The following is a 144,179-nucleotide window of genomic DNA, read 5'->3' as shown; positions in this document are numbered from 1 at the left end:
CAAATATATGAAACTCTGATTTTAAGAAATACTTAAAATTTTAGTGATATTTCACCTTAAACACAAAACATACAAAGCTACTAGATCACTCGGAGGTAAAATGTAATTTTTTTTCCCACAGCCAAAGGAACTATTGGATGCATGATGATGAACATGTATTTTTATTCAATCTACAACAGTTAAAAATTGGGACAAAATAAATAAAATGAATAAAGTCCTTTAAAAGAGAATGAAAGCATGCTTTTAAATTCCCCAAGTTCAGATTTGATGTGCATTAACTGGGGCTGTTTTGCGTAGAATGATGCCTTCCTTTGTTTATTTGCTGCCTTGCTCAGGGCAGATTATTGATTTTATTACCAGAAGATATACAAGTGAAAGAGTTTGTGCAAGAGGTTCAAGATCAGACAGCCCAGAGTCCTGCATCCACATTTTATCATGAACCAGCTCCGACTCTGCCTGGGAGAATCAAGACCGAAAGGGATGGGAGCATGCACAAAATGAGTTCTTCTTATTTTGACAAGAACTGGAACTCCTTCATTGATTCCATTTGGGACCCCGCAGCTTCTGAAATGACTCTAAATTGCCCTTTAGCCTCGAAACCAGACACTCATAGCCAATTGGCACCAAAACAAAAGGGCACCAGCTGTCAAGGGTAATCATCTTGTGTATTTCCCAGTGGCCACCTGGAGAGATGCTCAGGGTTGTCTGGTTTTAGATGAGTTTCAGATGCCATGCATATCAGTGCATTTATAAAAGTGCATCACACATTCAAGTGAGTTTTTTAAGTGTTTTTGGTATGTGTGACTGCTTTTCATATGAAATCAAACTGTGGAAATATCCTGATGCTGTGGGGTCAAAGGCAACTCCAAAAAGCAAATTCACCCTTAAGGTTTTCAAACTATTGCACACTGTCAGAGTAAATCTGAAATTGTTAGTGTGTGTGGTCATGGGTGGATAATTGGCTGAATGTATTCCAACATATTGCTGCCACAATCAGTCCCTTTACCAAAGTTAGAGATGTCATTTGCAATACAAATGTAACGTGCACGCAGCAAAAAGAAGAAAAGAAAGAAGGGAAGGAAAGGAGGGAAGGGAAGGAGGGAAGGAAGGAAGGAGGAAAGGAAGGAAGGAAGGAAGGATTGTATTATACCACCGGATGTCTCAAAGCAATCAAGTACTTTTGGAGTGTAGTCACTGTTGTAATATAGGACACGCGGCAGCCAATTTGCGCTCAGCAAGCTCCCACAAACGACAATGTGATAATGACCAGATAATCTGTTTTTGTTATGTTGGTTGAGGGATACATATTGGCCGGGACACTGGGGATAACTATAACCTGCTATGGGGGTAGTGCAACATGTTTTGTCCCACTTTCCCTCTGCATCTCATTGAAGATGTAGAGCACAGAAGATGGCCATTCCGCCCATCATGTCAGTACTAGCTGTTTGTCAAAGCAGACCGAAGCTAATCCCACTGCCATGCTCCCTCCCCATAGCCCTGTATCTTCCTCTGCTTCAAATCATTATCTCCCTAAATCCTGCCCTGTGAAAAGACATTCTACATTACATAAGCTCGCTGCAAAGATGTGAAGGAATTTGTAAGATTTTCATTAGTTTTAACCAGTGGCAAAGCAAACGTCAGAACTCAAGTCATAACCTCAGCTCTGTTCGGACTCCCTGACCACCTTTAAACTTGGGAAAAGATGCCAACGATATTGCAGAACTGTTTCATCAAACAACACCTGAAACAGCCACTAAACTGAACTGAGCCATTGAGAAATCCAAATCTCTAAGTTGGAGTTCTGAATTAGAATCTGATGATCAGGAATGGAGTTTAAGGTCTTTTTGAAGCTTAAAGTCCCAAATTCTTCCTTGACCGCGCTGCTTGTCCGTGGAACTTTTGAATTTTCTGAAAACTTCAGCAGGAATCCTGCTCAGCTGATTCAATATTTTAAGCTAGGCTGTTCTATCATTATTATGCACCAATTCTATTTCTCCATTATTAAGATACAAAATAATGTGATAGTACAAATAACGGCTAGGAATGTGCGGGCAGCAGCGAAGCGAAGATGTTTGCTCCTGGGCCCAAGGTACACGCCACACAAGGATCTCGCAATCCCTGTGTCAAGAACTTTGTGTTTTCCGATCTTCAATTCAATTCAATGGAACTTAATGGGGATCCCCTTGTGCGAGCTGCTGTGACGTCAACAGCCTGTCTAAGCAGCCATTCAAAAAGCAGAATTCTCACAGATAGCGAACAAGGAAGTGAACAAGCTCTTAAAATTCTAAGGGGGTGAAATTGGGGAGCGCCTCATTTGGGGAGCTAACTTTTAAAAGTTTGAAAAATTAGCGCCAGGCATTTGCGCTCCAAGAAGGTAGTGGAGAGCTAAATCAGACGCTCCACTTGCTTCCTGGAGTGCAATTGGCAACAGGAGAGGCGTTGAGTGGAGCAGCACTGCCGCGTTGAAAGGCTCTTTCCCTCCCTTAAAGGGAAGGGCCATCGCTGCAGGCTCGGCAAAGGAAAAAAAACGTACCTTCTCTACGGCAGCAGCCGCGATCACCCCGCCCCACCCCCCCCCACCCCCCCCCGCCCCCGATCAGCCCCGCCGCCCTGCAGCTCTCTGTGTTTTGTCTCGGTGATGCTGCAGGGGGCAGAATGCAATTTCAGATGCGGGGCGATGCACATGGTCATGAAGTCAAGATCTCTGGGCGAAGGAGATCGGGGCGCAAACCTGTGCCGCTGCCACAAAAGTCCCGCCGAATTTAGCGGGAATCGTTGATCTTGCAGTGCCATTTGTGCCCAGTGAACGCACCCCAGAGGCGCTAACGGGAGGCGCAAAGGAGCCCAATTTTTCCCCTCCTTTTAAAATATTTAGATCAAACAAAAGAAAAGATTGGGCCTCTCATAAGGGGAAACGGCAAACCTGAAATAAAGATGGACAAGCTTTAAAAAAAATGTCAATTTGAAAAGCTTCTTAATAAAATGGACAAATTTCACACTTCACAATATTTAAATTAGTTTTTCAGGCCCTGAACATTTGTTTAGTATTAATAACACTGTTAAAACCCCAGTTACACCTAATCCCTTTGGGTCTAACTTTTAATGGAATACTTAACAGCGTACTTACTGCGGAAGAGCCGAAGTTTTCATCAGTTTCAAAGATTTGGATCTTTACACAGATTGCCGGCTCTGTTGCGGGGGAATGGGGGGCGAGCAGAGTGCCGCCAGTATCGGAGCAGTCAATGACTAACCGCAACTTCGGGAATCCGCATCCACCTGCGCATGCACCAAATCCCGAAGTTGCGGTCAATTTCAAAGGCGGAATGACGACAAACGCTGCCAGTTCACTGTCATCCCCACCGCAAATTCCGAGCCCTTGTATACATGTACAAATCAATAGAATGGAATATATTTTAAATGTGCAAGTAAAATTTATGTTTACTTTTCTGATTGCAAAGAATTGACATTTGGATGCTGTGTTGCAGAATGGCAGGACTATTTATAAGAGTGCAATTTACAACTTCCAAATAGTGAAATAAATGTATTCTGAGTCAATACTCGGCTTAATAGTGTAGCCAGGAGCAGAAATGCTAACTTTCGAACATATTTTACAACAGCTTACATTAAAGCTTATTAAATATTAAAAACTGAAAAGAAGCACAGGGCAGAGGAAACTACATTTGCAAACAAAATAAGGCGTTAGTCCTTCATAATGCATAAATGGTATATTAAACAATTACACAGTCAACAAGTCCAGATTTCCTCCCATATTTACATGTCAGTCCCCGACAAAATTCAGTTCTCACAGAGTAGAAGGAAACCAATGCTACACAGCGAGAGAATCCCTCAGAGATGGCTGAGTTGATAAGTGACCTGCCCACTGAGGAACTGAACCAGACACAGCAGGAAACTCCCAGAGTCAAACCTCAATCTTAAGTTGGCTGATTCCAGCTCGGGCAGCCGTACGTATCCTGCAATCGATGTCGACACTCCTGGGCTAGAGATGGAGGGATAAAAGTACGAAGTCAGCCAGGGTCACAACCTTCAGCAGTTTGTCAGGGCGGTTGGAGGGGAAATTTAACTCAGCAGAGGGAAGGGCGCACAAAATGGGCGGGAACCAATCGGAAGCCTCGTGCACCTCTCTCGGTTTGCCTTTCCATTGCCTTCAGCAGCTCACGGAGTGATCAACGGCTTTTCAAAAAAATTAAACACAATTTCTTACAGTGGCCCTGGAGGCGAACCAGAGTCAGATGAGAAAATCTCAAGATAGCTTTACCAAATAAAAATACACTGCACATACCATTTCTGCCTTAATACTTATTCTGCATAGGCCTATTGTGGCTGTCAGCTGATTCTGCTTGCTATGTGTTCGCTCTTTTGACCAAATTGATTGCAACAGAATCTTCTATTTAATAGGAACATAGGAAGAGGGTAGACCATTCAACCCCTTCAAGCCTGTTCTTCCATTCAATTAGATCATAGTTGATCTGTATCTTAACTCCATCTACCCACCTTGGTATATATATACATACACGTATACATATTATACACACACATATATATATATATATATATATATATACAAAACAGATATATATATATACATATATACGCATACATATACATATATATATATACTTACCAAGGCTTCTTCGGCAGCACCTCCCAAACCCACGACCTCCACCACCTAGAAGGACAGGGGCAGCAGGTGCATGGGAGCACCATCACCTGCAAGTTCCCTTCCAAGTCACACACCATCCTGACTTGGAAATGTATCGCCGTTCCTTCATTGTCGCTGGGTCAAAATCCTGGAACTCCCTCCCTAACAGCACTGTGGGAGTATCTTCACCACACGGACTGCAGCAGTTCAAGAAGACGGCTCACCACCATCTTCTCGAGGGCAATTAGGGATGGGCAATAAATGCCAGCCTCGCCAGCAGCGCCCACATTCCATGAACAAATATATTATATATATATATAATTATATACACACATATATACATAAAAACTGTATAAACAAATCTATATATATATATATATATATTTATATATATGGGGCACACTGGTGGAAGATATAAACTGCAGTAATTAAAACCTGAACAGTAAAGCTCACTAATGTAAATATTTTTCTTTTTTAAAAAAAGCTTGCTACATTAGAGAGAATAAAAACTGGAAGAGTTCCAGTTGTGATTGTAATTGTATGCAGAGTAAATGAAGCATACAGCTTTTACCAATAACCAGTCAAAGCCTACAGATAACCAATACACTTGGTGAGATCAGCACCCAATCAGATGGAAAAATCGCTTCAGAATAACAACCAAGTCAGCTGAAAACATATGGAGGCACAGTTGGTGTTAGAAACATAGAAAATAGGTGCAGGAGCTGGCCATTCAGCCCTTTGAGCCTGCACCGCCATTCAATATGATCATGGCTGATCATGCAACTTCAGTACCCCACTCCTGCCTTCTCTCTATACCCACTGATCCCTTTAGCTGTAAGGGTCACATCTAACTCCCTCTTGAATATACCAACGAACTGGACTCAACAACTTTCTGTAATAGAGAATTCCACAGGTTCACCACTCTCTGGGTGAAAAAGTTTCTCCTTATCTCGGTCCTATATGGCTTAGACTGTGACCCCTGGTTCTGGACTTCCCCAACATCGGGAACATTCTTCCTGCATCTAACCTGTCCAGTCCCGTCATAATTTTATACATTTCTATGAGATCCCCTCTCATTCTTCTAAATTCCAGTGAGTATAAGCCTAGCCGATTCAGTCTTTCTTCATATGTTAGTCCTGCCATCACGGGAATTAGTCTGGTGAACCTTCGCTGCACTCCCTGAATAGCAAGCACAGCCTTCCTCAGATTAGGAGACACAACTGCACACAATATTCAAGGTGTGGAATACCATGGCCCTGTATAACTGCAGTAAGACCTCCCTGCTCCTGCCTATACTCAAATCCTCTCGCTATGAAGGCTAGCATGCCATTTGCTTTCTTTACTGCCTGTTGTACCTGCATGCCTACCTTCAGTGACTGATGAACCATGACACCCAGGTCTCGTTGCACCTCACCTTTTACTAATCTGTCACCTTTCAGATAATAATCTGCCTTCCTGTTTTTGCCACCAAAGTAGATAACCTCACACTTATCCACATTATATTGCATCTGCCATACATTTGCCCATTCACCTAACCTGTTCAAGTCACCCTGCAGCCTCTTGGCATCATCCTTACAGCTCCCACTGTCACCCAGCTTAGTGTTATCTGCAAACTTGGAGATATTATATTCAATTCCTTCGTCCAAATCATTAATGTATATTGTAAATAGCTGGGGTCCCAGCACTGAACCTTGCAGCACCCCACTAGTCACTGCCTGCCATTCTGAAAAGGATGTTTATTCCCACTCTTTGCTTCCTGTCTGCCAACCAATTCTCTATCCACTTCAATACATTACCCCCAATACCATGTGCCTTAATTTAGCACACTAATCTCTTGTGTGGGACCTTGTCAAAAGCCTTTTGAAAATCCAAATACACCACATCCACATCCACTCTACTAGTTACATCCTCAAAAAACTCAACAAGATTTGTCAAGCAAATTGATAAATCTTTGATAAATCCATGCTGACTTGGACCGATCCTGTCACTGCTTTCCAAATCGCTGCTATTACATCTTTAATAATTGATTCCAGCATTTTCCCCACCACCGATGTTAGGCTAACCGGTCAATAATTCCCTGTTTTCTCCCTCCCTCCTTTTAAAAAAGTGGGGTTACATTAGCAACCCTCCAATCCATAGGTACTGATCCAGAGTCCATGGAATTTTGGAAAAAGATCACCAATGCATCTATTATTTCTAGGGCCACTTCCTCAAGTACTCTGGGATGCAGACTATCAGGCCCTGGGGATTTATTGGCCTTCAGTCCCATCAGTTTCCCTAACACCATTTCCTGGCTAATAAGGATTTCCCTCAGTTCCTCCTTCTCACTAGACCCTCGGTCCCCTAGTATTTTCGGGAGGTTATTTGTGTCTTTCTTATTGAAGACAGAACCAAAGTGTTTGTTCAATTGGTCTGCCATTTCTTTGTTCCCCATTATGAATTCACCTGATTCTGACTGCAAGGGACCTATATTTGTCTTCATTAATCTTTTTCTCTTCACATATCTATAGAAGCTTTTGCAGTCAGTTTTTATGTTCCCTGCAGGCTTACTCTCATACTCTAATTTCCCCCTCCTAATTAAACCCTTAGTCCTCCTCTGCTGAATTCTAAAGTTCGCCCAGTCCTCAGGTTTGCTGCTTTTTCTGGCCAATTTATATGCCTCTTCCTTGGATTCAACACCATCCCTAATTTCCCTTGTTAGCCACGGTTAAGCCACCTTTCCTGTTTTATTTTTACGCCAGACAGGGATGTACAATAGTTGTAATTCATCCATGTGATCTTTAAATGTCTGCCATTGCTTATCCACCGTCAACCGTTTATGTATCATTCGCCAGTCTATCCGAGCCAAATTATGCCTCATACCATCAAAGTTTCCTTTCTTTAAATTCAGGACCCTAGTCTCTGAATTAACTGTGTCGCTGTCTATCTTAATGAAGAATTCTACCATATTATGGTCACTCTTCCCCAAGGGGCCACGCATGACCAGATTGCTAATTAATCCTCTCTCGTTACACAAGACCCAGTCTAGAATGACCTGCTCCCTAGTTGGTTCCTTGACATATTGGTCTAGAAAACCATCCCTTATACACTCCAGGAAATCCTCCTCCACAGTATTGCTACCAGTTTGGTTAGCCCAATCAATATGTAGGTTAAAGTCACTCATGATAACTGCTGTACCCTTATTGCACGCATCCCTAATTTCCTGTTTGATGCCATTCCCAACCTCCCTACTACTGTTTGGTGGTCTGTACACAACTCCCACTAACATTTTCTACCCTTTGGTGTTTCGCAGTTCTACCCATATAGATTCCACATCATCCAAGCTAATGTCCTTCCTTACTATTGCGTTAACCTCCTCATTAACCAGTAATGCTACCCCACCTCCTTTTCCTTCCTGTCTATCCTTCCTGAATATTGAATACCCCTGGATGTTGAGTTCCCAGCCTTGGTTACCCTGGAGCCATGTCTCTGTAATCCCAATTACATCATACCCATTTAACTCATCCACCTTATTACGAATGCTCCTCGCATTGAGACTCAGAGCCTTCAGGCTTGTTTTTTTAACGCTCTTTGTCCTTTTAGAATTATGTTGTAATGTGGCCCTTTTTGATTTTTGCCTTTGATTTCTCTTCCCTCTACTCTGGCATTTCTCCTTCCTACCTTTTGCTTCTGTTCCCTTTTTACTTCCCTCTGCCTCCCTGCATAGGTTCCCATCCCCCTGCCATATTAGTTTAAACCCTCCCCAACAGCACTAGCAAACACTCCACCTAGGACATCGGTTCTGGTCCTGCCCAGGTGCACACTGTCCAGTTTGTACTGGTCCCACCTTCCCCAGATCTGGTTCCAATGCCCCAGGAATTTGAATCCCTCCTCCTTGCACCATTCCTCAAACCACGTATTCATCTGAACTATCCTGCGATTCCTACTCTGACTAGCACATGGCACTGGTAGCAATCCTGAGATTATTTCCTTTGAGGTCCTACTTTTTAATTTAACTCCTAGCTCCCTAAATTCAGCTTGTAGTACCTCATCCCGTTTTTTTACCTATATCATTGGTACGTATATGCACCATGACAGCTGGCTGTTCCCCCTCCAGAATGCATTGCAGCCACTCCGAGACATCCTTGACCCTTGCACCAGGGAGGCAACATACTATCCTGGAGTCTCATTTGCGGCCACAGAATCACCTATCTATTCCCTTTACAATAGAATCCCCTATCACTATAGCTTTCCCACTCTTTTTCTTGCCCTCCTCTGCAGCAGAGCCACGCATGGTGCCATGAACGTGGCTGCTGCTGCCTTCCCTTGATGAGTCATTCCCCCCAACAGTACCCAAAACGTTGTATCTGTTTTGGAGGGAGATGACCGCAGGGGACCCCTGCACTACCTTCCTTCCACTGCTCTGCCTGATGGTCACCCATTCCCTATCTGCCTGAGTAACCTTTACCTGCGGTGTAACCATGCTATTCACGACATCCTCAGCATTGCAGATGCTCCAGACTGAGTCCATGCGCAGCTCCAGTGCTGCAATGCGGTCTGTCAAGAGCTGTAGCTGGACACACTTCCTGCACATATAGTAGTCAGGGACACTGGTAGCGTCCCTGACTTCTCACATAGCACAGGAGGATCATGACACGGCTCTGGGCTCTCCTGCCATGATTTAACCTTAGATTAACTTAATTTGGCAACAATGCCAAAGGTTTCCTACTGAGAAGAAAAAAGAAAAATATCAAATACTCACCAATCCACCAGCCAATCACTTATCCGCTTGGCTGTGACGTCACACTTCGACTTCTTTCTACTTCTTTGTTTACCTTCTGCCCCTGCCCCTGCACCAGCTAGCTCCTCGAACTCCCGCTGCCTGCTCCCGTGGCCGCTCCCCAACAGTCGCACCCTTTTATGGGCCGCTCCTCAGACTCCCGCTGGCCGCTCCTGTGGCCGCTCCCCAATGGTCGTGCCCTTTTATGGGCCGCTCCTCAAACTCCCGCTGGCTGCTCTAGAGCAATTGGCCCGAAATCAGCCAGCGCAAAAGCTCGAGGAATTTCAAGCGCAAGTTACATGCAGCGCAAAGCGAGTTTCCGGGATCTTTTGCGCTGGTTTTAAAAGCATCGTGCTGGAAACCGGCCCCGCCCACAAAACTGGCCACGCCCCCCAGATCAAGTTTCTGCGAATTGCATCGTTTGCAGGTCTTCGAGGAGCTTTTTTTTGGCGCAAGGCCACTAGTGGGCACCTTTTAAAGCTTTTAAGTATCAAAAAATAATTAATTTACCAATAAACTAACTGCTATACACCAATGAAACTAATAATTGATTCGGTATAGTTTTTTTTCTGTCTTTTTTAGTTATTTAAAAAATCGGATTACACGCAGTTGTTGGACACTCTTATTAAAAATGCTATTTTTTGTAATAAACCCATTTTAAGCTGTATAATTAAACTGCACCATGTTACCACTCTTAAATATAGCAAGGAATATTTTTTAAATCCAAGAAAAAAAGCAATTCCGTTCGAAAACACCGCCCGATTGCACTGGTCCATGGAAGATTTTATATTCAGCAATGTGCAAATGAATTTGAGCAGAAACTTAAGCCAAAAATTCAATTGGGAAAACTAGCACCATGTTGACTGCAATTTGCGCCCAGATTGTCGATTGTGTCCACAGCAGAAACTCTCCCCCTTGAAATAAATAGCTTTTAAAAAAAAATCTCAAACATGCAACATAATGTAGAGATTCCAAAATTAAAAATTTAAGTTGAACACCAAAATCTGTGTTCTCATCGGAAGTTTATTCACAGGATGCATTTAATCCCTTGTAAACAGAGTGCTTCTTAAACTAATCCTTCAGACTCTTACATTCTATATCACTGTGACAAATCTGAGGGTAAATAGCAGTCCTGGCCCCCATTTATTTATACTAAGATGACCTATGTTGCACATTCGTCTGGTAATCTATTGTACAAATATTGTTTCCCCTGTGCTATTATATTATTAATGCAGGCGGTATCTCTTTGGTGGAAGGATTTGCCAACAAATAAAATTCATCTAAACTGGAATTATCCTTGTGAGCATTTAGGATTTATCAGGACTGGGATTTTTAAGTTGCCATTCTAACAAATAACGGATACCTGAGGCTAAATGTATTTAAGAAATTGCTGCTAACAGCTTGCTGTTGAAGTGGGATAACTTACATTGGTAAATTCTCAGCTCTTTCCCAACACAATGAATAATGTATATTGGCAATGGCACTCCAGTATTTTACTGGCAGCTCCGATATTTTCATATCCTCCTGCACTTGGGAGAAAGGTTGCATTTCTATAATAATCAACAGATTTCTGATTGCAATATATATAGTCCATGAATGCATAATTTTCCACGTTGCAAACATAAAAGCAAAATACTGTAGCCGCTGGAAGTCTGATGGGAAATCAGACAATGCTAGAAACACACAGCAGGGTCAGGCAGCATCTGTGGGGAGTGACGAAATGTCATTGTCCTGAAACACGAACTCTGTCCCTCTCTCCGCTGATGCCGCTTGACCTGCTGAGTGTTTCTAGTTTTGTCGGTTTTTAATTTCATGAATCCACACCCTTTGCAGTAGTTCAGACAGTCATTTCCTCACAAAGACAGAACCAATGAGTTACCAACTTCTTGTTATGGTTGCAATAAAGGTTCAAACTGAGTTATGTTAACCAAGCAAGGTATAACCTTGGCTCTGCTTTATTTAGGCCCAAAGTGCCTGACTCTCAAAATGGCTGGCCTTTTATACCTGAGCAGCACCATGTGCGTGCTGCTCAGTGGCCTCCAACAAGACGCCACCTGGTGGCTACAAACAGAATGTACATACATGACACTTCTCGGTGTCTTAACGCAGTTGGGAAGTGCGAAAACTGCATCACCCCACGCTGCTCACCATCCCAGGCAGAGAGCGAAGGTGGTCTTCCCCAATCCTTTCATCAATATTTCTTTGAAACTAGGCAGATGGGAATGCACAAAGCAGCTTGGGAATGGCTGTTCATTTTGGTTTGCTCTCCTTCTTTGTTGGGAACAATTTGGTCTCCCCTCAGTGGCACAGTTATCATCAGAATTGCAAGGGTGATGGTGAGGACAGAGTCACAGATGTGAGAACACATCACACGAGTCCACCACACGACCTGAGTTTTCACAGATTTCTATCATCAAGAAGTAGTGTTGAGTATTTGGACAGCAGATCCCGCTTCAGGTCAATATTTTTGAAGTGCGAACACGAAGATTAGTGGGAAAGCGGGTTGTGTAGAGGACACTGAGAGACTGCAAAGAGATTTAGATAGGTTAAGTGAATGGGCTAAGGTTTGGCAGATGGAATACAATGTCGGAAAGTGTGAGGTCATCCACCTTGGAAAAAAAAACAGTAAAGGGAATATTATTTGAATGGGGAGAAATTACAACATGTTGCGGTGCAGAGGGACCTGGGGGTCCTTGTGCATGAATCACAAAAGGTTAGTTTGCAGGTGCAGCAGGTAATCAGGAAGGCGAATGGAATGTTGGCCTTCATTGCGAGAGGGATGGAATGCAAAAGCAGGGAGGTCCTGCTGCAACTGTACAGGGTATTGGTGAGGCCGCACCTGGAGTACTGCGTGCAGTTTTGGTCACACTAGCTCTGGAGGGGGTATAGAGACGATTCACTAGGCTTATTCCGGGGATGAGAGGGTTACCTTATGATGATAGATTGAGTAGACTGGGTCTTTACTCGTTGAAGTTCAGAAGGATGAGGAGTGATCTTATAGAAGCATTTAAAATAATGAAAGGGATAGACAAGATAGAGGCAGAGAGGTTGTTTCCACTGGTCGGGGAGGCTAGAACTAGGGGGCACAGTCTCAAAAAACGGGGGAGCCAATTTAAAACCGAGTTGAGAAGGAATTTCTTCTCCCAGAGGGTTGTGAATCTGTGACATTCTCTGCCCAGGGAAGCAGTTGAGGCTAGCTCATTGAATGTATTCAAATCACAGATAGATAGATTTTTAACCAATAAGGGAATTAAGGGTTACGGGGAGCGGGCGGGTAAGTGGAGCTGAGTCCACGGCCAGATCAGCCATGATCTTGTTGAATGGCGGAGCAGGCTCGAGGGGCTAGATTGTCTACTCCTGTTCCTAATTCTTATGTTCTTATGTATCCTAACTATCATTTTGATCATCCCTCTGCTGCTAGCTTCTCATTTGGCATCTGCCACGTGATGGCAGCAACAAGGAATATTTAAGATATTTAGGGCTGGATTTTTGGCTTTGATGTTTTTGGGACAATAATGGCAGCGGGACAGGGAAGTTAGCGCCTGGGAATAGTTCATGCCGCTGTCGGTAATATTTGGGCAGCTGGGCCCTGCGACAGGGGGCACAGCGCTAAGGAAGGCGTTGTCCATCTCTCTTGGCACTGGGATGGGAAACTCCCGAGCTAAAGAGTCGGGCCAGGAGCGCTGTGAGAGATGCCTGGCGGGAGATTGGGGGGAGGAAACTAAAAAATAATACCATAAAAACATTCCCGACGCCACCACAACACAAATCGCAAAAAAAAATTAAAAGAAAAAACAATCACACTTACCTGAGGAGTCCATTGCTCACCTCTTCGCTGACGGGATCGTTGGACTACCTGATTTCCCAGGCGGTCACTGCGGGACGCGCTTTGCAGCGTACGGGTCGGGCAAGAAGCAAAACTTACGCCGGTGTCGCAACCAGGGACAGCTCTTCCGGGCGGTGCTGCTCAGCTCCAGCTCGAAACCGGACCCGAGGATCGCAGCAGGGCGCTGGTAGCTGATCGCCCTGCCACAACACCTCACCCCCGCCATTGCCGCTGCTCCAGGATGACAAACAGAGCGGACAAGACACAAAAATCCAGCTCTTAATCTTATACCTCTGGCCCATCGTTCTTGACCCCTCATCTACTCCAAACAGTCTGCTTTTATCTACCCTGTCCCGTCCTTTCATAATTTTAAACACTCATTTCACCTCATAATCTGCATTGTTTTAACAAAAAAACCAAAACATTTTTGTTTGTCTTTGTATTCCTCATACCTCCTACAGATTCTGCATTGTCCCCGCTCTAAAGCTTCAATATCCTTCTGCGTACATTACTCTGACTGAGATCTTGTATAGACTCGTCATTACTTCTTGACTTTTATATGCCTCGGGACAAAACCTAGAATTTTATTTGCTTTTTTTTACAGCCTTTAATGTTTTGTGAACCTAAACCCCAAGTCCCTCTCTTCTTGCACAGCACCAAATCTACTTCCATTCAGAGTATCATTACTGCTGTTGTTTTTTTTACCAAAATGCCTCAACTCACACTTTCTGACATTTAAATCCATCGGTCACTTGTTAGCCCATTCTGCCACTCAATATCTCCTTGCAGTTTCCTTTGGACTTCAAAATGATTGACTGCACCTCCGATTTTGAAATCATCTGTAATTTTCAGCACCATTCACTCTCGGGTGTCCTAGTGCAAGAAACACAGAAGACTGGATTTTGGGCTTTTTGGATTTCGGGCCGTTAGTCGCGGCGGGGCGTTAAAGTTAGCGCCTCAAAAATGGTTTGCGCCTCCGACTGCACGGTTCGGTGAAAATATAAGTTGGAGGAGGGTTGGCATTAAGTCAGGCGTTACACAACGGATTTTGTGCGCCTGAGCCAAAACTTAGGCGGTAAAGAAGTTTCAATGTTGTTTAGAGCCCTGCAACATAATGTATATTGTATGGTTTTATTTTCATGGGGGTGTTTTTGTGACTTTGTTGCAGTAAAATTTATGACTCATCATTTGCCATTGGTGTCTTGTGCATCATTCCAATATTCGCCTTTATGGAGCGCATAACGTTTCCAGTATTAGCTCCATCCCTCAGTTTCCTCCATTTAGGAGCCGGTCCATTACGAGCTGGCGACGGGTGACTCTTGGTCCGGCAGCATCTCCACGCTGCCTCCCCCGTGGATGAGATGGCTATCTAATGGAGTCCTCTTCGTCGTCCTCCTCCTCCTGAGGTGGGCATGCAATCCCCACTGGCAATGCCTGGCCCCTCATGATGGCCAAGTTGTGCAACATGCAGTACACCACAATGAATTTGGAAACCAGTTGAGGGGAGTATTGAAGGCTGCCTCCAGAGCGGTGCAGGCATGGGTCTGCCTGAAGGAGATGGCATATCTCTGTCAGCACTTCCTTTCGGAAACACAGCCTTCTCACACACTGCTCCTCAGACATCTGGAGGCCTGAGCATTGGTGCCTGTAAACCCATGAGGGGTAAGCCTTCCTCGCCTGATGTCTTCAGCCTCTCATCATCCGTGGGCCGACATGACCAAGAGTCCTTCCTCTAGCTTGACACCGCCTGGCAATAGGATGGAGCACGATACACTGGCAAACGAGTAATGCCCCCATTAAATTCTCTCACTGAAGTTGCAAGGGCACTGTAATGGCAGATAAAAGTGAAGTTTGCACATTGGAGCTTCACACAGCATTATGTGCGCGACCGTTGTAGTCAATATGACCTGCAATGTAGGATCCTCATCCCTCCATTTAAAAATGCTGCCAATACCGCCTGCAGCACCCTGGGACGGCCTGGGTTTTTCAGGGGCGGGCGTTAAATGAGGCGTTAAGGCCGAATGTTCCATCCAGGGCACTAGCAAAGTATTGCATGATGATTAACGTAATTATCACGCTAAAAATGGAGGGTGGGGTGGTAAGTTTTTGCGCCGAATAGCCGAATCTTCTGCCCAGACAGTAAATCCTAGACACCCGGCATAACGCCAAAAACAGCATTTAGCGCCGGGGTGCTAACCAAGGCGCAAATGAACCGAAAATCCAGCCCAGAGAGTTAGCATGCAGATACAGCATGCAATGAAGAAGACAAATGGCATGTTAGCCTTTATTGCTAGAAGTTTGGAGCACAAGAGTAAGGCAGTCTTGCTGCATTTGTAGACAGCTTCTTACTGTACGGTTACAGATTAATGCTTCCATTCTACATGGTGTGACAAAAGATCACTGAAGTCTGTCAAAATCCAATGAGACTGAATTTACTGCCAGTTAAAGTGTGCCAGTTTAATCCTGAAGGTGCCGGCCCATGCTGAAACATGCCAACCGCCCAGTGCCTCGTCCAAGTGGAGCATTCTTGATGAGTAAGCCCTGACAGTGAGGATCAGCGGACTATTTGAAAGCAGAAATTTATATACCGCCTTTCACAACCACCAGACATCTCAAAGCACTTTACAGCCAATGAAGTACTTTTGGAGCGTAGTCATTGTTGTAATGTGGGAAGCATGGCAGCCAATTTGCGTATAGCAAGCCCCCACAAAACAGCAATGTGAAAATGACCAGATAATCTGTTTTTTTGTTATGTTGATTGAAGGATAAATATTGGTCAGGACACCGGGGATAACTCCCCTGCTCTTCTTCAAAATAATGCCACGGGATCTTTTATATCCACCTGAGAGAGCAGATATCGGTTTAACATCTCATCCAAAAGACGGCACCTCCGACAGTGCAGCACCCCCTCACTACTGCACTGGAATGTTAGCCTGGATTTATATGCTCCAGTCCGTGGAGTGGGACCTGAACTCACAACCTTCTGACTCAGAGGCAAGTGTGCTACCCACTGAGCCAGCACAACTGAGCTACTCTTCGCTGAAGTCTATACGTGGAGCTTTTCAACTCACTGTCACTGGGAAGCAAAAAGGGCCGGAAAGCCCTGGCTGCTTTTTATAAGAATTAGGAACAGGAGTAGGCCATCTAGCCCCTCGAGCCTGCTCCGCCATTCAACAAGATCATGGCTGATCTGGCCGTGGACTCAGCTCCACTTACCCGCCCGCTCCCCGTAACCCTTAATTCCCTTATTGGTTAAAAATCTATCTATCTGTGATTTGAATACATTCAATGAGCCAGCCTCAACTGCTTCCTTGGGCAGAGAATTCCACAGATTCACAACCCTCTGGGAGAAGAAATTCCTTCTCAACTCGGTTTTAAATTGGCTCCCCCATATTTTGAGGCTGTGCCCCCTAGTTCTAGTCTCCCCGACCAGTGGAAACAACCTCTCTGCCTCTGTCTTGTCTATCCCTTTCATTATTTTAAATGTTTCTATAAGATCACTCCTCGTCCTTCTGAACTCCAACAAGTAAAGACCAGTCTGCTCAATCCGGAGATAAGGTAACCCCTCATCTTCAGAATCAGCCTAGTGAATCGTCTCTTACCCCCTCCAAAGCTAGTATATCCTTCCTTAAGTAAGGTGACCAAAACTGCATGCAGTACTCCAGGTGCGGCCTCACCAATACCCTAAACAGTTGCAGAAGGACCTCCCTGCTTTTGTACTCCATCCCTCTTGCAATGAAGGCCAACATTCCATTCGCCTTCTTAATTACCTGCTGCACCTGTAAACTAACTTTTTGGGATTCATGCACAAGGACCCCCAGGTCCCTCTGCACCACAGAATGTTGTAATTTCTCCCCATTCAAATAAAATTCCCTTTTACTGTTTTTTTCCCCAAGGTGGATGACCTCACACTTTCTGACATTGTATTCCATCTGCCAAACCTTAGCCCATTTGCTTAACCTATCTAAATCGCTCTCCAGCCTCTCTGTGTCCTCTACACAACCCGCTTTCCCACTAATCTTTGTGTCATCTGCAAATTTTGTTACACTACACTCTGTCCCCTCTTCCAGGTCATCTATGTATATTGTAAACAGTTGTGGTCCCAGCACCGATCCCTGTGGCACACCACGAACCACCGATTTCCAACCCAAAAAGGACCCATTCACCCTGACTCTCTGCTTTCTGTTAGCCAGCCAATTCTCTGTACATGCTAATACATTTCCACTGACTCCGCGTACTTTTATCTTCTGCAGTAACCTTTTGTATGGCACCTTATCGAATGCCTTTTGAAAATCTAAATACACCACATCCATCGGTACACCTCTATCCACCATGCTCGTTATATCCTCAAAGAATTCCAGTAAATTAGTTGCACATGATTTCCCCTTCATGAATCCATGTTGCGCCTGCTTGATTGCACTATTCCTATCTAGATGTCTCGCTATTTCTTCCTTAATGATAGTTTCAAGCATTTTCCCCACTACAGATGTTAAACTAACCGGCCTATAGGTACCTGCCTTTTGTCTCCCCGCTTATTTAAACACAGGCATTACATTAGCTGCTTTCCAATCCGCTGGTACCTCCCCAGAGTCCAGAGAATTTTGGTAGATTATAACGAATGCATCTGCTATAACTTCCGCCATCTCTTTTAATACCCTGGAATGCATTTCATCAGGACCAGGGGATTTGTCTACCTTGAGTCCCATTAGCCTGTCCAGCACTACCCCGCTAGTGATAGTGATTGTCTCAACATCCTCCCTTCCCACATTCCTGTGACCAGCAATTTCTGGCATGGTTTCTGTGTCTTCCACTGTGAAGACCGAAGCAAAATAATTGTTTAAGGTCTCAGCCATTTCCACATTTCCCATTATTAAATCCCCCTTCTCATCTTCTAAGGGACCAACATTTACTTTAGTCACTCTTTTCCGTTTTATATAGCTGTAAAAGCTTTTACTATCCATTTTTATGTTTTGCGCAAGTTTACCTTTGTAATCTATCTTTCCTTTCTTTATTGCTTTCTTAGTCATTCTTTGCTGTCGTTTAAAATTTTCCCAATCTTCTATTTTTCCACTCACCTTGGCCACCTTATACGCATTGGTTTTTAATTTGATACTCTCCTTTATTTCCTTGGTTATCCACGGCTGGTTATCCCTTCTCTTACCGCCCTTCTTTTTCACTGGAATATATTTTTGTTGAACAATATGAAAGAGCTCCTTAAAAGTCCTCCACTGTTCCTCAATTGTGCCACCATTTAGTCTGTGTTCCCAGTCTACTTTAGCCAACTCTACCCTCATCCCACTGTAGTCCCCTTTGTTTAAGCATACTATACTCGTTTGAGACACTACTTCCTCACCCTCAATCTGTATTACAAATTCAACCATACTGTGATCACTCATTCCGAGAGGATCTTTTACTAGGAGATCGTTTATTATTCCTGTCTCATTACACAGGACCAGATCTAAGATAGCTTGCTCCCTTGTAGGTTCTGTAACATACTGTTCTAAGAAACAATCCCATATGCATTCTATGAATTCCTCCTCCAGGCTACCCCGTGCGATTTGATTTGAACAATCGATATGTAGGTTAAAATCCCCCATGATTACTGCTGTTCCTTTTTCACATGCCTCCATTATTCCCTTGATTATTGCCCGCCCCACCGTGAAGTTATTATTTGGGAGCCTATAAACTACGCCCACCAGTAACTTTTTCCCCTTACTATCTCTAATCTCCACCCACAATGATTCAACATTTTGTTCATTAGAGCCAATGTCATCTCTCACAACTGCCCTGATATCATCCTTTATTAACAGAGCTAACCCACCTCCTTTCCCTTCTTGTCTATCTTTACGAATTGTCAGATACCCCTGTATGTTTAATTCCCAGTCTTGGCCACCCTGCAACCACGTTTCTGTAATGGCCACCAAATCATACCCATTTGTAATGATTTGTGCCATCAACTCATTTACTTTATTTCGAATGCTGCATGCGTTTAGGTAGAGTGCTTTAATACTAGTTTTTAAACCATGACTTTTAGTTTTGATCCCTCCTGCAGCCCCTTTACATTCAGTGGCCCTTTTTGTTTTTTGCCTTGGGTTTCTCTGCCCTCCACTTTTACTCATCTCCTTTCTGTCTTTTGCTTTTGTCTCCATTTTGTTTCCCTCTGTCTCCCTGCATTGGTTCCCATCCCCCTGCCATATTAGTTTAACTCCTCCCCAACAGCACTAGCAAACACTCCCCCGAGGACATTGGTTCCGGTCCTGCCTAGGTGCAGACCGTCCGGTTTGTACTGGTCCCACCTCCCCCAGAACCGGTTCCAATGCCCCAGGAATTTGAATCCCTCCCTGCTGCACCACTGCTCAAGCCACGTATTCATCTGAGCTATCCTGCAATTCCTACTCTGACTAGCACGTGAGTTTCAATTAACTCAGTACAAGACCAGGAGCAAGACCTTCTGGTCTGCATGGCTTAGTGCTACAATAGGTGGTGCCTTTATGCATTCAGCTACAGACCCATTTTCAAAAAGGTATTCCTGAAAAAAAAATTGCATTGCTTGAAAAAGTCAATAGTGATGTAAATAGCCCCCGAGATTGCATTAACAAATATGCTGACAGTGTTGGAGACGAGCTGTATATATAAAAGTGTAAGCAGAATGCATTTCACAGGATGATGATCATCCCACAGCTGAATGATGTCTATTAGAAAACAGTTTTATGACATTGATAGTCATTTTTCATTAACTTTTGCAGTATTATATCCCAAGTTACTCAACTATACTGCTCTTCATCACTTATACACTGATAGACTGCTGGCTCCTCCAAGAAGCCTAGTTTGCACTTTTTGGTTTCCTTCCTGCTGGAACATCTTTCCTCCTGATTTTCACAGCAGTGTGCCCTCAGCAGCTTTGAAATGAAGGATTTAAATCAGTAACAAGTATTTGCAAATGCTTTATAAATGGTGTTCATGATTTCCTTTTGCCTTCTGAATTTCATCAATGTGTCTCTCATCGCTTGAAATACCAGTAATCACATCCTGTTTGTATCCGAGCTCATTATCCACTGAAAAGCTGCACTTTCACAAATCTTACTCCAAGCCGACACAGATTTTTCAACTAGGGGCCATTTTGTTCAAACCCAAATGTGTACTTGTGCCAAAGAAAAGGTTAATCTTTGTTTTGGCACAGAAGGATTACTGAAGCGTTACAAGAGAGAGTAAATCTGGCACCGTCTAAATGGCATCGTCCTGGGTAAAAACAGAACATGCATGTCTTCAGATTGTTAACTGATCTTTGCTGTACACTCACTCTGCCAGTTGACTGTGGCACAAACTATTGAGCTGCTGTACAGTGAATAAAATTTCACCTCCATGTGCAGTGCTGCGCTGAGCACTGAGGGAACAAAAGGAGAGTGAAAAGTTCTGATTAACTCTTCGCTCATCAAGAGTTACAGAATCTCTGTGACTAGCCTCTGCTGCTCCCCCAATCTGCCTCCCTGTTTTCTACTCTCCTTTCCTCTTCTAAGGCACTGAATTTTGTAAGGGGACAACAGCTCTCCGGTGCCTTGCCAAAGTGCCGTGCCTACCCCTTCCCGTTTTTTCCCTATCATTTCTCTTTCCTTCCCCTTGCCTAGATATAACTCCATGTGCAGCAGGTGCCTTTTGCCCACTTGGTTCATCATCTTCATTATCATAGGCAGTCCCTCGAAATCAAGGAAGACTTGCTTCCACTCTAAAAGTGAGTTCTCAGGTGACTGAACAGTCCAATACGGGAATTACAGTCTCTGTCACAGGTGGGACAGACAGTGGTTGAAGGAAAGAGGGGGTGGGGAATCTGGTTTGCCGCACACTCCTTCCGCTGCCTGCGCTTGTTTTCTGCATGCTCTCGCCGATGAGACTCGAGGTGCTCAGCGCCCTCCCGGATGCTCTTCCTCCACTTAGGGCGGTCTTTGGCCAGGCACTCCCAGGTGTCGTTGGGGATGTTGCACTTTATCAAGGAGGCTTTGAGGGTCTCCTTAAAACATTTCCTCTGCCCACCTGGGGCTCACTTGCCATGTAGGAATTCCGAGTAGAGCGCTTGCATTGGGAGTCTTGTGTCGGGCATGCGAACAATGTGACCCGCCCAATGGAGCTGGTTGAGTGTGGTCAGTGCTTCGATGCTGGGGATGTTCAAACTGGGTTCAAACATGATGATGGCTATTCTTAATGGGTGAGTCTGCACTGTGAGTTTTGGTGGGCTATTCAACTGCAGAAGGCACTGTGTCTGAGTCCATACCAATTCTCACACAATGCCAGCCTAGTGCACCATGATGAAGTGTGTTGCAGAGGTGCATGAAGGTGAAGGATGCTAGCTTGGTCTCCGATTGTGCCTCACTTAAATAATATGTATAAAACAGGATTAGCAAAATGGTGCACCAGTAAGGCACTTGTCCATCCTTTTGGCCAACTGCAATGTTTCAGATCGTGTTTAGTAGGGGTGGGTGGCTGAATATAAAAATTTAAATGTTACAATACAAAATGGCTCTGTTGGTAGTATTTTTATCTCCTCAGGCAGAAGTGTGTTGGTTCTGTAAATGAGTTTGACTTCACGTCTTCCTGGTCAGGTAGATGCAAACGATGCCATGGCACTCGATCTTGACTTGGGCAGACATTACTGTTCCTCCATTGTCCCCGAGGCAATGTCCTAGAATTTCTTGCCTAACACTATTTTGGGAGCACCATCAACATAAAAACTGAAGCAATTCAAGGAAAAGACCCACCACCACCAGCTCAAGGCAACTGGGGATGGGCCATAACTGCAGCCTTGCCGGCATTGTCCATACCTGGAGAACAAATAAGAGAGCAGGGATTTCTCCCAATATCTTGACCAACTGTTTACTGTTTGTGGAACCGTACTGTGTGCAAATTAATTGCTGCCATTGTTTAAATATATTTGTATTTCATCAATTTCAATACCTTTACATATTTTGGCATATTTTGTATTTAAATAAGGAACTAGCTTTGTGGTTATTTTCTCTCTACGGCAATAATATTCTTCCAAAATGTAACAGTACACGTCCTACAACACATGAGAACACCTGTATTGCAAGCACTGCAGTGAAATATGGTCTGGTTTTTCAGGAGAGATATAATTGTGCTTTCAATCCCAATGACCTAAATAAGCAAAAAGTTTTCAGTATTAAGCATTATCCCCTTTCACTTATTTGATTGGTTGGCTGCGCTGCTGCTGACATCATTGCACCAGGGTTAATAGCATGAAGAAGTGCTTGACAATGGGGGTAATCATTGGTGCTAACTTAATGCTCTTCACAGCTGGTCCTTTCAGACTTCCAACAACAACAGACTGAAGTGACAGGGCTGTTCCTTCGCCACACTGCACTGTAGAAAATGAAAAATTGAAACGGTGGCTTTATTTTGCTGATGGTGCAGAAATAATACTGCAGTCCTCAAAAGGAGGATTGGCATTTTATTTAGACTTGATTGCACTTCTAGTTGAAACAAAGTGATGCGTATGTGAGGCAGTGCAATAATAGCCGAATCATGATCTGTGAGAATGGCATGAGACAGCCTCACGATATCTCATGTTATGGCTCCTTTGATGGACGTAAAAAAACTATTTGGATGAGTCCATACCAGTAATGGTGAACCTTACGGAGCTTTAAAAAGTAGATTTATCAGGAGGCTGCCTGTGAACCGCAGTCTCTTCTTTCAGCTGAGATGTTGAAACAAGGCCATGCCCGCCTGTTCAGCCGGAAGTAAAATATCCCACAGCACTGGTTAAAAAAAAATTCTCCCAGTGTCCTGGACAACATTCATCCATCAACTAATACCGCCAGCAGAGACTGTTTGGTCGTTTGTCTCAATTGCTGTTTGTGAGATCTTGCTGTGTAACACAACAGCAGCGACTATACTTCAAAATCATTTCACCAGCCACGAAGAGCTTTACAACATCCCGATGTTGTGAAAGGTGGTAGAAAAAGTTAATTCCTTCTTTCTTTCTTTGCCCATTCCAATGTCACTAATGTTTCCATTCCACAAAGCCTTGTGAAACAGAAAATGTATGCTCAGATAGCAAAATTAATCAACCAACAATCTTTGGGTAAATATGTTGTGTTGCAGCAACTGCTGTTGAATACTATGGGCTCAATTATTGTTATGTCTATAATGTATTTATGAATGACTCCACGAGGCAATGTGTTGTACTCAAGCTGTAGTGACCTTGGTCCTTTATTCCAAACTCCAGAGTGCTGTACAAGCATGGTGTGCAGCCTTTTATACAGGGCCCTGCCACCAGGGCAGGGAACCCCTGATCTCCACCAGTTGCACCCTCTAGTGGTGCCAACATGTATGTCCACAGTGTAAACATTATTGATAGGACATCAGGTAAACCAGTCTCCATCTTATGCAATCGCACAGTGACTACACATAGAGTACATCCATAGTCTGCATATACAACAATTATGACTCTTGTTCTTCCAGTTTAATTTTCCTTCCATTTTAATTTGGAGTATGTATCTCCCACTAGGCATTAGAACTACCTATATGTGCTATAGATTTAGGCTCACTGATCTGCACTACAGAGTTGGTTCATTACATTGTTCAACATCCAAGTTTACACAGAATTCCAACTGAACAAAATATTCAAATATTTTCTGTGAACAACTTAACACAATAATTCTGCAGGTTGAAAGGACCGAGACTCCAGGATGGTATGTTGCCTCCCTGGTATAAGGGTCAAGGATGTCTCGGAGCGGGTGCAGGACATTCTGAAAAGGGAGGGTGAACAGCCAGTTGTCGTGGTGCACATTGGTACCAGCGATATAGGTAAAAAAAAGGGATGAGGTCCTACGAGACGAATTTAAGGATCTAGGAGCGAAATTAAAACATAGGACCTCAAAAGTAGTAATCTCGGGATTGCTACCAGTGCCACGAGCTAGTCAGAGTAGGAATCGCAGGATAGCTCAGATGAATACGTGGCTTGAGCAGTGGTGCAGCAGGGAGGGATTCAAATTCCTGGGGCATTGGAACCGGTTCTGGGGGAGGTGGGACCAGTACAAACCGGACGGTCTGCACCTGGGCAGGACCGGAACCAATGTCCTAGGGGGAGTGTTTGCTAGTGCTGTTGGTGGGGAGTTAAACTAATATGGCAGTGCGATGGGAACCAATGCAGGGAGACAGAGGGAAACAAAATGGAGACAAAAGCAAAAGACAGAAAGGAGATGAGTAAAAGTGGAGGGCAGAGAAACCCAAGGCAAAAAACAAAAAGGGCCACTGTACAGTAAAATTCTAAAGGGTCAAAGTGTAATAAAAAGGCAAGCATGAAAGCTCGGTGCCTCAATGCAAGGAGTATTCGGAACCCAGGAGAGGGCTCTGAGCTAGTTAGAGTGGGTGAGAGCTCAGATGAACAGGACCCCAAGAAAGAATGCAAAAGGCAGGAGGCAACAGAGCAGAGTAGCACTGGGGTAAGTGTAAACCACAAGGTGATAGGAAGGGACAATATGTATGAATATAAAGGGGCTGCAGGAGGGGTCAAAATGAAAAATCATGGTTTAAAAACTATTTTTCAAACACTCTACCAAAATGCACACAGCATTCGAAATAAAGTAAATGAGTTGATGGCACAAATCATTACAAAAGGGTATGATTTGGTGGCCATTACAGAAATGTGGTTGCAGGGGGACCAAGACTGGGAATTAAACATACAGGGGTATCTGACAATTCGGAAAGATAGACAAGAAGGGAAAGGAGGTGGGGTAGCTCTGTTAATAAAGGATGATATCAGGGCAGTTGTGAGAGACAATATTGGCTCTAATGAACAAAACGTTGAATCATTGTGGGTGGAGATTAGAGATAGTAAGGGGAAAAAGTTACTGGTGGGTGTTAGTTTATAGGCTCCCAAATAATAACTTCACGGTGGGGCGGACAATAATCAAGGGAATAATGGAGGCATGTGAAAAAGGAACAGCAGTAATCATGGGAGATTTTAACCTACATATCGATTGGTCAAATCAAATCGCACGGGGTAGCCTGGAGGAGGAATTCATAGAATGCATACGGGATTGTTTCTTAGAACAGTATGTTACAGAACCTACAAGGGAGCAAGCTATCTTAGATCTGGTCCTGTGTAATGAGACAGGAATAATAAATGATCTCCGAGTAAAAGATCCTCTCGGAATGAGTGATCACAGTATGGTTGAATTTGTAATACAGATTGAGGGTGAGGAAGTAGTGTCTCAAACGAACGTACTATGCTTAAACAAAGGGGACTACAGTGGGATGAGGGCAGAGTTGGCTAAAGTAGACTGGAAACATAGACTAAATGATGGCACAATTGAGGAACAGTGGAGGACTTTTAAGGAGCTCTTTCATGGTGCTCAACAAAAATATATTCCAGTGAAAAAGAAGGGCGGTAAGAGAAGGGATAACCAAGGAAATAAGGGAGAGCATCAAATTAAAAACCAATGCATATAAGGTGGCCAAGATTAGTGGGAAACTAGAAGATTGGGAAAACTTTAAACAACAGCAAAGAATGACTAAGAAAGCAATAAAGAAATGAAAGATAGATTACGAAGATAAACTTGCGCAAAACATAAAAACAGATAGTAAAAGCTTGTACCGATATATAAAACGGAAAAGAGTGACTAAAGTAAATTTTGGTCCCTTAGAAGATGAGAAGGTGCATTTAATAATGGGAAATGTTGAAATGGCTGAGACCTTAAACAATTATTTTGCTTCGGTCTTCACAGTGGAAGACACAAAAACCATGCCAAAAATTGCTGGTCACGGGAATGTGGGAAGGGAGGACCTTGAGATAATCACTATCACTAGGGGGGTAGTGCTGGACAGGCTAATGAGACTCAAGGTAGACAAGTCCCCTGGTCCTGATGAAATGCATCCCAGGGTATTAAAAGAGATGGTGGAAGTTATAGCAGATGCATTCGTTATAATCTACCAAAATTCTCTGGACTCTGGGGAGGTACCAGCGGATTGGAAAGCAGCTAATGTAACGTCTCTGTTTAAAAAAGGGGCAGAAAAAAGGCAGGTAACTATAGGCCAGTTAGTTTAACATCTGTAGTGGGGAAAATGCTTGAAGTTATCATTAAGGAAGAAATAGCGGGACATCTAGATAGGAATAGTGCAATCAAGCAGATGTAACATGGATTCATGAAGGGGAAATCATGTTTAACTAATTTACTGGAATTCTTTGAGGATATAACGAGCATGGTGGATAGGGGTGTACCGATGGATGTGGTGTATTTAGATTTCCTAAAGGCACTCGATAAGGTGCCACACAAAAGGTTACTGCAGAAGATAAAGGTATGCGGAGTCAGAGGAAATGTATTAGCATGGATAGAGAATTGGCTGGCTAACAGAAAGCAGAGAGTCAGGATAAATGGGTCCTTTTCGGGTTGGAAATCGGTGGTTAGTGGTGTGCCACAGGGATCGGTGCTGGGACCACAGCTGTTCACAATATACATAGATGACCTGGAAGAGGGGACAGAGTGTAGTGTAACAAAATTTGCAGATGACACAAAGATTAGTGGGAAAGCGGGTTGTGTAGAGGACACAGAGAGGCTGCAAAGAGATTTAGATAGGTTAAGCGAATGGGCTAAGGTTTGGCAGATAGAATACAATGTCGGAAAATATGAGGTCATCCACCTTGGAAAAAAAAACAGTAAAAGGGAATATTATTTGAATGGGGAGAAATTACAACATGCTGCGGTGCAGAGGGACCTGGGGGTCCTTGTGCATGAATCCCAAAAGGTTAATTTGCAGGTACAGCAGGTAATCAGGAAGGCGAATGGAATGTTGGCCTTCATTGCAAGAGGGACGGAGTACCAAAGCAGAGAGGTCCTGCTGCAACTGTATAAGGTATTGGTGAAGCCGCACCTGGAGTACTGCGTGCAGTTTTGGTCACCTTACTTAAGGAAGTATATACTAGCTTTGGAGGGGTTACAGAGACGATTCACTTGGCTGATTCCGGGGATGAGAGGGTTACCTTAGGATGATAGATTGAGTAGATTGGGTCTTTACTTGTTGGAGTTCAGAAGGATGAGGGGTGATCTTATAGAAACATTTAAAATAATGAAAGGGATAGACAAGATAGAGGCAGAGAGGTTGTTTCCACTGGTCGGGGAGACTAGAACTAGGGGGCACAGCCTCAAAATACGGGGGAGCCAATTTAAAGCCGAGTTGAGAAGGATTTTTTTCTCCCAGAGGGTTGTGAATCTGTGGAATTCTCTGCCCAAGGAAGCAGTTGAGGCTAGCTCATTGAATGTATTCAAATTACAGATAGATAGATTTTTAACCAATAAGGGATTTAAGGGTTATGAGGAGCGGGCGGGTAAGTGGAGCTGAGTCCATGGCCAGATCAGCCATGATCTTGTTGAATGGCGGAGCAGGCTCGAGGAGCGAGATGGCCTACTCCTGTTCCTAATTCTTATGTTCTTATGTTCTTATGTTCTTTCGTAAAGCAAATCAAATGTCAATATCTAAGTTGCATATCCAGGCCAAAGCTTCCGGTGTAACAGCATGGATATCTTGTAGGCTGCCTGTGAATTCCCTCTGAGGGCAGTGCTCGATGATGTGCTCCAGGGTCTGATTAGGAGCTCCACAGTTGTATGATGTGGATGCTTTAATCTTCCATCGATGGAGAAGGTGGCAGCATCGACCATGACCGGTTCTGAGGCGGTCGATGGTTGTCCACTGTTTGCGAGGAAGGTTTGATCAGAACTGAATGCAGCATAGACATGTACAGACCCATAATGTTTCCTATTTTAAAGGATGTTTTGAATTAACTCAAAATTGGAGCATTTTTAGCTGAATTACTAATGGATTTTTCATGGTACTATTCATGATATGTCAGATGATACAGTTTTAGAACAAATGGAGCCTTTTGCAACGTAACACTGTGCATTATTCTGTTGCTAAGGTGAAGATGTGTTTAATATGGCATGCCCCCTTTAAGGCTACAAAGTCTCGATTGTAAGCATCTTCTGATTAATTAATTAATTCATTTTTGTGCAGAAGTTTTCAGATTGCCAGATGTTTGGAAATTTCCACTCCAAAATCAATCTGTAAATTACCCCTTTTAATTGCCTGAAGCATAAAATGAATTTCTTTTGACATTTGAAGTGTAGCCAACGCTCTCAATGGAGACAGATAGACAATTCAAAACTTTCACGTGTTACTGCAGTTAGTTCCAAATGTTGTGGCTGTCTTAACGGTTAACAGTACTTTTTAGAGGGAAGATATTGGCGGGAGTGAATTGTTGGTGAGGAGTAGTAAGAAATGTTGTCTTACATGGAAGGTTAAAGGAACAGTGGCTATTGAGAGACTATGGAATTGTTCAAAAGAGGCGAGGTTTAAAAAGGAAGAACACAAAAAGATACGAAAAAAGATAGTTCCAGTTGAAAAGTTAACATGGCTGCGATGAATTCTTTGGCCTGGCAATTAACAGGGATGGGTTACATAGACAGGGCGGGGCGGGGGGGCAGAATTGCATGCTGTGGGGTTTAAACTCCACACTTATACTTGACACGTTCCCCGCACAAACATCACCCTGATTAACAGGCTTGGCTTCCAGTCAGGCAACGATGATATTATGTCTGCAATGCACTTATGAATGACTCCACGAGACAATGTGTTGTACTCAAACTGTAGTGACCTTGGTCCTTTATTCGTAACTCCAGAGTGAGGAACAAGCATGGTGGGCAGCCTTTTATACTGGGCCCTGCACACCTCTGCAGGTGACCCTCAGGTCTCCCACCGCAGTGCCCTCTGCTGCAGGGGCAGGAAACCTCAGGTCTCCACAAGTTGCACCCTCTAGTGGTGCCAGCATCGTATATACATCAGGTAACAAGTCTCCACCTTATGCAACTATACAGTGACTACACAGAGAGTATATCTATAGTCTGCATATATAACAGATGACTCTGGAGCCGGCTGCAGGACCAAGTATGGATCAACGACCCGGAGCGGGGAGTCTGATCCTGGAGTGGTACCGATCCCCCACCCCAGGTTTCTTTGTATGGGGGGCTGCGGGAGAAGTCTGATGGAGGCGCAGTCTGATGGAGGCGGGAGCTTGGTGGGTCAGGGGGAAAGCACTCCTGCTCCTCCTGGCCCACAAACAATGCTTTTCCCCAAAACTCTCCTCGCCTCCCTCCAGCTGCCGGGTTTCCAGAGGCCACTATTAAATCTGCAATCAGAAGCAGCCAGCAGCATGAAAAACCCTGGGTTTGCTGCCTGCCCCTTGTCCCGCCTCCATTAAACCCGGAAACGGATAGGTTGGAGACAGGTTGGGACCACTTATCAGATTTTTTAAACTTCTAACATGTGACCTGACCCCAACCCAACCGGTTTTGGGGATTAAAATTCACCCCTTTCTGTCTGTAATTTCTGTGATTTTGTGATTCTCTTTGTAGTTATCTAAAATTCACAGAGTAAATAACTAATAAATAGCTCTAAATAGCTCATAAAATGACCCATCCTGCAAGTTCAAAGTTTTAACCTCTTTGATGAATTGTTTCTACCAATGAAGACCAATGCCGCGAAATTCCCTGCCCTCCCGTCGATCGTTAACACCGTATTTCTGCAAATAATGGCGGCCGCCTTGCTTCCGTATGCTTATGGCGCCGGACACGGTGGCTGCCATTTTGGAGAGGTCAAAAGCGCTGATGCTGCCAGCACTTGTCTCTCAAATGTAAATGTACAGATCGTGACATCATCTCTGTCAGGTCACAGCTCTTTACACACACCATATTGCGGTGTCTGAAAATGCTTTACAAAAAACGTTTTTAAAATCCTAACCGTTATCACCACCCCTCACCTGGTGCCGAATACAACCACCGCTCAATGCAGTCCCTGCAGCTGGCAACCAAAGGTTTTTAGCCCATAAAAGCTCATCCCTTAAGAACCCGAGCCTGTCCATCTAACTTTAATTTGAACTATAAAATCAGCAGGGATGGAGACTATTTGCTCAATTGTGCCATATTATGGTGCTCACCTTTCAACTGGAGCTATCCGAATCCCAGTTCCTTTACCCACATGATTTTGTACTCATTCCTTGTCAAATACTCATCCAATGTCCTTCTGGGTAATGTTACAGTGCCTACCTCAATAGCCACTTGTGGTAAATCACCCTATGTTGCAACAACCCTGTGTGAAAACATTTCTAACTTCGTCTTTTTTTTATTCATTCATGGGATGTGGGCGTCGCTGGCAAAGCCAGCATTTATTGCCCATCCCTAATTGCTCTTGAGAAGATGGTGGTGAGCCGCCTTCTGGAACCGCTGCAGTCCGTGTGGTGAAGGTGCTCCCACAGTGCTGTTAGAGAGGGAGTTCCAGGATTTTGACCTAGCGACGATGAAGGAATGGCGATATATTTCCAAGTCAGGATGGTGTGTAACTTGTAGGGGGAAGGTGCTGTGTCTCAAGTAAAGCAAGGTGACTGAGTACTGTAGACTTGAGTAAGTGTAACCTTAGTCTCTTTATTCTGACTCCAGAGTGCCAGCACAGCATGGGAGGCCTGCTTATATGCAGTGCTCCCAAGGGATGCTGGGATCCCTTGGGACTCCAACAGATGCGCCCTCTGGTGGCGGTAGAATGCTGGTTACAAGGTTTTGCATACATAACAGAAGGATCTGAAGGTGGGCAGTTTGTGGGGGCGGGTGGGGGGGTTTAAGGGGGAAGCACTCCTGCTATTTCTGGCCCACAAGGATTGCTCCCCGAGGCTGTTCTCGCCACGTTGCAGCGGTCAGATCTCGGCCTGGGAAACCCGGCCAGCCACAGTAACATCTGCACAGCAGGTTAAATCCGAGGCTTCCGGCCTACTGAACACATTTAACATGTCAACCGCCTCCTGGGAGTTGCTTGGCTGCCCGCTGCTTGCCCACTCCAGGCGGGTTGGAGCCGGCTTCCCGACACGTCCTGCTTTTACCAGGCATAACGGCTTGGTGGATATTCGCTGGGCAGTAGTTGGGAAAATAGCCTGCGCCAGCGAAAGTGAGTTTACAGCGGATGCGGACGATCTGTCAAGGAGAAACTTAACAGTTCGCACGTTCCAGGTTTTTGCGCAAGCGGAAAACAGGAACTGGCGGGGCCACTCACAGCGCTTGCAACGCCGTTTGCTGCGCATATGCCGTCATCGGCCCCGTAAATTCAGGACTATTATTCACCACTTACACACACATTCTGGTTCCTTACAGAGGAGCTTGTTTTCTCTATGACAAGAAGCCTGGATGTTCAGTTATTCCTTGCTTGTCAACTATATTTCAAGCCAAAGCTTGAAGGAATTAATTAACTTCAAAAAGCTGGTCACAATATCTGCCATTCTCATCCAGTCTGCATCCATCATTCAGCACTACTGAGGGGAAGCTAACAGGCTTCTGCCCCTGCTTTTGGGATTCACAGGTTCTGTTATTGCAGGCTGTACAATTTTAGGATTAATATAAACAATTGGTTCATTGAAGGTATTTAGCAATTCAGGGTTACAAACTGTTATGTCTCAAATAAAGCAATGTGACTGAGTACTGTAGACTTGAGTAAGTGTGACCTTAGTCTCTTTATTCTGACTCCAGAGTGCTGGCACAGCATGGGAGGCCTGCTTATATACAGTGCTCCCAAGGGATGCTGGGATCCCTTGGGACTCCAACAGATGCGCCCTCTGGTGGTGGTAGAATGCTGGTTACAATGTGTTGCATACATAACACAAACAAAGGCCCAGAAATTCGATAATGCCCGGAAACAGGTGACGACACCGCAGAATTGCCAACTCTCACGATTCCATCGTGAGGCACGTGATTTCGGAGGGAATCATAGAATCATAGAAATTTACAGCAGGGAAGGAGGCCTTTTCGGCCCAACGTGTCAGCGCCGGCCATCAAAGAGCTATCCAGCCTCATCCCATTTTCCAGCTCTTGGTCCGTAGCCCTGTAGCTTACGGCACTGCAAGTGCACATCCAAGTACTTTTTAAATGTGATGAGGGGTTCTACCACTCTTTCAGGCAGTGAGTTCCAGGCCCCCACTACTCTCTGGATAAAGAAATTTCCTCTCAAATTCCCTCAAATGAAGTAAAGCTTCGCCACGTTCTCACGATGGAACGCCTAAATCTCTGGATTAAAAAAAAATGTGATTTGTGCATATGCGAAAAACATGCTAGTTGCACATGCACAAAAAATATATATAGCAGTTTCAGAGGGCTTTCCATACCTGACAGTGGACCGAGCAAACCACCTCCTCCAGGGCCACGCTCAGCTCCCTGCCCTCTGACCCCGGCTGATGACAGCGTCACAGTACCTGTTGCGTTGATTGGCCTCATGGCCTCGGACCCCTTCCGCCTCCTTCTTGCAAGTGCCAAGAGGTCTCACGATATCTTGTGCCTTCTGCAGGGTTGTCATGCAATGGAGCAGCAGCGCAAAGTGGCTGGAGCATGAGGTGGGGGAGCGGAGAAGCTGAGCACAGTCCAACAGAGGATTCCAACTCCTGCTCACCGTCAAGTGGCTCCTTTCAGCTCATGTGCGTGAGGGCGAGCATCAAGTGAGAGCGCAGCTTCCACAGTCGGACAGCCCGTACTCTTTGCCTCGCGCACGAATGGGTACTTGAGCAGGGTACGAGGAAACGGTCAACTTTTGGGGAATTGCTCCCCAGAAAGAGTTTGCACCATCCGGAGAGAAGGGAGGCGGGACGGTGGGGAGGGAATTTCTAAAGGTGATTAGAATAAGACTAATCACAGATTTTCGGAGGAGGTTTGAATAGTATGAGGGCTTATAGAACCATAGAACAGTATAGCACAGAAGGAGGCCTTACCTGAGTTAAAGTAATAAAAAGCCGGAGAGTGCATGAACCTTCAGACTGCTGTGTTTGAATAACTGTGTAGGCACGGTAAGGGTGTAAATAACCATAGGAACCCGGGGGCTTTACAGGTTCGCTTTGATCGCATGTTGGGTGGGCACTTGAGGTTCGAAAAGCAGCTGATTAAAGAAGTGGTTTTCTGTGAGTAGCGAAACCCCCTGCAAACACTGGAACACTCCTGGGGAGCCGCTGCAAGTTTTAACACTGTCCGAGACCCCCAGCACGTTTTCATGCTGTTCATGGATACCTTGTTCCAATTTCGATGAATGTTAGCCAGACAAAATGTGCTGTGGATAAACAGAGAAAGACTTACATTTATATAGCACCTTTCATGACCACCGAACATCTCAAAGCGCTTTACAGTAGTCTAGTACAGTACAGTAGTGCAGTTGTAATGTAGGAAACGCGGCAGCCAATTTGCACACAGCATGCTACCACAAGCAGCAATGTGATAATGACCAGATAATCTGTTTTTGTTATGTTGATTGAGGGATAAATATTGGCCAGGGCACCGGGGATAACTCCGCTGCTCTTCTTCGAAATAGTGCCGTGGGATCTTTTATGTGCACCTGAGAGGGCAGACGAAGCCTCGATTTAAAGTCTCATCCAAAAGATGGCACCTCCAACAGTGCGGCGCTCTCTCAGCACTGCACTGGAGTGTCAGCCTAGATTTATGTGCTCAAGTACCTGGAGTGGGACTGGAACCAACATCCTTCTGACTCAGAGGCGAGGGTGCTGCCCAGAGCCACAGCTGACACATAAGAAAGAATCTATATTTATATGGCCAAAGTGCTTCACGGCCACTGAACAAACTAAATTACTTTTGAAGTACAATCACTACTCTTATGCGGGTAAGTGTGGCAGCCAACTTGCGCACAAATAGTTGTGACATAAATACCAAGTGTTTGGCTGAGAGATGACCAGGACACCAGGAGAATTCAGCTATGCTAAGAATGGTGCTATGGAATCTTTTATTTCCACCTGAAATCAGTTGGACATCTCCTCCTCCCAGCGCTGCACTGAAGTGTAAGCCCAGAGTAGGTGTCAGCCGTGGCTCAGTGGGCAGCACCCTTGTCTATGAGTCAGAAGGTTGTGGGTTCAAGTCCCACTCCAAGGGGCCTGGCAGAGGGGCCAACAAGCAGCGGGCATAAGTCTAAAGTAATTGGGGGGAGGGTTTGAGGAGATTTGAGAGGAAATGTCTTTACCCAGAGGATGGTGTGGGTCTGGAACTCACTGCCTGAAAAGGCGATAGAGGCAGAAACCCTCACCCTCACCACATTTAAAAAATACTTGGATGTGCACTTAAAGTGCCGTGACCTATAGGGCTATGTACCAAGAGCTGGAAAGTGGGATTAGGCTGGATAGCTCTTGGTCGGCCGGCACGGACACGATGGGCCGAAATGGCCTCCTTTCATGCTGTCAATTTCTATGATTCTATTCCACAGACTTGGGCACATCTTCTGGGCTGTTGCTCCCAGCGCAGTACTGAGGGAGTGCTGCACTGTCGAAGGTGTCATCTTTAGATATGCGGATAGGGTGGGAGGTGGCTCGTGTGGACCATAAACACCGGCATGGACCTGTTGGGCCAAATAGCCTGTTTCAGTGCTATACATTCCATGTAACTCCATCGTGAAATTTATTTTATGGCCAGCGTGGAGTCTATCTTTTTTTGGAACCAAGTCAAGTAAAGAAGCTTTAAATTAATCCGGTTTATGGAGAGTACAGTGTTATGGAGAGACTGACATGTCTTGACCCCAGTAGCACGAAGTGCTGAGTCTTGCGAGCCCAGGATATGGCTACTATAATGTGCTGTCATGTACTCGATAAATTGGAGGTTTTCTCGTCCAGATTAAAGAGGAATCTAGTAAAGGGCTTTCAAAACATTGAACAGTTTGAGAGGGTAAATAAAAGAAAGACTTGGATTTATATAGCGTCTTTCACGACCACCAGACATCTCAAAGCGCTTTACAGCGAATGAAGTACTTTTGGAGTGTAGTCACTGTTGTAATGTGGGAAAGATTAGTGAAAGTCAGTGCTTAGTGAAAAATAATCACAGATTGATTGGTGAATTGGTAACAATTATAATTGCAGTAGCCACACGGGAACACCACCACCTCCACGAGCAATAGGGATGGGCAATAAATGCTGGCCTAGCCAGCGATGCCCACTGCCCAGAACAAATAAAAAGCCGACCGCCCCCCCATCCCTCCAATGCAAGGCCACGAAGCTGTGTTCTGCACAAAGACCTGCAGAAGCGAGGCAATTAACAGAGCACCAAAAGTATCAAGAGCAAAGAAAAAGTCACCAAAGGAAAGGAAATAAAAATAAGGAGAGAAAAGCCGAAGGTAGAATTTAGTGGGGTTCGTTTTAGGAATTCAGCGAAGACCTGCTCTTGACGGGGGACAGTTTCTTCTTGAAATGATTCATTGAGCTGTAGTGTTGTGTGGAGGTCTAACTGGCTGAGTCACAGAAGGTAAATTCTGGTAAGTCCCTGATCTCAGCAATGTGCAAACCAAAGTGTTTCCCCAAAAGGATGAAAACAAAATAGAGATGAACGGTCATCGGGTGGACATTCTACCAACCAATTACAGAGTGGCAGGGCCAGACATCTGGGACAAGATAATCTGCCCTCAGATAGCAGGTGACCTCTTTGAAGAAAGTCACTAGAAACAGGATGTTATTTCAACAGCGCTTAACTGTTCACAGTACAGTCTACCACCTGTCTGGAAGCACACAGACAGTTTGTTCAAGCGAGTAAGTGGGAATTTCGGGATTAATAATAAACAATGAAGCCTGGGAATTGGATTGTGCCTGAATTTAAAAGAAAAAAAGAAAGACATTGCATTTCTATAGCACCTTTCAGGACCTCAGGACGTCCCAAAGTACTCTACAGTCAATGAAGTACTTTGCGTGTAGTCACTGTTGTAATGTAGGAAAGGCAGCAGCCAGTTGCGCACAGCAAGCTCCCACAATCAGCAATATGGTAATGACAAGATAATCTGTTTTTGTTATGTTGATTGAGGGACACCAGGAATAACTCACCTGCTCTTCTTTGAAGTAGTGCCATGGGATCTTTTATGTCCACTGGAGAGAGCGAATGGGGCCTTGGTTTAATATCTCATCCGAAAGATGGCACCTCCGACAGTGCAGCACTCCCTCAGTACTGCACTGGAAATGTCAGCCTAGAGTTTGATGCTCAAGTCCCTGGAGTGGGACGAACCCACAGCTGAATGACTCCGAGGCGAGAGTGCTACACCCTGAGCCACAGCTGAGACTACTTGGTCTGCCAGCCTCATTAGGATAGTATCAATGAGCTATAAGCACCAGTTGTGGCCCCACTGACACCTTGATGTTTGTGAGAGGGAGGGGGGGGAATTAATTCAGTTGGTTGGGACATGGGGGAATAAGGCGATCGGAAGAAAGGGGAGCGGTGAGAAGCAGCAGCACTCTTGCTGCTCCTGGCTCCATATACAGTTCACTTTTTAGTGGCAGCTTCCAGCGATCTTTTCAAAGATCACTGTTTAGGCCATAGGTAGACCAGATAATCTTGAATTCAGCAGGTCCAACGGGTCCTAGAACAGGCATTAGGCCACATTAGCATATTCAACAGGCCCAACGCCGGTTTAGGTGGCCACCAGAAATGCCTCTGCAGTGCTCAAACAAATATGGCATCAGACCTGTTCTGACACTGTTTAGGCATGGGAGGTTGGCCGCTATATTCGATCTCTTTGCATCAATTTTCAGCCTGGAAAACAAGGCCAATTTCACCTTCTACATGTCATATTAGAGCTTAGGGTGCATCACAGCTCAGTGGCTGGTTTATCTGCATGCAGAATATCGTTTTTTAAAAATGAAATATATGCCAAATATGCTCCTTTCGTAAAAAAAAATACACAAGGCATCTGGTCTCGAGGGGCTGCAACTTTCACAGAGTTCTTCAATTATGCATCAAGCTCTCATTCACTGCTAGTATTCACTTGCAGAACATGTATTCACTGGTCTACTGAGTCCGTAGATAGAAGGATGGATAGATACACAGCTGCAATAACATTTTCAGGAACAATGGTTCAAAATATTCAACATGCAAATGACAAGCAGCAAGTCAATGTGTCAGATTGATGGACCTTAATGTGCAAAAGGAACTTCATTTCCATGTTACTAATCTAAATTTTCTACTTAGTGACCTTTTGGCCACAAAATATTCAACATACAAATGACAAAGCAAAATCTTGTTTACATAAACTCTCTTATTACAAGCCTCTCATTGCAGTTTTGCAGAAAGCCTATTATAGACAGTGAACAAGTTCAAGCCTTGCGGTGAATCTCTGCTTCATAATTTCTCAAGAATTTAGAACAAGCAGGTTTGATTATCACTACATTCATTATATTAAAGAAAGTTTGCTTTGCTGTCAGTTTATATCATAACATTGAGATTTGTTACAGCCTTCAATTGTGCTTCCACCTATTATTGTTTATAATACATTTATATGGAGTTCCTGTCATTAATGTAACCACAATGTAGCACCACTGTATTACTGTATACACTCAACCTAGATGCACACCTTGACCACAAGGGGTGAACTTGTGGGAGACACTCCTTACCTGATCACACAGGTATAAAAAGGGAGGTCCCACGCAGGGTCATCGTCTTTGGAGTCCTGTGAATAAAGAGTTAAGGTCAGAGAGTGACCTTGTCCCCAGAATGTGTCTCGTGTGGTTTCATACTCTAGAGTAAGGACTTTACATTGGCGACGAGAAACGGGAGTTCACGACCCACGAGAATGGCCACCGGTAGCACAGAGGAACGGTACTGTGTTGGGGAAGACTGGGACAATTTTGTCGCGAGGCTTCAGCAAAGCTTCGTTGCGAAAGAATGGCTGGGGGATGCAGCGGCCGACAAGCAAAGGGCTCATCTTTTGACCAGCTGCGGACCAAAGACTTACGTGCTCATGAAGGACTTACTAGCACCTGAAAAGCCAACGGACAAAACCTTTGAAGAACTTAGAAAATTGATCGGGGAGCACCTCAAACCAGCGAGTAGCATACATATGGCCCGACACAGATTCTATACCCACCAACGTCGTGAAGGGCAGAGCATACCAGACTTCGTAGCAGACCTCCGGCGTTTGGCCAGCCTCTGTAAGTTCACAGACGCCTGCAGGGAGGAAATGTTAAGGGACTTCTTTATCGGTCATGCGGGAATTTTCCACAAATTAATTGAGACCAAGGATTTGACCTTGGAAGCAGCGACGTTGATAGCTCAAACTTTCACGGCGGGAGAGGAAGAGGCGAAAATAATATACGTGCGCAATTCTGCCTCTAACGCGGCAATGGATCAGGGAGTCAACATCATCAATGCGACTCAGAGCCCCGCAGGCAGCCAGGGGCAGTCCGACACTCCCCAGGCAGCAATAGACCCCAGAGTAGGACTTCAACAGAGACAATGGCAGGCTGAACGGACATTCACGCCATCACAGTGGACAATGCGGCCCGGGATGGGGCCATTGACACCCATTAATAGGGTACTTAAGAGCAGTCAAAGGGACGGTCAGCGCGGAATGCCTGGCCATTGTCTCTTTGTTCCCAACAATGGAAACTTTAACTCATGCTGGAGATGTGGGGGAAAACATTCAGCTAGATCTTGCAGATTTCAACAGTTTGTCTGCAGGAACTGCAATCTCAGTGGCCACTTAGCTCGAATGTGCAGGAAGTCTGCAACCAGACTAATATATGAGGCAGATGGACCAGAAGAGGGTTCTTTGAGGCAGGATGACTTTTGGGGCAAATCGATGGACGCCGAGGTTCAGCAAGTCCATGTGGCGAATATTCACAGTTCATATACCAAAACGCCACCAATGATAATGAGGGTTTTATTAAACGGTATCCCAGTACGCATGGAGCTGGACACTGGGGCCAGCCAGTCACTCATGGGCGTTCAGCAATTTGAGAAGCTCTGGCCACTTAAAGCCAGTAGACCCAAATTAGCACGTATTGAGACACAATTACGGACTTACACTAAAGAAATCATTCCGGTGCTAGGCAGTGCAATGTTGGCTGTCACACATAATAGGTTAGTGAATCGGCTGCCACTCTGGATTGTCCCAGGCAATGGTCCCGCACTGTTGGGGAGGAGCTGGTTAGCCGAGATGAACTGGAAATGGGGGGATGTTCACGCAATGTCAGCGAAGTTCGTGCTCACAAGTCCTACAACAATTCGATTCACGATTCCAACCTGGCGACGGGACTTTCAAAGGCACCAAAATAGTGATACACATCACCCTGGACGCCAGGTCAGTGCACCACAAAGCCAGAGCGGTGCCATATGTGATGAGGGAAAAGATCGAGAGCGAATTGGACCGGTTGTTGAGAGAGGGCAACATCTCGCCCGTTGAGTTCAGCGACTGGGCGAGCCCCATCGTTCCCGTCCTAAAAGCGGATGGCTCTGTCAGTATCTGTTGCAACTACAAAGCCACCATCAAGCGGGTGTCCCTACAAGATCAATACCCACTCCCGAGAGCGGAGGACAATCTTCACCATGCTGGCAGGTGGCAAGTTGTTCACCAAGTTGGACCTCACTTCAGCCTACATGACCCAGGAACTGGCCGACGAATCTAAACTACTGACCACCATCACCACGCACAAGGGACTGTTCGTTTATAACAGGTGCCCATTTGTCATTCGATCAGCGGCCGCGATTTTTCAACGAAACATGGAAAGCCTGCTTAAATCCATTCCTGGAACGATCGTATTCCAGGACGACATCCTCATCACAGGTCGAAACACTGAGGAACACCTCCACAACCTGGAGAAGATGCTACGCTGATTGGACCGGGTAGACCTGCGACTCAAGAAGTCTAAATGTGTGTTCTTAGCTCCTGAGGTTGAGTTTCTGGGCAGGATGGTTGCTGCAGATGGGATTCGGCCCACCGAATCCAAAACAGAGGTGATTCGACGACCACCCAGGCCCTGCAACACATCGGAGTTGCGTTCATTCCTGGGACTGTTGAACTATTTCGGGAACTTTCTGCCGAACTTGAGCACATTGTTGGAGCCGCTACACGTGCTCCTGCATAAGGGTTGCGATTGGTTTTGGGAGGACTGTCAGGAACGGGCTTTTGATAGGCGCGAAACCTACTTTGTTCAAACAAGTTGTTGGCCCTGTACAACCCCTGTAAAAAATTGGTTCTGACATGTGATGCATCGTCCTATGGGGTTGGGTGTAATGCTCAGGGTCAACTACAACCTGTGGCTTATGCCTCCAGGTCGCTCTCAAGCAGAACGGGGATATGGGATGGTCGAGAAGGAAGCGCTTGCATGTGTCTATGGTGTAAACAAAATGCATCAATACCTCTTTGGTAGGAAGTTTCAATTAGAGACGGACCACAAGCCATTAACATCCCTGTTGTCAGACAGCAAGGCTATCAATGCCAACGCATCAGCAAGCATACAGCGATGGACTCTCACGCTGGCTGCTTATGACTACTCCATCCAGCACCGGCCCGGCACTGAAAATTGCACTGACGAGCTCAGCAGGCTTCCACTGGCCACCACTGAGGGGGCAGCGGAGAAAAGCGCCGAGATGGTCATGGCTGTCGATGTCTTTGACAGCGCAGGCTCCCCCATCACAGCCCGCCAGATCAAAATCTGGACAGAGATCCCCTCCTATCCCTGATTAAGAAATGTGTCCTGACTGGGATTGGGCGCCCGCACACGGAGCATGCCCTGAGGAGGTCAGACTGTTCCACAGACGGATGGATGAGCTCTCCATCCAAGCCGACTGCCTACTATGGGGCAGCCGGGTAGTTATGCCCCAGAAGGGCAGGGAGGCATTCATCAGGGAACTCCACAGCGAGCACCCAGGCATTGTGTGATGAAGGCCATTGCCCGGTCACACGTTTGGTGACCTGGAATTGATTCAGACCTGAATAACTGTGTTCGCAGGTGCACGACGTGTGCCCAGCTGGGTAATGCCCCCAGGGAGGCCCCGCTCAGCCCGTGGCCCTGGCCCATCAGGCCATGGTCACGCATTCATGTTGACTACGCCGTTCATGGGTAAAATGTTCCTTATTGTGGTAGATACGTACTCGAAATGGATCGAGTGCATCATTCTAAATTCATGCACGTCATCCATCACCATGGAAAGCCTACATGCAATCTTTGCAACCCATGGCTTGCCGGACATCCTGGTTAGTGATAATGGCCCATGTTTCACAAGCTACGAATTCTGAGAGTTTATGTCGGGCAATGGCATCAACTACGTCAGGACTGTGCCGTTCAAGCTGGCCTCCAATGGCCAGACGATACGTGCGGTCCAAATCATTAAGCAAGGTATGCTCAGGATTCAAGGACCCTCCCTACAATGCCGCCTATTGTGTCTCCTGCTGGCCTATAGATCCCGACCGCACTCGCTCACGGGGGTCCCACCCGCAGAGCTACTAATGAAACGGACACTCAAAACTCAGTTGTCCCTCATTCACCCAGTCCTGACCGAAATAGTTGAGGGCAAGCGCAAGTCACAAAACGAGTACCATGACTGTAATTCGAGGGGGAGATGTATAGAAATAAATGATCCTGTATTCATCCTCAATCATGCTATGGGACACAAATGTCTTGAGGGCACTGTAATTGACAAAGAGGGGAATAGGATCATCGTGGTAAAACTCAACAATGGTCAGATATGCCGTAAACATCTGGACCAAGTAAAAAAATGGTTCAGCATCGACACGGAGGAACCTGAAGAAGACCATGGGATGGAGCTCACAATACCGCCAGTGAACCGAGCAACAAGAGCAATCAGAAGAATGCACAGTCCCTGCGGTCAGCCCGGACAGGCCGGAATCACCACAGGTGACAGACACTCACGTCAGTGTCCAACAACCAGAGCCCCAACTGCGGCACTCCACGAGGGAGCGTAGACCACCTGAAAGACTAAACCTATGATCCCAATAAGACTTTGCAGGGGGAGTTGATGTCATGTATGTAAACACAATGGAACACCACTGTATTACTGTATGCACTCAACCTAGATGCACACCTTGACCACAAGGGGTGAATTTGTGGGAGACACTCCTTACCTGATCACACAGGTATAAAAAGTGAGGTCCCACGCAGGGTCATCGTCTTTGGAGTCCTGTGAATAAAGAGTTAAGGTCAGAGAGTGACCTTGTCCCCAGAGTGTGTCTCGTGTGGTTTCATACTCTCGAGTAAGGACTTTACAGTTCCTGAGGGCGCTTTTCCATCAATTTTGGACTTAGTTTTATTTCAAACATTTTCTTTGGAATTCTTTGCTTTCTAAATCTGCCTCCTCTTCTCCTGAATGATTTGACTCTGGCAGGGATAGGCTTCCAAGCCACCAACAACCGTCAAGTACCTAACCCCATTCAGCCATATGTGTCAGCCGTGGCTCAGTGGGTAACACCCTCGCCTCTGAGTTAGCAGGTTGTGGGCTCAAGTCCCACTCCAGACACTTGAGCACAAAAATCTAGGCTGACACTCCAGTTTGGTGCTAAGGGAGTGCTGCACTACCGGAAGTGCCGTCTTTCGGATGAGACGTTAAACCTCAGGTGGACATGTTGTGTATGTATAATATAAGTATATTCCCTGTACACTCAATGTATAGTTACATAAGACTACTGGATGTACCTTCACACTGTATGTACTATGCTTGTACCACCAGAGGGTGCAACTGGTGGAGACCTAGGGGTCACCTGTACACGAAGGTAACCATGTATGAAAGGGAACTCACCATGCTGTACCCTCAGTCAGGAGTTGCAATAAATGGACTAAGGTCACAACAGTTCAAGTACAATACCTTGCCTCGTGGAGTCATTACTGGAGTGCTTAGGACATAATAACTGGCGACGAGATCACAAATTTCCACGCGAAAATGGCTAACCTTGGCCATGTTTCAACAATTCGCCAATGGGGACAATTGGGAGGCCTTTATGGAAAGGCACGACCACTTCTTTATTGCGAGTGACCTGGCGGGAGACAACCCGGCCTCGCTGGCTGATAAGCGCAGAGCTACCCTGCTCAGCAGTTGTGGGCCCACCGTCTATGGCCTCGTCAGGGACTTGCTAGCCCCAGTGAAAACAACAACCAAAACATATGAGGAGTTCGTAACGCTGCTAAAGGAACAACTCAAACCTAAGCGGATGACTCACCCCCAGGACTCTAACCCGGCAAGTACTGTGAACCAACTGGCGCTTTTTAGAGGCAGAGCTGCTGAACGCAGTCTCTCTCAGGGGAGAGAGAACAGAGCCCCGAGTCTCGCAACCCTGAGTCCGCCACATGAGGCCAACCGGCTAACCCCATGCTGACGCTGTGGAGGAAATCACAGGGCCTACCAGTGCCGCTATAAAGACTATACATGCAAAGGTTGCAACACGAAGGGCCTCCTCCAGCGAATGTGCAAGAGAAATCGTACTCACCGAGTCGATGAAGAGTTTGCCGATCATCCGAACTCCAGCGACGATGAAGAGAGAGTCCATGAGGCAGCTCAGCCCCACGATGAGGTGTACGGGGTGTTTACCTGCACCACCGTTAGTTCCCCGTTGAAAATAGATGTTGAAATCAGCGGTGTTCCAGTCACGATGGAGGTGGACACAGGGGTGAGCCAGTCACTGATGAATCAGGCGGCCTTTGAGAAACTCTGGGACAATCCAATCGAACGACCTAAAATGATCTCGATCCAAGTGGAGCTGCTCACCTGTCCAACGCTGATAGGAGGAAGATGGATGAGGAAGATCCGTTGGAATTGGGAAAACCTCCAACCTCCGGCGATCGACGTCCTCCGCGGCCCCGAAGTCGGATCCAGCGCAGCACCTGAAAAACCAGCCACTCAACTCGACTGCGTGGAGATGACCCAGACCGCTCAACCCAACTGCGAGATGATTCAGCCGAAACGACCCGACCTCACCTTCCAGGCTCCAGTGGCAGGACTCTGGAGGAAGAAAATCGGTGCAGAAGGCAACTTCCATGGCAGAACCTGGGGAGAAAAGGATCACCACAGCCTACCTCGTGGAGAGAAAGAAGATGGCACCCGAACCACGAGGTGAATTGCCTGAAGAAAAGATGGCGGTGGCCAGACCACGATGGGCAGCGTTGATGGAGCAACACATGATGCCGAGCAGCGAACTGGATTGGGGTAAAGATTGCAAGGCCCACTTAAAGGAGACCGGCAACCCATGACAATTAAAGGGACAGTTCCACTCTTTATACAGTGATGCCAGTAAAACATATGTAAGAGATGTAACTGACAAATTCAAGCTTGTAAATGTAACTAACCATGTTAAGTCGGGCGATTGCGGTCGGAACTAATGTATTGTGAGCGTAAATGAAGTGATGATGTGCGATGCTGGGTTCTACATGCATGCCGACAAAACCAAGGGCAACCTCCCATCGGAAGCACCCAGGTCCAGCAAGCTATTCGACCATGTAGCCTGCGCCTCTGGGACCAATGTGATGCCCCAGGGAGCATGGCCACACACAGGGGGAAGCATACCAGCTGCAGGGCCAGCGATCAGCACCACTACTGGTATCCTGCCCCTGATGGGCTCTACCTCTCTGGCCACCAGGGCCATTACCGGGAGCAAGAGGCAAGCACCCTCCAGTTTTCCCAATGCGACCTGTGATGACCAGGCTCCCACTATCGCTGAAGGGCAGCAAAGAGACACCTCAGCCCTCAAAGGAAGACAGGGAGGCCACACACTCCTGTGGCTCTGCCCACCACTCGGCAATGGCAAAGGCCCTGAGACTCAGCCAGGTGAGCGATCCGAGCTCGCCCAGCTGGCAGTGCTGCCATCAGACAACCTGCACAGTCCGGTCATTCTGAAACTAGCGTCCTCAGCCACCTGCACCTACACAACCCAGCGGCAAAACTGTGATACCACGTATGTTCCTGACCTGTAAAATGTACTTGTTCCACTCCTGCAGAACCAAAACAGTGATGTAATTAATCCTATGTTTTTTTTTGTTCTTTCTTTCTGTGCATGTATGCACATGCAGGTGTTGAGCCACACACATGGTCTATTTATGGGGCGGGGTGGGGGGGGGGCAGGGGAATGGATGTATGTAGCCATGGACACACATGGATCACACCCAGAACCCACTCAAACCCCCCTGCAACCTCAAACCGTCCACTGCTGACCATTTCCCAATGTTGTGGCAATAAGGTACTTGAGGGTCAACAGGGAGAGAGTTGAGCCAAAGCATAGAAAGGTGCAAGGGCTTTGGGTACTCAAGTCTAGGACCAGAGCACACAATGCAAAGGCTACTGGCACAAGACTTAGGGGAGAGTGATGTTGTTTATGTGTAACATAAGTATACTTCCTGTACAATCAATGTACAGTTACATAAGACTACTGGATGTACCTTCACACTCTATATACTATGCTTGTACCACCAGAGGGTGCAACTGGTGGAGACCTAGGGGTCACATGTACACAACAGGTAACCAGGTATAAAAGGGAGCTCACCATGCTGTACTCTCACTTAGGAGCTGCAATAAATGGATTACGGTCACCACAGTTCAAGGACAATACCTCACCTCATGGAGTCATTACTAGAGTGCTTATAGATATAAGACATAAAGATCCCATGGCACTATTTTGAAGAAGAGCAGGGGAGTTATCCCTGGTGTCCTGGACAATATTTATCCCTCAATCAACATCACTAAAAAAACATTATCTGCTCATTAACACATTGCTGTTTGTGGGAGCTTACTGTGTGTAAATTGGCTGCCACATTTCCTACATTACAACAGTGACGACACTTCAAAAGTACTTCATTGGCTGTAAAGCACTTTGAGATGTCCGGTGGTTGTGAAAGGCGCTATATAAATGCAAGTTTTTCTTTTCATTCTTCACATGTGAGCCTCGGTGTTGAGTGTGAAGGAGAGGGTCACAGTCGAGCTTAATCCCATTCGCACCTGTCAGCCCATTGTTTTATACTGCAGACGTTCCCCATGCTCGCCTGGAAGGAGATGGAAACTGAAGCATTTAAGGCAATGGTGACCTTGACTGGCAGTGCCAACCTTATGGTGCGTGTTATCTGTAGTTATCCTGGTACATATGCCCTTTCCAGCCAGGGTCACTGAATGTCAATCAGGAAGAATGTAGCTAACAATAGAAAGATTTCTCCCCCTTTGCCCTCATAGTCCGGTATCCTTGGCAACCAAGAGCCAACAGCAACTTTGCACATATTGCAGTATGTGTCACATTCGATCCTCTTAATCAGTGTAAACAAAATGGAGACAGACATGCAACATTCTCTACCACCGAGAAACAGATTTATACACAGAAGCAATATATTTTCTATGCCCATGATTGGATTGGAAACCCAGACAGACTCCTCCCTCCCTTCAGCTAGTGTATGAAAGCTATTGTAAATATAGCTTGCTCAGCAAAGACTGAAGATTGTACCAGAGACCTCCTGGCTAGCATAGCTTTGTATCTCCATATGTCAATAGTGTGTGCAGCACAGGGCTTTGACTGAAATATTATTATGATAGATTTTCCAGCCAATGGGTTCAGTCCCTTCAGAGCAAGTATAAGCATAGTCTGGGCATGTACATTCCGTATGAAATCCTCACTTTAATACATTGCCTGCCGATGTCCCAGGTGTGACTGCCCATCCATTTAGTCAATGATCGAGCTGAAGGCTCTGCACCTGTGGTGAAAAGTGAAAGTCCATACCCGAAGGAGCTCCAAAATCGCTGAACGTTTTTCTTTTATAAATGTAAATGTTTTGATTTTAATTTTACCGGTGGTTTGCTAGGGTTGATTTTGTTTTGTGTTGTATTTTAGTTGCCATCAGAAAGTGTCGAAATGTTTACTTCGAATCAAAAAAAGCCAGATGCTGTCTGCAAAAATGGCCAGAAAACCGATTGTAAGAGAAGCATGGGGAAGAATTCAGTGGAGCAGGAAAAGCATAAGACAAGGCATAGAATACAAGCCGAGGCATAGGATACAAGCCGAGGCATAGGATACAAGCCGAGGCATAGAATACAAGCCGAGGCATAGGATACAAGCCGAGGCATAGGATACAAGCCGAGGCATAGAATACAAGCCGAGGCATAGGATACAAGCCGAGGCATAGGATACAAGCCGAGGCATAGAATACAAGCCGAGGCATAGGATACAAGCCGAGGCATAGGATACAAGCCGAGGCATAGAATACAAGAACAGGGAGGTTATGCTTGAACTGCATAAAATACTAGTTAGGCCACAGCTAGAGTACTGCGTGCAGTTCTGGTCACCTCATTACAGGAAGGATGTGATTGCACGAGAGAGGGTACAGAGGAGATTTATGAGGATGTTGCCTGGACTGGAGAATTTTAGCTATGAGGAAAGATTGGATGGGCTGGGTTTGTTTTCTTTGGAACAGAGGAGGTTGAGGGGAGACCTTATTGAGGTGTACATTAAACATCAGTAAGACAAAGGCTCTCTACCAACGTGTCCCCGCCACACAGCACTGCTCCCCAATTATCAAGATCTATGACGAGACCTTGGACAATGTGGACCACTTCCCATACCTTGGGAGCCTACTATCAGCAAGGACAGACATCGATGACAAAATCCAACACCGCCTTCAGTGTGCTAGTGCAGCCTTCGGCTGCCTGAGGAAAAGAGTGTTCGAAGACCAGGATCTCAAACCCGGCACCAAGCTCATGGTCTACAGAGCAGTCATGATAACCTCCCTCCTATATGCTCCAGAGACATGGACTATGTACAGTAGGCACCTCAAAGCACTGGAGAAGCACCACCAATGCTGCTTCTGCAAGATCCTGCAAATTCATTGGCAGAATAGGCGCTCCAACGTCAGTGTTCTCTCTCAGGCCAACATTCCCAGCATTGAGGCATTGACCACACTCGATCAGCTCCGACGGGCGGGCCACATTGTCCACATGCCCAATACTAGACTCCCGAAACAAGCGGTCTACTCTAAGCTACATCATGGCTGGCGAGTCCCAGGAGGGCAGATAAAACGCTTCAAGTGTACCCTCAAAACATCCTTGAAAAAATGTAACATCCCCACCGACTTTTGGGAATCCCTGGCCCAAGACCACTCAAAGTGGAGGAGCAGCATCCAAGAAAGCACCGAACAGTGAGTCTCTTCGCCGGAAGCACGCGGAAGCCAAGTACAAACAGTGGAAGGAGCGTTCGACAAATCAAGCACCCCACCTACTCGTCCCTCCAACCACCGTCTGCCCCACCTGTGACAGAGATTGTAGATCCTGCTTTGGACTCATCAGTCACCTTTGAACTCATTTTAGTGTGGAAGCAAGTCATCCTCGACTCCGGGGAACTGTTTAAGAGGAAGATTAAATTATGAGGGTCCGAGATAGAGTGGATAGGAAGGACCTATTTTCCTTAACAGAGGGTTCAACAATCAGGGGGCATAGATCTAAAGTAATTGGTAGGAGGTTTAGAGGGAATTTGAGGGGAAATTTCTTCACCCAGAGGGTGGTAGGGATCTGGAATTCCCTTCCTGAAAGGGTGTTAGAGGCAGAAACCCTCATTTAAAAAGTACTTGGATGTGCACTTGAAGTGTCGTAACCTACAAGGCTACCGACCAAGAGCTAGAAAGTGGGATTAGGCTGGGTAGAACTTTATCGGCCGGCATGGACACGATGGGCCAAAATGACCTCCTTCAGTGCTATAAATTTCTATGATTCTATGATTCTATGAAGGCAAGGGGGTCGTGAAAGGGCACTGGTCCCATACAAACTTTATCTATTTCAGGGAGTGACGAGCTCATTAATTGAAAGCTACAGAGCCCCATGTCCGTTGGTATTTCAAATTCAAATTAATGCGAGGAAATTTTTAAAAATATATTGACGCAGAAATTCTTCCAATTGTGTAAATGGTAAGTCGCACCAAAATTTATGCTGGTTTCTACGCCGATCTTGCTGGCTGGTGCTTATGCTGAAATTTTGCACGAATCTCATTAGCATACATAAAAAGCAATGTAAACAATGGTTGCCCAAGGATAGCTCAAAACCTACGCCTTAGTCCTTATTTACATCCTTCTTTAGGTATGAAAATTACAGTTTGAAACCATCAAACTATCAGTTCTGCATATTAGGCACAGCATGCTTAAGAAAATGCAATCACGGAAGCTTTTAATCTTTAATGTAATTCATCCTAATGTCATTAAAATGCATTCAAAGATACAGGAAATGTAATGCAGATCTCAGTGAGAATTATTTTTAGAAAGCACCAGAAAAAAAAACCTAAAACACCAGAAATTACTTTGGGTCCTGTTGCATCTAATACTTTGGGTGTAAATTTACAGCCTGTTCAGAACCGGCACAATTGCCAGAAACTTGCATTCTCTACTCTTTCGAATGGGGGATGGGGGAAGAGCCTATGTTGATGAGCGGCAGAGGATCTCAGCAAACTTTTCGCCAAGTAGATGCAAAAGATCAAGGAAACCCAAGCGTGCAAATTTCCTCAGCTTTTTGTGCTCAAATAACAGCCTTACACGCCATTGTTTTGGTGAAATTCCAGCCCTTTATTTCATGGTTAAAATGGTACAGGATAAAAGAAGACATGCTAGGGAGATCAGTAAACCACTGAGATGTCATTCTGTAAATATAAGCTCTGGCACATCTATCTGGCAATAACCTGCCTCCACAAGGTCCAGTCGGCGTAAAGCCAGTTCCATAGCTGTGCCATTTGCTGCAAGGGTACCTGCAGAGATAAAGGCTAAGATTGCCAATAGCAGTCAAGGACACCACTGCCTTGAAGTTTTCTGCCTCTATCTCCTTCCAGGCATCTGCAATGTCAGCCAATGAGCTGACAGGCAACACATTGCAGCATGCATATTTGGGCTATCTACCTGGTATATTATACTGTCGTACAGCCTACCTTGGCAACTTTGTTGAAGTCTGCACAGGCTTTTCTTTTTTTTAATTCATTCACGGGATGTGGGCATCGCTGGCATCGCAGAATTTCTGTGCAAGGTTGTATTTCAACAAACCCGACTTTTGGTTGATGAAAGTAATGGGCCAGACCTTCTTCTGAGCTAAAGCAGCCTGCTGTAGTCGGCCTTTGGCCTGGCAGTGCTTCTCCCTCAGCTCCGCGCTACCATTCTGCCGCTTGTCTTTCTCTTCCAACCACTCCACGTCTTCCACCAGTTTTTCAGCTTCCTGCTGTGCCCGCTCTGCTTGGCATCTTGCCCATCCCTAATTGCTCGAGAAAGTGGTAGTGAGCCGCCTTCTTGAACCACTGCAGTCAGTGTGGTGAAGGTATTGCCACAGTGCTGACTTTGTCGTAGTGGTTTTAGTACAACTGAGTGACTTGCTCGGCCATTTCAGAGGACAGTTAAGAGTCAACCACATTGCTATGGGTCTGGAGTCACACATATAGGCCAGACCGGGTAAGGGCGGCAGATTTCTTTCCCTAAAGGACATTAGTGAACCAGATGGGTTTTCCCAACAATCCAGTAGTTTCATGATCACCATTACTGATACTAGTTTTTTATTTCAGATTTATTTAATTGAATTTAAATTCCCCAACTGCCGTGTTGGGATTTGAACTCACGTCTCTGGATTACTGGTTTAGGTCTCTGGATTACTAGTCCAATAACATAACCACTATGCTACCGTACGCAAGGACGATGCGGTTAGCTTCTCCACAAGTGGAAGCCAAGGGACGACCCGAAGTGAAACTGTGTCCGTGAGTCCCAGACCATGGAACACGTCGCATCAACCTGCCCACTAGGATCTGCTACAGGAAGCATCACATTTCTCCACTTGGCATCTCAGGAGGCCATCAAATGGATAGCCAAACTAAACATCCCATTTTAAGCTTTTCCCATCACACGAAACAACAACTGAAGTCTGCTATCTTCTTCTGTATGTGTTCTCAAGTATGCAGCTCTGGCAATGGTGTCACCACTTCCTACAGCAGGCAATGCTCTGGGATCCAAAATCTTGTAGCAGCCCCTCCACTTCGCCAGCTATCAATCAGGGAAGATGGGCGCTGCGCCTCTTCATCACTTGTCCACAGACTCAGTTTCCTGCCTCTGTGTTTGTTTTGTTCTCCTTTGACTTGTGTCAGCCATTTATTTTGCCGCAGACAGCACTGTGGAAGGCAGGCTTAACATGTAAAGGCCGAAATTCAGGCCCGCCAGAAAACTGCCGCACGTTCTTTTTTTACCATCAGCTGCGAAGAGGCGGGCTTCCAATCGATTTTCTCCACTTTGCCATTTGTTTCGGATCTGACCAGAAGCCCGACATAATGGGGGCCGAAGTGCGGCGCTAAGTGCTGGTGAGGGGCAGAGTTTACGCCACTGCACGTCTCTCCCCTCAGTTAAAAGGGAGAGAAGCAGCGTTTCTTTAGGTCCTGCCACTGGGAGGATTTCGGCCGGGCCAGTGGCCCGGCACCCAAAAGTGGGTGTAAGGCTGCCTGTTGGCGGCCCAGGCCGAACATGGGGAAATAATTGGCCGGCCGATCGGGAAGTCGGCTGACAAAAAAAAAAACATGGTGACCACGGCAGTGAGTCCTCCCCTTGAAGGGCCCGCGCTGCCGGGTCGCACACAGTAAACCAGGTGCACCGACAGAAAAAGCTGTCGGGGGCACCGCGCGGTGGATCGTCGATTTTTTTAATGGTAAATTTTGCGCGGAGTGGGGTGAAAGTGCAGGAGAGCGGTGGTCCGCGCTTTAATGATGCGCTTGGGGCAGTCGGCAGCAGCAGGGCAGAAGTGGGGTCCGCCCGAAAAATCCCTACGTGAATTTGAAAAGTGGCGGCCACTCAATTCTGCCACATGGCCAGCACAAAACGGCGGTAACGGGCCTTATCCGAACCCAGAATTTCGGCCCCGTAGTCTCCACGTGTAGCCTCTTACCTTCAAATGGTCACATTCCTTCCACTCATAGCCACAGCCCTTTAAGGACTATTGATGCACCAGATATTCTACCTTCTATTTCTGTGAGCTACCAGTCCGAGGCCCAAGCCAGGCCAGAAGCTTGAATATGAACAGAGGACCAACAACAGGAAAACTAGCAAAGGCAACCATTCCTCGTTTCGGCAAGCACTACGCTCACAAGAAATCCAACAGCCTTGAGCAATTGAACCAGGAAATCTGTTCCACTTTTGTCATATTTCACTGATTTGGGGTTTTATTTGCAGCATGTTACAGGGAGATAAAATATCCTCTGCTTTACATCTCAGATAGCGAGTTATTGTTTGATGCACATTCAAAAGTAGCCTGGGATTCTGACAGGAAGTTATATGTCATAAAAGTCATATTTTGTGAGATCTGACATTAGAGAGCATTGCTTTAAGAAATGCACATTGACATTACTACTATAGTATTAAAAATCCACAATTCTCTAAATGTGAGAATTAATTAATTAGTAATATAAACAGTTATCAGATTAGCTGAACCATTGGATTAGATTAGATTACCATCTCATAATTCACTGACAGCCATGTCTACACTTATGCTATTTAATAAAACCACCATTTCTTAAAAAAACATTGCTTTCAGCCTTATATTTTACATACATATATGTCAATACATTACTGTCATTTGAAAGCATTCAACATGATGGGGGATCTTCCACACAATTCAAATAATCTCCTTGATAAAATATTTATTGGAAGATGGGGTGTTTACTTTGCAGCTATTGCTTCTTCTTGTGAGTAGTCATGAAGTTCCTTCTCAAAGAAGAGGCTTGCACATGTCCTGTTGGGCCAAGGAGAGACGATGAGCATCGGTGGCAGCAACACAGCCTTCATACCACCCATCTAGGACATAGAGCAAAGTACACAAGTTAAACCTCACAACAGAATCAATTATTCAGGTGAGAAACTACTCTCCTGTCTAACCTAGTTCCAAATACAACTTCAAAATATATCCCAAGTCAGTGGAAGGATCTAGTTTAAAGAAGCAAATCAAGTTCTCCCTTCACAACATGTATCAGGAATAGCAGGCAATGCATAGGACAGTATATCATTTGCTCTCAATTAAACATTATTCGCGACATCACAAAAAACCCTTCCGTTTTCAAGGATTTTTCTTCCGTTGCTACTTTCCCTTCCTCCTGTTTTCCCTCGGTTCCCCTCTCTGTTTGTGGTTTATCTGTGCACACAAACACATACCTTGTCGCAGAGAGCAGACTGACAATCAAACACTCTGTATGATCTGAACATGGCTTGTTTTCCAGAGTTCAGCAACACCCATTACAAACTCAGTGTATATCATTATGTGACTTACTATCAGACTGCCAGATGAAAACGTTCACTGGAAGTCGATTGCTGGCATGTAAGCTGGCAAATTACATGATTTGTAATGCTCTGGTCACGGGTTTATGTTGGACTTTAGCAAATTCCTAAACCATAACTGTTGTAACAGCCCACAAAGACACCTGGTGTGTGACAGACTTTATAAGCTCGAACCTCCACTTTTGAGCTTATCGCCCAAAAAATGAGCGTTATTTCCGGCGTGGGCATTAAAAAAGGGTTTTTAGATCGTCGGCTTCTCACCCATTCTCAAAACACCTAGTTTACATTTTTGAAAATAGGCATTACCGTGAGCGATATCAAATGGGCGTAGCGTTAAATTTTGCTGACCTTCTGCTGTAACTTGTGGCCGTCCTTAGTAACGGCATGGCAACGCTCGATTCCCGCGATTCAGGAGGACAAGGGTCATCATGACATGCACAGAAGAGGAGACAGAGAGAGAGGGAGCTCAGAGGCACTGAAAGCATGTGTGGCTGTGGTGTGTGCTAGTTTGGCTGTTGTGGGAGGAACGGCAGAGATTCACCAGCCGCAAAAAGCCCACTAAGCACCAAGAACATAGTTGGCACCGAGTTTTTGTCCAACAAATAACATATAAAATGGAAGGGATGGACGAGCCCTGGAGCTGGTAGCCAGGAACACTGGTGGCAGAGGTCTTCCAGTGGTCCCAGAGCGTCGCACTGCACCCCAAGGTGATGCACCCCCATTGCCAACCACACGAGAGTCAGCAGCAACATCTTGCTTATGGCTCGGAGCACACTCCCACCTCGGGACCATCCTCTCCCGTATCTGTCCAAGCAGCACTTCGGCCGTCACCCCTCCCCCCACTCCGCCAATGAAGCATCGCCTGAGGACCTCCTCCTGGCCAAGGCAGGTCCTCAGGCGATGCTTCATATGGCGGAGAGGTGGGGAGGAGAAGCGGGGGTGGGGGGAGGAGGGTGGAGGTGGGAAAGGGTTGGTTTGTACAGAAATACTGATGATTTCAGACTAATGTTCGGTTTAAATGTTTTTTATTTTACAAACCCTTGCAGCACATTGGCTCAGATAGCTGCACCATTACATGCTGGTGATTCCTTAACATCAAAGGGTATAATCACACTTAACTTCAATCAACTTAAACTTTAACTGTCACTAAGGTGATGCTCACCATTAATGTATGACCTGCACACCCAGCAGTGTGTCAGCCTTGTGAATAACACCAACGTTCTTTCAGATAAAGCGATCATTGATGAGCTCCTGACGTAAGACTCTTGCAGCTATCATGCCACCATGGGCCCTTTCATGTGGTCTACAGGTGGGTGGGGGCATGGCTTCAGCATCAACCAGATTGTCTGGCCCGATGTTAACGTCCGCCTCCTCATCTTCCTCTTCCTCTCTATGGTGAGGTGGACTGTCAGACTCATCAGGCAATTCTTGTCCCCTCCTGATAGCCAAGTTGTGTAACATGGAGCAGACCACCACGAATTGAGCTACCTGCTCAGGGTGGTATTGGAGCTCACCTCCTGAATGGTCCAGGCATCTGAAGCGCTGCTTCAGCACTCCAAGGGTTTTCACCACGATATTGCGAGTTGCTCTGTGGCTCTCGTTGTATCGCCTCTCGGCCTCGGTGTGGGTGTCACGCAGGGGTGTCATCAGCTAGGTGGCGAGGCCACATCCTTTGTTCCCAAGCATCCAGCATTGACCTTGTAGCTCATTGTTAAACAAATCAGATACAGTGCTCTCACGCAGGATGTGAGCATCATGGATGCTGCCCAGAAATTGAGCATTCACTACCAGTATAATTTGCTGGTGGTCGACAACCAGTTGGACATTCAGGGAGTGGAATCTCTTGCGGTTCCTGAAAGCCTCAGCATCCTGAAAAGGTGCCCGCATCGGCGATGTGCGTACAGAATATTGCTCCCTGCACCTTGGGAAAGTTTGTAATTCTGAAGAAACCTAGAGCCCTCTCACTCTGTGCCTCCCTTTTCATAGGGAAGCTGATCAAGTCCCTCCTACATGCGTACAGGGCTTCAATGATCTGTCTAATGCAACGATGTGTGGTATGATGAGAAAGTCTGGAAATGTCGCCAGCTGTGGCCTGAAAAGAACCCGAGGCATAGAATGACAGTGCTGCGGTGACTTTGACCTCGATGGACAGTGCAGTTCAGATGGTGCTGGAAGGCTGCAGATCTGCCCTTATCAGCTGGCATACCTCAGTGATAACCTCTTTGTGGAAGCGCAGTCTCCGAAGACAGGTGGTGTCAGGCAAGTCGAGTTAAGTATGCGTCTCCTTGTACTTGCGGGGGGTGTAACATCTGGTCCTCCTCATCTGCCTGTCACTTCGTACATTGGGCACATAATGCAGTGCAGCATTCCTTCAGTGATGTCGAGTCTGCTGCATGTATTTGGTCACCAAGAGAGGGAGAAAGGACAGGCCCCATTGCAGTAACTCTCTGTTTTCTACCGTTTGCTCACAAACAAGGAATGTCCCGATGAACACACCTCTTCAATTCCAATTGATCACAGTGTGGTCAAGATATTTTTAGAGATGTTCACATCAACTCCAACTACCTGCAGAGTACATCCGAACTCCACCGAGGTTGAAGCACAGCAGCCTTTTAAAGCACGCGACATGTGATTTACAACATGGGTCCATAACGCTGTGATGTGCTCTAGTTAGTTCCACTTTTTGTGGCCGATTTTTTGAGCGAGCGATATTGTGGGCGAAATGTGTGCGAGGTGGTGAAATTAATGATGGGCGATCTCCATGGCTGCTAGTTTGGGTAAATATGCTCTTTACGACAAAAAACAGTCGCCGGGCGTTAATATTGAATCTTGGCGTTAATTCCGTGCGGAAAGTAACGCTGGCCAATATTATGGGCGTTGAATTCACCCATTCTGCTGATTCCACCCAAAAAAGTGGGCAGGCGGTAATATTTTTTCTCTGCGTTAAGCACATGGGGAAAGTAACGCTCAGCGATACGTTTCCTAAAAATGCCCGCCAGTTTCCATTTTGTGCCAAAATGGGCAATATATGGGCACTATATGTAATTTCAGCGGTAAAATGGGCGTTAAGCAGGCAAAAAAAGTGGAGGTTCTAGCCAAAAAAGTATTAGTCTTACAGTATGCAAGGCTATAAACATTTTCAGGTTAGATAGAAAAGGAAAAGTTGCCTTAAGTTAAGAACATGACCACAGCTTTCGAAAGGGAAGTGTTATTGATGCTGCTGCTCAAATTGAGTCGGCCTGTGTTGATTTATGAAATAAAAAGGAATTCATTACTCTGTTGGAAGTACACTATACAGCACCAACTAGTGGAAAGAGACTGAGAATGAGATTTGCAGTCAATTCAGCGAGATCTGCAGCAGTGACAGACTTGAATAACTATTCTAATAAAGATTGGGATAAGACAAAAGTTTGTGGTCAAAAAGGGGAGGGGTTCTGAGGACAGTTTCTGAAATGTGCAACAAGGAAGGGGCAGTTCTGGTTAATGAAGAACAAGTCAGCAACCTGAAGGAAGGAGCACATTTGGAAATAATGATAATGATCAAATTAGTAGGATGAAAATAGATACAGAAAAAGAGGAATTAAAGTTTAAGATGTTGAATTAGAAGTTAGCTAATTTCATTAGGATGAAAAGAAACCTAGGCCAGATTAATTGGTTGGAAAAATGGTCAAGTAAAACAGTGGACCAGCAGTGGGAGTTATTTAAATACAAGATGGATGAGGTACAGGTTAAATAATCTCCAGCATTAAGGGAATACACCAAAGGTTAAATTCCATGGATAAATAGATAGATTAGAGCAAAAAGGAGGCTTGCAAAAGAGGAACATTTTCCATATCAAGTGGATCATTCAGAAAAAAACGAAGAAAATATAAAAAATATAGGAGGAAAGTAAAAAGGGAGATCAAGAAGGCTAATAGGGTGTATGAATTAAGATTAATGGTCAACATAATGGATATAATAAGAACCTTTATATACATCTAATGACTAAAAGAATAATCAAGAAAGGGGTTGGACCACTTCAAGATGAACAAGGTTAACTTGTATTTGTAAGTGAGGAAAAAGCAGAGATGCTTCATAAATATTTCGGTCTCGGTTTATACAAAGGAAAATGAAAGTGGGAGTGCAGGAATACCCGAGAGGGCATAGTTGAATCGCGAAGGGAGAAAAATCTTCAAAAGGAAACGGTATTGAAAAAGTCACTGCAAGTTAAAATAGGAAAGTCACCAGGTCCACATGGTATGCATATTGGGGGAGAGGGTACTAACATCCTCTTCACAATGACCTCAGGAAGCACGACCTCCACTTCATCAATCAAACAGATCGAGGGTTACACCGTCACTTGTCTGCAGAATTATTCCTGTACCTTCAGTTTTCTTTCCCTTCATTTCATGTCCCTACTTAGTCCCTTCCCCTTTCAGCCTTGGCAATTACCACTAATGGGTTTAGACCATCGGCCGAGTTGAGATGACTTTTGAACCTTTCCAAAGGCTTTCATTCAAACTATTTCTCCCACATCCCTTTAATTTTGTCCCGTCCCTTTAACTTTCTCTTATATGCCATCTTCTGGTCCCGCCACTGGAATTAGAATGAAAATTCGCTTAATTTCGGATCCATTCAGATTTCATTAAAGCTCAACCTTGCTTTTTGAGTTATGAGCCTTGCGTGCTCATGAGAGCATATTGATGGAATGCTTCATGTTTATTATGTACTTTGTTTATTGTGAAAATGTCAAATAATGTTCTTTTAATTTCTACTCAGATTAATGGTCTGTAGAGTCAGCTTCCTGGCATTTTGATTTGTTTTCAGACCTTTATCAAGGGGACGTGCTTGAAATGAAATTGCATTGTTCATTGAAAATAGAAAGCCTGTAATAGTGCTTGGAGAGTGAAAATTAACACATTTCAAAAAAAAGACTTTGAATTTTGAGAAATTTTTAATGGAAAACAACAACGATGGCTCTGGAGTATTTTGTTTTTACCATTACATCGATGGCATTTTGTCAGTCACAGCAAATGAGCCACATAAGCCAGGAAAGGCACCAGCATATTGTAAACTCATTCCAACTAAAATTATATGCAATTGTGTACTATTATTTTTCCACATTCATTACACACTTACGAACCAGTCATGTCACACACACCGTGAAGTTATCTGCAGTGTAACTTGGGTGTAAAGCAGGCATCGCCAAGAAATGAGATCTTCTCCTGGAGCAGTCTCGCACCACTTGGGCTTCACATCTAATGTTGTACAACTTCACACGAGTGGAAAAGCAGCTTTAGAAAGTTCCACGGCAATCCACTGAATGTTGGCAGAGAGCTGACTGTCCCAGCACCTCTTTCTGAACATCGTGGTAATGGGGAGAGAGGGGATGAGTTCCTCTATCTACCAGCTGCAACACAATCATGAATGCATTTCTAATGAACAGTTACAATTTCACTACACCTCGTGCATAGAGGAAATTTTCACCCATGAAAATCTAACCAGCTGCCAGTTGCCACAGAGCAGAACTGTGCACATGCATGCAACCCAAATCAGAAGGTGCAAATGTTGGAGGAAAGTGAGAGGTTGAGTTGAGCAGTCATTTCAAGGGTGCAACAGGCCCCTTGGTGATGTTAGTCTGAAAAGGATAGTGTTTTGTTGTTCAAATCAATTGTGTGGCCTTATATGACCTTGTGAGAAGAAAATTAATCCTGAGGTCATTGTTTAGAAGCATGTTCTCATAGGCTGACCAATGCAGCCAATGGATAGTTTTCACACACTGACAAGCAATAATCTCTGCCCTCGCTTTTTGCCCTTCACTCTGGACGCACTTTGGTACCTTAACCAAGTGGGCACTATTCACATGGAAGCCTGGACAGCAGGTGCCAGCAGACTATTTACTCATGAACAACATCACAGCCAATCCCACATCCACATGCATACAATTTCCAGCTGGGTCACTGGATGGTGATCAGGAGCAAATCACCTGGCCAATCATTGCCTTGCCCGAGGCTCCCAAACCCACTGGAGCACTGCCATGGCTGTTCTGGCTGAATTCTGTTAGCTCAGCTTGGACCGGGAATCAAATACAAATGCACGTCTTGTCAGCATAAAATGGAAAAGCCCTGAAGAGAACTTTCCATCAACGGGGACATAATATTGCAGTGAAAGTAGTTCAGCCGACAGACTATGCCAGCTGGTGAATGAGCAAAGAAGCCGGGAATAATTTGCTCATCCACAGCTTTACAAGAACAAATCAAGGCTGTATTAGCTCGCCAGCAATATATCTATGGGGGGGTGGGGGGGTGGGGTTATACCTTGCACCTGGGAAAAATGAATAAATCAAGACCGATAAAAAATTCATTCTTAAAACTACAAAGAAAACATTGTGCAGTGAGCCACTAATAATTTAAAGTGAGATGCGAGGATAAAGGGCACTTGATAATTTGTTTTTCAAAACAGAAAGGTTGGCACTGAATGTAAACAAACCCAGGGCCACTCATTTCTTTTTATTATAATGCTTCAGAAATGTAAAACTGCTGGTAAATGAGCATAGTGACACAATGAACAATTCATTTGCATAAAAAAAAAGTGTTGTGATTAATTAAATTGTGCATAAAACAATTATATAATGGCAGTAGATTGTAAAATAAATTACTTCAATTTAACATTTTGTCAATGGTTCAAATGGATTGCTCAGTTTTTAGTGTGCAACATTCAACATTGATTTCTCCTTTCTAGACTTATCAGGGTATCCAAAGACTAAGTCCGACTATATAGGCTGGGTACAAAAAGTGATTTACATAAACTAATACTTTACAATAATACCTCAGTGTATGACTGAGAAATTAAACTTGAATTTAAATATAGTGGGAACCAAGTAAATCATAAGGAGATAAGCAATAAACAAAATAACCTTTACAAAAGTGAAAATGTGGATCATCAATTAGCCAGCTGAAGCTCCAATGCCCCAGTGCAATGTATACGCTGTGTACATACACACAGAGAATTTACTAGTGACCAATTTCAGATTATTTGGTGACAAACGTACGCGAATGGCATAATACCTCATTGATTCTGTTGTTGCCAGACAGGCTATCAAGGCAAACAGAGTGAACAGACCAGTGCTGTGCCTGCAGAACCAGAGTTAGTCCAAATGCTCAGTGTAATAGTAAATTCCCTTTACTTAAAATCCAACTGTGAAAAATAGAGAACAATGGATAGCTGGGCGTGATTACTCGGTAGTAAATTCAACAAGGGGTTCAGGTAATGCCTGAACCCTCAGATGAGATACTAGTCTTGAATTCCACTCGAGGGTATTGCTTTTTATGATTTATACTGTGAAGTTCATTGGATGCTTTTAGTCAGTTCTGTGTCTTTTTTTTTTGCTGACAGCAGCTGTCAATGTCACTGCTGTCAAGCAGACAGCTCTACGTGTTGTTGATAGGCGATGACATTGAGGGATCGACAATTGGTGTCAGCAGCAAAGCTCAGCGATACATAAAAGCAATACTGATGTTATCTGCACTTTTAGCCAACTATTTCTATTCATATCTTACTTAATTCCCTTCCGACTGAGCTTATTTCTGCCCGTCAATTACGGTTGAGCGCCCATACATCATTCCAAGGTCAGTCGTAATCAGATTGACCGACCATAGGTGCTACAAGTCAAGCTCAGCCCTCTGCCATTTCCTCCAGCTGCCTGTCTGGGTGGGCTCAAGCTCTCCTCCAGGGCTTAGCACAAAATCAAGGCTGGCACTGTAATGTAGGACTGAGAGAATGTTTCATTTTCAGATACAGATCTGTGCATGAGAGATTAAGCAGAGACTCGCTTTTGTTGGTTTCAATGGACTATTCAACATCCAGGTTAACAATCCTCTCTCAGCCAACACTACCATAACCAGATTAACTGATCATTCATCTACTGCAGTTTGTGAGGCCTTGCTGTGCTCAAATTGGAGGTCATTGGTTACAGAACAGTCACGCACTTCAAAACATAATTAATTGTGAAGCCCTTTGAGAAGTGTGTGAAAGATGGTATAAAAGGTGTTACATCAGTACAACTGTTTCCTTTTTCCCAGTTGGGACCCACACAAGCAAATCTTCATCCATCAGATTCCCGGTCTAAGGAATCTATGCCATCTGCTTCCGAAGTGGCAAACAGGGGCCACCCTTGTTACAGCCGCCTTATACAGCACCACCTCCACTTCATTGGCCATCAGAACAGGTGAGCATGTGGTGGGTCACTCCATGCTTACCTGCAGACTCACGCCACCACATTGGGTTTCCTGTCCTTTTATTTTTGCCTGACTCTGGGCTATTTCCCCATTCAGTGTGGTCAAAATGCTTTTTGAGCCTTTCCAAAAGCTGCAAAGATTTTCGCTTTTTTCCTAAGCTGACCAAAGGTTTTTTCACTTTTTCACTTCTCCCAGGCTGTGTGGGCGGGGGCGATCAGGCTAATGGTACACAAAAGTTATACCATGGCAGAACAGGCATCTGTACTTGCTCTTTCTCATATGTTTTTATTCTGTCCCTGCTCTTGAAGATTTCATCGACACACAATTTTCTGGTCCCACCACTGGACTGCTCCACTGCACATGTCCAAATCAGCACTTGGAGCAGAGAATAATTATAAAAATGGCCAGAAAGTGTGCCAGCACACAACTACACTGGCTAGATTTGCACTCATTCTTAACCACTCGGAACTGAATTATATGCCAATAAGCAAAATTCTCTATATTTCTTACACATCATACTACACAGCTTTATTTAATAATCAAATGCCCCTATATTCACATATTAACTAATATTACTGATTACTGAGTATAATAATTAAAAATGACCATGACTATTTGCCAAGCCCTTCCAACGGCCCAAGTACATGTTGTATTGGTGCATCACACCAAACAGCAACAGCCTGTGGACATGATTCTCCACATAACAAGAAGATAGGCACCAACTAGAACGAAGATGAGGTGCTTAACAGCGAGGATAAAATTGAAAACCTTGCCGATCCCACATGTACCACAAAAGTAATTTCAAAGATTCCACTGACTCAAGGACAGAGCACAAGATACAAGCCTAACCTTTCACACAGACAGGGTGACCTGATAGAGGTCTTTAAGATTATGAAACGGTTTGATAGGGTAGATGTAGAGAACATGTTTGTGGGTGAGGACAGAACTACGGGCCATAAATATAAGACAGTCGCTAATAAATCAAATATGGAATTCAGGAAAAACATCTTTACCACAAGGAATAGTTGAGGCAAATAGCTCAGATGCAATTAAGGAGAAGCTAGTTAAACACGGGGGAGAAAAAAAATTGATATATTGATGGTGTTAGAGGAAGGAGGGTGGGAGGAGACTCGTGTGGAGCATAAACACCAGCATGGACTGGTTGGGCTGAATGGTCTGTTTCTGTGCTGTAAATATTGTGTAACAATAGACTTAATGAGACTGGGTGAAAATAGGTATTAAGGTACTAGAAAAAGTGAAACCTCAGAATATGCAGAAGCAACAATGAAATACCATGTGTTGAAAGGAACGTTCCAATATTCCGTTTTTCTGCCAACAGTTTTACCACGTCCAGTTATCAAAGGCAGCTGTTTGCCATTCTACTGCTGATGCAAATTTTGTGCAGTTTTAAATAATGTCCTCCTGCAATCGAAATGCAAGCATTACATTTTATTCACGCTCCTCCTGTTTATCCAAGCCTGCAATAAATTCAATTCGTCATTCCAGTGTCTGGCTTTCTAATGAGGCATTGCAGGCTACAGTGATTCCGAATGATTCAGCTTGGATGTGATGTACCTCACAGTGCAAGCACTCCATCTTTGGCAGTGAGTGATGTAGACACCCAGCACAACCAGAAGGACAGCCAGTTACAAATGCATGTTCTGCAAAGAATTATTTAGGGTCTGTCAAGGCTACGAGGTACTGTGTGGTAATTGTACTTAAGTTTGTTCCTTCACGAGTCAACACTTTGGAAGCAAACTCTACGATACAGAAGTATTCTCAAAACTTTGTTGGCATTTCTATGGAAGTAAAACCATTGCATCCAAAGGAAGGTTTACATAATCTGAAATATTTTGACTAAGAAAAATTAACATTTTTTTCCTTCCACTTTTCAATTTCTAAGAAGGAACGGTGGAGTGGAGAGATAGTATGAGGCAGGCGAAAGTCAGGCACCGAGGCCTTTAGGACAGTAGAAGGGATTCCACCAGACCCAGAGGCTTGCCTCTTATGTTCCTCCTATGCGCCATTGTCTCCTCTGCATCCTCACTACACCGAAATCAAAGCTCACAGCATGGTTTCATTATCTCCATAGGTGGAAGATTAACGCATCCCCATCATGTGACTGTGGAGCTCCTAATCAGAGCCTGGATCACATCATCGAGCACTGCCCTCAGAGGGAATTCGCAGGCAGCCTACAAGATATCCACGCTGTTACACCGGAAGCTTTGGCCTGGATATCCAACTTAGATATTGGCATTTGGTTTGCTTTGCTACTACCAGACGAAAGAAGAAGATCCCTCCCAGGGTCTCAAAACTGTGAATGTCCTCCCTTCTTCCTTTCGTCTTTCCTTCCTCCTGCAACCTACAGGCTTTTGAAACCCAAATCTCTCTGTCACCTAGCCAAGTTACTACCTGTTTTCATGGAAGATCTCCCTCTCAGACCAGGCATCTGAGGCAGAACTGTTGAGTTCCTCATGCTTTGTAAACTGAGTTTGTTACATGAGCAGAGTTTCAATCTGTATCTTGCTGAAAGCTGGCACAAGATGAAGGTGGGCTCTGATTCAGCTCTTCACAGCGAGCTGTATTACCTCAAGCACAAGTGGCACCCAGATTGTTGCATTAATCCTGTTACTATCATAAATCTGGATAGATCTGACCACAATGCCTCTAGGATGGCATTAATTTATGTACATTTGTGCTGTTATTTTCCATTATGGGGCACGGATCACGATTTAACAGCTGTGCGCCATTCTGTGAATGAAAAATACATGTAACAGATGTAGCCAAGTGAAGGCTATTAAAGCACAGTTTTAAATATTCATTGGTACAAACAAAGATGAACTTCAAACAGCTTCGCCGGGATCCCCGATGGCTCGGCTAGTCAGGATGCTGTCGAATGCCAATCAAAGCTGCGGAGACCCATAAGATTCCAGGCTTGACGTCCAGGCTGTACAACGTTAGCTGACTTCTACCATGGTGCCAGCAGCTACATAATCTCAGTGTCCCTGGCCTAGCAGAACAAACAAATCTCATCCAGAGTTCCTGCTGTCAAATTACTATTCAATAAATCTTGCCAGAAATGTATGCGAGTGTGGGCAACAGGTGTGGGCCATTCCACTTCAGAACTTCAGGCCTGTGTGGTAGCAGTCTGAGCATCCATGGGAGAGTGTGGCATGTCGGGTCTCCTTATACGCCTGGAGTTGCCACACACTCTGTGGTTGACTGCAAAGTTGCAAAGCTGTCCTGAACGCTGTGTACATGCAGCAAATGGATTACTCTATTTGAGCTGCCACCTGCAACAAGCTGCTTACCATGGTCCTCGGCGACTGCACCAACACCTGATGCTTAGAAAGCCCCCTTCATTTGAAAATGTACCAGTGGGGTCCAGACCCCATGGATCAGACTTTCCCTAAAGGCCCTCAGTGCCCGATTGCCCGCTGAGGGGAACCGCTAATATCTGGCGAGAAAAGTTGGCGAGAATTTCCATTTTTATGTTTCAAATAAGTAAAACTAATCTCCCGCCGAGAAAGTGGGCATTGCACACTCATTGTCGGCGCATTTCTCGGCCGGGTAAGTGCAAATTTAGCAACATGGGCGTCTGTTACCGGAATGGACAGTAAGTACTAAAATTTAGTCCGAGGCTGCGGTTGGGCCTAGAGAGGGAGGAAAACATTTTTTTTAATTTCATTAAAAAAAATAAAAACGTAAAAGCATTCCCAAGACAGTTTTAACCCTAATCGCTATTTTAACATTTTTAAAAAATAAATAAAGAACCTTTAACTTACCTTTCTTTGCAGGGTCCCCCCATTACCGCCCTGTTTAAGCAGCTTTTACAGGGCGGGTCTCTCGGCGATCTGGATGTCGGCGATTGAGGCCAAACTTACACCCTGGCGGTTGTTTTCGGCGTTGCACGTGGGCGGTTTGGTCCCGGCGGGCGTCTTCAGATGTGGGCGATAACGTTCAAAAACTTACGTGGAAACTTTCGCCGGGTGGAAAACCAGCTGTACCGCCGAGAAAATCGCCGACAATGAAGCCAAAAGTCTGGCCCCGAGACTTAGCCAAGGAAGAATGTGACCTCACCCTCCAAACAGCAGGCTCCTGGTCCTCTGTCACCACCCGCTGATCCAGTTCACTCATACTGTGGTCTCATCCAGGGCACATTACTATCGAGATCTCCAGGATTGGATGGACTTGTGTGGGTGCTTGGCAAGGATAAAGTGGTGGCGCATGGTGTGAACTGCTAGCAGATAGGTGTCAGTGGGGCCTGGCTCAGCTTTCTTTGGCGCAGCTAGAGAGAGAGAGAAATATTACAATAGTATCTTTTTGAGGAGCTTTTATACACAAGGGCTATATTTATGCAATAACTCGATAGACTGAATACTGTAAACTAACACAGGTACAAACCTGGCTCTGCTTTATTCAGGCCCAAAGTGATTACATTACAAAATGGCTTGCCTTTTATACCTGGGCTGCACACACGTGCGTATCGCCCAATGACCTCCGACAGTCACGCCACCTGGTGGCTAGTAACCCCAAGCATACATACATGTCAAGGGCCAACTGCAGAGAGCTGTGATCCCAGTCGGGGGAGGCCTAGACAGAGAGTGGACTGCAAGAAATCACAAATGCGTAGACTATGCCTTTCGCTCCACTAATTTTGATAGATAGAAACTCACAGGCTGTTCATCTGCAATTTCACACAATGCACTGCTTGTGAGTGCCACTCCTCGCTGAAATGTAGGAATGTGCAATCAGCCCCATCATTTCCAACAGAAAGAGTGATGTGGTAAAATGCTTCAATATATATGGTTTGTAACCAGTGAGTGAATGAAAGACTGGGATGATTGGGGGAAGGTTGTTGGTGACATATGCATGCATGCACACACGCATTGAAAGTCATTTAGGACAGTGCAAGAGGCAGGTGTCATAATGGGAGGTTAAGAGTTGGTCTCTTACCTTGATTTACTTGATAAGGTCAATAAACTTTTTCCTACATTGCCTCTAGATACATGGAGCCCAAAATTTAATACCGCTGGAAAACTGGTGCTCCCCCACCTTTTTGTGGCTATTAGCGCTGAAATTTTTGAGTGGCTAGGCCACCCCAGATTCAGCTCCAAAAGTGAACAAATGGGTTCCAGCACTAATGAACCCTTCCAAAGTGGATTTTTCAGTGGCGTGGCTGTCTTAATTTGAGCGTTATCACCACTGAGAAATTTAGCATGCAGGTAAGGGTTTCTAATGAGCCAGCTACAGGCCAGGGTTTACAGCAAGGCCCTGAGGGGGGAAGGAGGTTGGAAGGGTGGCTGGTGTAAGAGGTGCAAGGAGAGCCAACAGGTTCACTGACATGGAGCTGGAGACACTGATGAACGGAGTGGAGAACAGAAAAAGAATACTGTTTTCTGACGTGGGGAGATCTGGCAGACAGGCAGTACATAATGCATGGAGGGAGATTGCAGGGAAGGTGTCAGGCACCTCCATATATGTGGGGACGCACCCTCCCAGGAGGGTGCTGGCCTGTCTGCACCCGGCCCTTCCAGGGTGGCAATGGGTCGACACCTCCTAGCTCTGGGGCGACGGGGATCCTCCTCCTCCTCAGGTGGTACTGCTGGCTCGACCTCCAGCGGCTGTCCCCTCATGATGGCCAGGTTGTGCAGCATGCAGCAGACCACCACGATTATGGAGACCCGTTGAGGAGAGTACTGCAAGGTGCCACCAGAGCAGTGCAGGCACCGGAACCACTGCTTAAGGATGCACTGCTCGATGATGCACCTGGTGGCACAATAAGCGTCATTGTATGTATGCTTTTCAAAGGACCTTCAAAGGAGCATACTGCTCCCGGGAGCAGCGCGTGCTGGTGCAGGAGGGCGACGGCAGTGAAGTGGACGACTGGATTGCATGCCACTATAATCCAGGTCGGTGATTGGAGCGTGGGCAGATATAGCAGGAGCGGCGAGGTCGGAGCGAAGGAGCGGCGAGAGATTGTAGAGTGATGTAGTTGAGGCCCAGGAAAGGCGTGAGTTCGGGTCCCAGAAGAGGCGAAGGCCCAGGGGCAGCACGGGCCAGCCCACACTGCGATATAAGAATATAAGAACATAAGAAATAGGAGCAGGAGTAGGCCATACGGCCCCTCGAGCCTGCTCCACCATTTAATACGATCATGGCTGATCCAATCATGGACTCAGGTCCACTTCCTTGCCCGTTCCCCATAACCCCTTATCCCCTTATCGTTTAAGAAACTGTCTATTTCTGTATTAAATTTATTCAATGTCCCAGCTTCCACAGCTCTTTGAGGCAGTGAATTCCACAGATTTACAACCCTCTGAGAGAAGAAATTTCTCCTCATCTCAGTTTTAAATGGGCGGCCCCTTATTCTAAGATCATGCCCTCTAGTTCTAGTCTCCCCCATCAGTGGAAACATTCTCTCTGCATCCACCTTGTCAAGCCCCCGCATAATCTTATACATTTCGATAAGATCACCTCTCATTCTTCTGAATTCCAATGAGTAGAGGCCCAACCTACTCAACCTTTCCTCATAAGTCAACTCTCTCATCTCCAGAATCAACCTTGTGAACCTTCTCTGAACTGCCTCCAAAGCAAGTATATCCTTTCTTAAATATGGAAACCAAAACTGCACATAGTATTCCAGGTGTGGCCTCAGCAATACCCTATATAGCTGTAGCAAGACTTCCCTGCTTTTATACTCCATCCCCTTTGCAATAAAGGCCAAGATACCATTGGCCTTCCTGATCACTTGGTGTACCTGCATACTATCCTTTTGTGCTTCATGCAACGACCACCACACATTAAAAAAATCCACACACAGTCATCTTCCACCCTTCAACATGTAGTTCGGGACCTGGAATGTCAGGTCCTTCATTGAATTCATCCCTTTTTGGCGCGGAAGCAAGTCATCCTCAATACAAGGGACCGCCTAAGAAGAAGAAGAAGAAGATGCATGCTCTGGCGCTGTCCTGGGGTTCCGCAGTGGAGTGAGCAGCCAAGAGGACAGGGGATATCCCTTGTCTCCAAGCAGCCGACCGCAATCCTGATTTGGGCCGGTGAAGACGGCGGGCACACTGGTCTGGCGTAGAATGAACGAATCGTGGCTGCTGCCTCCCTTGCCCGCTGCCTGTCTGCACGGTGCTGATGGCGATGCCTCCTCCTGCGTGCCGCCCTGCTTCTGACCAGGTGTCGACCTCCCAACACTCCTCCCATCCTCAGGGTGAACCCTGCCAAGCAGGTCTCCGCAGCCCACAGGACTCCACTAAAGAATCAGACCTGAAAGTTGTACAAAAGTACAGGGGTATGTACAAACCTCTGAGCAGCACTTGGCAGGTTTAATGGAGCCAAAACAATTAATAAAACTATTTAAAAAGCAAAATACTGCGAATGATGGAATCTGGCATCAAAAAAGTAATAATAAATAAAACTATATGAAAACATAAATACTGCGGATGATGCAATGTTACATAAAAACAATAAAATTAGTAAAACTATTTCCCTACCAAAGGGCCCTGATCCAGCGCTATTGCGTTCGAGCACTGACTCGAATATCTCGCACTGTCTGAAGAACTCTTACCTTTTTGAAACTGAAAATCCCTGTCCTGGCCACTTTCCAGCAGTCTGCATGCTGGAAACTTATCTTTACAGCGGCTTCACCCCACCATTTCCGGCAGAAGTGAGCACCGCTCAAACCACCCCTGCCGAGCTGAATATGGCTCGGGGAAGGAAAATACCTGACCATGGCGGCCGATTGATTTTTTTTCGATCGGCCGCCCAAACCCCTTCGGGGATGGTGAATTTCGGTCTCTTGGCATGTTGCTCATGCCATTCATGTTGATTGCCACCTTCTGCCAGTCTTGTTGACCAGCTTGGCTCGGGGTCCTACAGTGCTCCATCCAGATGAGAGTCTCCTTTCTGTGCATCACATCCTCCATTAGAATTTCTATAGCCCATCAAATAAACAGGCCATTCATAGTGCCGCTGAACTGCTTGCAGCCATGTTTGCAACCCCTTTGGTACTGCCTTGCAAACCTCGATGCCTGCCCCTTTAAACCGCTGTTGGCGCTCCATGCAATTTCCCAACCAGTAACATGAGAAGCTCCCAGTTAGACGTTTTTCCCTTGGAACTTCTTGAGATCATGCTTCCTTAGGACAATGACCCCAGACATGCACGTGGGACCAGGACGCTACAGGTTGAGTGGGAGTACTTCGGGTCAATTGGAAAATCTAGGTCATTTTGCATGTTCCTTTATTTTCATTTGAATATTTATCGAAAAAATAAATGTCAAATAAATAAATTAGCAATGTTCTTTGCCCATAGCAACAAGATAGAGGACAGCCCAGATGGAATAACTTGGTATGGGGATTCTGTGCTAGCTTTGCCAGCTGACAGACTCTTCGCATTAGGACCAGCCAGTTAGCTGATGAATATGTTGGAGGTTGTGGGTGAACTATTTCACAAACTGTTAAGCCTGTTCAGAAAAATAATTTCCTTTCTACTCTTGTCCCAGGAACCGACCCTCAGTTTTGCCAATCCACTTAGATTTCACCCCATTACATTCTGATTCATCCATTTCCATTGGGATTCTAAGTAACACCAAACAAATCTCAGTACCTACACCCACTTTTTCTGTCCAATTTACAGTGACTGCAATCCTGCGGCCTTGTCAGCTGTAAAGGCACAGTGACAAGGAGCCATTAATCTCTTCTGCTGTCCTTGAGTTCCCACCTGCTCCAGCTACTTCCATCATCAGTTGGCACCGGCCCAGTGAACTACTATAACAGTGAAAAAAACCCATCAAATAGCAGATGTACTCTGGAAAGCTAACACCCTAGCAAAATATAATTGTTATGACCATGGCCTTCAAATTTTGTGCTTTTCCAAATGGTCCCACCAGTAGTTCACACACTTAAAATCTCTATGCATAATAAGCCTCGAGAAACTAATCAGACACTATACCCGATTTGACTTTCCATTCAGTGTTACTTTAACAGCAGTGTTGATCTGTGGGTGAACACCAACACTAAATAATATCAATCGGGAACTCAGGACTAAACTTGGGCATCCCAGAGCTGAATGCTCAACTGAATCAGCTCTTAACTTCTCATTGAATGGTTTAGTCTAGAAACAAGCATTACTCCAGGCTCAATGGCATAGAAATCTAACCTTGGATTGCTCAAGAGGAAATTGGCTAGTAGCAGATATGGTTGGAGCGCTTTGACTGAATTGTCAAAAACTTTGTCCTGGGGCAGTTCCATGATTCACTCAACCCAGGTCCATCCCTTTAGACTTGGCAGGTTTGAAAAGGAAATTGCTCAGCTATTGCTGGGACAGTGTTCACTGTGTGGTACTTCTCCATTTCTTTCCTATGCATTTAAAGTATACACTGTTTATAAGGGTAGGTAAACACTTTGAGGCTGACTTAATCTGTAAAGGATATTACAAAAACTCCTGGTTTGATTTTTTTTATTATTAGTAACCTCAAATGGACAAAACAATAGTGAAGTGTTTTTCATTCAGACCAAAATCTTATAAGTAAGAGTGTCATCTCTATCTAAAAGTGGAACCATTATAGAAAAAGATAATGGGCACAGAGTCTCAAATTGCTGGATGTGCCATTTCATTTTCTTCTGTACTTCGTAAAGCAGATTAGACCTTAATGTGTTTTTATTATTGCTTCACCATGTCACCTTCTACCTGCTTGCCTTCCTATCACAAGAGAAACTATATTGCTGATAAAGTTAAAACAAAACACTGGAAACCTTGGGTTTTGAGCACTCTGAGAAGCAACACCCTTCATTTCAAAATTCCATAGATTTCAGTCTCGGCAGTCTGTCGTTTTGGAAAAGGTTAATTTTTGTTGTGATGGTTTCCTTTTGTGAAGCCTCAAAGGAGTCACTGCCAGAGATATCCCAGGGTCAATTTTCCAATCAGAATGTACATCCATACATTCTCCAACGAATCTTCCTGGTTAGGCCTCAGCAGACCTGCAGCTCTCAGCTTATAATTTGCTGGAGATTGGGAGCTTGCTGTTTCGAGAACTGGATACCCAGTAAACATAAGAACAGAAGAACTTAAGAAACAGGAGCAGGAGTAGGCCATTTGGCCCCTCGAGCCTGCTCCGCCATTCAATAAGATCATGGCTGGTCTGATCTTGGCTTCAACTCCACTCACCATAACCCTTGACTCCCTTATCGTTCAGTGTTGCCACAAATGTTTAAAGAGATCACATTTTTGGTGTAAATCAAGTTTTCCAATTCATGTTCAGAGCTATATGGTGTAGTCATGCCCCCTGCATGGAGTGATGGGAGTGCCCATCAGATGTTTAGGCAGGAAGGTCAATGGATTCTCCTTCCACAGGGTCAATGTTGTCGGTGGGTAGTAATAAAAGACAAAGGAGCAGAAATAGAGAGACAGACTTGAAAGAAAGACAGTGACAGAGAAAGAAAAACAGATTACGACAGAGACAGAGACAGACAGACATATGTGAGAGAGAGCTAGGGAAAGAGAGATAAAAAGGGAGAGCATGGTAGAAATCAGGGCTGTCCAAAATGTATATGATAATGCAAACAAACCTGTGGCGCAAATAATGCTGTGTTTACATGAATTGTGTGAGAACTGGAGACAAAAAGTCTCTTCAGTATTAGAATAATGAGATAGATGCTTTGAATATGCTTATGTTTTTCGTTCCCTACGGATGTTACAGCAGTCTGCACTATGACAGCTTTATATAATCTTGTTTCCAAAGCAACTATCTGCTATTTTCAAGTTAGAATTTCAACTTTGTTTATGTAGCTCTAATTTAACCAACTAAGAGTACTGCGTACAGTTTTGGTCTCCGTATTTAAGGAAGGATATACTTGCATTGGAGGCTGTTCAGAGAAGGTTCACTAGGTTGATTCCTGAGATGAGGGGGTTAACTTATGAAGATAGTTTGAGCCTATACACATTGGAGTTCAGCAGAATGAGAGGTGATCTTATCGAAACATATAAGATAATGAGGGAGCTCGACAAGGTGGAAGCAGAGAGAATATTTCCACTCATAGTGGAAACTAAAACTAGGGGACATAGTCTCAGAATAAGGGGCTGCCCATTTAAAACTGAGATGAGGAGGAATTTCTTCTTTCAGAGGGTTGTAAATCTATGGAATTCACTGTCCCAGAGAGCTGTGGAGACTGGGTCATTGAATATATTTAAGGCGGAGATCGACAGATTTTTGAGCGATAATGGAGTAAAGGGTTATGGGGAGCGGGCAGGGAAGTGGAGCAGAGTCCATGATCAGATCAGCCATGATCTTATTAAATGGCGGAGCAGGCTCGAGGGGCCAAATGGCCTACTCCTGCTCCTATTTCTTATGTTCTTATCTTAAACTCTGATTAAACACAAAATACCCACTATTATGTATGGAGAAAGAGTCAGACTGAACACTGTAAGCTCAAAGTAAAGTGTGATCATAGTCTTTTATTGCAGGTCTCCAGAGTGGCTCTCCAACCTGTGTGGCCTCCTTAAATACCTATGCTCCCAAGGGATTGTGGGATCCCTTGGGACTCCAGGGGATGAACCCTCTGGTGGCTGTACAGAGTAAATACAAGTTCACAAATAATACACCTACCATATTGGTTTGCAGTCGATTCTGATTTGTTGAAAGACCAGAGATAAGCTAATATCAACAAATTGGCTAATCTCAACAAGACAAAAATCTTTGCCAGTACCTTTACCATCTTGTTTCCCCTAGCATGAGAATAGCAAAGTTTTCAAACACATACTAAGAGAGAGAGGACTATCTCTCCACCTTTGCACGTGGAGGGACTCTCCTGAATACAGATGCACAGCAAATTGTTTACAATTCTCAAGGGGCCTGCCTACTCGAGAATTATGCTGAAAAAGATAATGTAACCCAGAAATAATAGAAAAACAAAGTGCACTCCTACAATGAACACAGGTAGCTTTCTTGCAAACTACTATAAGCAAATATATTCAAATGCACACACACACACTTTCCCAGAAGTAATACAAATTACTTTCCTGTCTTCGCTACCATTTCAAGTCCAATTTCAATCAATGCAACAGTAGAGGAGGATTCACACAATGCCTGAAATAGTCTTTCTCCTACTCAGATTGTGTTGTGGGAAACAACATTGTGTTCTGTAATCTTCAGAGTTATAGTGACATTTTTTGCATTAACGTGCACCCAGAACGATTTTGCATCAATGCAAAAATGACAGTATAAATGCACCCTTACAGGATTCTACAGACGTTATTAGAACAAATCCTGTACATTGCTGGTAAGTCATAATTCATCGGAGGACTTGAAATGTATTTTAGATGTTCCAATCTAACAATTTAATCATTGAAAATGGTTCTGTTTTTCTTTCCTGTGGTTTTATTATAGTCACACAAAAAATGAGCAATCCAGCACTGGCATTAACCAATTAGCTGCCTGTATTCAAAAAGAAACGAAAGACTTGAAATTGTATAACTCCTTTCAAGACCATAGGATGTGCAAAAGCACTTTACAGCCAATGAAGTACTTTTTGAAGTGTTTTAACGTTGTAATGTAGGAAACACAGCAGCCAATCTGCGCACAGCAAGCTCCCACAAACAGCAATGTAATAATGACTAGATAATCTTTATTTTTAGTGATGTTGATTGAGGGATAAATATTGGCCAGAACACCGGGGATAACTAGTATGCTCTTCTTTGAAGAGTATTATGGGATCTTTTACGACTACCTGAGTAAGCAGTCTGGGCTTCGGTTTAATGTCTCATCCAAAAGATGGCACCTCTGACAGTGCAGCGCTCCCTCAGTACTTCACTGGAGTGCCAGCTGAGATTTTTATGCTCAAGTCTCTGGAGTGGGAATTGAACCCACAATCTTCTGACTCTGAGGCGAGAGTGCTATTAACTGAGCCACGGTTGGCATGAATAGTTGCAATACGGGCAGATTTTTTCAAAGAAAATACCAATGGTGCCACTACCACAACTCTCTCGCCCCACAACTATGAGAGCACCATATTGTTGAATCATCAAGGAGACCCCATTTCTCATTAGCACTATCAGACATGACACTTTGTTCAACACTCGCTCGCACCCAGCGCCACTAAATTCCCTGACCCATTTGCTCTGCCTGACCTATGCTCTCCTCTATGAATCCAGTTCACCCTCTCCTGGAATGACCCAGCAGAGATTCAAAAAGCTTGTGTGTTACTGCCAGTTGAGACTGAGACTTGAACTTTCAGCTCTGCTACTCTCAAAGAAAGATCCTGATCATGTTAACAATCAATACATAGTGCTGCTAAAAAAAGGTCCAGAGCTATATGAGATCTTCAATGTGACTGCAGGTATCTGTAGCCTACACATTACCTCACACAAGCTTTGCTAAATAAAGCCCTTACCTTAAAAAAATGTCATTGCCAATTTCCGCCCATTATACAAAGACTCAATAACAATTTTGAAGGTATGGCATCTGTTACATTTGCACTAGAGTTGGGAAAGTCACCACACCAATGTTGAACCTGCTGAGAGCCAGAGTATATCAGTGGGCCTGCAACCCAGTGTGCAATGCTGTTGAGCTTTCCACTCCGCCCACGTCCTTTAGTTTTCCAAAGGAGGAAGTCTTGAATTAGCGCTCCACTTCCTTCCTAGAGCACGAAAACCAATTTTTTGAGAGCGGGAAAACATTAGCGCCTGCTATTACGTTTCCCGGCTTTTCTCCCCCTCCAGATTTCGAATTCAAATCCCTGTATCAATTGGCATTGACACAAGGGCTTTTTGAAGAGGCTGAGCATATCTGGGGTCATTCCAGGAGGGAAAGAAACTGGATCATAGGGACATAATCAAAAGACCAAGAAAAGACTCTTGGGCTTATCAATCCTCATTCTATCCACTACCAGATGCATTCCCCTCCCCAAGCGTGAGTCCTGCTGACTCATGAAGGTAACAAAAAACAACCTGTACCCAATTTCAGGAAGGAAACTCCAGATATCCCCAACTCCACAGGAAATTAAGTCATTTCCACAAAACCATGGTTACCTTTGATACATCACCAGGCAAACTTAACAAACTATACGTATATCTAATGCAGCTGACACAGAACCGTACAAAGACAACAGTGCAGAGAAATTCTTCAGAGCCTGATAACACGATATCTACAGCACTAAATTGTCAGACTATCAATGAAAAGACCAGAGTTCAAATTCAAATCCCTGTATCAATTGGATTGACACAAAGGCTTCCTTCCTTAAGAACTTGTCAAATCCCTTGAAGGGTTGCAGCCTTTGCATAATTACCTCAAGTTTCAGGGAAGAATGTTACCTCTCTCCCTTAGCTGCCTATCCCACCTAGCCTAGCCGCACCTGGAGTACTGCGTGCAGTTTTGGTCACCTTTCTTAAGGAAGGCTATACTAGCTTTGGAAGGGGTACAGAGACGATTCACTAGGCTGATTCCAGAGATGAGGGGGTTACCCTATGATGATAGATTGAGTAGACTGGGTCATTACTCATTGGAGTTCAGAAGGATGAGGGGTGATCTTATAGAAACATTTAAAATCATGAAAGGGATAGACAAGATAGAGGCAGCGAGGTTGTTTCCACTGGTCGGGGAGACTAGAACTAGGGGGCACAGCCTCAAAATACGGGGAAGCCAATTTAAAGCCGAGTTGAGAAGGAATTTCTTCTCCCAGAGGGTTGTGAATCTGTGGAATTCTCTGCCCAAGGAAGCAGTTGAGGCTAGCTCATTGAATGTATTGAAATCACAGATAGATAGATTTTTAACCAATAAGGGAATTAAGGGTTACGGGGAGTGGGTGGGTAAGTGGAGCTGAGTCCACGGCCAGATCAGCCATGATCTTGTTGAATGGCGGAGCAAGCTCGAGGGGCTAGATGGCCTACTCCTGTTCCTAATTCTTATGTTCTTATGTTCTTATGTTCTTGAAGCTTACCTTTTGGGTGAATGGGCCATCGTAACGCAGCCAGCATCAAGGGAGATGTCCAAGCACCAAACCACCACCGAGCCAAGCACCATCAATGGACGGAGTTAGTGAAGGACAGAAAAAGGCAGAAGCTAATTTGAGGGAATTAAAAATGTGGAAGATAGAGGGAAAAAACACAATTTAGCAGAGGATCCATGAGAAAGTTTATAAAAGTAAGATTTATGAACCTGTCAGAATACTTTTCTATAATTATGTGGCAATTATCCAGTCAACTCTGGAGGATACTCTACCATTATTACTTCCCATTGCACACAACAGTCAGTGCCCCTGACATTCAATGGATATTGTTTCCACTCAGGAATGTAATTACACAGTGAACAGGGATGTAAATGCCAGGATTTATTCATTACTTAACCTTAATTTGAAATTGTTTTTTTCCTTTGCATTGGGAATAAATCATTCACCCAGTAATTAATGCTCTAATCCATAACTGCTCGATGAAGCACTATCAGAGTTCAGAACCAGGAGACCATTTCCATTTTTCTAATCCAGACATGAAAATATGGAATTGCTGAATCTTTATGTTTGTGAGGGTTATGCTCCAGCATTCCATGGAATTGCAGGTGCTGGTGGTAGCTTAAGCCATTTCAATACCTGTCGAAATTAACAAAAATGAATTCCACGCCACCCCTCGACAGGAAACATTGTTGAAAAGATTTGAACCTTTGTTCTAAAGATTTTTTTGAAGTGCACTCCCTCAGTACCACACAGGAGTGTCAGCCTAGATTCATGTATTCAAGTTCCTGGAGTGGGATTTGATCCCACAACCTTCTGACTCAGAGGTGAAAGTGTGACCCACTGAGCCATGTCTGAGAGAGAAAGTTGTGAGTTGAAACCCCACACAGAGACTTGAACACATAATCTAGGCTATCTAGGCTGACATTTCACCACACTCGACCAGCTCTGTTGGACAGGCCACATTGTCCGTATGCCCAACACAAGACTCCCAAAGCAAGCGCTCTACTCGGAACTCCGACATGGCAAGCGAGCACCAGGTGGGCAAAGGAAACGTTTAAAGGACACCCTCAACGCCTCCTTGATAAAGTGCAACATCCCCCCGATACCTGGGAATCCTTGGCCAAAGACCACTCTAAGTGGAGGAAGAGCATCCGGGAGGGCGCTGAGCACCTCGAGTTTTATTGCTGAGAGCATGCAGAAAACAAGCGCAGGCAGTGAAAGGAGCGTGCGGAAAACCAGACTCCCCGCCCTTTCCCTCAATAACTGTCTGTCCCACCTGCGACAGAGACTGTAATTCCGATATTGGACTGTACAGTCACCTGAGAACTCACTTTTAGAGTGGAAGCAATTCTTCCTCGATTTCGAGGGACTGCCTATGATGATACACCACAGTGGGAATGCTGCTTTTCGCATGAACTGTAAAACAAAAGGTACTGCCTACCCTTTCAGGTGGAAGTAAAAGATCCGATGGGACTATTTGTAGAAGAGCAGGGGCATTCTCTCAGTGTCCTGGTCAACATTTATCGCTCAACCAACACCAGCAAAAAATAAATGATCTGGTCATTTATCTCATTACATTTGTGGGACCTTGCTGTGCATTCGATGACTGCCATATTTCTCAACCTTACAACAGTGACTACACTTCAAGAGGTAATTCATTGGCTGTAACGCACTTTGGGAATTCCTGAGGTTAATAAAGGCGCGATGAAAATTCAAGTTCTTTCGGCATATTCATATACTTTTCCCATTACTATTACATACAGTTCTTAATTCTCATTCATATCTATTCCATACTTTCATAGCATAATTTTTCCCCTTCATAAATGTAATTATTGAGAGTTGAAAAGAAATCCTTAACCTGCAATTAAATGTATAATTATGAATGGTTTATGGTGCATGAACATACATTGATTCATCCCCACCTCTTGCTCAAACCTCACAATGAGTTGATGACTTGGGTACATCTCATCCTTGACTGTATTAGCCCTCCGTTGAAGGCAAGGCTTTCATTATTTAAGATACACACATTATTCAGAGAGCTCACCAATCAACTTTTAATTTTGATTGATCCCGCCTCCACCACTGCCCCACTTTGACATTTGATTCATTGTGCATATTGCATTACTGAGTTCAGGTAATATAATTATGAAGAATTACAAAATGAAATGCAGAATAATTAGTTCATAATTAAGAATAAAGAGAAGAAAACAGCACATAAATTTAGAAATGTATATTCTTAATACTCATTCATTGAAAGAATAACAGGTATAGGAGTACGGTAAACTTCATAATTTACCAACCTCTAATTCGGGTGGAAGACTGGAAGATGTGAGGACGGGACTATGGGATTTGCTCACATTCTGATTTCCTCAGCCTGCAGTATCAATTATTTTACTGACCTAGTGTAAACCTACTGTTGTATCACGACACGACATTTTTATATGGCAGTTGATAAAATAATCCAAATGTTAGTATTAAAATGCTAAAAACTTATTAAATTTGGCAGCCAAGTACCTGCAAAAGATGTTGGATGAAATCTGTACATGGACAGAACAGTGGCAGATGAAATTCAGAACAAGTACATTGCTCATATGGGACTACCTTTGGAAGAAATAAAATGGGTGACATTTGTAAAGAAGAACTTGTCCTTCTGAGCAGCTTATCACATCCTCAGGTTGTTCCACAAGCACTTTGCATTCAATTAATTACTTACAAGGTGTTCTTGGGCAGGTAAACATAATAGCCTGGGGTTTCTGTTTGTTCCGTTTGGGTTGTGCTGTTTATTTCAAGGCAATTTACCTGAACTTGGCCAAACCAAGGCAAAAGATTGCAGAATTTTAAGTGCAAATTAAGTTCAACACAAAATTAACTATTGCAGTAGTTTAAAAAATATCGCTCTAGAAGATGGACCCGCCCACAAAACTGGCTATGCACCCAGATCGAATTAATCACTGTTGTGAGTTTCTACTAATTGCGCTCATTTGCAAGCCTTCAAGAGGGCTCTTAAAATTAATTTGGTTCTTTTGAAGCGCAAGGGCACTAATAGGAACGTTTTATAAGCTTCTGAATATTTTGTTCAAATTAACGAAGAAACTGACGAAGAAAGTACACCAATGTAACTAGTAAATGGTTCTGTATAGTTTTTTGAGAGTCATTTTCAGTTATTTAAAATCGGATTACTCACAAGTGGTGGATGAGACTCTGATTATCGCCAAAAGTAAAATCTGCCATGAACAGTGCAATTGGGCAGCTTGTTAACGTTATTTTTTTCACAAAATTTTGCTCTAAAAAATATTCCATTATATATTGAAGAGCGGTGACCCAGTGCAGTTTGATTAATACTGCTGGAAATGGGTTTATAATTTGAGAAAAAAAAATCTTCTCAAAACTAGCGTAACTTTGGGCGCAATTTTCGCCTGGATCGCCAATTGTGCCCAAAGCAGAAACTCTACCTTATATTCTGAGATGTGTGTGGAAATAGTTTTGGATGAATTCAAATGGGATCTAGATGTGTTGGTAGACTTGGCACTGAATATGTCCAGGCATTTGGGGAACATATCCTTGCTCTTTTCATTATTTTGAAGGCTTCTTCGCGTTTGTTTCTTCCTTTTAGTTTGAAGTGCTCAGTGCTCACTTGACATGACTGTTGTGTATCTGTAAAGCAGGCACTCCTATGTTCTGCCACCAGGGAGTGCATCCCCTGAAGTCCCAAGGGATCCCAGCATCCCTTGGGAACACTGTATATAAGCTGGCCCCTAAGGCCTGTTCCTCACTCTGGAGTGTCTTAATAAAGTCTGAGGCCACTGTTACTTTAACCTCCCTGTGTGCAGTCTCATCTGTGTTAGGAACACAACAACTGGCGATGAGTATACGAATCCAATGCAAAGATGCAGCAAACTGTGGGCATCCTGGAAAAGTTCTCGGAGGGTGAGGACTGGGAAGCCTATGTCGAACGGCTGGACCAGTACTTTGTAGCCAACGAGCTGGACGGAGAAGGAAGCGCTGCAAAAAGGAGAGCGGTCCTCCTCACGGTCTGCGGGGCACCGACCTACAGCCTCATGAAAAATCTTCTAGCTCCGGTGAAACCCACAGATAAGTCGTATGAGGAGCTGTGTACATTGGTTCGGGAGCATCTTAACCCAAGGGAGAGCGTGCTGATGGCGAGGTAACGGTTCGACACGTGCCAGCGATCTGAAGGTCAGGAAGTGGCGAGCTACGTCACCGAGCTAAGGCGACTTGTGGGACAATGTGAGTTTGATGGCTACATGGAGCAAATGCTCAGAGACTTTTTTGTACTGGGCATTGGCCACGAGACCATCCTATGAAAACTTTTGACTGTAGAGACACCAACCCTCAGTAAGGCCATTGCGATAGCACAGGCGTTTATGTCCACCAGTGATAACACCAAACAAATCTCTCAGCACACAAGTGCTAGCAATGTTCATAAATTAACTGGAATTGTGTTTGCGAGCAGAAATGTACAGGGCAGAAACCACGAGTCTGCAACTGCCTCAGGTGACCCAGATGACTCAGAGTCCGCAACAAGGGATGAATGCAAGGCAATTCACACCTTGTTGGCGTTGTGAAAGCTTCCATTCAGCCGATTCATGCCGCTTCAAAGGGTATGTTTGCAAGAGCTGTGGAACAATGGGCACCTCCAACGAGCTTGCAAACGAGCTGCAAGCTCTGCAAAACCTGCTAACCACCACGTGGCAGAGGAAGATCGGTCCATGGTGGATCAAAGCAATTTCGAGCCTCAGAGAGAGGAGGCAGATGCTGAAGTACACGGGTTGCACACATTTTCGATGAAATGTCCACCTATAATGCTAAATGTAAAATTGAATGGCTTACCCGTCACCATGGAACTGGACACTGGCGCAAGCCAATCCATCATGAGTAAAAAGATGTTTGAGAGACTGTGGTGCAACAAGGCATTCAGACCAGCCCTAAGCCCCATCCACACGAAACTGAGAACATACACCAAAGAGCTTATCACTGTCCTGGGCAGCGCCATGATCAAGGTCATCTACGAGGCCACGGTGTACAAACTGCCACTCTGGATTGTCCCGGGCAATGGTCCCACACTGCTTGGAAGGAGCTGGCTGCGCAAAATCCGCTGGAACTGGGATGACATCCGAGCGCTATCACATGTCGATGAGGCCTCACGTACCCAGGTTCTTAACAAATTTCCTTCCCTTTTTGAACCAGGCATTGGAAACTTTTCTGGGGCGAAGGTGCGGATCCACTTGGCCCCAGAGGCACGACCCATTCACCACAAGGCGCGAGCGGTACCTCACATGATGAGGGAGAGAGTGGAAATTGAGCTGGACAGGCTGCAACGCGAGGGCATCATCTCCACAGTGGAATTCAGCGAGTGGGCCAGCCCGATTGTTCTAGTACTCAAAAGTGATGGCACGGTCAGGATTTGCGGCAATTATAAAGTAACTATTAATCGTTTCTCGCTACAAGACCAATACCTGCTACTTAAGGCAGACGACTTCTTTGCAACGCTGGCAGGAGGCAAGACGTTCACCAAGCTCGACCTGACTTTGGCCTACATGATGCAGGAGCTGGAGGAGGGCCTCACCTGCATCAACACACACAAGGGACTGTTCATCTACAGCAGATGCCTGTTTGGAATTCAGTCGGCTGCAGCGATCTTCCAGAGAAACATGGAGAGCCTACTCAAGTCGGTAGCACGCACAGTAGTTTTTCAGGACGACATATTGGTCACGGGTTGGGACACCGTCGAGCACCTACAATACCTGGAGGAGGTCCTTCAGCGACTGGATTGCATAGGGCTGCGGCTGAAGAGGTCGAAATGTGTCTTCATGGCAACAGAAGTGGAGTTTTTGGGGAGAAAGATTGCGGCGGACGGCATTCAGCCCACAGACATCAAGACAGAGGCTATCAGGAACGCTCCCAGGCCACAGAACGTCACGGAGCTGCGGTCATTCCTGCGACTCCTCAACTATTTTGGTAACTTCCTATCGGGGTTAAGAACCCTCTTAGAGCCCCTACATCTGTTATTGCATAAAGGTGAGAACTGGATATGGGGAAAAAAACAAGTAATTGCTTTTGAGAGAGCCAGAAACATTTTATGCTCCAACAAGCTGCTTGTATTGTATAACCCGTGGAAAAGAATCGTGTTAGCATGTGATGCGTCGTCGTACGGAGTCGGGTGTGTATTACAACAAGCTAACATTGCGGGGAAGTTGCAACCTGTCGCCTATGCCTCCAGGAGCTTGTCTAAGGCCAAGAGGGTCTACACCATGATTGAGAAAGAGGCATTAGTGTGTGTGTTCAGGTTGAAGAAAATGCATCAGTACCTGTTCGGTCTCAAATTTGAGCTGGAAACCGATCACAAGTCCCTCACATCCCTGTTCGCTGAAAACAAGGGGATAAATACTAATGCCTCAGCCCACATACAAAGGTGAGCACTCGCGTTATCAGTGTATAACTATACCATCCGCCACAGGCCAGGCACCGAGAACTGTGCAGATGCTCTCAGTCGGCTACCATTGCCCACCACGGGGGTGGAAATGGCACAGCCTGCAAACTTGCTGATGGTGGCGCAGCCCGCAGACTTGTTGATGGGCATGGAAGCGTTTGAAAATGATAAATCACCTGTCACGGCCTGCCAGATTAGGACTTGGAACAGCCAAGATCCTCTGTTGTCCCTAGTAAAAAAACTGTGTACTGCGTGGGAGCTGGGCCAGCATCCCCGTTGAAATGCAAGAGCCAATCAAGCCATTCCAGCGGCAAAAGGACGAGCTGTCCATTCAGGCAGACTGCCTGTTGTGGGGTAACTGCGTAGTGCTACCAAAAAAGGACAGGAAGACGTTCATCTCAGATCTCCACAGCACACACCCGGGTATAGTAATGATGAAAGTGATAGCCAGATCCCACATGCGGTGGCCCGGTATCGACTCTGTCTTAGAGTCCTGTGTACGGCAATGCAGCGTATGTGCTCAGTTGAGCAACACGCCCAGAGAGGCATCACTAAGTTTGTTGTCCTGCCCTCCAGACCATAGTCGAGGATCCATGTCGACTATGCGGGCCTGTTTCTAGGTAAAATGTTCCTGGTGGTGGTGGATGCTTTTTCAAAATGGATTGAATGTGAAATAATGTCGGGAAGCACCGCCACCGCCACCATTGAAAGCCTGAGGGCCATGTTTGCCACCCTCGGCCTGCCTGACATACTGGTCAGTGACAACGGGCCATGTTTCACCAGTGCCGAATTTAAAGAATTCATGACCCGCAATGGGATCAAACATGTCACCTCGGCCCCGTTTAAACCAGCCTCCAATGGGCAGGCAGAGCGGGCAGTACAAACCATCAAACAGAGCCTTAAACAAGTCACAGAAGGCTCACTCCAAACCCGCCTGTCCCGAGTACTGCTCAGCTACTGCGCAAGATCCCACTCGCTGAGCTATTCATGAAAAGGACACTTAAAACCAGACTCTCGCTGGTTCACCCCAACCTGCATGATCAGGTAGGATGCAGGCGGCAGCAACAAAATGTAAATGATGGTCGCGCCACTGTGTCACGGGAAATTGATCTGAATGAACCTGTGTATGTGCTAAACTATGGACATGGTTCCAAGTGGATCACGGGCACAGCGATAGCTAAAGAAGGGAGTCGAGTGTTTGTAGTCAAACTAGACAATGGACAAATTTGCAGAAAACACCTCAACCAAACGAGGCTGCAGTTCACAGCCTGCCCTGAACAACCCACAGCAGACACCACCTTTTTCGAGCGCACAACACACACCCAAAGGATCAACGACACCACCCCGGACCAGGAAATCGAACCCCATGCCCAACAGCCCAGTTAGGCCAGGCTCACCCAGCAGCCCTGCAGGGCCAACAACACGCCAGCCCAGCGAGGGCACAGCCAACACACCAGAACAGACATTTGTACCGAGGCGGTCCACCAGGGAAAGAAAGGCTCCCGACCGCCTCACCTTGTAAATAGTTTTCACTTTGACTTTGGGGGAGAGTGATGTTGTGTATCTGTAAAGCATGCATTCCCATGTTCCACCACCAGGGAGCGCATCCCCTGAAGTCCCAAGGGATCCCAGCATTCCTTGGGAGCACTGTATATAAGCTGGCCCCTAAGGCCTGTTCCTCACTCTGGAGTGTCTTAATAAAGACTGAGGTCACTGTTACTTTAACAATCCTATTTCCATCTCATCTGTGTTAGGAACACAATAATGACAACTGTAAAGTCCTTACACAATACCACAAATCCACACGAGGCATATTCTATGGACAAGGTCACTCCATGACCTGAACCTTTATTCACAGGACCAAGAAGTGATGACCCTGCGTGGGACCTCCCTTTATATATCTGGGTGACCAGGTGAGGAGTGTCTCCCACAAGTTCACCCCCTGTGGTCAAGGTGTGCATTCTTACATACATACAGTGTTGTTACATAAAGGTTACATCCATGACATCACCTCCCCCTCAACATCTTATTGGGATCATAGGTTAAGTCTCACGGGTGGTCTGCGCTCTCTCGTGGAGCGCCATAGTTGGGGCTCTGATTGTTGAGCCTTGGCATGTGTGTCTGTCACCTGTGGTGATTCCGGCCTGTCCGGGCTGGCCGCAGGGACTGTGCATGCTGCTGAATGTTCTTGTTGCTCGTTCACTGGCGGTGGTGTGAATACCATCTCATGATCTTCCTCAGGTTCCTCAGTGTCCATGCTGAACCTTTTTTTTTTACTTGGTCCAAATGCTTGCGACATATCTGCCCATTGTTAAGTTTAACCACTATGACCCTATTCCCCTCTTTGTCTATTACAGTACTCTCAAGCCATTTGGGCCCCAAAGCGTGATTGAGAACAAATGCAGGGTAATCAATTTCTATACATCTCCCCCTTGAATTTCGGTCATGGTACTCGTTTTGGGACTGGTGCTTGCCCTCAACAATGTTGGACAGGACTGGATGAATGAGGGACAGCTGAGTTTTGAGTGTTTGTTTCATGAGTAGCTCCACGGGCGGGACACCCGTGAGCAAGTGCGGTCGGGACCTATAGGCCAGCAGGAGGCGCGATAGGCGGCATTGAAGGGAGGGTCCTTGAATCCGGAGCATGTCTTGCTTTATGATTTGGACCGCACGTTACGCCTGGCCATTGGAGGCCGGCTTGAACGGTGCTGTCCTGACATGGTTAATGCCATTACCCGACATGAACTCCCGGAATTCGTAGCTTGTGAAATATGGGCGATTATCGCTAACAAGGATGTCCGGCAAGCCGTGGGTCGCAAAGACCGCACGCAGACTCTCCACGGTGGTGAATGTCATGCACGAATTCAAAATGATGCACTCGATCCATTTCGAGTACACATCAACCACAATGAGAAACATTTTTCCCATGAACGGGCCCACGTAGGCTACGTGAATATGTGACCATGGCCTGGTGGGCCAGGGCCACGGGCTGAGCGGGGCCTCCCTGGGGGCATTACCCAGCTGGGCACACGTTGTGCACCTGCGAACACAGTGTTCCAGGTCTGAATCAATTCCCGGCCACCACACATGTGACCGGGCAATGGCCTTCATCAGCACGATGCCTGGGTGCTCGCTGTGGAGATCCCTGATGAATGCTTCCCTGCCCCTCTGGGGCATGACTACCCAGCTGCCCCATAGTAGGCAGTCGGCTTGGATGGAGAGCTCATCCAGCCGTCTGTGAAATGGTCTGACCTCCTCAGGGCATGCTCCGTATGCGGGCGCCCAATCCCCAGTCAGGACATATTTCTTAATCAAGGATAGGAGTTCTCTGTTGGTCCAGATTTTGATCTGGCAGGCTGTGATGGGGAAGCCTGCGCTGTCAAAGGCATCAACAGCAATGACCATCTCAGCGCTTTGCTCCGCTGCCCCCTCGGTGGTGGCCAGTGGAAGCCTGCTGAGCGCGTCAGCGCAATTTTCGTTGCCGGTCCGGTGCCGGATGGTGTAGTCATACGCAGCGAGCGTGAGAGCCCATCGCTGTATGTGAGCTGACGCATTGGCATTGACGGCCTTGCTGTCTGACAGCAGGGATGTTAATGGCTTGTGGTCCGTTTCTAATTCGAACCTCCTGCCAAAGAGGTACTGATGCATCTTTTTCACCCCATAGACACATGCAAGTGCTGCCTTCTCAACCATCCCATAACCCCGTTCAGCTTGAGAGAGCGACCTGGAGGCATAAGCCATAGGTTGTAGTTGGCCCTCAGCATTACCCTGCTGCAACACACACCCAACCCCATAGGACGATCCATCACATGTCAGAACCAATTTCTTACGGGGGTTGTACAGGGTCAACAACTTATTTGAATAAAGTAGGTTCCGCGCCCAATTGAAAGCCCGTTCCTGACAGTCCCCCCAAAACTAATCGCAACCCTTACGCAGGAGAACGTGTAGCGGCTCCAACAATGTGCTTAAGTTTGGCAGAAAGTTCCCGAAATAGTTCAAGCGTCCTAGAAATGAACGCAACTCCGATGTGTTGCAGGGCCTGGGTGCTCGTCGAATCGCCTCCGTTTTGGATTCGGTGGGCCGAATCCCATCTGCAGCAACCCTCCTGCCCAGGAACTCAACCTCTGGAGCCAAAAACACACACTTAGACTCCTTGAGTCGCAGGCCTACCCAGTCCAGTCGGCGTAGCACCTCCTCCAGGTTGTGGAGGTGCTCCTCGGTATCTCAACCGGTGATGAGGATGTCGTCCTGAAATACGATTGTTCCAGGAATGGATTTGAGCAGGCTTTCCATGTTTCTTTGAAAAATCGTGGCCGCTGAACAAATGCCAAACGGACCCCTGTTGTAAACAAACAGTTCCTTGTGCGTGGTGATGGTGGTCAGTAGTTTAGATTCGTCGGCCAGTTCTTGGGTCATGTAGGCTGAAGTGAGGTCCAACTTGGTGAACAGCTTGCCGCCTGCCAGCGTGGCGAAAAGGTCCTCCGCTCTCGGGAGCAGGTATTGGTCTTGTAGGGACACCCGGTTGATAGTGGCCTTGTCGTCGCCACAGATCCTGACCGAGCCATCCGCTTTTAGGACGGGAACGATGGGGCTTGCCCAGTCGCTGAATCCAACGGGCAAGATGATGCCCTCTCTCAGTAACCGGTCCAACTCACTCTCAATTTTCTCCCGCATCACATACGGCACAGCTCTGACTTTGTGGTGCACTGGTCTGGCGTCCAGGGTGATGCGTATCACTACTTTGGTACCTTTGAACGTCCCGACGCCAGGTTGAAATAGTGACTCAAATTGCTGTAGGACCTGTGAGCATGAACTTCGCTCCACAGGTGACATGGCGTGCACATCCCCCCATTTCCAGTTCATCTCAGCTAACCAGCTCCTCCCCAACAGTGCGGGACCATTGCCCGGGACAATCCAGAGCGGCAGCCGGTTCACCGATCCATTGTGTGTGACCGCCAACATTGCACTGCCTAGCACTGGAATGATTTCTTTGGTGTACGTCCGTAATTGCATCTCAATGCGTTCTAGTTTGGGTCTGCTGGCTTTGAGTGGCCACAGCTTTTCGAATTTTTGAACACTCATGAGTGACTGGCTGGGCCCCGTGTCCAGCTCCATGTGTACAGGGATGCTGTTTAATAGGACTTTCATCATCATAGATGGCGTTTTGGTATATGAGCTGTGAATGTTTGCCACATGAACCCGCTGAACTTCAGCGTCCATTGATTTGTCCCAAGCGTCATCCTGCCTCGCAGACCCCTCATCTGGTTCATCTGCCTTGTATATTAGCCTGGTTACAGGCTTTCTGCACATTCTGACTAAATGGCCAGTGAGGTTACAATTTCTGCAGACGAACTGTTGAAACCTGCAAGTCCTGACAGCATGTCTGCCCCCACACCTCCAGCATGAACTGAGATTCCCATTGTTGTGAACAAAAGAGCTGTTGCAAGGCATTCCTCACTGATTGTCCCTTTGACTGCTCTTGAGCACCCTGTTAGTGGGTGTCAATGGCCCCATCCCGGGCCACATTGTCCGCTGGGGGGGTGTAAATGTCCATTCAGCCTGCCATTGTCTCTGTTGAAGACTTACTCTTGGGTCTATTGCTGCCTGGGGTGCTTTGAACTGCCCTTGCCTGCCTGCGGGGCTCTGTGTCGCGTTTATGATATTGACTCCCTGTTGGAGACAGAATTGCACGTGTATTATCTTGGTTTCCTCCTCCCACGCCATAAAAGTCTGAGCCATCAACGCCGCCACTTCCAAGGTCAAGTCCTTGGTCTCAATTAGCTTTCTGAAAATCCCAGCATGACCGATGCCCTCAATAAAGAAATCTCTTAGCATCTCTCCCCTGCAGGCATCTGCGAACTTACAGAGGCTGGCCAAGCGCCGGAGGTCCGCAATGAAATCCGGTATGCTCTGTCCTTCCCGACGTTGGTGTGTATAGAATCTGTGTCGGGCCATGTGTACGCTGCTCGCCGGTTTGAGGTGCTCACCAATTAGTTTGTTGAGCTCTTCGAAGGTTTTGTCCGCTGGCTTCTCGGGCGCCAACAGGTCTTTCATGAGCGCGTAAGTCTTAGGTCCACAGCTGGTCAGCAGATGAGCCCTTCGCTTGTCAGCCGCTGTGTCTCCCAGCCAGTCCTTCATGACAAAACTCTGCTGGAGCCTCTCAATGAAATCATCCCAGTCCTCACCAACACAGTACCGTTCATCTGTGCTGCCGGTGGCTATTCTCATGGGTCGTTCATTCCCGTTTCTCGTCACCAATGTAAAGTCCTTACACAATACCACAAATCCACACGAGGCACATTCTGTGGACAAGGTCACTCCATGACCTGAACCTTTATTCACAGGACCAAGAAGTGATGACCCTGCGTGGGACCTCCCTTTATATACCTGGGTGACCAGGTGAGGAATGTCTCCCACAAGTTCACCCCCTGTGGTCAATGTGTGCAATTCTTACGTATATACAGTATTGCAGTGTTGTTACATAAAGGTTCCATACATGACAACAACTATTTTTTTCTCTTGCAAAAGCCTCTGAGCCTTTCAATTCTTCGACAATCTTTTAAAGCACATGCTTTTAAGGTACAAGCTTAGTGCTGCCGATTCACTACTTCCTGATTTACCACCTCCTCTCTTCAAGTATCACAATTTGTTTTTTTAAGTGATGAAGATTGTTGCAGGCACTCACTTCCCAAAATGTTGTTCACAGCCCATCTCATCATCATTGGCAGTCCCTCGGAATCAAAGAAGACTTGCTTCCACTCCTCAAGTGAGTTCTTTGGTGGCTGAACAGTCTGATACGAGAACCACAGTCCCTGTCACAGGTGGGACAGATAGTCGTTGAGGGAAGGAGTGGGTGGGACCAGTTTGCCGCATACTCTTTCCGCTGTCTGCGCTTCATTTCTGCATGCTCTCTGTGTTGAGACTCGAGGTGTTCAGCACCCTCTCGGATGCACTTCCTCCAATTAGGGCGGTCTTGGTCCAGAGACTCCCAAGTATCAGTGGGGATGTTGCACTTTATCAGGGAGGCTTTGAGGGTGTCCTTGTAGCATTTCCGCTGCCCACCTTTGGCTCGCTTGCCATGAAGGAGCTCCAAGTTGAGCACTTGCTTTGGGAGTCTCGTGTCTGGCATGCAGACTATGTGGCCTGCCCAGCGGAGCTGGTCGAGTGTGGTCAGTGCTTCAATGCTCGGGATGTTAGCCTGAATGAAGACGCTAATGTTGGTGCGCCTGTCCTCCCAGGAGATCTGTAGGATCTTGCGGAGACATCGTTGGTGATATTTTTCCAGGAACTTGAGGTGTCTACTGTACATGGTCCGTGTTTCTGAGCCATACAGGAGGGCAGGTATTACTACAGCCCTGTAGACCATGGTCCATGTTTCTGAGCCATACAGGAGGGCAGGTATTACTACAGCCCTGTAGACCATGAGCTTGGCTGCAGTTTTGAGGGCCTGTTCTTCAAACACTCTTTTCCTCAGGCGGTCGAAGGCTGCACTGGCGCACTGGAGGCGGTGTTGGATCTCGTCATCGATGCCTGCCCTTGTTGATAGGAGGCTCCCAAGATATGGGAACTGGTCCACGGTGTCCAGGGCCACGCCGTGGATCTTGATGACTGGGGGGGCAGTGCTGTGCGGTGAGGACAGGCTGGTGGAGGATCTTTGTCTTACGGATTCTTAGTGTAAGGCCCATGCTTTCGTACGCCTCAGTAAATACGTCGACTATTTCCTGGAGTGCAGCCTCTATATGTGCGCAGACGCAAACGTCGTCCACATACTGTAGCTCGACGACAGAGGTTGGGGTGGTCTTGGATCTGGCCTGGAGACGACGCAGTTTAAACAGATTCCCACTGGTTCTAACAGCCCATCTAACACACTCTCGACAGATTTGTTTTACTTGCACTTGGCAGGGTCACCTGGGCACAACGTCAAGCGGAAGATCAGGTGCATTGCATACCCGTAATGGATTTAGTCATTTATATGGCCAGAATATTGGATGGGCTGCACTACAGGAATACCCGCCCAATTTCCTCTATGAACTGTACCCACTGATCCTATGATCAGGCATAGGTAGAGATAAATATTCCCCTAGCCCCATCCTCACTGTGTTCATGCCAATTTGCTCTCTCTCTAGCTTTGGAACAATCTCCCTGTCTTATGTTTTCTACAATATTATGTACGAACATACTTCAGGAAAGATTAAATGACCACTGACTTTCTCTGTTTTCAGAAAATGCATAGATTTACTGACATACAGCAAATCACTAACATAATTCTTCCATGTTATTCCAAATATATTTAGCTCTGCATACTACAATCTGATGCAAAAATTCAACTCCCTTTCAACATGAGGACTATTTTTGAATGCACTTTAATGAGAAGTCCGCTCTCCAGAGGGTGAGCCTCTCAGTTGAACACAGATACAAAGAAACCAATATTGCCCCCAAAATGCATGCTATTAGAGATCCTGAAGGGACTGTCTGATAGTGGGGCAGTACAAAGAGACTTATCAATCTTTCCTTTTGGGGAAAACGGGAAGGTTGGGAAGGATTGTCTTTAAATGCTACAATCGATTCGAGTCCTGACTTCCCAACAATTGTTCTGAAGAGCGTTTTCAGCACGAATAGTTTGGGATGGAAAAATGGATTCAATATTTGAATATGAATCCTGTAATTTGATGCGTGAAACCTGACAGGTCTGCTGACTTCCCAAGCTGTCAGCTATAAGTGTGACACATTTTATCAATTTTCACTTGAGTCACATGCGTAGAATACTACAATAGGATAAAATTATCGCTTTGACCATCTCCCCGCTTGGAAACCTTGCTCATGAACCATGTTGCAGGACAATGGCCTACTTTACCTGTTTCGTTGAGAGAATGTTGGCATAAATATTTAGAGGTATGAAAATGACTATACAAAAGAAACATTCAAAATGCATGTGCTCATCATCAATCAAGGTGGCAAAATGATAAATTGTTTGAAAAACAGATTCCAGGTCGTCATAGTTATTCCATCATATCAAGTTAACAAATTGAGCAATTTCCCTACACATACAGCAACACTTCTACTCTTTCTCATATTCTTTTCAACCTTGACATGTCCTGTTCTTGACCTGTCACCTAGATTAATCAGCAAAGGGAGTTGCAACTCAACCAATGTCGAGCTGTGCTCAGTGTGGGAGCATCAAGGAATTGACAAAGGAGCAGTAACCAACAAGACTGCAAATACATCAAAGGCCGCCACAGAAAAGCTAAAAGCGACTGATAAACAAAACAAAAAGTTCCACTGTTCCAAAGTCAGGATAAGGACACTTTGATTGATAATAATGATAATGATAGCATCATTTTATTTGAGCATTTTGGTCATTACTGGTCCAGAAGTGCTCATAATAAATACCCCAGGGCCAGTAATGAGCATAATACCCAGACGAAATGATGTTATTTGCTGTATTCATTTTCATTAAGCTAGCTTTTTTGAAGCAATATTCTAATATATATTAGTAATGAAAACCAACTGCCAGTACAAAATACAGAACAAATCATAAAAAGATATAAATATATCTAAATATCTAAAGAGCTTCAGGTATTTAACATGTAGGTTGCAATAATGGGGATTCAAAAGGACATTATAATATTTTACAGCTGACATTTCATAACATTAACCAGGAATCCATTAATAGAAAGCACATCACATTCACATAACATATAATTTATATTCCTTTTAAAATGTGAAACATTTGTGTAGTACAGCAACAAAGCACAGAGGATAAATGTATTTTCCATGGTACAACACATTAATATAGCAGGGAATGAGCAAGTGTGCAAGACAATTGATTACAGCAAGTGTCATTTCATAAATGGGCCAAAATCATATTGCATTGCCTCTTTAAAACTGTAAAATAGCATGGCAAAGTGTCAGTTAATTGAACTGCCTCATCCTTTGAGGGCTGGAATACCAACTGTGTGATAAAATGACAATGTAATTGGAATTTTGTTTGTTTATTCATTTGTTCCATGAATCAGTATGTTTTATTTAGTTGTACCAATACCAGGCCCGCTCAACAATCTGGCTTTGGAGGCCGCATGGCAAAGTATGAGAGAGATGAGAGCGCCTTGCCGGTTCGAGTCCATAATTCTGCATTTTTTTCATCAGGACAGAAGGAAAAGTTGGTATGTACCTCACGCTGGTTGCAGAAAAATAGCCAGTCTCTCAGTCAAAGGTGGTTGGGGCACTGAAGGGAAGGACCAACGTTCTGGGAAAAAAAGGGGACATTTTTAAATCTAAGGATATGTGTCAGAAACTGCACTCGTTGCACCAGCAGAGCATTTTTATTATAAATTACCTTATATTATTTCTGAATCAAACGATGGAAGTTAAAGCGGAATTATGGATTAATCCTGTCCACAACAGGATGGGTTTAGATTGATCCAGCTCATTTTAATTATTAGAGAGGGGATGCCATTAGTCTCAAGTTTTGAACCAGGCCTCTCAGGCAGCATTCTAACCCGCCCAGCAATGTGACATACAGGAAATGAATGGGAGAAGATAAAACCACACGATTAGCAGTGCAAAGATTACACACTGGATTTTCGGCTTTGATGTTTTCGAGGTGGTAATGGTGGCGGGATAGGTAAGTTTGTGCCCGGGAACAGTTTACGCCTCAGTCAGTAACATTGGGCACCTGGGCCCTGAGTCAGGGGGCGCAGCACAAAGGGAGGCGTTGTACACCTCTCTTGGGTGCTAGGATGGGAAACTCCCGAGCTAAAGAGTCGGGCCGGGAGCGCTCCAAGAGACGCCTGGAAGGGAAAAAAAAAACAAATAAAAAAGCCACAAAAACATTCCCAAAACATTGCCCACACCACCACAAGACAAATCGCAAAAAAAAAAATTAAAGGGAAAGCAATCACACTTACTTTAGGGGTCCATTACTTACCTCTCCACTGTCGGTATCATTGCACCGCTTGATTTCCCAGGCGGCCAGTACGCTTTGGGGCATACGGGTCAGGCAAGAGTCAAAAACTCACACTGGTGTCACAACCAGGGGTATTGTACACTGGCACAGCTCCTCCGGGCGGTGCTGCTCCGTGCTGCCGCTAAACGGTACCCGAGGACCGCTGCGGGACGCTGGAGGCTGACTGTCCGGCCACAACACCTCACCACCGCCATTGCCGCCACTCCGGGGTGAAAAACGGAGCGGAGAGGAGCTGAAAATGCACCCCAAGGTATTTGTGTGAAAGAAAGAAATACATTTACATAGAGCCTTTTACGAGCACAGTTTTACGGTTACAGTGACTAATACACCTCCCACCTCCCAATGCCGAACAGTGACTAGGTTAAATTCCAGGGCAAACAGGGACTATGCTCACCAATCCTTTACTGGTAGTTGGCGGTGGTTCGCGATTTCGGGATTTGCTGGATACTGTAGGTTCTGCTTGCCATACCCCGAACGTCGTAGAAGACTTCTTACTGTGCAATCTTCAGTTGGGTGGTGTCCGCTGATGTGGTAGGGGGCATTTTGGATTTATGGGGTAAGTACCCACCTTTTTTTGTTAGAAATAGGTTTAAAGTCTCTTTAGGTAATGTTTTCACCAGTTGGTAGTGAGGCCTAGGTTGTAGAGTGGAAACTTTCGATTCTTCGGTTTCTTCCTTGCGAAGTTTTGTTTCGAAGTTGGTCGATCGCGGTATTGTTGGTGGTACCACGTTGGCTGTGGTCGGTTGCTGCCGCGATGGTGATGTTCTTCCTTCCTTTTCGGTTGCAGGATGTCAAGGTGGTGTGGTGGTGTAGTTAAAACTGCTGTGGTGGTCTCCTTTCTCCCTCTGATGCAGAGCATAGCATACCATAGCATTGCATAGCATATCCTTTGTTAAAGCAGGGCCCAGTTATACCCTTGGAGCTGTTCTAATCTTTGCGCCAAATCAGCCCTGAGTCTTTGTTTAATTTTGGCGGGCTTGATATTTCTTTGTCATATTTTGGTGGGCCCATTAAATGTTAACCTGTCTCGGATGTGTCGATCTTTTTCAATCTGTTTTCTTGATGGAAATATTAGCTTTGGTATTTGCAATGTCTGTCTGTGCTTGAGTTTTAGAAACATAGAAACATAGAAAATAGGTGCAGGAGTAGGTCATTCGGCCCTTCGAGCATGTACCACCATTCAATAAGATCATGGCTGATCATTCCCTCAGTACACCTTTCCTACTTTCTCTCTATACCCCTTGATCCTTTCGCCATAAGGGGCATGTCTAACTCCCTCTTAAATGTATCCAATGAACTGACATCAACAACTCTCTGCGGTAGGGAATTCCACAGGTTAACAACTCTCTGAGTGAAGAAGTTTCTCTTCATTTCAGTCCTAAATGACCTATACCTTATCCTAAGACTGTGTCCCCTGGTTCTGGACTTCCCCATCATCGGGAACATTCTTCTCGCATCTAACTTGTCCAGTCCCATCAGAATCTTATAAGTTTCTATGAGATCCCCTCTCATCCTTCTAAACTCCAGTGTATAAAGGCCCAGTTAATCCAGTCTCTCCTCATACGTCCATCCCACCATCCCGGGAATCAGTCTGGTGAACCTTTGCTGCACTCCCTCAATAGCAAGAACGTCCTTCCTCAGGTTAGGAGACCAAATCTGAACACAATATTCCAGGTGAGGCCTCACCAAGGCCCTGTACAACTGCAGTAAGACTTCCCTGCTCCTATACTAAATACCCTAGCTATGAAGGCCAACATACCATTTGCCTTCTTCACCGCCTGCTGTACCTGCATGCCAACTTTCAATAACTGATGAACCATGACACCCAGGTCTCGTTGCACATTCCCCTTTCCTAATCTGCCGCCATTCAGATAATAATCTTCCTTCGTGTTTTTGCCCCCAAAGTGGATAACCTCACATTTATTCACATTATACTGCATCTGCCATGCATTTGTCCACTCACCTAACCTGTCCAAGTCACCCTGCAGCTTTTTAGCATCCTCCTCACAGCTCACACCGCCACCCAATTTAGTGTCATCTGCAAACTTGGAGATATTACACTCAATTCCTTCATCTAAATCAGTAATGTTTATTGTAAAGAGCTGTGTTCCCAGCACTGAGTCCTGTGGCACTCCACGAGTCACCGCCTGCCATTCTGAAAAGGACCCATTTATCCCGACTCTCTGCTTCCTGTCTGCCAACTAGTTCTCTGTCCACGTCAGTACATTATCCCAATACCATGTGCTTTTATTGTGCACACCAATCTCTTGTGTGGGACCTTGTCAAAAGCCTTTTGAAAGTCCAAATGCATCACATCGACTGGTTCTCCCTTGTCCACTCTACTAGTTACATCCTCAAAAAATTCCAGAAGATTTGTCAAGCATAATTTCCCTTTCATAAATCCATGTTGACTTGGACCGATCCTGTCACTGCTTTCCAAATGCACTGCTATTTCATCCTTAATAATTGATTCCAATATTTTCCCCACTACTGATGTTAGGCTAACCGGTCTATAATTACCCATTTTTTCTCTCCCTCCTTTTTTAAAAAGTGGTGTTACATTAGCTACCCTCCAGTCCATAGGAATTGATCCAGAGTCTATAGACTGTTGGAAAATAATCACCAATCCACTATTTCTATGGCCACTTCCTTAAGTACTCTGGGATGCAGACTATAAGGCTCCAGGGATTTATCGGCCTTCAATCCCATCAATTTTCCTAACACAATTTCCCGCTTTATAAGGATATCCTTCAGTTCCTCCTTCTCACTAGACCTTCGGACCCCTAGCATTTCTGGAAGTTTATTTGTGTCTTCCTTCATGAAAACAGAACCAAAGTATTTGTTTAACTGGTCTGCCTTTTTTTTGTTCCACATTATAAATTCACCTGAATCTGACTGCTATGTTTGTTTTCATTAATCTTTTTCTCTTCACATATCTATAGAAGCTTTGCAGTCAGCTTTTATGTTCCCAGCAAGCTTCCTCTCATACTCCATTTTCCCCCTCCTAATTAAACCCTTTGTCTTCCTCTGCTGTATTACAAAATTCTCGCAGTCCTCAGGTTTGCTGCTTTTTCTGGACAATTTATATGCCTCTTCCTTGGATTTAACATTATCCTTAATTTCCCTTGTTAGCCACGGTTGAGCCACCTTCCACGTTTTATTTTTACTTCAGACAGGGATGTATAATTGTTGAAGTTCATCCATGTGATCTTTAAATGTTTGCAATTGCCTATCCACCGTCAACCCTTTAAGTATCACACACCAGTTTATTCTAGCCAATTCATGTCTCATACCATCGAAGTTACCTTTCCCCAAGGTCAGGACCCTAGTCTCTGAATTAACTGTGTCACTCTCCATCTTAATAAAGAATTCTACCATATTATGGTCACTCTTCCCCAAGGGATCTCGCACAACAACCTTGCTAAGTAATTCTTTCTCATTACACATCACCCAGTCTAGGATGGCCAGCCATCTAGTTGGTTCCTCGACATATTGGTCTAGAAAATCATCCGTAATACACTCCAGGAAATCCTCATCCACCGCATTGCTACCAGTTTGGTTAGCCCAGTCAATATGTTGATTATAGTCGCCCATGATAACTGCTGTACCTTTATTGCACGCATTCCTAATTTCTTGTTTGATGCTGTCCCCATCCTCATTACTACTGTTTGGTGATCTGTACACAACTCCCACTTGCGTTTTCTGCCCTTTGATATTTCGTAGCTCTACCCATACAGATTTCACATCATCCAAGCTAATGTCCTTCATTACTTTTGCATTAATTTCCTCTAACCAGCAATGCCACCCCACCTCCTTTTCATTTCTGCCTATCCTTCCTAAATGTTGAATACTCCTGGATGTTGAGTTCCCAGCCTTGGTCACCCTGGAGCCATGTCTTCGTGATGCCAATTACATCATATCCATTAACTGCTATCTGCGCAGTTAATTCGTCCACCTTATTCCGAATACTCCTCGCATTGAGGCACAGAGCCTTCAGGCTTGTCTTTTTAATACCCTTTGCCCCTTTACGATTTTGTTGTAAGGTGGCCCTTTTTGCTTTTTGCCTTGGATTGTTCTGTCCTCCACTTTTACTTTTCTTCTTTCTATCTTTTGCTTCTACCCCCATTCTACTTCCCTCTGTCTCCCTGCATAGGTTCCCATCCCCCTGCCATATTAGTTTAACCTCTCTCCAACAGCACTAGCAAACACTCCCCCTAGGACATTGGTGCCGGTCCTGCCCAGGTGAAGACCGTCTGGTTTGTACTGGTTCCACTTCCCCCAGAACCGGTTCCAATGTCCCAGGAATTTGAATCCCTCCCTTCTGCACCACTCCTCAAGCCACGTATTCACCTGAGCTATCCTTTGATTCCTACTCTGACTAGCAAGTGGCACTGGTAGCAATCTTGAGATTACTACTTTTGAGGTCCTACTTTTTAATTTAGGGCCTAGCTCCCTAAATTCGTCTTGTAGAACCTCATCTCGTTTTTTTTACCTATATCGTTGGTACCTATATGCACCACAACAACTGACTGTTCACCCTCCCTCTTCAAAATGTCTTGCAGCCGCTCCGAGACATCCTTGACCCTTGCACCAGGGAGGCAACATACCATCCTGGAGTCTCGGTTGCAGCCGCAGAAACGCCTATCTATTCCCCTTACAATCGAATCCCCTATCACTATCGCTCTCCCACTCTTTTTCCTGCCCTCCTGTGCAGCAGAGCCACCCACCGTGCCATGAACTTGGCTGCTGCTGCCCTCCCCTGATGAGTCATCCCCCTCAACAGTACCCAAAGCGGTGTATCTGTTTTGCAGGGGGATGACCGCAGGGGACCCCTGTACTACCTTCCTTCCACTGCTCTTCCTGTCGGTCACCGATTCCCTATCTGGCTGTGTACCCTTTACCTGCGGTAAGACCAACTCACTAAATGTGCTATTCACGTCATTTTCAGCCTTGTGAATGCTCCAGAGTGAATCCACCCGCAGCTCCAGTGTCACAATGCAGAGCTTTCAGGATCTGCAGGCGGATGCAATTCCCACACATGTAGTCGTCAGGGACACTGGAAGCGTCCCTGACTTCCCACATGTTACAGGAGGAGCATAACACGCATCCGAGCTCCCCTGCCATGACTTAACCCCTAGATTAACTTAGTTTGGCAACAACAATGCTGAAAGGTTACTTACTGATAAAGAAAAGAAAAAGAAAAAAGAAAAAAGACTTACCAATCACCAGCCAATCACTTACCCCGTTGGCTGTGACGTCACCTTTCGATTTCTTTCTACTTCTTTTTTGCCTTCTCTCCCTGCTGCATCGGCTGGCCTCTCCGACGTCCCCGGACTCCCACTGCTCACACTCCCGCCTCTCCGATGACTGCTAGGCCTTTATAGGCCTCTCCGACGTGCCCGGACTCCCGCTGCTCACACTCCCGCCTCTCCTACGACTGCTGGGCCTTTATAGGCCTCTCCGACGTGCCCGGACTCCCGCTGCTCGCACTCCCGCCTCTCCGACGACTGCTGGGCCTTTATAGGCCTCTCCGACGTGCCCGGACTCCCGCTGCTCACACTGCTGCCTCTCTGACGACTGCTGGGCCTTTATAGGTCGCTCCGATGTCTCCAGACTCCCGCTGCTCACTGGATGTGCGGGCTGGATGTGCCATTGTTATTATGTATGTGCTGGAATGGTTTTCCAGGTCAGGATGATGGTTAGCTATCTCTGGGTTAATTGTTGCTATGTTAATGCCTCCTGGGGAGAAGGGTTTTCGAGTATCCACAATTCTCCAGACAATTTGCTTTAGCTTCAATACCTCAGACAGCTTCAATACTCAAACTGGCTTCTTTGAAGGATGGTTCCTTTCGTTCTTAGCCCTGCCCACACAGGCTCAATCTGCCTTGTAAAATCCCAAATTCGATTAAAGTTCGTAGTTTTTCCCATGTGCACTTAAGGATCTCAAACTTTCTGGTAGATAGTTCCAAATTAAATTTCCTTTCCAATGAGTCCAAACACTGCAGGGGGATTCTCCCACGAATTTTGCAACTCTACACAATGAAGTACTTCTGGATTCTAGTTACTTTTATAATGTGAGAAATGCGCTCAAGTCCCTGGAGTGGGACTTGGACCCCAATCTTCTGAAGAAAACTGTCCCTACGAATTTTGTAACACGACAGTTCCCATTGTTTAGAAAAAAAAGTGTTCCAAATTTCAATACTTCTTTCTGTAATTTAATTTCTGCAGCAAGGAATCTAGAGCACCCAAGCCAGCAGGTAAAACAATGTATATTATTCTCAATGAATTATGAACTCACCCACTTCTTTGTGTAGATCGCAGCAGTGCACTCATCCCATGGGGGATTTTGATTATTGTCCGACCCCCATTAAATATTTTTGTTTTCTCCACTGTGTGCCATTGCACAATTAACTGATTGTTGCGTATGGTTTTTCAGCCATATTAACTCTCCCCTATTTTACAGTGTTCTGCAGCTGCGCTAAAACATTCATTTCATCATCCGCACAGCGGTCTATCCAGTAAAGCAGCAGAAGAAATCATTCTGACAATCAGCTGTGCACTGCAATTAGGAGCCGTTTAAACAACTGAAATAGCATTGGGAGGCTAGGGTAGCTGTTTATTGCTGAAGAATTGAATGTTTCGCAGTAAGGGAAGCCAGGTTTATTGATCACATCGTCGCCAAATGCTCTGCTCACACGTAGAGCTGAGGAGATGTTGAGCAGCAGTGGCATGTCTAGAGCCGTCGCTGACCAGAAGGCTGGCTGGCCATCATGGCAACATCACATTGGCCATCAAATTGACCTCCACAAGTGACAGTAGAAGTGGCAGACGATGTACATCATCACAGAGGTCTGGGGCCACCAAGGCTGTCGGTCAGACCTGCAGCCAGTCGGCACACTCACTCCTTCCACCAGACACTGCTGCCAAGGAAGCTCAGATTGCCGCGCATACTATCGCGGTGTCCCAGCTCGTACCAAGTCCCGTTCACCCATCACCATGTTCCTCGCTGACCTACATTGGCTCCCAGCCCTGCAAAGCCTCAAGTTCGAAATTCTGACCCTAGTGTTCAAATCCCTCCATGGCCTCGTCCCTCCCTATATCTGTAACCTCCTCCAGCCCTACAACCTTCCTAGATCGCTTCCTTTCTGTGATGTATGTAGGCACCTTCAGTAACGACTCCATGAGGCAGGGTATGATACTTAAACTGTGCAGACCTGTAGTCCTTTATTTGCAGCTCCTGTGTGACGGCAACAAGCTGTGAGTTCCCTTTTATACTGGGTTACCTGCCGTATGCAGGCAACCCCTCGGTCTCCAGCAGCAGCACTCTCTGGTGTACCGGTAAGGTGTGTGCAGTATAAGGGTACATTCAATGTGGCATAATAGTGTGACAGACATCACACAGTAAACAGGCATGCATACACAACAATACCCCCCCCCCCCCACCCCCCGAGCATTTTTCATATCTTTATTGTCATGACCAGGGGAGGTGATCAGTGGTGGGCTATGGGAGGTTGTGGTGAGGGTTGTGTGGTTGCCAGGTGTGACCCCTGTGGGAGGCTGGCCTCATACGTTTCCCCTCCCTCACACACAAACCAAGTGGGTGTCACTGTTGTGGGATCCCTCGGGGGGAGGGGGGGTAGCCACGGCAGCAGTGGGTGGTGTGTATACACTGTGATGTGGGTAGTTGTGGGGTGGTGGGCAGGGCCACAAGACTGAGTGGGCTCCTTGTCCACCAATTGGGATGAGGGTCAGGTCATCCCAGGATTTGCCAGGGAAGCTGGAGGGTATTGGCCTCATGCTGCTGGTGTTAGCCCTGGTGGCCAGGGGCTGTAGGGCTAGTCTGGTGCAGGTTGCCATTGGTGGTGGCTGGGCTGCCCTTTGACCACTGTCCCTGTAGTGGGTCTGCTCTCACTGCCTGTGTGTGTGTCCTGCAAGGGGCATCACATTCGTTCCAAAGGTCCAGGCTACATGGTCAGGTAGCCTGCTGGATCTGGGGGTCTCCCACAGGGGGATTCCATTGGCATCAGCATGGTCTCTGTAGGACCCAATGTCCTTTAGCAGTGTCCTACCGGTATACATGACACCTTGGCTCTGATCACACATAGTCGAGCCTGCATTATACATTCTAGTATTTGCATCACTTTTGGGTGTCCTGGTTTCAAAAGACATGGTTACATTAGGCATTTCACAATCTCTATCATTACTGTTAAGCATAATAAACTTGTTCTTAACCTTACTGACACCTGCATTCATATTATTAGTCACATTAGTTAAACCAGCATCACAATTCATTGTTATATTGCATACTTTTCATACTTGCACCCTTTAATTGCATCTTTAGCTTTAAAGTCCGTGCACTCAAATAGTTGAAACTTCCCCTTTAAATTTCTTTGGTTACCGGTCTCCTTTAAGGGAGCCTTCAAATCCGATTGGCCGCTCGGTGTCATGTGATGCTCCTCCATGCTCACTGGTGGCAACACGGTGGTCATTTTGATTTCAAGTGTTTCTCCTTGTGCTGCTGGTGCTGCAGCCATTTCCTGGCTTTCCTGCAGGAGGGCTGTAGTGGTCTTTTCTTCGACAGGGCCACTCGCCTGATGTGGACCTGGTTCATCCAATTCCTGTCCAGCAGCATGGGACCGTCGCCGGCTACAATCCACAGGGGGAGTTTGTTCAACATGCCACCCTGGGAGACCTGGACGTCTACACTGCCAACGATTTGGATTTTACCTTTGGTATAAGTGAGCAGCTTTGCCTGGACAGGAGACAGTTTTGGCCGAATGGCAGGATTCATCCAAATTTTTTCAAAGGTCCTTTGGCTCATCATAGACTGGCTTGCCCCTGTATCGATCTCCATGGAGACTGGGACCCCATCGATGTCCACTTCCATCATCCACGGAGAACTTCCGGTGGAGCAGGTAAAGATTCCATACTCTTCTTCCAGGGTTTGAGCAGTTTCATCGTCATCTGTGTCGGAGCCCTGGTGATCAGCCAACTCATCAGAGACACAGTGAATACAGCCTTTCCTGCACATTCTCTGAAGGTGCCCTTTTTCTTTGCAGCCTTTGCATGCATAGTCTTTGTAGCGGCACTGGTGGGCCTTGGGGTTTCCTCCACAGCGCCAGCACGGAGCCATCCGGTTTGTCCCATGTGGCGGACTCAGGGTTGCGGGACTCGGGCAGCATTTCTGCCTTTAGAAGTATCCATGCGGTGCACTGCGCTCGCCAGTTTAAGAGTCCTGGGTCAGTATTCGCCTGGAGTCGCTGGCTGAAACCATGTAGGCCTGGCTCACTTGAATTGCTTTCTGCAGGGTGACCGTGATGTCAGCCGAGAGCAATTTGTGTCGGAGGCCTCCGTGGCCGATTCCGATAACAAATATGTCACTTAGTGCTTCATTAAGGTGGCCGCCAAAATCACACAGTGCAGCTAGTCTTCTTTAAGTGTGCAGCATACTTGGCAATTTCTTGGCCCTCAGGTCGCCAGTAAGTGTAGAACCGGTGCCTGGCTGTGAGAATGCTTTCTTTTGGTTTCAGTTGTTGTGTGTGATTGTTACAAGTTGCTCATAGCTCTTGGTGGTTGTCTTCTCTGGGACTATAAGTACCTGACAAGACCGTAGATGGTGGGCCCACAACTGCTAAGCAGGATGGCCCTGCGTTTGTTCGGTAGTGTGGCCGTTGTGTCCCTGTCCAGGTCGTTGGCTATAAAAAAGTGTTCCAATCTTTCCATAAAAGCGTCCCAATCTTCCCCCTCTGTAAATTGCTGAAAGTTTCTGAGGTTAGACATGTTGAGCGTGTAGTTCGTGACCTCGTATTCCCGTCGCCAGTTATAGTGTATGTAGGCACCTTTAGTAACGACTCCACAAGGCAGGGTATGATACTTAAACTGTGCAGACTGTTGTCCTTTATTTGCAGCTCCTGAGTGACGACAACAAGCTGTGAGTTCCCTTTTATACTGGGTTACCTGCCGTGTGCAGGCAACCCCTAGGTCTTCAGCAGCACCTTCTGGTGTACCGGTAAGGTGTGTACAGTATAAGGGTACATTCAATGTGGCATAACAATGTTACAGACATCACACAGTAACCAGGCATGCATACACAACACCCTCCTCCAATTTTGGCCTCTTGCGCATCCCTGATTTCCATCACCCCTTATTGGCAGCCAAGCCATCAGCTGCCTCGGCCCCTAATTCTGGAAATCCCTCCCTAAACCTCTCTGCTATTTTCCTCTTTCTCCTCTTTTAAGATACTCCTCAAAATCTACCTTTTTGACTAAGCTTTTGGTCACCTGAACAATATCTATTTATGTGGTTCGGTGTAAAAATGTTATTTGGTATCGCTCCAGCGAAGCATCTTGGGATGTTTTACGACATTAAAAGGCGCTATATAATGTAAGTTGTTATTGTTTCCACCATGGATGTTAACTAGGGTTACTATAGCAGCTCATACTGCTAGCATGGAAGCTCAGATGGCTGCCAGCTTGGCTTGGAGGCTTGAGTTGTCAGGAGCTTTCAGAGCATCACATCACTCCTGCACTCACGCAGAGCACTGGGAGTGCCACGGTGCAGTCCCAGGAAAGTGACCTGGCCTTGATGGGAGAGGCAACAGCCCAAACAGGATGACAGCATGCCTACTCCCAGCAATATCTTATCCACTGGTGCCCTTGTTAGTGCCACACAGCCACCTGGGCCAGACTGCCCTGGCCCACACAGAGATTCTGCAGTCTGTAGCCGGGCCCTCAAGGTCCAGAACTGCTCCAGATCTGGTATCCTCGGTGGCAGCTTAGCTCTCTTCCACTTCCCGTGCTGTAGCCACTCGGGACACACTTTATAGGAGCACTAGGCTAGGTAAGCAAGCTAACAAGATAGAGATTAAGGGCTTGTACAAGGATGATTCTTAATTATTCCTGTTCAAGATTAGACATAAATGGAAATAAGTTGTTGGATCAATTTAGTTATTTTTCTGGATTTGGGGTTGGTGTTAATTTTTGTAGTGAAGTGAGGGAAAACCCATAATACTGGACTGAAGAAAAGCAATTGGATGGTGGTAGTAAGGACAGTGGTGATAAGGATAGTGGGACTGTTGGTGTTTTGAGGATGGGAGGGATAATTCATGTGAAGTGCTTTTGGATGAGCTGCTTTATAAGAGCTCTGGCAGCTAGAGGCACTGGTGGTCGATGTTGCTCTTGCTCTCCTTCCTCTTTGTGCTGCTTCTTCCTCCTCCTGCTGCACTTCTTGCTGCCCAGGTGGTGGTAAGGGCTGGTCCCTCATCATGTCAAAGTTGTGCAGCATGCAGCAGATGACCAAAAGTCTTGACACACGATCAGGGCTCTACTGCAAAGCTCCTCCCTAATGATCTAGGCAACAGAAGCGTTGCTTTGAGCACGCCAACTGTCTGCTCGATGATGTTTCTGGTGGTAGCATGTCTCTCGTATGCCACCTCTGCAACTGTGCCCGGGATTCCTGACAGGAGTCGTGCACCATTTCGGGGGGGGGGGGGTGGGGGGGGGATTGTTGGACTTTCTGGAGAGTTGTATGTTGGATATCTTGGGGAGTTAAAGGTTGATAGACAAACTTCTTTGTATTGTGGAGCAACAGACTTTCCAATATGAACAGGATGGCTTTGAAATGTCATGAGAAGAAAGCATGGCTTGTCTTCTGCTTTCAGAGCCTGAGTGTTATATATGAGAAGTGCTGTGCAAGGAAATAAATGAAAGTAATGAGATCAGCCATGAGTGATTAAGGTATAACTTTAGTGGCTAGGGCAATAAACATAGGTAGAGGGATCCATTAACTATAATATAGAAAGACAGTGGTTAATACCTGTTCTTCAAAGGATTTGGAAACAGCATAGTGGTTATATCACGGGAGTAGTAAGCCAGAGGTCTGGGCAAATGATCCGGAGGCTTAAATTCAAATCCCATTAATCCAGCAATAAAAAGCTAATATCGGTAATGGTGACCATGGGCCCAATTGTGGCCATGACTTGCTCCAATTTTTTTGGAATAAGTTGTTTTTTCTGGCATAAGTTAAAAAACGCCATTTTCCCCAATAAACTTGCTCCAGAGTAACTCAGTTAGGTTCGATTTTTTTTATTTGAGTTTTTTTTTCAAAAGCAGGCGTTCCCAGACACTTACGCCAGCTTTGGCCATTTATGCCACTTTGGCCAGCTAAAATTTACTCCAAATCGACTTAGGTCAGCGTATGTGGCCAGCTCTGAAAAACATTGCACGCAGATTAGTACATTTAAAGCACCAAGACTTACAAAGCACTAAACAAAGCACAAAAATAAGCATTCAATGACAAATAAAAAATACAAGGAAGTTGAGAGGACCGAAACCAAGACTTACAAAGTACTAAACTATCCATAAAAAGTAAAAAGCAATCAATCAATAACAAATAAAAAATAGAAGTCCTACCTTTATGCCAGAAACAAGTTTTTTTTTAAAGTCCCCCCCCCATCCCCATCAAAACACTCCTCTCCAACCCCGCACCCCACCCCCCAAACCCCCAATCAAAACTCTCCTCACTAAATAAAGCACAACTATCAAGAAATAAAAAATAAAACTCAAGTCCTACCTCAGCCCAGGAAGTCAGCGGGCCGGCCGGCCAGTGCGGGAGGCCACTCGGCCGGGGATAGGGTGCGGCGAAGATCGGGGCGTCCCTTCAGCCGGGGATAGGAGCTGTGAGCATTGGGTCCTGCTTACAGCCCGCAGGACACGCTGGAAGGGCGAGGAGTATGCGCGCAGACTACACTGCGCATGCGCACAGCTGCCGGCAGTGTTTTCTGCGTTGGGCTGTTGCTCCGCCCCCCCACTGCACTATGTACACCACGCTGGGACACCGGAGACTCGGCAGAGTGGGCCGGATGGAGCCACTTTTTTACGCCACCGTTTCCAGCGTGCAAAGTAAGTGCGCCGAAAAAAGGGGTTGGGGAAAATTGGGCCCCATGAAACTACCAGATTGTCGTTTAAAAACCCATCTGGTTCACTAATGTCCTTTAGAGAAGGAAATCTGCCGTCCTTACTCGGTCTGGTCTATAAGGGACTCCAGACCCACAGCAATTGGTTGACTCTTAACTGTCCTCTGAAATGGCCCAACAAGCCACTCAGTTGTAACAAATTGCTGCATTGGTTCAAGAAGGCAGCTCACCACCACCTTATCAAGGGCAACTAGAAATGCCTTGTTAGCGAGAACGAATAATTAAAAAAATAAATAGGCTAGACCAGGTAAGGACGGCAGATTTCCTTCTCTAAGGGACTTTAGTAAACTAGATGGGTTTTTAAGGACAATCCAGTAGTTTCATGGTCAGAATTACCAATACTAGTTTTTTATTTCAGATTTATTTAAGTAACTGAATTTTGCTGTCACGGTGGGATTTGAATTCATGTCTACTGGCTTATTTGTCCAGGCCTCTGGCTTACTAGTCCAGTGACATAATCACTATGTTACCAACTGTTCCCAAATACTTGGAAGAACAGGTTTTACTTCAGGAAGTCTTGTTTAAGGGAAGTAGCTTTAGAGTAAACGACAACTGTTTATATGAATAGATGGATTTCAAGGGATTTAGGAACAGAACAAATCTGTGACATGTACCTATGATGTCGGCAAAATATGATGTATAAAGAAGTGCAGTTTTCAACTGTTCCTTCAGAGGACTCGAAAAATAGAGAAACTGAAAGACACATTCTATGTCTAGTTCAGCTGATCTCTTGTACCAGGTACGAAAAAAGTCTGTTCACCATCGTGTCTTGTGCTTACTCGAAGCATGTCAATGTGAACCATAGAAGGAAAGAGGCTGACTAATTGTTGAATGTTAAGAGGGATGCCCCTTGTCGCCCAAGTAGACAGCCTTTGACTGGACAGCCTGGTTGTAACAAAGACAGCAGAGAAGAATGGCACAGGATGAATGAATCATGACTGCTGCTAGGAAACCGAGCACAGATCTGCATGGTGCTGCCTCTGGTCTCAAACAAGCTGGACATTGAGGGAGTCAAATCCCTTTCTATTTAGAAAGATGCCAAGATGGCGATGGGAAGCACGTAAGGCAATGTCAGTGCCTTCTGTGGCACCTTGCATCCTGCAATGCAGGTGAAGTTCAGAGTTCTCTCTTCAGTCCTGCTTTGCTCTGTCCATGGGGACATAGATGAATCGGCTTCTCATGGTGTGCAGACCCTCAGTGGCCTGCCCAATACAAGGGTGCACTGCAAGCTGTGAGATGTCGCTGATATCACCTGCTGCAGCTTGGAAGGAGCCTGTTGCATTAAAGTTAATCGTCACGGTGACCATGACAGCCACAAGGAGAGCTGTCCATGCCCTGATTTGAGATTATCCTGTTGTGGCTGTAGCAGTGGGTGGCATGGCTCGATGATTCCTTTGAGAAGCAGAGGTTCCTGAGACACTGCTCCTCAGAGAGGTTCAGGTAGGAGAACTGCTCCCTGTAGACGCTCTGTGGGTTTGGCCTCCTACACAATGCCCTCCTCCTCCTCCCTCTTCTCCCAACTGCTCATGCTCTCTCGTGACTTACTGGCTGCTCCTCCTCGTCCTCTAGCCCCAGGGACGCCTCTGGTAACAGATTGCCCATTAATGCAGTAAATCTGTTTTGAAGCCAGACAAAAGCAGTGTAGCAAAAGCCAAAACTTATCAGAAGACAGAATAAATGCCTAGAAGTTAACTGGCAGCCTTAAAGGACAAAGCAACAGCTAAACTGTATGTAGTAGATGAGCCCTTTAAATAGCACTGCTGAAGGATCCTTGTTGCCTCTTCACACGACAAGTACATGGCAAGTCAAGGGCTTAGGAAGACCAATTTCAAAAAAGCGTCCTATAACCAGTGCAGGACCCGTATTTAAATATTACAGTGAATTGTTCTGGCATGCACCTTGGACTCCTTCGGAGCAGCCCAATCCAACGTGACAGGTGGCGCACTGTAAAACAGGCACAGTGCCAATGAATTTCTAGGCATATATGTTCAAACCTGACTGAGGACAATCAGGTCCAATAGAACTTACGGAAGGTGATCTGATGTGTGAAGAATGTCAGTCAACCACTGCTTCGGAATGTCAGCACTGTTGTTTGATCCTGATTTTAAAAATAAACAAGAGGGATCGACAACAAAACATTGGGTAAAATGGTGATTGGATAGTAACGGTGAGCTCTACCAGACATGGACCAAGGAACTGAGAATAGAAAACCAATCAAAACATTCGACCTGTAGCCTCATCAAATCAGCTGACTTGCTCATCTACAATTCCCCTAGGTCAGCACAGGCAGATGTCCATTATATTACTTTGGTAAATGGAAGCCACTTTTAACATGACATCTCTAACATAGTCTTGAACCCGTAGAGAATAATCTATTAAGAGCAAGAATTATTTTGAATTGGAGAAGTCGCGAGTGCGACATTAGAGTTGATATTCCCTGCACTATTCCATATAAATATCCACTCATCTGGGGATAGAAGACATCTCACTCATCAATTATACTCAGTGGAAGTGGGAGCAATGGCTGACAAAGATGCTACCTCTGGATAGTACATAGAGGTCTGGTACAAACTGAGGTTTATATGACTTTCTTACAGTAAAATGGGAATAACAAGGATTTGGGGATGGAAGAGAAAAAGGTCATCAATGATTGCAGATAAATAGTATTTTAAAATTTATTGCATATTCTTATTTCCGAGGACCATTCATTGAATAGTTTTATCTGTCAGTCAGTAGGTGGCATATTACTTTGATTGAACCATGTAAAAGAGGCCAGGCTAAAAATCATTGTGGCAATGTGAGCTTAACCCATTCAAATTACATTCCGGTATCTTAATAGAGGTGTTCGCCTAATTAAATTAAAATGGGTTTACACCCCCAATAAAATATCTGGCAGAGGAACAGCAAACAAAGCCATTAAACACTCAACAATCATTGTTTCTAGCTACGTTATCTTTTTAAAATATCTTCAAAACTAACTGAAATGTTATCGTTCTAAAAATCCTTTATAACCTAACAGCATCAAAAGGATGGTGTTGCAGTGCCCTCTAATGGATAGTCACTAAAGACAGGATCAGAAAACTGTTCTTCAGTGGTATTCAGGAAAGGGGCATATGTTAAGAATTATTCTGCATCCTTGCCGAGCTGATAATCAAGTGATTAAAATCACCATATAAATAGCACAATTATAATAATTCCTTCACTTTAGTTACTAGCTTATACAAAAAGTTAGATCCATGAAGCATAATGATTGCCTTCAAGTGAATTCTAAGTCAGTCAGTGAGTCAAATGAGGGATTTGCATTCAGTCGGATGAGGCTTAAACAGTTTACGAACATCATTATTAAATGTATGCCTTAAATTCACTTTGAAATATTGTAATTGTTGATAATATTGCTGACAACTACGGACCGTGGGGGGTTCTTGTGCTATTTGAAGGTGACAGTAGTTACATGCAATACAGGTCAAAGGGCATTAATGACACTGGACTTGGAGGGACAGCAACAACAACTTGCAGTTATAAAACACCACAAGGTGCTTCACGTTAGTTAATGAGATGGACTCTCAGGGTATTATCAATAGAATGCAGAAAAAAATAATCAACATGAACAGATCATAAGCACAATTCATGCCCAGGTTTAATTTTTCACCCTTTTTTATAATCCACGGTTGGATTGAAAGTAAACACTGAAGGGTACTTTGAGTTCACTCAAACAGCAATAAAAAAATGGCATGACCCACAAAGTCAGAAAGGTGATAAGCCTGAACAAGTTTGGAGAGGAAAACAATGACATGAGAAAGATCCAAAGGCCATTAAGTCCATCAAGACTATGGGCTGAATTCTCGGTTGTCTAAAGCCTCAGTTAGCGGCCAGAGGGGGCGTTAATGCAAGCGTTTGGGTGCACAATTTTTGGCACCCCGATGGAAAATTTATTAGAGGCTCGCGGGGTCACAATCCATTAGTACCTGGCTGCTGACAATCACTTTGATCATGACGTATTCCTGGTGCAACGCGCACGCTTGCGCCCCGGTCACTAAACTCAGTGCATGCGCCTCATTGAACGCCCGCCAATGACAACGTCTGGAAAAACAGTCGATACAGGCTTGCAGCGTCATTAACTGGTGGCTACTTAAAGGGATGAGGAAGTGCTTACCTCACAGGACACAGTCAGTGCAACGTTTACACACAGCATGGTGGTGAGCCTTCGAGTTTGCAGCGGCAGACAGACATAACAGTACAGAAAACAAGTGATCTTGAAAACTTTAATAGGCGCATTACTCTACTGCGCCTTTAAGCCTCGGCTTTTCCCAGGATCTGATTCGGAGTTCCGCGCATGCGCAATGGGTCCACAAAATGTACCGACCAAACTTTCGTTATCGCCCCCCCGCAGCTCTGGTGTGCAACGGCTGATTTATCGCCTCTGTCAGCCCTTTGACCGATTCTGATGTATTTCTGGGCGGGAGGCGCAAATTTTTTCAAGGCGCTAAAAGTACCGCTCCGCCTGGATTAACACCGCAACCGAGGCTCAACCAAATTTCTCCCCCTATGTTGCCTAAAAAGTAAAATCTGCCCAATTGTGAACTCTACCCAATTTATTTGCCTGAGGGAACATATTGCAATTTTATTTTACTGACCTCCAAAAATTTAATTGAGCAAAACTCAATGTTATTTATCTAACCTCAGAACTTCCATTATTTAACCCTGGCCTGTTGCTTTCCAGAGATGGCATTTTTAGGGAGCTAGCAGTAAAGGAACCATTGTTCCATGGAACATTTGATCTTCTGTGTCTGTACTTAATGCAGAAAGACAGGAACAGATGTTGTTTACATCACTTCAAACACGTATGAGAGATCACCGCTGACAAAATTAACTGATAATTCTAAATAATACTTGAGCATCATGAATACATTTTCAGCCCAAGTGAAAAGCATCAACTGCCTTTGTAACCAGAAATGTCTATTTTGTAGTCAGCTATTCCTGCAGCAACAAAAATGGATGGCCAAATATATGATGGAATGATTAATGAGGGTCCATTACCATTTGGTAAAGTGGCTCCGCAAAAAATTCAGAAGAACAGTAAAAAGCAATGTACATTGAAGTCATCACTCCAACAACTACATCAAACATTATGTAAACTTTAAACATCTCCCCGGTGCCTCAGTTGGTACTTAGCCAGTGTGAAATGGAACCAAGCAGAACAGGATGGTCGCAGTTTCAATCTCCAATCTATGCTTAAATAGCTGATCGCTGACCAAGCAATGGTGAGGGGGCTAAAACTGGCCTTACCATCCCTGGGCTAGTTCGGAGAGAAAAATTTAGCCAGTGTTCAAACATCTGCTAAAAATGCATGGGTGTGGATGCTGCATGAAAGCAGATCGCACTTGACGAACAATCTGCCCACATTCATTCTCAAGACTCACGCATGAAAAATTGACAACCAGAGAGCATATTCATATCCCACCTTGAAACAGGAGCTGACGTGATGGGGGTGGGGTGGAATATATACCCAAGATTAAAATGTAAGAATGAAGAGGACCTTGCAACAACAAAAATCACAATACCAGAGGCACAGCCAGAGAGACAGCTTTCTAAGCTGGAGGACACTGAATGATTCAGGACACTATGCTCCTGCAAATGATCCTAGAAGATGTTATCCTTATCTCTGTGCTTTATATTGGAGCAACGATGCTACTCATGACAGGAGTTGACTCGCGTTGGTTTTCCAACATTTTATCTTGGCACCAGTCCTCCTCTGAATAACAGAGCCATGAGTTGTTAAATGACCCGGTTTTGTGTGTATTTTAGCATCTTACTTCAACAAAAGGCAATAATATGCAAGTATTTATTGTCTTTGCCCTTTCTCCATTATTAACCCTAAACAGAAAGGGCTTCTTTAGCTTTCAAAATGAGAACAACAGCAACTAAACAAAATATTTTCTACAAATTCCATTTGCAGTGTCAGAAAATTATGTAACAATATAACCATTTTCAAACAGATCTACTGAAAATTATATTCACTTCTGACTTGAAAGCAGATTTTCCAAGTGTCATTTTCAGCATTAGATTCTATGCAATCACTTTACCTGCTATTGTGTTCTAATTGACTGCTGCACTTTGAAATGCAACCAAGGACGTCCTCATGTAAAATGACCCTAGGAGTGGCAAGTCAACAAATCCAGATGCCAATGGCTAATATCAACAAAGACTGGGAAACACTGTGCAAAATCAAAACAAATCAAGAAGGAGTCATTGTAAAATGACTCAAATTACCAGTCAACGAAGATGGACAGCAATGTACACGGTACCAGGGAATTGAGAATAGTTGGACTGATTGGAGCACTTGCTTGATGGTTCTGTCCTTCACTTAGTCTCCTACCTGCAATTCCCCAGTCCAATAAAAGTCATTAGTACTTAAAAATGTTATTCCCGCTCTTGCACTTCGAGCAATTATGGAATGAAAAATGGACTCGTACTTAACATCCCATTTAAAGATTGTGATGAGCGCAAAATGAAATATGAACCATCAACACAACGCACAAGCAGTTTATTCTCTGTTCCCATTGGGTGATGTGTATAATGGTTATTTTTTTCCCTATGTGCTCTCAAACACAACTTCTGACAGTAATTAATAATTTTGAGTTGGAAGTAATTGCTGTTTGGATGCTTTGCGTCAGCCCCTCGGAGAGTTGGCAGATTTGCTGTTACGTTGGCAATCGAAGCATTTCATTAGAATGGGAATCATTTGTTCTAATAATGCTAATTGATGCTATGATTAGCAGCACTTGGATTTGGAGAAACACATAAAAAGCATGAATACATTTTAAAACATGACCATAAAATTGAATTAAAGTTATAGTATCCTTTTATAGTTATATCATGAAAGATAGATTAGTGCCCTAATTGCAATTGTATGCTTATTTTGTTCTAAAATGATTTTTTAAATTATTTCATTCATATTGCAATAATCTATTTGTAAATGGTCCCAATTACCAACTCAGCTGAGGGAACAGAAATCACCTGATCGATGAATTGTAATATATAAAATTGATCTAAAAGCAGCATTGATGAAAGGAACATTGAAGGAAAGTTTTCCCTCAAACTGCATATCTGTCCAGCAGCATTCTGTTTCATAATGTACGTTCTGTGCAAGGTCATAAACCGCTGTTGCAATAACAGGGATATACGGCAGGATGAATGGGGCATCGAGCAAGGAAGCACTCTTACATGGAAATCCTTACTGTAGACCAATGGTCTTTGGATGTCTCGGGAGCACCCCTAGACAACAAAATAACATTGCAGAACAACTCAAGAGCCTTATATTTCTCACCCAATCACATGATCAAGAACATGATGTTACTTCACAAGGACTGAAGACAGTCCAGACTTCAAGATTTTGCTAAATGGGCACATCAGTTTAAGCGCGGTGAGAGCTGTGTCGGAGAGGCAGTCGGGAGTTCGTTGGAGAGGCCTATAAAAGGCACAGCAGGGAGTCCGGGGCCCAGCGTCGGCGAGGAGGTGCCTGGAGAGGCAGTCGGGAGTTCGTTGGAGAGGCCTATAAAAGGCACAGCAGGGAGTCCGGGGCCCAGCGTCGGCAAGAGGTGTGTCGGAGAGGCAGTCGGGAGTTCGTTGGAGAGGCCTATAAAAGGCACAGCAGGGAGTCCGGGGCCAACGTTGGCGAGAGGTGCGTGGAGAGGCGTACTTGTGCAGCTACAGGGAGAAGGCAAAAAGAAGTAGAAAGAAACAAAAAGGTCGTCACTAAGGAGGTAAGTGATTGGCTGGATTGGTGAATAGACTTTCTTTTTTCTCTTCTATATCAGTGAGTAAACTTTAACATTGTTGTTGCCAATTTAAGTGTATCTAAGGGTTAAGTCATGGCAGGAGAGCTCGGTCACGTGACCGAGAGCTCGGTCTCCTGTACCATGTGGGAACTCAGAGACACTTCCGGTGTCCCTGACGACTATGTGTGCGGGAAGTGTGTCCACCTCCAGCTCCTGACGGTCCGCGTTGCGGAATTGAAGCTCAGGGTGGATTCACTCTGGAGCATCCACGATGCTGAGAATGACGTGAGTAGCACATGTAGCGAGCTGGTCTTACCACAGGTGAAGGGTCCACAGCCAGCTAGGGAATGGAAGACCAGCAGGAAGAGCAGTGCAAGGAAGGTAGTGCAGGGGTCCCCTGCGGTCATCCCCCTGCAAAACAGATACACCGTTTTGAGTACTGTTGAGGGGGATGACTCATCAGAGGAGGGCAGCAGCAGCCAAGTTCATGGCACCGTGGCTGGCTCTGCTGCACAGGAGGGCAGGAAAAAGAGTGGGAGAGCGATAGTGATAGGGGATTCGATTGTAAAGGGAATAGATAGGCGTTTCTGCGGCCGCAATCAAGACTCCAGGATGGTATGTTGCCTCCCTGGTGTAAGGGTCAAGGATGTCTCGGAGCGGGTACAGGACATTCTGAAAATGGAGGGTGAACAGCCAGTTGTCGTGGTGCACATTGGTACCAACGATATAGGTAAAAAAAGGGATGAGGTCCTACAAGACGAATTTAAGGAGCTAGGAGCTAAATTAAAATGTAGAACCTACAAGGGAGCAAGCTATCTTAGATCTGGTCCTGTGTAATGAGACAGGAATAATAAACGATCTCCGAGTAAAAGATCCTCTCGGAATGAGTGATCACAGTATGGTTGAATTTGTAATACAGATTGAGGATGAGGAAGTAGTGTCTCAAACGAGCGTACTATGCTTAAACAAAGGGGCCTACAGTGAGATGAGGGCAGAGTTGGCTAAAGTAGATTGGAAACACAGACTAAACGGTGGCACAATTGAGGAACAGTAGAGGACTTTTCAGGAGCTCTTTCATAGTGCTCAACAAAAATATATTCCAGTGAAAAAGAAGGGCGGTAAGAGAAGGGATAACCAGCCGTGGATAACCAAGGAAATAAAGGAGAGTATCAAATTAAAAACCAATACGTATAAGGTGGCCAAGGTTAGTGGGAAAATAGAAGATTGGGAAAATTTTAAACGACAGCAAAGAATGACTAAGAAAGCAATAAAGAAAGAAAAGATAGATTACGAAGGTAAACTTGCGCAAAACATAAAAACGGATAGTAAAAGCTTTTACAGATATATAAAACGGAAAAGAGTGACTAAAATATGTGTTGGTCCCTTAGAAGATGAGAAGGGGAATTTAATAATGGGAAATGTGGAAATGGCTGAGACCTTAAACAATTACTTTGTTTCGGTCTTCACAATGGAAGACACAAAAACCATGCCAAAAATTGCTGGTCACAGGAATGTGGGAAGTGAGGATCTTGAGACAATACTATCACTCGGCGAGTAGTGCTGGACAGGCTAATGGGACTCAAGGTAGACAAGTCCCCTGGTCCTGATGAAATGCATCCCAGGGTATTAAAAGAGATGGTGGAAGTTATTGCAGATGCATTCGTTATAATCTACCAAAATTCTCTGGACTCTGGGGAGGTACCAGCGGATTGGAAAGCAGCTAATGTAACGCCTCTGTTAAAAAAAGGGGGCAGACAAAAGGCAGGTAACTACAGGCCGGTTAGTTACATCTGTAGTGGGGAAAATGCTTGAAACTATCATTAAGGAAGAAATAGTGGGACATCTAGATAGGGAATAATGCAATCAAGCAGACGCAGCATGGATTCATGAAGGGGAAATCATGTGCAACTAATTTACTGGAATTCTTTGAGGATATAACGAGCATGGTGGATAGAGGCGTACCGATGGATGTGGTGCATTTAGATTTTCAAAAGGCATTCGATAAGGTGCCACACAAAAGGTTACTGCAGAAGATAAGGGTACGCGGAGTCAGAGGAAATGTATTAGCATGGATAGAGAATTGGCTGGCGAACAGAAAGCAGAGAGTCGGGATAAATTGGTCCTTTTCGGGTTGGAAACCGGTGGTTAGTGGTGTGCCACAGGGATCGGTGTTGGGACCACAACTGTTTACAATATACATAGATGACCTGGAAGAGGGGACAGAGTGTAATGTAACAAAATTTGCAGATGACACAAAGATTAGTGGGAAAGCAGGTTGTGTGGAGGACACAGAAAGGCTGCAAAGAGATTTAGATAGGTTAAGCGAATGGGCTAAGGTTTGGCAGATGGAATACAATGTCGGAAAGTGTGAGGTCATCCACCTTGGGAAAAAAAACAGTAAAAGGGAATATTATTTGAATGGGAAGAAGTTACAACATGCTGCAGTGCAGAGAGACCTGGGGGTCCTTGTGCATGAATCCCAAAAAGTTAGTTTACAGGTGCAGCAGGTAATCAGGAAGGCGAATGGAATGTTGGCCTTCATTGCGAGAGGGATGGAGTACAAAAGCAGGGAGGTCTTTCTGCAACTGTATAGGGTATTGGTGAGGCCGCACCTGGAGTACTGCGTGCAGTTTTGGTCACCTTACTTAAGGAAGGATGTACTAGCTTTGGAGGGGGTACAGAGACGATTCACGAGGCTGATTCCGGAGATGAGGGGGTTACCTTATGATGATAGATTGAGTAGACTGGGTCTTTACTCTTTGGAGTTCAGAAGGATGAGGGGTGATCTTATAGAAACATTTAAAATAATGAAAGGGATAGACACGATAGAGACAGAGAGGTTGTTTCCACTGGTCGGGGAGACTAGAACTAGGGGGCACAACCTCAAAATATGGGGGAGCCAATTTAAAACCGAGTTGAGAAGGAATTTCTTCTCCCAGAGGGTTGTGAATCTGTGGAATTCTCTGCCCAAGGAAGCAGTTAAGGCTAGCTCATTGAATGTATTCAAGTCACAGATAGGTAGATTTTTAACCAATAAGGGAATTAAGGGTATGTGGAGCGGGCGGGTAAGTGGAGCTGAGTCCACGGCCAGATCAGCCATGATCTTGTTGAATGGCGGAGCAGGCTCGAGGGGCTAGATGGCCTACTCCTGTTCCTAATTCTTATGTTCTTATGTTCTCATCTCCATGGAGTTGAAGAGGTATGTAAACCTTTTACTAACATTGAAAATCAGGTTAAACTGATCGGCTGGGAAAGTCCCCAAGATTCTTTACAAAGCGGACAATTTAACTTTTTTAGAAATCACCTGAAAGGTCGGTGAGCGAGATCTAAATGATCATCTTTATGTGGGGAATGAAAATTGACCGATGATTTGTAACCAGGACACTATATCATCCCACACATTCCTGGGAACAATGATTCTGCAGTGTGAAATTTGTGCATTAAGAATATAAGTAAAATAAATCTATGTATTATTAAAACTAGCAAATAGGTGGTTAGTATCGGCGAAAACACAATCAAGTGGTTAACAGCTCTGGCAATTTATTTTTGTCATCTTCAGCTATTCCTGAGATCTGGGCCCAGTGACATTTCCATCTCACATCAATGAAGACTCTTCTTCCTGGGTTGTTACTGCATGTAATGTCGATCTAATCAATTGTCACACTACATGCGGCTCTTTCTACAAGACTGTCTGTGGGAGCTTGGCAAGACGTAACTATAAAAAGGATATTTTATTTGATTTCTGATTGGGGAAGTCATAAAGAATTTATATCAGAGCTTGTGGACAGGTGAGTTCAAGTAAGTACATTTTTGATCCAAGCATAGAACTCCATTGTACCAAAATCACTTCCCATTTACGAGTATTGCACCAAATTACCAAAGTGCAACCTTTCATCTGGGTGAAACAATGTATTGTTTACTCTGTAATGAATAGTGGGGTGTGGTTGAATCTTTTTTTTTATTTACATATATCTGAATACCAAATGAAGCACAGCAGAAATAAGTTTGTCTCGAAAGAAGTAAAATCCTGAAGGGAGCAATCGTTATTTCAAGAAGGAGAGGAGCTTTGGGTAAAATGTCTTGACGTTACAACGTTGGCACCAAGTATTGCTGCAGACATGTTTGGTGCAGAAGGAAAGATGCAAGTTAATGTCATCTTTTTGTTTCACTATAAAATTTACCGTCTCACCACATGGAACAGTACGCTTATTTAACTGTAGCTTATCTCCCCTCCTGCTAAGCTGCAAAACGCATTATAATTGGTATTAATTTGGCAGCTCCAGCCTTGACAAAAATACAAAAAGAGCTGTCAAGCAGTTTCTTTCATGTCTGTGAGTTTTGCTATTCTGCGGGAAAGCCTAATTTCTATCAGTCTGCTTATTCAATATCAGCAGTGTTGGTCTGACCTCATTTGAAACATTTCTGAGATGAATGAAAGTTGTTTTTAACTCGACTCAGCTCATCTGCGTATCTAGGTTGCGATACCCTTTGACATCCAGCAGCCCACCACCTTACTTACTCTCCTTCGAGGTGACCAGGTTAAGAGTAGGATGTGGAGCACTGTCACCGTGGGAAAGCTACAGGATTAAAAAACTCTAAGATAGAGGTAGAGATAAGGATAGAGGCCGAGATAAGGATAGCGGCCAGTATACCAAGCATTGACCACGCTCGATCAGCTCCGATGGACGGGCCACATTGTCCGCTAGCCCGATACGAGACTCCCAAAACAAGTGCTCTAATCGGAGCTCCGACACAACAAGCAAGCCCCAGGTGGGCAGAGGAAATGCTTCAAAGATACCCTCAAAGCCTCCTTGAAAAAGTGCAACATCCCCACCGACACCGAGGAATCCCCGGCCCAAGACCGCTCAAAGTGGAGGAGAAGCATCCATGAAGGCACCATATACCGCGAGTCTCTTCGCTAGGAGCAAACGAAGGCCAAGTGCAAACAGCTGAAGGAGCACACGACAACCCAAGCACCCCACCCACCCGTCCCTTCAACCACTGTCTGCCCCACCTATGACAGTGACTGTAGATCCCGCATTGGACTCATCAGTCACCGGAGAACTCATTTTTAGTGTGGAAGCATGTCATCCTCAACTCCGAGGGACTGCCTAAATAGAAAAAGATAACATAGCTGCAAAAGCATAATGGAATAATTGCAAGGAAACAAGCTGGTATCATAGAAAAGCAAATGTATCTTCTCCCTCTCGCTGATACAAGCAGACCATTCAAGGCTGGATGCCTGATCCAAGCATAACATTTCCTCCAATTACCCAGTTATTCATGGTCCAGACACTAACTATACTCAATTCATATCCAAATTTTGCCTTATGAGAACTGGACATTATCGTCCAATCAGTGTTATGCAAAATGCATATTTAAAAGAAAAGACTTGCATTTATATAGCGCCTTTCATGACCACCAGACTTCTCAAAGCGCTTTACAGCCAATTAAATAGTTTTGGAGTGCAGTCACTGTTGTAATGTGGGAAGTTCAATCTATCCTGCTGTTTCTGTTTAGATTAAATTACAGAATGGGTAATTCAATGGTATACATTGAAAAGTATATTTTTTACCACAGGTCTACATTTTCTTGTCAAGTTGTGTGTTTATGGGCTCTGATACCCACCAGAAGGCATCAAAGTGAACACTACTGTGTATGCATATTACATTGAGATTGAACTCACCAGACCTGTTTGTAACAGGGACAGACCAGCTCTTAATCTGCTTGCCTCAGGGATTTTGCAGGTGCTTGCTGATATGCAAAAACAGGTTTTATTTATAGTTGTGTATGAAAATAATGTATTAAGTGTTACAAATACTTCCCTTCTGAAGAAAAACTTCTAAGTAAAACTGGAAGAGGCAAACATCAAGAGTTTTCACGAAAAGCATTTTCAGTGGTAACATGAGTTGAACTGCTTTGGAAGAAGATGCTCTCAGAGAAGCCAGATGCATTGTTGATCACTTAGGGTTAATTTTCTTTTAATGTTCTTTTTCTAAAATCTTATGTGTATTATCTATTCATCAAGGAAAGAAAAAGCAGCATGGTGGGGGGGAGGATAGAACATTAGCAGCATCAACCTGCACAGGGCAGAATTGGTTTTTCAAATAACACATATTAGCATACAACAACAACTTGTATTTATATAGCACCTTTTACATTGTACAACATCCGAAGGTGCTTCACAGGAGTGTTATAAAACAAAATTTGACACCGAGCCACGTAAGGAAATATTAGGATAGATGACCAAAAGCTTGATCAAAGAGGTAGGTTTTAAGGAGAGTCTTAAAGGAGGAGAGAGGTAGAGAGGCGGAGAGGTTTAGGGAGGGAATTCCAGAGCTTGGGGCCTAGGCAAATGAAGGCACAGCCACCAATGGTTGAGCAATTAAAATCAGGGATGCTCAAGAGGCCAGAATTAGAGGAGAACAGAAATTCAGAGGGTTGTGGGACTGGAGGAAACTAAAACCTACCCTAGCAAGCCTCAATCCAACCACAGAAGAATACCACTCAGCACATCATTGTGACAATGACATTTCCATTTGGACAGCACCTCCCTCCCCTGTGACGTCCACTACCAAAAAGGGCAAGACCATGGGGATACCATCACCTCCAAATTCCCATCCAAGTCAAACATTATCTTGACTTGGACATATGCCAGTGTTCATTCGTCATTGCTGGATCAATATTCTGGAATTCCCTTTTTAACGCCATTCTGGGAGTGCCATCGTCACAAAGAGTGCAGCAGTTCAAGGAGATGGCCCATCCCCCACCTTCTTGGGGCAACTAGGGTTGGTCAATAAATGCAGCCTTGCCAACCGTAATGCATTTGCTTCATGGGTTCTTTGCTTAAGAATTCCTAGCAACACATTGCTATTATGAACTAGTTGGTTTATTAATAAAGGTTTAACAATCACATTACACTTTACCAGTTCATCCACGAGGCTCACAACTGCATACCTCATTGTGGCCCAACTGACTGGGGTTTTATTCAGTCTTGTGAACATCACATGACTGGCTAAGCCATTCACAATGCAACAGCTCTACAACTATTTTTATAATGTATAACTTTAAATCAAGTGCCCCCTTTTAATAAAACCCACAAATTTCCAAATAAAACTTTAAAGGAAAATTAGCTCAAATTAAAATGTAGTTGTCGGGGGTAATGATGCACCCACGTCCCTCCGGTGCCCATGTCTTGTGGAAGGTCACGAGCGTACCGGTAAACACCGCGTGCTCCATCTCCAGCGACGCCCTGGCTCAAACGTTGTCGTGAAAGAGAGGCAGCAGTCGGGCTGAACTTGACCACCCGCTGACTGGAGCAACTGTTCTGCAAACCTGTGAACATATTCACAGCTGCATATATTGCACCAATATAACCCACATCCTGAGAATAAATATGTGAAAAAAACATGCTTGACTGAAACTGACAATTCGGTGCCAAATTAGAAGCAATTATTTGCTGTGGGTCCATGCGTCTCAATAATTGGGTTGAGACTACCCAGTCGGGGGACTCTTGTCGCAGGCACAGGAAGAAACCCTTATCCTATCAGTGTGGTCTAATTTTGAACCTGCATTTCATTTGTATACCATGCTAAACTGCTGTTCTAACCAGCTGAGTTGAGGGTTAAGATGGTGAGGGATAGATCTGTCATTGAACTAAGCCTACTGCTTACTATCTCTGCAAATGTCTTTCTTTTCTGCTTTTCATGTACTTTTTTGGAGTAAGAATAAATGGCATTTATTTAAGGGCCTGTACTGCAAGAAGTGTGGATTTTTCGAACGGTTACGCTAAATTCAAAAATAATGATTTTTGAAGTGAGTCAATAAAATATTGATAATTACAGCTTGTGACGCTGTTGACATACCACAGTCACTATTTCTTTCCAGGATTCAGACCTGAGAGACAACAATTACAACTCTTTTTTTGTGCAAGTCTAATGCCAACAGTACCTGGGCAATTATCATGGGAATGAAATCCGTGGGAGAAACATGCAACTGTGTAGATGTAAGAATCTGCACTAAAGTGTGAGGATCCAACTCGCATCGTGATTGCTCCCAGGAATTAAATCACCCATTTAAGGATGCTAGTTATTTCATCAATTCCCAAAATTTAGGCCTCAACAGTTAATGTTGCCATCTGCAGGAGAGTGAAAATAAAGCAATAAGGAATTACGTGAATTTTACTTTCTTGGACTATTTTCCTTTTCAAATGATTAGAGCTCCGAATGTAATTATGTTGTGATGGCGTATTCATGCCAATTAAGGTAATGGTTCTAAGCCATACTGAACAGAATGTGGTACATTTTCATCGTTATTGCCTGGGTGGTAATCTGGCAGAGGGCAGTGTCCACCCAACAGAGAAGCCACCTAATATTCATTGAAATCAATAGAATGAAAATTGAGCAGCTTCAGAAATGGGCAGGCTCGAAGACGAAAAACATGAAGACGAAAATCTACGCCAACATAATTCCCAGCCTGCAATAAATTACCTTATCTCAGCCCGGACATAAATTCAGACATACAAAAACAATAAAAGTGAGTCGAAGTTCCTTGTGCAAACTGTTAGTTAGTGCCCCTGCTGGAAGGTATGCATTGTTTGTGGACATCAGGTACAGCTGTACTCCCCTCCTCCGAAAACAATAGCCTGCCAAACACTTGCTCACACATGAAGGTTGGTCACTCAGGTAAGGTTCGGGAGGACGGACAGTATCTGTGGAACTGAGAAAGAGAGAAAGCAAAAGACTTGGATTTATATAGCGCCTTTCACGACCACCGGATATCCCAAAGTGCTTTACAGCCAATGAAGTGCTTTTGGAGTGTAGTCACTGTTGTAATGTCAGAAACGTGGCAGCCATTTTGAGCATAGCAAGCTCCCACAAACAGCAATGTGATAATGACCAGATAATCTTTTTTTTTAAAGTGATGTTAGTTGAGGGATAAATATTGGCTAGGAAACAAAAAAAAGGAGAAAAATCAGGGGGGAAGGGGGGTGAAAAGGTAAATGAATGTGACAGCCGGCTGCAGGTGTTCCTTCTCAACTAGACATTGATGTTTAAAGCTTTATAAAACATTGGCCACATTGGGATATGCAGATACAGTTTTAAAAAAATATAATTTACAACGAATTAACTGTTAGCTTTCAGCCAACAAATTACTGTAACTGGTATGATAATAAATTTATAATGATATCAAATTAAGTATGTTAAAAAAAAATCCCAAGGAAAAAATACTACAAGAGAAAACAATGGATCTGCCAAATCTATGTAGGTTTCTTTTATTTGTGATTTTGCAATACTTTATACAGAACACATCATGCACATAAAAGCAACTAACTGCATGTGTGAGGCTCAATTGCTGCTGGACACTCTTGTTTAATGAAGTCATTATAATTTCATGAAGTAAAAGTTATAAATTTTTGCACCATATAATTTTTGCTCCTAATGACACACTATTAACAAAAAGTCTTCCACGAGCCGTCACTGGGGTTTCAGAGCTCCCACAATGCGGAAAGACACCAGCTGTTCAGTCGCTCGATTGACAAAAGCTGACAGGCAGGGAGTCGGGTGGCAGCATATGCTCTTAAGTGTGGATTTATGAGGGTCACCTGTTTATGAGGGTCAGCATGCACCTGTACCTCACATCAAGTAACAGCGCAGGATAGATTTATTCGGAGCACCTCGTCATCACAGCTTCTGACAGTTTATCAACGGATGGAGCTCATTCTGCCTCGGCCTATAAATGAGCTGACAGGCCCTGCTGCCCTCTCTGAACAGTTCTCTCTTATCATGGGTGTCTGCATGGGCGGTGGTGCATCAAGCTCACACCAATATAACCTTTTATCTTAATTAGAGAATTACTGGCGAGCTCATCACACAAGAAAAATCTAATTATTATGTGAAGTCTAATTGCTGTTCCCTCCATTAATAATGTGGACTGTTGCCTTATTACATTTTGTGAGAAAGCTTAGTTTAATCACTCGCTGACAGAAGTGAAAAAGAATTGGAAAATAAAGGGGGTGCTGCTCAATTAACTGAAGAATGTGATCGATCAATATGTTCGAATGTGGAAGTGTATTGTGCATCATATTAAAAAATATGAGGATTGGCTAATTACAGTTTGAAAAGAAGCAAGAATTAATCTCTTTGTAATAACGGTACTTGAAGCATTGAGATTGATTCATTCAACTTTCTTCTTTTCAGTAAAAATAATTGGTCCCTGCAGTTACCCCATATCACTACGGGATAACCTCAAGTTACACTACTGGCTCCCATGTTGCTTATCTCAGATTGGTGCCTGTAGTAGAAGGATGCTTTTAAACCAGGAGTTTAATAGGATTCACAAGATAGATGCTGAGAGATTGTTTCCCCTGGCTGGAGAGTCTAGAACTAAGGGGCATAGTCTCAGGATTAGGGGTCGGCCATTTAGAACTGAGATGAGCTGCAATGTGTCAGCTGTGGCTCAGTGGGTAGCACACTTGCCTCTGAGTCAGAAAGCTGTGGGTTCAAGACCCACTCCAGGAACTTGAGCACATAAATTTAGGCTGACACTCCAGTGTAGTGCTGAGGGAGTGCTGCACTGTCGGAGGTGCCGTCTTTTGGATGAGGCATTAAACCGAGGTCACGTCTGCCCTCTCAGGCGGATGTAAAAGATCCTATGGCACTATTTCGAAGACGAGCAGGGGAGTTATCCCCGGTGTCCTGGCCAATATTTATCCCTCACTCAACATCACTAAAACAGATTATCTGGTCATTATCACATTGCTATTTGTGGGAGCTTGCCGTGAATTGGCTGCCGTGTTTCCTACATTACAACAGTGACGACACTCCAAAAGTACTTCATTGGCTGTAAAGCACTTTGAAACATCCAGTGGTCATGAAAAACGCTATGTAAATGTAAGTCTTTCTTTCTTTAATTGCTTCACTCAGAGGGTTGTGAATTTTTGGAATTCTATACCCCAAAGGGCTGTGGATGCTCAGACATTGATTGTATTCAAAGCGGAGATTGATAGATTTTTGGATACTTCGGGACTCAAGGGATATGGGGACAGTGCAGAAAAGTGGCGTTGAGGTCGAAGATCAGCCATGATCTTACTAAATGGTGGAGCAGGCTCGAGGGGCCGAATGGCCCACTCCTGCTCCTATTTCTTATGTTCTTAATGAGTTGCTATAACATCATGAGTCACGTAAAGTCATTTCAATCTTTCCACATTTTCAGCTTGCAATATCGATTTAAGTTTAATTAGATAGTCCTGCTTTAAACTGCTTTGATTAGGACAGAATTAATAAGAGTGGTATCTTAAGAGGTTTGTGAGTGACAGTCTATTTACACCATGAGTTTGCAGCAAGTTTGAAATCAATGAGTTTTTACACAGTTAACAGAATGAATTAGCTATAATTGCTGTGTTGCAGAAAGCACAGGAGCAAAATGCACTCAGCCTTTGTTTATGGCTCAAATCAAGAGCCAAAATAGACTTGTTCTATGAACTAGGATACAATGTAGTTCAGGGAGTTACATAACAAATACCCCGTATCATAAAAATTTTAATTGAACTAGAATCTGAACGCATCCAGTTTACATATACAGGCTAAGTGTAGTGGTCACGCTAATATTTTCCAATAATTATTGTCTTCCACCCCCAATCTGCATCTCATTGCTGCTCCTGACTCCAACGCTTAGAGGGTTAAATTACAGGTTGCATATATTTGGCTTCTATTCCCTTGAAAGTAGAAGATTGAAGGGTGATCTGATCAAGGGGTTTAAAAAGTTAAAAGGGTATGTAAAAAGTCGTGAATTGGAAGAAATAACTTGAGACTAAAAGGTCTCTTTCAGACTGGTGTTAGAATTGAATGATTCCTTCCAGGGGACAATAGCTAAAGCGACACAAACAGCATGAACATAAATAACTGATAACGGGCAGTTCCAAACATCTGAAGGCCAAGAATGGCATATCTGACTCCAACCTTGGGAGGATAAACAGGAAAGACCTGTGAAGAGGAAGGCTTCACCTAAGAGTTGAGACAAAGAACTCGGCCTATCACAGGTTAAATGATCCTGCCCATATCCTACACCAGGCCCACCCTTAAAAAGAGAATAAAAGAAAGACCCAGAAGGCATTTCAGGGCCAACGGTGAAGATAAGATCTGTTCGTGCCACCAGCCATCTGTCCGATCGGGACTAATATCAGCTACTTGTCACAGTCGTATGTCTACTATGTCCATCTTGATTGTGTGTTGTGTTTGACTAAATTTGAACTTAATAAAATATACCTTATAGCTCCTAAGACCTTTTGGGTATCTGTGATCCTAATCTTACACAGAGAAACTATTTTCTCTGGTGGAGGAAATCAAGAATGAGGGGACATAGGGCCCAATTTTCCCCAGTGATTTGCGCCGATTTAATGGCCCACGCTGCTTTTTTCGGCCTAAATATTAAAATCCAAGTTTCCCCAAAAAGTTTGTGCCAGCATAACTCAGTTAGTTACGATTTTTTTTAGGTTTTTTTTTACATCATAGTAACCTGATGTCTGGTTTTCACATTTATGCAAGTTTGGCCAACTTACCTACTTCCTTGGACGGTGTACGTGACCACTCCCAAAAAGCCGGACACTTAAGAAAAACCAGCGCACATTACAAAATCGGCGCAGAAAGACGCGATTGTTTGATTTTAGGCAAAGTTTTGGAGGGAGTCAAGAACACATATATATGCATAATTTTTCCAACTGAAAATGCAGAAAATGGAAGTTTCATGCAATTCTTTAATTTTGGATTTTTTTAAAGTGCCACGCCACTACCAAATGTCTCCAAACTGGGCTGGAACGTCGACCGGCAGAATCGATCCCTCGCCTGGACACTGGGGCTCGAGTCTTGGCTTCAAAAGAAGCCCAGGGGGTGGAGAGGTGGGAGGCTGTTTCCCAATCTAAGCAAGCCTATTACACATGCTCAGACCTGGGTGTGGTCCAGACTAGAGCGTCGACCTTGGGGAGAGAGACAACAAAAAAGCTTGTCCTGCCTGCTGTTTGGAGCTTCTTACAAAAGGTACAATTTAATCATGGGAGTAATACTGATAATGCCATACCTCGTGCAAGCCTTCTGCATGATGGTGCTGCGGAGGAGACAATTAATTAGTCGTCAACGCATGAGGAACCTCAGATCACGTAGGATGAAGGGCAGGAGGCCTTACCCATGTCAGGTATATCGAGACAGATGTTCGTACCTGCACCTGAGTGATGCAGACTGTGTCAGAGGGCTGCGTTTCTGCAAATAAGTTGTAACTGAGATCTGTGAGTTAGTAAAAGCAGACCTACACCCTAGAAGCATCAGGAGGACTGCTTTGTCAGTTGAAGTGAAGGTTACAGCTGCACTTTCATTCTATGCATCTGGATCGTTCCAGGCTACAACTGGGGACGTGTGCGCCATTTCTCAACATGCAACACAATATCTGCATTCGGCTGATGACTGCGGCACAATATGCCTAGAGGAATGTCGACATTAAGTTCCCCATGGCCACCCAGGAAATGCGTGAAAGGGCTGTGGGCTCCTCCAGAATTGCTGTAAGGTCAATGCTCTCCGCACTCATTGCCATCATCTGAAGGCCGATAAATCCTCAGGGCCTGATAGTCTGCATCCCAGAGTACTTAAGGAAGTGGCCCTAGAAATAGTGGATGCATTGGTGATCATTTTCCAGCAGTCTATGGACTCTGGATCAGTTCCTAAAGACTGGAGGGTAGCTCATGTAACACCACTTTTTAAAAAAGGAGGGAGAGAGCAAATGGGTAATTATAGACCGGTTAGCCTGACCTCAGTAGTGGGGAAAATGTTGGAATCAATTGTTAAAGATGAAATAGCAGCACATTTGGAAAGCAGTGACAAGATCAGTCCAAGTCAGCATGTATTTATGAAAGGGAAAGACAAATCTTCTCGAATTTTTTGAGGATGTAACTAGTAGAGTGGACAAGGGAGAACCAGTGGATGTGGTGTATTTGGACTTTCAAAAGGCTTTTGACAAGGTCCCACACAAGAGATTGGTGTGCAAAATTAAAGCACATGGTATTGGTGGTAATGTACTGACGTGGATAGAGAACTGGTTGGCAGACAGGAAGCAGAGACAAACGGGTCCTTTTCAGAATGGCAGGCAGTGACTAATGGGGTGCTGCAGGGCTCAGTGCTGGGACCCCAGCTATTTACAATATACATCAATGATTTAGATGAAGGAATTGAGTGTAATATCTCCAAGTTTACAGGTGACACTAAGCTGGGTGGCGGTGTGAGCTGTGAGGAGGATGCTAAGAAGCTGCAGGGTGACTTGGACAGGTTAGGTGAGTGGGCAAATGCATGGTAGATGCAGTATAATGTGGATAAATGTGAGGTTATCCACTTTGGGGGCAAAAACACAAAGGCACATTATTTGAATGGTGGCAAATTAGGAAAAAGGGAGGTGCAATGAAACATGGGTGTCATGGTACATCAGTCATTGAAAGTTGGCATGCAGGTACAGCAGGCGGTGAAGAAGGCAAATGGCATGTTGGCCTTCATAGCTAAAGGATTTGAGTATAGGAGCAGGGAGGTCTTACTGCAGTTGTACAGGGCCTTGGTGAGACCTCACTTGGAATATAGTGTTCAGTTTTGGTCTCCTAATCTGAGGAAGGACGTTTATGCTATTGAGGGAGTGCTGCGAATGTTCACCAGACTGATTCCCGGGATGCCAGGACTGAAATATGCGGAGAGACTGGATTGGCTGTGCCTGTATTCACTGGAGTTTAGAAGGATGAGAGAGGGTCTCATCGAAACATATAAAATTCTGACTGGACTGGACAGGTTAGATGCAGGAAGAATGTTCCAGATGATGGGGAAGTCTAGAACCAGGGGACACAGTCTAAGGATAAGGGGTAAGCCATTTAGGACTGAGATGAGGAGAAACTTCTTTACTCAGAGGAGTTGTTAACCTGTGGAATTCTCGACCGCAGAGAGTTGTTGATGCCAGTTCGTTGGATATATTGAAGAGGGAGTTAGATATGGCCCTTACGGCTAAAGGGATCAAGGGGTATGGAGAGAAAGCAGGAAAGGGGTACTGAGGTGAATGATCAGCCATGAACTTATTGAATGGTGGTGCAAGCTTGAGGGGCCGAATGGCCTACTCCTGCACCTATTTTCTATGTTTCTATGTTTCACATGTTAGATCCTGCACCTCAAGAGAACACTATCAAGCTCTCCTTCCACTCCTCGCCCTGGGTGTGCCTCACTGCACCCTACTGGAATACCTAGGCTCGGAATGTCCCAGCAACACTCATACAACTCAGGAAAGGGGCTTGCCCTCAATGCATGGCACCTGTACCTCCTCCAAAGTGAGTACTACAGTGGGGCTTTATCTATGACCTCTCCTTCCCCCTCACCCCCATGCTCTTGGTCTGGAAGGTGGGATTGGAAGATGTTCTCCTCTTCAGGCTCGTCCGTGTCTGAATCTTCTTCTGCATCGTCAGGGTTGGCCTCAATTTCTGCAAAATATAACAGAACAGACAAATAGGTAGCAGATAAGGGGGCAAGGTGGCATGAGTAGGCACACTCAGCGCAGGCAGCAGGCTGATTTGAAGGACCATGTTGAATGATGGCACATTGCATCAACCAAAGCGTAGCTGATGGAGCCACTTAACATTTAGCAAAGCCAGAATGTGGATTTTGCAGGACTTACCCTCTCCCTCGAATGTGGGCTCAGCTTGTGCAGTGGTGGTTGCTTTTCTCCAGGCAGGACCCATCAAAGCAGTGACCCTGTCTTCCAAGGGTGTCAGTGGGTGCATATTTGCCGGGCCTCCTCCTGTTTGAGTTCTTTCCCTTTTGTTGTGTGCCACCTTCCTCTGCAAAGATGAAAATATAACTTTTTGGAGAGGATGTCTTTCTGTTGGGTGGGACACATATATATAGATGGCCACATTTACAATTGCAATTCCATTGAATAAATAAAAATATTACTTACGCTAACTATTTGACCAAGGTCCGATCATTTTTTTTTGCACTGGCCTCCAGACCTCGGGGTGGTCACCATTGCACAGTAATCTTCTGCAGGTTGGCTCCAGCATTTCTTAATTTCTTTTGGTGAAACTTTTGTGTGGCCTCTTCTGGTGTCATCTGGCCTCAATTACAGTAACCAGGGCCTCCACTTCATCCTGTAAGAAATTCTTGCTCCATGAGCCGTGTTGCATCTCGTATTGCAGCTCCGATTTTTCCAATGAAAATTAAAGTTCTCACACACAACAGGCTCTTTAAAAATGGCCGAATGCAGACCGGGAGGTGTACTGGGCATGCGCACCCATAGCAATCGCGTCAAAAACTTCCTTTTTTTCCCGCACATGTCCAGAAGGGGGAGAGCATCATTTTTTCGGCGCACACATTAGGCTCCACTCCCCGAAGCTAAAGGACAGGGTGCGCAGTGCCAATTAAAAAAAATAGAACGGGGAAACTTGCTAGTTATTTTTTTGGAGTAGTTGGGGTCAAAAAACGGCATGGGGAAAATTGAGCCCAATATTTTAAAATTAGAGCAAGGCTACTCAGGAGCGAAATCAGTCAGCACTTTTTCCATACAAAGGGTATTAGAAATCTGAAATTCTCTCCCCTCAGAAGGCTGTGGATACTGGGACAATTGGAGTTTTGAAGACTGATGTCGATAAATATTTGTTCTTCAAGGGATATGGGGCCAGGCAAATGTACTTGAGGTGCAGATCTGCCATGATCCAATTGAATGGAGGAGCAGGCTCGAGGGCTGAATGGCCGACTCCTGCTTTGTTTGGGGATCCAGCTTAAGCACCATACGAGCACAACATTGTAACCAGGATCTCTAGCAAATAATTGTGAATCTATAAACCATTTCACAGTGAGCTTTAGTAACAAAGAGCACCTATACATGTTCCCAGTAGCCTGTAATTTCTCTACAAAAAAAATGAGAAAATCCCAAGTTTTTGTCACAATTTTCCAAATGGTGAGCAAATCTTGGGAGGGCCGATTTTAACTCCCTCCGTCAAATGTAAACAGGGCGGTAGCTGCCTGTAAATGACATGGAGTCTCTTACCCCCTCCCCCTGCCTCCCCTATTCTGCTGCTGCTGTGACCACTGCCATCTTGGGGAAGGTCTAGGAGGTCGCTTGCAAGATGTTCCTTCCCACCCACCCTTCCTCCACCTGGAGTTAAAATTGGCCACTCCAGAGTATAATTATTCTTCCACATTACAATCACACTGAAATGTTTCAGGTTCACATATTATTAATTCTCAAGTCACAGCACTAAAGCTAAAGTCAAGTTGTGGTAAGTCCTTTCATTTTAGGACCGAGGTTGTGAAGAAGGGGACAGGGGGCATTTCCCACCATGCCCTCCTCAAGTCACTTGACCAAGTGCATTCATGGCAGGCATCAAAACCTCAGCTGGTCCAACCCTCCCAGATGGACAAGGATACGGAATTACCTGAGGCCCTTGGATGGGAGTGTAATGAGGCCAAGTTTGCTGATGATACAAAGATGGGTGGGAAAGCAAATTGTGAGGAGGACACAAAAAATCTGCAAAGACTAAGTGAGTGGGCAAAAATTCGGCAGATGGAGTATAATGTGGGAAAATATGAGGTTATCCACTTTGGCAGAAATGAGAGAAACAAATTATAATTTAAATGGAGAAAAATTGCTAAGTGCTGCAGTATAGAGGGATCTGGGGGTCCTTGAGGATGAAACACAAAAAGTTAGCATGCAGGTACAACAAGTAATCAGGATGGCCAAAGGAATGTTGGCCTTTATTGCAAGCGGGATGAAGTATAAAAGCAGAGAAGTCCTGCTACAACTCTACAGGGTATTACAGAGGCCACACCTGGAGTACTGCATACAGTTTTGGTCTCCGTATTTAAGGAAGGATATACTTGCATTGGAGGCTGTTCAGAGAAGCTTCACTAGGTTGATTCCGGAGATGAGGGGGTTGACTTATGAAGATGGGTTGAGTAGGTCGGGCCTAATCACATTAGAGTTGAGAAGAATGAGAGGTGATCTTATTGAAACATATAAGATAATGAAAGGGCTCGACAAGTTGGAAGCAGAGAGGATATTTCCACTCATAGGGAAACTAAAACTAGGGGATATAGTCGCAGAATAAGGCGCAGCCCATTTAAAACTGAGATGAGGAGAAACTTCTTCTCTCAGAGGGTTGTAAATCTATGGAATTCTCTGCCCCAGAGAGCTGTGGAGGCTGGGTCATTGAATATATTTAAGGCGGAGATAGACAGATTTTTGACCGATAAGAGAGTAAAGGGTTGTGGGGAGCGGGCAGGGAAGTGGAGCTAAGTCCATGATCAGATCAACCATGATCTTATTGAATGGCAGAGCGGCTCAAGGGGCCAAATGTCCGACTCCTGCTCCTATTTCTTATGTTCTTATGTTAAAACACAGGTGAATTTATGAATTGGAACTGAAATATATGTACACATTTAATGACACAATAACATTCCGCATATCTAAATAGTTAACTCAGAAATACTGTCACTATTTTTTTCAATAGGAGGTCATTTCAACCATTCTTCGTCACTTCCATACAAATGTTCCACAACATCTGGAATACACTGCGGTACCATTAATCATTATTTGAAGGAGCAATTTCTACATCACAGGATTGGCCCCTGTGAGAGGATGACAACAATGAGCTCTCGGAGCACACATGCCGATTCTTTTAGTATCTACTCTGTACCTGAAAAATTCTTAGGGTCCGATTTTCAGCAAGGCTTCCATCCATCCAAGTGCCGCCACTGGCCGCCGAGGAACTGGACTGTACTTTGGGTGGGATATTCATGAAGAAGGTCCCTCGAAGGTCGGCAGCCGGCAAATGGACAACATACGTCGTCAATCTGGGCGGCAGCGGGCAGGAGGTCGCATTCTCGGCAGCAGAGGCGCTTGCCACCCAAGTGCCGCCGAGGATGGAGTCTGGTCCACGGAGGGTCGAAGACCTGGAAAAAAAAATCACCATTAATAAATTAAAAAAGTATCTGAAGACCTTCAAGGGACTGCATCCAGGTAAGTCGCTGTTGAAAAAAAGTATTGAAATGTTCACTTTCCTTTTTTTCAGGTTCTTTCTACTCACCGTCGGGGACAGACCAGCCTCCAGCCAGCGGTCCAGCCCCGTTCTGCCGCCGACTCCCGCCCACAGTGTAGTGTCTCTGCACCTTGTTACAAACTCACATGAGGCGTGGATATATCAGACACGGTCACTCTGTGACCTTCACTTTATTTCCAGGACTGAAGAGTGTTGATCCTGGGAGGGATCTCTCCTTTTATACCTGGAAGCCCAGGTGAGGAGCTCACTCCCTGTGGTCAGGGTGTGCATTACAAGGGTACAGGTACAGTATGCATGAGTTACAGTTACATACTTATAGTCATTGCAAGATGGTGAAATACATGGCATCACCTCCCCCCTTAGGTCTTTTAGTTTCAGAGGTTAAGTCTATCGGGTGGTCGGCGCTCTCTCGTGGAGCGCCGCAGTTGTGGCTCTGGTGGCTGAGCCTCAGCACGCATCTCTGCCACTTGAGGTGATTCCGGCCTGTCCAGGCTGGCCGCAGGGACTGTGCATGCTGAGGGCTGTCTTTGTTGCTCGTACGCTGGCAGTGGTGTGGGTGCTATCTCATCATGCTCTTCTTCCGGTTCCTCCGTGTCTGCACTGAACCTTGTCTTTACTTGGTCCAAGTGTTTGCGGCATATCTGCCCATTGTTTAGTCTGACCACCATGATCCTGTTTCCTTCTTTGCCAATTACGGTGCCCTCAAGCCATTTGGGTCCCAAAGCATGGTTAAGGACAAATACCGGGTCATCTATTTCTATACACCTCCCCCTTGAGCCTCGATCATGGAGCTCGGTTTGGGACTGGCGCTTGCCCTCAACAATGTCTGCCAGGGCTGGGTGAATGAGGGACAGCCGCATCTTGAGCGTGCATTTCATGAGGAGTTCCGCTGGCGGGACTCTCGTGAGCAACCTGTAGGCCAGCAGGAGGCGCGATAGGCGGTGCTGAAGGGAGGGTCCTTGGATGTGCAGCATGCCCTGCTTTATGACTTGGATCGCCCATTCCGCCTGGCCATTGGAGGCCGGCTTGAACGGCGCTGTCCGGATGTGCTTGATCCCATTGCCCGACATAAACTCCTGGAATTCATGGCTGGTAAAATACAGGCCATTATCGCTGACCAGGATGTCCAGCAAGCCGTGGGTCGCAAAAACCACACGCAGACTCTCCACGGTGATGGATGTCGTGCACAAGTTCAATTTGATGCACTCGATCCACTTCGAGTATGCATCGACAACGATCAGGAACATTATTGCCATGAACGTGCCCGCATAGTCCATGTGAATACGTGACCATGGTCTGGTGGGCCAGGGCCACGGGCTGAGTGGGGCCTCCCTGGAGGCATTGCCCAGCTGGGCACACGTCGTGCACCTGCGAACCCAGTGTTCCAGGTCTGAGTCAATCCCCGGCCACCACACGTGTGACCGGGCAATGGTCTTGATTAACACGATGCCAGGGTGCTCGCTGTGGAGTTCCCTGATGAATGCTTCCCTTCCTTTCTGGGGCATGACTACCCGGCTGCCCCATAACAGGCAGTCGGCTTGGACGGAGAGTTCATTCATCCGTCTCTGAAACGGCCTGACTTCCTCAGGGCACGCCCTGTGTGTGGGTGCCCAGTCCCCAGTCAGGACACATTTCTTTATCATGGATAGGAGGGGGTCCCTATTGGTCCACAGTTTGATCTGGCGGGCTGTGATGGGGGAGCCCGTAGTCTCAACGGCCATGACCATCTCGGCGCTCTGCTCCGACGCCCTCTCGGTGGTGGCCAGTGGGAGCGTGCTGAGCGCGTCAGCGCAATTTTCGGTGTCTGGCCGGTGCCGTATGGTATAGTCATATGCAGCCAGCGTGAGGGCCCATCGCTGTATGCGAGCTGACGCATTAGCGTTGACAGCCTTGCTGTCGGACAACCGGGATGGTAACGGCTTGTGGTCCGTCTCCAGCTCGAACTGTCTACCGAAAAAGGTACTGGTGCATCTTTTTCACACCGTACACACACACGAGTGCCTCCTTCTTGACCATGCCGTATCCACGCCCTGGGAGAGCGACCTGGAGGCGTAAGCCACCGGTTGGAGTCGGCCGTCATCGTTACCCTGCTGCAAAACACACCCAACCCCGTAGGATGACGCATCGCATGTTAAAACCAGTTTTTTACAGGGGTCATACAAACTCAACAGTTTGTTGGAACACAGCAGGTTCCTCGCCTTATTGAAAGCCTGTTCTTGACAATCCCCCCAAGACCATTCACAACCTTTACGGAGGAGCATGTGTAACGGCTCCAACAATGTGCTTAAGTTTGGCAGGAAGTTCCCAAAATAGTTCAAGAGTCCCAGGAATGATCGCAACTCCGACGTGTTGCCAGGGCTAGGTGCCCAGCGAATCACCTCAATTTTTGATTCAGTGGACCGGATCCCGTCTGCTGCAACCCTCCTACCCAGGAACTCAACCTCTGGGGCCAAAAACACGCACTTGGCCTTTTTCAGCCGCAGGCCTACCCGTTCCAATCGGCGTAACACCTCCTCCAGGTTGCGGAGGTGTTCCTCAGTGTCTCGACCCGTTATAAGGATGTCGTCTTGGAACACGATCATTCCAGGGATGGACTTGAGCAAGCTTTCCATGTTTCGCTAAAAGATAGCCGCTGCCGAACGAATGCCAAATGCGCACCTATTGTAAACAAATAATCCTTTGTGTGTCATGATGGTAGTCAGAAACTTGGATTCTTCAGCCAGTTCCTGAGTCATGTAGGCTGAAGTGAGGTCCAGCTTCGTGAACAGCTTACCACCTGCCAGCGTGGCAAAAAGGTCCTCCGCCCTCGGGAGCCGGTATTGGTCTTGCAGCGACACTCGGTTGATGGTGGCTTTGTAGTCGCAACAAATCCTGACTGAGCCACCTGCTTTGAGGACGGGAATAATGGGACTTGCCCAGTCGCTGAATTCAATGGGTGAAATTATGCCCTCTCTGAGCAGCCTGTCCAGTTCACTTTCAATTTTTTCACGCATCACGAATGGCACCACTCTGGTTTTGTGGTGCACTGGTCTGTCGTCCGGAGTGATGTGTATCACTACTTTGGTGCCCTTGAATGTCCCGACACCGGGTTGAAAGAGTGGCTCGAATTTTTGCAATACCTGCGAGCATGAACTTCGCTCCACGGATGAAATGGCGTGCACATCCCCTCCATTTCCAATTCATCTCAGCTAGTCAACTCATCCCCAAGAGCGCATTTCCCGGAACAATCCAGAGTGGCAGCCGGTTCTGTAATCCATTATACGTTGCCACCAAGTTTGCACTGCACAGTACTGGGATGATCTCTTTGGTGTAGCTGCATCTCAATGCGTTCCAATTTGGGCCTGCTAGCTCTGCGTGGCCATAGTCTCTCAAATTGTTGGGCGCTCATGAGGGACTGGTATCCAGCTCCATGTGCCATTCAGTAAGACTTTCATCATCATGGGTGGCGTTTTGGTGTATGAGCTGTGGACGTCGGCCACATGAACTCTCTGAACTTCAGCATCCATGGTTGTTCCCCAGGCCTCTTCCTGCATTTCAGACCCCTCGTCTGGTTCGTCTGTCTCGCAGACTAGCCTCACTACTGCCTTTTTGCACATCCTGGCCAGGTGTCCCTTGACATTATAAATCCTACAGGTGTAAAGTTGGAACCTGCAAATTTTTGCAGTGTGTCTGCTCCCACATCTCCAACATGAGCTGAGATTGCTGTTAACAAAAGGACTGTTCTCAGGCATTCCTCTCTGATGGCCCTTTTGGCTGTTTCAAAGCACTCTGATGGGGGGTGTTAATTGTCCCATCACAGGATGTATTGTTCCTCGTGATGGAATGAATTGCCGATTCCCTTTCTATTGTCCCTGTTGCCAGGAGCTTGTTGCTGCCTGACTGGTGTCGAATTGCCCTTGCCTGTCTGCCTGGACGGTATCAAATTCCCCTTGCCTGCCTATGGAGTTCTGTGTCATTTTTATAACATTGATTCCCTGGTTCAACGCAACTTTAAAACCAGGGCTGTGTGCGTAAATTAGCTTGGTCTCCTCTTCCCCTGCCATAAAGGTCTGAGCTATCAATGCCGCCCCTTCTAAAGTCAAATCCTTAGTCTTTATGAGCTTCCTGAAAATGCCGGTGTGATTAATGCCCTCGATGAAAAAGTCCCTTAACATCTCACCCCTGCAGGCATCGGAGAACTTACAGAGACTGGCCAAACACCGCAGTTCCACCACGAAGTCCGAGATGTTTAGACCCTCCCGACGCCGGTGAGAGTAGAACCGGTGCCGGGCCATGTGTACGCTACTTGCTTGAGATGCTCACTGATCAGCTGGCTGAGCTCTTCGAAGGACTTGTCCGCTGGCTTTTGGGGTGCGAGCAGGTCTTTCATCAGCGCATACGTCTGTGGACCACAGCTGGTCAGTAGTTGCGCTCTCCGCTTGTCAGCTGCTGCCTCTTCCAGCCAGTCCTTTGTGACAAAGCTCTGCTGGAGTCTTTCCACAAAGTCATCCCAGTCCTCACCCACACAGTAGCGTTCCTTGTGCCACCGGTGGCCATCCTCGTGGTTCGGTGATTCCCGATTCTTTTCGCCAGATGTAGTGTCTCTGCACCTTGTTACAAACTCACACGAGGCATGGCTATATCAGACACGGTCACTCTGTGACCTTCACTTTAGTTCCAGGACTGAAATGTCTTGATCCTGGGTGGGACCTCCCCTTTTATACCTGGAAGCCCAGGTGAGGAGCTCACTCCCTGTGGTCAGGGTGTGCATTGCAAGAGTACAGGTACAGTATGCATGAGTTACAGTTACATACTTAGTCATTGCAAGATGGTGAAATACATGACACACAGGAATCTGGGAGCTCGGTGGGTGGGAGCTCAGTTGCGGCACTCGGCCATCCGCTGACGGTTCCCGGCAGCTCTCCGGCAGTTGGCGGCAGCGGGCGCTGCGGAAAATCGGCCCCTTGTGGTGTCGAAAAACTGATTCTGCAAATTTTGCATTCCACAAATACACTGACTGACTGACTAGACTTTTTAATTGGGAAAATTGTGAACAGCAGCACAAAGCAAGTCTTGAGTGGGGGGAAATTAAATCATGTTTCTTCCCCCTGCCCCCACAATTTTCTCCTGAAGACATCAACTCTGGCTGGGGTGCAGTTCCACAGGCACCAAGAGCCTGCCAGTACCTTGCTGTTGAACTGAGAAAGATTGTCATTGAGAAAGAGTTATGCAACATAAAAATTATATGAAGCTCATTGAGTTACATTAAAAAAGTTATAATAAAAACAAATAGCATTCAAATATTCTTTTTAATTTCAGCGGGTTTTGATTTGTATTTGTAAACAAGGATAAGTGAAGCACACTGTACCTCTTTCATGACCATTCTTCATATGTAAGCCTGGTCTGTGAGTGTCAGCAGTCTCTCAGCTGTGGAGCACATCAACTAAACATGATTCTGTTGTCACCTGCGGTTCACATCCATTCTGTTGTGTCCTTGGATGCTCTAACAATGACTCCACGAGGCAGTGTGTTGTACTTGAACTGTAGTGACCTTAGTCCTTTATTAGTTAACTCCAGAGTGAGGATCACACCTGGTGGCCTGCCTTTTATACTAGGCCAGGCACACCTGTACAGGTAACCCACAAGTTTCCCACTGCAGTGCCCTCTGGTGACATACCTTGATATGGTACCAACAGGGGCCATGTAAGATACATGACACATTCTTTCCAGCAGGGGTCATAAGACAGCAGTAATGACAGGGGTAGATTTTGATCCGGGCCTGTTTTCCGCCAGCGCGCGGCTGAATGCAAAATCAATGGAAATTGGTCCTCGGGTCTCATCGGCATACTCGGCAGTCAGCAATGGCCGTGCCTCCACAGGCAGCTCTCCCAAGCAAAGCGATCAATGTCAGGCTGCCGTCCTTGCCAGCAGTGGCCCTCAGGCAAGTCCCGGTGGGGGGATTGGAGCAGGCTGTGGGGGAGGAGAGCTGTGGGGGTGATCACGACTCCTGTGGAATTGGGCGAAGCATAACTGCTCCTCCTGGCTCCAAAGGAAGGGTTTTGAAAAAAATAATAATTCCACCTGTTGTGTGTGGATGGACTCTCTGTGTAGTCACTGTGTGGTTGCATAAGATGGAGACTTGTTTGCCTGATCAATAAGGCATACACTGCTAGCACCACTAGAGGGTGCAACTGGTTGCCCACCATGCTTGTGCCTCACTCTGGAGTTTGGAATAAAGGACCAAGGTCACGACAGTTTGAGTACAACACATTGCCTCGTGGAGTCATTCATAAGTACATTACAGACATAACACCACCTACCTCTTATTGACATCACTGACGAATCTTGAGTGTGGCAGGTCCAACGACTGCTCCACTCACCGGCAACAAATTTCTTAATGAGGTCCTTCAACGGTTGTCAGGCCCCCATTTACATATTACAGGGGCCTAACTCCTGTCTTAGGAATCCACCTGGGACACCTAAAAAAAAAAGTCCCCCAGAAATTTGGCAATGGAAGCAATTCTTGCATAAATTAGGCCTGAAAAATAGGTGCAAAGCATATCAATTCCTACCCCAGAGAATTCTGGCTCGATTTTCCACTCCCTAGCCCAGGGGAGCTGAAGTTGGTCAAGGCCCTCCTATTGCTGTTTCAGAAATCTATGAATCCTAATCTTAAAACTGAAATGGTTCACTTTTACTGGGGCAGACCAAGGCTAATTGAACAACTGTGCACATAGCAAAGAGCTCGCCCTCTGTGACCGTGGGGTGTCACCGGAGAGAGGCAAATGAAATGAATGGTTCATAAAATCCCAGATGCCTTTAATAATTAGCAAACTGATGCAAATAGTGCCTGCCTATTTACAAGTTATCTGTGGTTCATCTTTCAATTTATGCCCAATTAAATGCACTGCAAGAATCTCCTGGCAGTGCAAAATTACAGGAATCAGGCATCAACATTGGACAATTAATTGTTAGCTCAATCTCCTCATTCTTCTGATTAATGGTACTATTTGAGTGTTCTGTGGATCGCAGTTCTACTCATCCCTGTAAATGTTATAAATACGCACCAGCAGCTACCCCATTAATTTTACAGAGCAGAAAATCATGGGGGAAGGAAATCATAAATGTCATGATATTTGTTGGCAGTGAAGCTCTACATGAGGGCCAATGTACAGCAAAATTCTAAAGGGTCAAAGTGTAATAAAAAGGCAAGCCTGAAAGCTCGGTGCCTCAATGCGAGGAGTATTCGGAACCCAGGAGAGGGCTCTGAGCTAGTTAGAGTGGGTGAGAGCGCAGATGAACAGGACCCCAAGAAAGAATGCAAAAGGCAGGAGGCAACAGAGCAGAGTAGCACTGGGGTAAGTGTAAACCACAAGGTGAGAGGAAGGGACACTATGTATGAAGATAAAGGGGCTGCAGGAGGGGTCAAAACTAAAAATCTTGGTTTAAAAGCTAGTGTTAAAACACTCAACCGAAACGCACACAGCATTCGAAATAAAGTAAATGAGTTGACGGCACAAATCATTACAAATGGGTATGATTTGGTGGCCATTACAGAAACATGGTTGCAGGGTGGCCAAGACTGGGAATTAAACATACAGGGGTATCTGACAATTCGGAAAGATATACAAGAAGGGAAAGGAGGAGGGGTAGCTCTGTTAATAAAGGATGATATCAGGACAATTGTGAGAGATGATATTGGCTCTAATGAACAAAATGTTGAATCATTGTGGGTGGAGATTAGAGATAGTAAGGGGAAAAAGTCACTGGTGGGCGTAGTTTATAGGCCCCCAAATAATAACTTCATGGTGGGGCGGACAATAATCAAGGGAATAATAAAGGCATGTGAAAAAGGAATGGCAGTAATCATGGGGGATTTTAACCTACATATCGATTAGTCAAATCAAATCGCACAGGGTAGCCTGGAGGAGGAATTCATAGAACGCATACGGGATTGTTTCTTCGAACAGTATGTTACAGAACCTACAAGGGAGCAAGCTATCTTCGATCTGGTCCTGTGTAATGAGACAGGAATAATAAACGATCTCCGAGTAAAAGATCCTCCCGGAATGAGTGATCACAGTATGGTTGAATTTGTAATACAGATTGAGGGTGAGAAAGTAGTGTCTCAAACGAGCATACTATGCTTAAACAAAGGGGACTACAGTGGGAAGAGGGCAGAGTTAGCTAAAGTAGACTGGGAACATAGACTAAACGGTGGCACAATTGAGGAACAGTGGAGGACTTTTAAGGAGCTCTTTCATAGTGCTCAACAAAAATATATTCCAGTGAAAAAGAAGGGCGGTAAGAGAAGGGATAACCAGCCGTGGGTAACCAAGGAAATAAAGGAGTATCAAATTAAAAACCAATGCGTATAAGGTGGCCAAGTTAGTGGGAAACTAGAAGATTGGGAAAATTTTAAACGACAGCAAAGTATGACTAAGAAAGCAATAAAGACAGGAAAGATAGATTACGAAAGTAAACTTGCGCAAAACATAAAAACAGATAGTAAAAGCTTTTACAGATATATAAAAAGGAAAAGAGTGACTAAAGTAAATGTTGGTCCTTTAGAAGATAAGAAGGGGGATTTAGTAATGGGAAATGTGGAAGACACAAAAACCATGCCAAAATTTGTTGGTCACGGGAATGTGGGAAGGGAGGACCTTGAGACAATCACTATCACTAGGGAGGTAGTGCTGGACAGGCTAATGGGACTCAAGGTAGACAAGTCACTTGGTCCTGATGAAATGCAACCCAGGGTATTAAAAGAGATGGCGGAAGTTATAGCAGATGCATTGGTTATAATCTACCAAAATTCTCTGGACTCTGGAGAGGTACCAGTGGATTGGAAAGCAGCTAATGTAACGTCTCTGTTTAAAAAAGGGGGGCAGACAAAAAGCAGGTAACTATAGGCCAGTTAGTTTAACATCTGTAATGGGGAAAATGCTTGAAGCTATCATTAAGGAAGAAATAGCGGGACATCTAGATAGGAATAGTGCAATCAAGAAGACGCAACATGGATTCATGAAAGGGAAATCATGTTTAACTAATTTACTGGAATTCTTTGAAGATATCGAGCATGGTGGATAGAGGTGTACCGATGGATGTGGTGTATTTAGATTTCCAAAAGGCATTCGATAAGGTGCCACACAAAAGGTTACTGCAGAAGATAAAGGTACGCGGAGTCAGAGGAAATATATTAGCATGGATAGAGAATTGGCTAGCTAACAGAAAGCAGAGAGTCGGGATAAATGACTTTTCTGGTTGGAAATCGGTGGTTAGTGGTGTGCCACAGGGATCGGTGCTGGGACCACAACTGTTTACAATATACATAGATAACCTGGAAGAAGGGACAGAGTGTAGTGTAACAAAATTTGCAGATGACACAAAGATTAGTGGGGAAGCGGGTTGTGTAGAGAACACAGAGAGGCTGCAAAGAGATTTAGATAGGTTAAGCGAATGGGCTAAGGTTTGGCAGATGGAATACAATGTCGGAAAATGTGAGGTCATCCACCTTGGGGAAAAAAACAGTAAAAGGGAATATTATTTGAATGGGGAGAAATTACAACATGCTGCGGTGCAGAGGGACCTGGGGGTCCTTGTTCATGAATCCCAAAAAGTTAGTTTGCAGGTGCAGCAGGTAATCAGGAAGGCGAATGGAATGCTGGCCTTCATTGCAAGAGGGATGGAGTACAAAAGCAGGGATTCCTGCTGCAACTGTACAGGGTATTGGTGAGGCCGCACCTGGAGTACTGCATGCAGTTTTGGTCACCTTACGTAAGGAAGGATATACTAGCTTTGGAGGGGGTACAGAGACGATTCACTTGGCTGATTCCGGAGATGAGGGGGTTACCTTATGATGATAGATTGAGTAGACTGGGTCTTTACTCGTTGGAGTTCAGAAGGATGAGGGGTGATCTTATAGAAATATTTAAAATAATGAAAGGGATAGACAAGATCGAGGCAGAGAGGTTGTTTCCACTAGTCGGGGAGACTTGAACTAGGGGGCACAGCCTCAAAATATGGGGGAGCCAATTTAAAACCGAGTTGAGAAGGAATTTCTTCTCCCAGAGGGTTGTGAATCTGTGAAATTCTCTGCCCAGGGAAGCAGTTGAGGCTAGCTCATTGAATGTATTCAAATCACAGATAGATAAATTTTTAACTAATAAGGGAATTAAGGGTTATGGGGAGCGGGCGGGTAAGTGGAGCTGAGTCCACGGCCAGGTCAGCCATGATCTTTTTGAATGGCAGAGCAGGCTCGAGGGGCTAGATGGCCTACTCCTGTCCCTAATTCTTATGTTCTTATGTTCTTATCAAGAGGACACATTACATAAAACTTTTCTATAAGCTTAAAGCTCGAACATTGTTTTATAATCTTAGGATACAATTATACTGTGACTACTGATTTCAGACTGGCAGCTATAGTTGGTTATACTGTTCGACTACAGTTTGGAACAACACATCCAGGCGTCAGC

The sequence above is a fragment of the Pristiophorus japonicus genome, chromosome 11 (genome assembly GCF_044704955.1).
Source record: "Pristiophorus japonicus isolate sPriJap1 chromosome 11, sPriJap1.hap1, whole genome shotgun sequence".
NCBI lineage: Eukaryota > Metazoa > Chordata > Chondrichthyes > Pristiophoridae > Pristiophorus > Pristiophorus japonicus.
The sequence above is the reverse complement of the archived record's forward strand: the minus strand, read 5'-3'. Positions refer to the sequence as shown.